Source organism: Tilletiaria anomala (assembly GCF_000711695.1).
Source record: "Tilletiaria anomala UBC 951 chromosome Unknown K437scaffold_18, whole genome shotgun sequence".
NCBI lineage: Eukaryota > Fungi > Basidiomycota > Exobasidiomycetes > Georgefischeriales > Tilletiariaceae > Tilletiaria > Tilletiaria anomala.
Genome location: NW_013547004.1, coordinates 1 through 118536, shown reverse-complemented (window position 1 = coordinate 118536; position 118536 = coordinate 1). Strand labels below are relative to the sequence as shown.

The 118536-nt window shown below is 56.6% G+C and overlaps 46 protein-coding genes across 46 annotated transcripts in view; 24 read left to right on the top strand and 22 right to left on the bottom strand.

Moving 5' to 3' along the window:
* The window catches only part of K437DRAFT_255012 (uncharacterized protein), a 2362-nt gene extending 722 nt beyond the window's left edge, over positions 1 to 1640 (bottom strand). Inside the window, exons 1-3 of the mRNA XM_013389140.1 lie at positions 715 to 1640; positions 353 to 629; positions 1 to 284 (exon numbers count right to left, since the gene is read on the bottom strand). The exon at positions 1 to 284 is cut by the window's left edge and continues 722 nt beyond it. Coding sequence (XP_013244594.1) covers positions 1 to 284; positions 353 to 629; positions 715 to 1396 — 1243 coding nt within the window. The 5' untranslated portion in view covers positions 1397 to 1640. The remainder of the gene's footprint in view (positions 285 to 352; positions 630 to 714) is intronic.
* Positions 1641 to 2757: 1117 nt separating this feature from the next.
* On the bottom strand, positions 2758 to 4176 carry K437DRAFT_221804 (uncharacterized protein; the record flags this gene model as incomplete). The annotated part of the gene is made up of 2 exons (XM_013389139.1): positions 2758 to 3904; positions 3986 to 4176. The coding sequence occupies 2 exons, from the start codon at positions 4174 to 4176 to the stop codon at positions 2758 to 2760; spliced, it is 1338 nt and encodes a 445-aa protein (XP_013244593.1).
* Positions 4177 to 6609: 2433 nt separating this feature from the next.
* On the bottom strand, positions 6610 to 14566 carry K437DRAFT_273050 (uncharacterized protein). Its single transcript, XM_013389138.1, has 6 exons — positions 11131 to 14566; positions 9045 to 11066; positions 7988 to 8976; positions 7744 to 7925; positions 7436 to 7672; positions 6610 to 7366 (listed from the first exon to the last, which is right to left on the bottom strand). The coding sequence occupies exons 1-6, from the start codon at positions 14146 to 14148 to the stop codon at positions 6807 to 6809; spliced, it is 7008 nt and encodes a 2335-aa protein (XP_013244592.1). The 5' UTR covers positions 14149 to 14566; the 3' UTR covers positions 6610 to 6806.
* A 180-nt stretch (positions 14567 to 14746) lies between these two features.
* Positions 14747 to 17163, top strand: K437DRAFT_233471 (uncharacterized protein). The gene is made up of 3 exons (XM_013389137.1): positions 14747 to 15269; positions 15339 to 15470; positions 15543 to 17163. The coding sequence occupies exons 1-3, from the start codon at positions 14865 to 14867 to the stop codon at positions 17115 to 17117; spliced, it is 2112 nt and encodes a 703-aa protein (XP_013244591.1). The 5' UTR covers positions 14747 to 14864; the 3' UTR covers positions 17118 to 17163.
* Positions 17164 to 18697: 1534 nt separating this feature from the next.
* K437DRAFT_60457 (glycoside hydrolase family 27 protein) lies at positions 18698 to 20952 on the top strand. The gene is made up of 7 exons (XM_013389136.1): positions 18698 to 19018; positions 19100 to 19139; positions 19234 to 19532; positions 19609 to 19630; positions 19701 to 19812; positions 19882 to 20143; positions 20221 to 20952. The coding sequence occupies exons 1-7, from the start codon at positions 18908 to 18910 to the stop codon at positions 20833 to 20835; spliced, it is 1461 nt and encodes a 486-aa protein (XP_013244590.1). The 5' UTR covers positions 18698 to 18907; the 3' UTR covers positions 20836 to 20952.
* Positions 20953 to 21677: 725 nt separating this feature from the next.
* K437DRAFT_273047 (TPT-domain-containing protein) lies at positions 21678 to 23455 on the top strand. Its single transcript, XM_013389135.1, has 3 exons — positions 21678 to 22115; positions 22199 to 22454; positions 22552 to 23455. The coding sequence occupies exons 1-3, from the start codon at positions 21877 to 21879 to the stop codon at positions 23116 to 23118; spliced, it is 1062 nt and encodes a 353-aa protein (XP_013244589.1). The 5' UTR covers positions 21678 to 21876; the 3' UTR covers positions 23119 to 23455.
* On the bottom strand, positions 23448 to 25281 carry K437DRAFT_244784 (RNA polymerase II transcription factor B subunit 2). The gene is made up of 2 exons (XM_013389134.1): positions 23737 to 25281; positions 23448 to 23637 (listed from the first exon to the last, which is right to left on the bottom strand). The coding sequence occupies exons 1-2, from the start codon at positions 25194 to 25196 to the stop codon at positions 23595 to 23597; spliced, it is 1503 nt and encodes a 500-aa protein (XP_013244588.1). The 5' UTR covers positions 25197 to 25281; the 3' UTR covers positions 23448 to 23594.
* Positions 25282 to 26152: 871 nt separating this feature from the next.
* K437DRAFT_60308 (putative DIC1-mitochondrial dicarboxylate carrier) lies at positions 26153 to 27610 on the top strand. The gene is made up of 4 exons (XM_013389133.1): positions 26153 to 26603; positions 26691 to 27220; positions 27292 to 27325; positions 27397 to 27610. The coding sequence occupies exons 1-4, from the start codon at positions 26350 to 26352 to the stop codon at positions 27503 to 27505; spliced, it is 927 nt and encodes a 308-aa protein (XP_013244587.1). The 5' UTR covers positions 26153 to 26349; the 3' UTR covers positions 27506 to 27610.
* A 191-nt stretch (positions 27611 to 27801) lies between these two features.
* Positions 27802 to 28201, bottom strand: K437DRAFT_267215 (uncharacterized protein; the record flags this gene model as incomplete). The annotated part of the gene is made up of 2 exons (XM_013389132.1): positions 27802 to 27912; positions 27989 to 28201. 2 exons carry the CDS (start codon positions 28199 to 28201, stop codon positions 27802 to 27804), a joined length of 324 nt encoding a protein of 107 aa, XP_013244586.1.
* Positions 28202 to 28256: 55 nt separating this feature from the next.
* Positions 28257 to 30645, top strand: K437DRAFT_255002 (clathrin adaptor, mu subunit). Its single transcript, XM_013389131.1, has 9 exons — positions 28257 to 28716; positions 28782 to 28811; positions 28881 to 28915; positions 28981 to 29112; positions 29179 to 29309; positions 29374 to 29707; positions 29774 to 29911; positions 29974 to 30383; positions 30475 to 30645. Exons 1-9 carry the CDS (start codon positions 28708 to 28710, stop codon positions 30537 to 30539), a joined length of 1284 nt encoding a protein of 427 aa, XP_013244585.1. The 5' UTR covers positions 28257 to 28707; the 3' UTR covers positions 30540 to 30645.
* Positions 30646 to 31369: 724 nt separating this feature from the next.
* On the bottom strand, positions 31370 to 32165 carry K437DRAFT_60374 (uncharacterized protein). Its single transcript, XM_013389130.1, has 3 exons — positions 32097 to 32165; positions 31618 to 31961; positions 31370 to 31482 (listed from the first exon to the last, which is right to left on the bottom strand). The coding sequence occupies exon 2, from the start codon at positions 31884 to 31886 to the stop codon at positions 31623 to 31625; it is 264 nt and encodes an 87-aa protein (XP_013244584.1). The 5' UTR covers positions 31887 to 31961; positions 32097 to 32165; the 3' UTR covers positions 31370 to 31482; positions 31618 to 31622.
* Positions 32166 to 32408: 243 nt separating this feature from the next.
* On the bottom strand, positions 32409 to 33856 carry K437DRAFT_273042 (uncharacterized protein; the record flags this gene model as incomplete). The annotated part of the gene is made up of 2 exons (XM_013389129.1): positions 32900 to 33856; positions 32409 to 32646 (listed from the first exon to the last, which is right to left on the bottom strand). Exons 1-2 carry the CDS (start codon positions 33385 to 33387, stop codon positions 32409 to 32411), a joined length of 726 nt encoding a protein of 241 aa, XP_013244583.1. The 5' UTR covers positions 33388 to 33856.
* Positions 33857 to 35997: 2141 nt separating this feature from the next.
* On the top strand, positions 35998 to 37680 carry K437DRAFT_221828 (uncharacterized protein; the record flags this gene model as incomplete). Its single annotated transcript, XM_013389128.1, has 2 exons — positions 35998 to 36958; positions 37028 to 37680. Coding segments are annotated over 2 exons (1614 nt in total), but the record flags the coding sequence as incomplete, so codon positions are not given.
* Positions 37681 to 39093: 1413 nt separating this feature from the next.
* K437DRAFT_254998 (uncharacterized protein) lies at positions 39094 to 43575 on the top strand. Its single transcript, XM_013389127.1, has 6 exons — positions 39094 to 39906; positions 39997 to 40110; positions 40184 to 40432; positions 40504 to 41733; positions 41822 to 42566; positions 42651 to 43575. Exons 1-6 carry the CDS (start codon positions 39376 to 39378, stop codon positions 43121 to 43123), a joined length of 3342 nt encoding a protein of 1113 aa, XP_013244581.1. The 5' UTR covers positions 39094 to 39375; the 3' UTR covers positions 43124 to 43575.
* Positions 43212 to 43866, bottom strand: K437DRAFT_60246 (uncharacterized protein). Its single transcript, XM_013389126.1, has one exon. It carries the CDS (start codon positions 43680 to 43682, stop codon positions 43299 to 43301), a length of 384 nt encoding a protein of 127 aa, XP_013244580.1. The 5' UTR covers positions 43683 to 43866; the 3' UTR covers positions 43212 to 43298.
* A 2242-nt stretch (positions 43867 to 46108) lies between these two features.
* Positions 46109 to 49327, top strand: K437DRAFT_267210 (uncharacterized protein; the record flags this gene model as incomplete). Its single annotated transcript, XM_013389125.1, has 2 exons — positions 46109 to 46834; positions 46916 to 49327. 2 exons carry the CDS (start codon positions 46109 to 46111, stop codon positions 49325 to 49327), a joined length of 3138 nt encoding a protein of 1045 aa, XP_013244579.1.
* Positions 49328 to 50175: 848 nt separating this feature from the next.
* K437DRAFT_60175 (uncharacterized protein) lies at positions 50176 to 55596 on the bottom strand. Its single transcript, XM_013389124.1, has 5 exons — positions 52985 to 55596; positions 51318 to 52916; positions 50919 to 51257; positions 50407 to 50856; positions 50176 to 50332 (listed from the first exon to the last, which is right to left on the bottom strand). Exons 1-5 carry the CDS (start codon positions 55244 to 55246, stop codon positions 50288 to 50290), a joined length of 4695 nt encoding a protein of 1564 aa, XP_013244578.1. The 5' UTR covers positions 55247 to 55596; the 3' UTR covers positions 50176 to 50287.
* Positions 55597 to 57622: 2026 nt separating this feature from the next.
* On the top strand, positions 57623 to 62510 carry K437DRAFT_233443 (RhoGAP-domain-containing protein). The gene is made up of 5 exons (XM_013389123.1): positions 57623 to 58214; positions 58286 to 61695; positions 61758 to 62144; positions 62206 to 62277; positions 62340 to 62510. Exons 1-5 carry the CDS (start codon positions 57961 to 57963, stop codon positions 62369 to 62371), a joined length of 4155 nt encoding a protein of 1384 aa, XP_013244577.1. The 5' UTR covers positions 57623 to 57960; the 3' UTR covers positions 62372 to 62510.
* Positions 62361 to 63410, bottom strand: K437DRAFT_254993 (uncharacterized protein). The gene is made up of 5 exons (XM_013389122.1): positions 63316 to 63410; positions 62956 to 63244; positions 62737 to 62888; positions 62631 to 62680; positions 62361 to 62564 (listed from the first exon to the last, which is right to left on the bottom strand). Exons 2-5 carry the CDS (start codon positions 63235 to 63237, stop codon positions 62449 to 62451), a joined length of 600 nt encoding a protein of 199 aa, XP_013244576.1. The 5' UTR covers positions 63238 to 63244; positions 63316 to 63410; the 3' UTR covers positions 62361 to 62448.
* A 377-nt stretch (positions 63411 to 63787) lies between these two features.
* K437DRAFT_254992 (SOH1-domain-containing protein) lies at positions 63788 to 64317 on the top strand. The gene has a single exon (XM_013389121.1). It carries the CDS (start codon positions 63863 to 63865, stop codon positions 64214 to 64216), a length of 354 nt encoding a protein of 117 aa, XP_013244575.1. The 5' UTR covers positions 63788 to 63862; the 3' UTR covers positions 64217 to 64317.
* A 353-nt stretch (positions 64318 to 64670) lies between these two features.
* On the top strand, positions 64671 to 66032 carry K437DRAFT_254990 (putative ARL1-ADP-ribosylation factor). Its single transcript, XM_013389120.1, has 6 exons — positions 64671 to 64997; positions 65075 to 65101; positions 65167 to 65257; positions 65320 to 65485; positions 65616 to 65764; positions 65844 to 66032. Exons 1-6 carry the CDS (start codon positions 64940 to 64942, stop codon positions 65893 to 65895), a joined length of 543 nt encoding a protein of 180 aa, XP_013244574.1. The 5' UTR covers positions 64671 to 64939; the 3' UTR covers positions 65896 to 66032.
* Positions 66033 to 66933: 901 nt separating this feature from the next.
* K437DRAFT_254989 (putative FBP1-fructose-1,6-bisphosphatase) lies at positions 66934 to 68637 on the top strand. The gene is made up of 4 exons (XM_013389119.1): positions 66934 to 67134; positions 67241 to 67285; positions 67362 to 68082; positions 68168 to 68637. Exons 1-4 carry the CDS (start codon positions 66995 to 66997, stop codon positions 68297 to 68299), a joined length of 1038 nt encoding a protein of 345 aa, XP_013244573.1. The 5' UTR covers positions 66934 to 66994; the 3' UTR covers positions 68300 to 68637.
* Positions 68638 to 68694: 57 nt separating this feature from the next.
* Positions 68695 to 69344, bottom strand: K437DRAFT_221868 (protein-tyrosine phosphatase; the record flags this gene model as incomplete). Its single annotated transcript, XM_013389118.1, has 3 exons — positions 68695 to 68760; positions 68824 to 69020; positions 69104 to 69344. 3 exons carry the CDS (start codon positions 69342 to 69344, stop codon positions 68695 to 68697), a joined length of 504 nt encoding a protein of 167 aa, XP_013244572.1.
* A 459-nt stretch (positions 69345 to 69803) lies between these two features.
* Positions 69804 to 70854, top strand: K437DRAFT_293524 (uncharacterized protein). The gene is made up of 2 exons (XM_013389117.1): positions 69804 to 70601; positions 70675 to 70854. Exons 1-2 carry the CDS (start codon positions 69969 to 69971, stop codon positions 70702 to 70704), a joined length of 663 nt encoding a protein of 220 aa, XP_013244571.1. The 5' UTR covers positions 69804 to 69968; the 3' UTR covers positions 70705 to 70854.
* Positions 70855 to 71323: 469 nt separating this feature from the next.
* On the top strand, positions 71324 to 72397 carry K437DRAFT_282761 (uncharacterized protein; the record flags this gene model as incomplete). Its single annotated transcript, XM_013389116.1, has 5 exons — positions 71324 to 71458; positions 71628 to 71742; positions 71825 to 71987; positions 72068 to 72194; positions 72305 to 72397. The coding sequence occupies 5 exons, from the start codon at positions 71324 to 71326 to the stop codon at positions 72395 to 72397; spliced, it is 633 nt and encodes a 210-aa protein (XP_013244570.1).
* On the top strand, positions 72153 to 73170 carry K437DRAFT_59807 (uncharacterized protein). The gene is made up of 2 exons (XM_013389115.1): positions 72153 to 72194; positions 72305 to 73170. Exon 2 carries the CDS (start codon positions 72466 to 72468, stop codon positions 73105 to 73107), a length of 642 nt encoding a protein of 213 aa, XP_013244569.1. The 5' UTR covers positions 72153 to 72194; positions 72305 to 72465; the 3' UTR covers positions 73108 to 73170.
* On the bottom strand, positions 72873 to 74825 carry K437DRAFT_254985 (uncharacterized protein). Its single transcript, XM_013389114.1, has 4 exons — positions 74106 to 74825; positions 73870 to 74016; positions 73516 to 73735; positions 72873 to 73431 (listed from the first exon to the last, which is right to left on the bottom strand). The coding sequence occupies exons 1-4, from the start codon at positions 74418 to 74420 to the stop codon at positions 73262 to 73264; spliced, it is 852 nt and encodes a 283-aa protein (XP_013244568.1). The 5' UTR covers positions 74421 to 74825; the 3' UTR covers positions 72873 to 73261.
* A 147-nt stretch (positions 74826 to 74972) lies between these two features.
* Positions 74973 to 78425, bottom strand: K437DRAFT_221769 (putative YEF3-translation elongation factor eEF3; the record flags this gene model as incomplete). The annotated part of the gene is made up of 4 exons (XM_013389113.1): positions 74973 to 75104; positions 75179 to 75259; positions 75350 to 75500; positions 75583 to 78425. 4 exons carry the CDS (start codon positions 78423 to 78425, stop codon positions 74973 to 74975), a joined length of 3207 nt encoding a protein of 1068 aa, XP_013244567.1.
* A 435-nt stretch (positions 78426 to 78860) lies between these two features.
* On the bottom strand, positions 78861 to 79924 carry K437DRAFT_59815 (uncharacterized protein). Its single transcript, XM_013389112.1, has one exon. It carries the CDS (start codon positions 79620 to 79622, stop codon positions 79053 to 79055), a length of 570 nt encoding a protein of 189 aa, XP_013244566.1. The 5' UTR covers positions 79623 to 79924; the 3' UTR covers positions 78861 to 79052.
* K437DRAFT_59797 (uncharacterized protein) lies at positions 79717 to 80129 on the top strand. Its single transcript, XM_013389111.1, has one exon. It carries the CDS (start codon positions 79811 to 79813, stop codon positions 80030 to 80032), a length of 222 nt encoding a protein of 73 aa, XP_013244565.1. The 5' UTR covers positions 79717 to 79810; the 3' UTR covers positions 80033 to 80129.
* Positions 80130 to 80583: 454 nt separating this feature from the next.
* Positions 80584 to 84993, bottom strand: K437DRAFT_59823 (uncharacterized protein). Its single transcript, XM_013389110.1, has 3 exons — positions 84693 to 84993; positions 83788 to 84612; positions 80584 to 83705 (listed from the first exon to the last, which is right to left on the bottom strand). Exons 1-3 carry the CDS (start codon positions 84910 to 84912, stop codon positions 80650 to 80652), a joined length of 4101 nt encoding a protein of 1366 aa, XP_013244564.1. The 5' UTR covers positions 84913 to 84993; the 3' UTR covers positions 80584 to 80649.
* Positions 84994 to 85718: 725 nt separating this feature from the next.
* Positions 85719 to 89117, top strand: K437DRAFT_254982 (uncharacterized protein). Its single transcript, XM_013389109.1, has 2 exons — positions 85719 to 88827; positions 88897 to 89117. The coding sequence occupies exons 1-2, from the start codon at positions 85798 to 85800 to the stop codon at positions 89002 to 89004; spliced, it is 3138 nt and encodes a 1045-aa protein (XP_013244563.1). The 5' UTR covers positions 85719 to 85797; the 3' UTR covers positions 89005 to 89117.
* K437DRAFT_273027 (uncharacterized protein) lies at positions 88948 to 89842 on the bottom strand. The gene is made up of 4 exons (XM_013389108.1): positions 89753 to 89842; positions 89455 to 89657; positions 89192 to 89373; positions 88948 to 89120 (listed from the first exon to the last, which is right to left on the bottom strand). The coding sequence occupies exons 1-4, from the start codon at positions 89829 to 89831 to the stop codon at positions 89099 to 89101; spliced, it is 486 nt and encodes a 161-aa protein (XP_013244562.1). The 5' UTR covers positions 89832 to 89842; the 3' UTR covers positions 88948 to 89098.
* A 909-nt stretch (positions 89843 to 90751) lies between these two features.
* K437DRAFT_59789 (uncharacterized protein) lies at positions 90752 to 92796 on the bottom strand. Its single transcript, XM_013389107.1, has 2 exons — positions 92204 to 92796; positions 90752 to 92132 (listed from the first exon to the last, which is right to left on the bottom strand). The coding sequence occupies exons 1-2, from the start codon at positions 92355 to 92357 to the stop codon at positions 90955 to 90957; spliced, it is 1332 nt and encodes a 443-aa protein (XP_013244561.1). The 5' UTR covers positions 92358 to 92796; the 3' UTR covers positions 90752 to 90954.
* Positions 92797 to 96292: 3496 nt separating this feature from the next.
* Positions 96293 to 97004, top strand: K437DRAFT_59658 (uncharacterized protein). The gene is made up of 2 exons (XM_013389106.1): positions 96293 to 96653; positions 96732 to 97004. The coding sequence occupies exons 1-2, from the start codon at positions 96374 to 96376 to the stop codon at positions 96827 to 96829; spliced, it is 378 nt and encodes a 125-aa protein (XP_013244560.1). The 5' UTR covers positions 96293 to 96373; the 3' UTR covers positions 96830 to 97004.
* A 1205-nt stretch (positions 97005 to 98209) lies between these two features.
* K437DRAFT_254979 (uncharacterized protein) lies at positions 98210 to 98950 on the top strand. Its single transcript, XM_013389105.1, has 3 exons — positions 98210 to 98647; positions 98705 to 98750; positions 98822 to 98950. Exons 1-3 carry the CDS (start codon positions 98259 to 98261, stop codon positions 98879 to 98881), a joined length of 495 nt encoding a protein of 164 aa, XP_013244559.1. The 5' UTR covers positions 98210 to 98258; the 3' UTR covers positions 98882 to 98950.
* A 2098-nt stretch (positions 98951 to 101048) lies between these two features.
* K437DRAFT_267196 (uncharacterized protein) lies at positions 101049 to 103898 on the top strand (the record flags this gene model as incomplete). The annotated part of the gene is made up of 4 exons (XM_013389104.1): positions 101049 to 101337; positions 101404 to 101659; positions 101717 to 102673; positions 102737 to 103898. 4 exons carry the CDS (start codon positions 101049 to 101051, stop codon positions 103896 to 103898), a joined length of 2664 nt encoding a protein of 887 aa, XP_013244558.1.
* A 5-nt stretch (positions 103899 to 103903) lies between these two features.
* K437DRAFT_254975 (Metallo-hydrolase/oxidoreductase) lies at positions 103904 to 105628 on the bottom strand. Its single transcript, XM_013389103.1, has 3 exons — positions 105384 to 105628; positions 104992 to 105313; positions 103904 to 104926 (listed from the first exon to the last, which is right to left on the bottom strand). Exons 1-3 carry the CDS (start codon positions 105499 to 105501, stop codon positions 103999 to 104001), a joined length of 1368 nt encoding a protein of 455 aa, XP_013244557.1. The 5' UTR covers positions 105502 to 105628; the 3' UTR covers positions 103904 to 103998.
* Positions 105629 to 105738: 110 nt separating this feature from the next.
* Positions 105739 to 107301, bottom strand: K437DRAFT_254974 (uncharacterized protein). Its single transcript, XM_013389102.1, has 2 exons — positions 106695 to 107301; positions 105739 to 106601 (listed from the first exon to the last, which is right to left on the bottom strand). Exons 1-2 carry the CDS (start codon positions 106899 to 106901, stop codon positions 106110 to 106112), a joined length of 699 nt encoding a protein of 232 aa, XP_013244556.1. The 5' UTR covers positions 106902 to 107301; the 3' UTR covers positions 105739 to 106109.
* A 211-nt stretch (positions 107302 to 107512) lies between these two features.
* On the top strand, positions 107513 to 109124 carry K437DRAFT_254971 (HCNGP-domain-containing protein). Its single transcript, XM_013389101.1, has 4 exons — positions 107513 to 107556; positions 107621 to 107854; positions 107930 to 108366; positions 108461 to 109124. Exons 2-4 carry the CDS (start codon positions 107782 to 107784, stop codon positions 108890 to 108892), a joined length of 942 nt encoding a protein of 313 aa, XP_013244555.1. The 5' UTR covers positions 107513 to 107556; positions 107621 to 107781; the 3' UTR covers positions 108893 to 109124.
* Positions 109125 to 109701: 577 nt separating this feature from the next.
* On the top strand, positions 109702 to 110945 carry K437DRAFT_254970 (benzoquinone reductase). The gene is made up of 2 exons (XM_013389100.1): positions 109702 to 110169; positions 110250 to 110945. The coding sequence occupies exons 1-2, from the start codon at positions 109915 to 109917 to the stop codon at positions 110835 to 110837; spliced, it is 843 nt and encodes a 280-aa protein (XP_013244554.1). The 5' UTR covers positions 109702 to 109914; the 3' UTR covers positions 110838 to 110945.
* On the bottom strand, positions 110938 to 113171 carry K437DRAFT_254968 (uncharacterized protein). Its single transcript, XM_013389099.1, has 5 exons — positions 112713 to 113171; positions 112083 to 112634; positions 111918 to 112017; positions 111418 to 111836; positions 110938 to 111341 (listed from the first exon to the last, which is right to left on the bottom strand). The coding sequence occupies exons 1-5, from the start codon at positions 113043 to 113045 to the stop codon at positions 111033 to 111035; spliced, it is 1713 nt and encodes a 570-aa protein (XP_013244553.1). The 5' UTR covers positions 113046 to 113171; the 3' UTR covers positions 110938 to 111032.
* A 349-nt stretch (positions 113172 to 113520) lies between these two features.
* On the top strand, positions 113521 to 114590 carry K437DRAFT_267190 (glycosyltransferase family 2 protein; the record flags this gene model as incomplete). The annotated part of the gene is made up of 5 exons (XM_013389098.1): positions 113521 to 113555; positions 113631 to 113843; positions 113916 to 113991; positions 114073 to 114272; positions 114371 to 114590. The coding sequence occupies 5 exons, from the start codon at positions 113521 to 113523 to the stop codon at positions 114588 to 114590; spliced, it is 744 nt and encodes a 247-aa protein (XP_013244552.1).
* K437DRAFT_254965 (uncharacterized protein) lies at positions 114370 to 115299 on the bottom strand. The gene has a single exon (XM_013389097.1). The coding sequence runs from the start codon at positions 114849 to 114851 to the stop codon at positions 114654 to 114656; it is 198 nt and encodes a 65-aa protein (XP_013244551.1). The 5' UTR covers positions 114852 to 115299; the 3' UTR covers positions 114370 to 114653.
* On the bottom strand, positions 115294 to 115743 carry K437DRAFT_254964 (uncharacterized protein). Its single transcript, XM_013389096.1, has 2 exons — positions 115585 to 115743; positions 115294 to 115516 (listed from the first exon to the last, which is right to left on the bottom strand). The coding sequence occupies exons 1-2, from the start codon at positions 115654 to 115656 to the stop codon at positions 115334 to 115336; spliced, it is 255 nt and encodes an 84-aa protein (XP_013244550.1). The 5' UTR covers positions 115657 to 115743; the 3' UTR covers positions 115294 to 115333.
* Positions 115744 to 116217: 474 nt separating this feature from the next.
* K437DRAFT_293511 (MFS general substrate transporter) lies at positions 116218 to 118522 on the top strand (the record flags this gene model as incomplete). The annotated part of the gene is made up of 4 exons (XM_013389095.1): positions 116218 to 116466; positions 116553 to 116601; positions 116637 to 116696; positions 116780 to 118522. Coding segments are annotated over 4 exons (2100 nt in total), but the record flags the coding sequence as incomplete, so codon positions are not given.
* Positions 118523 to 118536: the final 14 nt, after the last annotated feature.

Genomic DNA, 118536 nt, shown 5'->3' with positions numbered 1-118536 from the left:
GGGGGATGAGAGCAACGGGTAAGAGCCATGTGGCGGAGAGCTCGACGCCGTGACCCTCGTCAAAGCTCTTGATCTCGCTCCAGGACCAGCCGATGAATGTCGAGATGTAGCCCGAGATGGGAGCGATGGCCTTGAGAACGGCAATGAAGGGGAGCAGCGCTACGGGAACGCCGGCAGGAACGTTATTCGAGATGAAGGTCAGCACCGAGGATATGAGATTGGCGATCTTCTCTGCTTGCTGCACATCGCCGCTCAGCTCGTTCATCACGGGTGTGGGCAGGTAGCTACAAGGCGTGTGTAGAACGTCAGCGGATTGGCCTTCTTACTCCACGGTAAACGTCGCACTGCTCACCAAGTAAATCCCCACCACGTGCAGTGAACCGAGACATCCGTGGTGGAAGGCAACCAGACGCGCTTGTTGCCGTTCGTGTCCGTGCCAGCAGATGGAGTGGAAGACTTGGGTGTCTTGCTGCTGTCGTCTCCGCTCTTGCTTCCGTCCTTCTTTCCGAGGAAAGGGACCCACGAGGGCCAGCTCCACATCTCCAACGCCGGGCTGAACGAGGGTGCAGCGTACGGGAAGAAAGACGAGCCGAAGCTGCCGGTCAAGGGAGCGGGTTCAAAGTTATCCCCTGTCCGATTGCAGGATCCAATCATCGTCCACTGTCAGCATGGCACCTGGAAAAAGGCTGCTGTACTTTCCCGATCCAAATTCACAGTGGTACTTCGTGCCTGCACCAATCGAAGTGTAGAGCGAGTTGGGGTTGCCAGTAAAGTAATGGTTATCCTCCAGTACCTTGCTGGGAATGACGACGGACTTTCCGAGCTGCAGCTTGGTGCAATTGAGGTCGCAGGTGACCATCATGCTCGTCCAGAGACCGTTGTCCGCCGGGCCGTCGGACGTGATGCTCAGCGGCTGGCCCTCAGAACCGGGAATGGCGGACCAGCCGGCGCCGACAGGCAGAGAATTGAGGGCAGACCAGACGGTACCAACGTACTCGGTGCCGTCTTCATTCTCGTCCTGATGGGCGGTGGCGTCCTCGGCAACATTGGCGATCGCAGCGGCATCCTTGGACTTGGCCGCAGCCTTTCGCTTCTTCTCACTTTTGGCTTGCGCCTGCGCACGGAGAGCATCGCAGTTCATGATGCTTCCATTGCCAAGGTTGGCGATGAGTGATGCATTGTCGATCGCACTGAAGAAGGGTTTGCCAGGCTTGAGAATCGAAGCGACCTTCTGCGCAATCTCGTTGGGGCCCAAGAGCTTGGGGTCGGCCTTTTTGCCGAAGAAGCGCGAGGTGGGGGAGAGGAAGGCACTCAGGGCAGCAGGCTGCTCCGCCTCAATGCCAGCCTCTGTGGCGACATCAGCGTTCTTGTCAGACTTGGAGAAGGAATTCAACATGTTGGGTACATTGACAATGATGACTATAGCGATCAAAATTGCTGGTCCAGGAGTATGGGTTTGGGTATTGGGAGGGTCGTGACAGGATGTCGTCGAGGGTCGTACTTGTTCTTCGTTACAGGTCGTCAAGTCGTGAATATTGGGGCACCAACAACAAAGATGAACGGATGGATGGGTGCAGGAGGGAAAGACGTATACCCGGATGGTCGAGAAGGAGGATGGATGTAATTGCCATATACAAAGCACACAACAACGACCTCGCTCACATTCCACCTCACATCGACTATTTGTCGCCATGTTTGATGCTGGTCTTGATCATATGTATGTATGTAGATGCACACTCTCTCAGTACCTTGAACCCCTGAGCAAGCGCGGCTAGTAGCGCGAAAAAGGTAAAATCGTAAGGACGCTTACATAAGTATGCCTTAATTCATCTGCACTCTCATCAGCTGCCTTCCATTCGCTTGCAAGGGAACCTGTTGTCTTTAACACCTTCCGGCGCGTGGCGTGTGTCCGCGTTTGCCTGTGTGGGGTGTGCTGTAGTGGCGCGGCCTGCGTCAACGCCACCTTGCCGCCTGCCAGGCACCAGGGAAAAGAGAATGTCTCGACAGCTTTGAGCATCTCGGAAAGACTGTGAAAAGCTCGATCATTGACCTCTGTTGAGAGGTAGTTGCCTGCCTGAAGATGGAACCTTGTTCTTTCACGGTTCGAACGTCATGCATGATTGTATTTACTATTGGCAACGGAGGCATGTAAATGGGTGGTCCGTCCACGTGGCGGCGAGGGCTCTTTTGTCTCCGCTGCTGGCGATCCTGCGCGTGGCGGGTGTTCACTGATCATGAGGACCGAACACGGGCCAAACACTATAAACCAATCATCTCGAGCCAAAACTCGCGAGCTTGTCTAAAATACAAAGTGTGCACGGAGGTTGAAAGAGTGAAGTCGGAGGACCATTTGGGGCCACGCCACCAACTTCACCCTACTATAAATGCTGTCGTCGTTGATGAGAAGGCGGCGAACGATGTCGAGTTGTGGATTGAGGCTTGCACACTGGACTGCTGCCGTGATGATGGGAGGAAGAAGAGGTGAAGCCGGAAAGCACTGATATTAATAAGAATCTGGATTGAATGTATCACCAAAAGTCCAACTGTGGTCGTCGTTGTATCGTTGCTCGCGTCTGTGATCCAGCCCTGAATTGAGCGTCATTGCTGCACAAGCAGAGAAGAGTCGCCTCCTGCCGTGCTGGTATTCAGTCCAAAAATTGTCGCGAAAGTCATGCATAGGCGTTCGAGTAGCGAGAGAGCCAAGCGCGCAAGCTTGCAGCATGCACAGCTGTTGGCTGCGCAGCGACAGATGCTCGGTCATACGCCAGCCGGAAATCCAGGCCTGGGACCTTTGCTGCTGGCGCGAAGGTCGCTAATGTCCCACCAGATGGCGAGCAGAAAGACGACGGTGGAAATGCAAGAGCAAGCAATGGCACCATTGTACCAATCACACCATCCATTCGAGCTACCCGAAGGGCACTTCTTACCCACGAAGATCGTCATGACGTCAGCAGCGATCCAGAGCAGCATCAGGATGATGTCCCACGCTAACAGCACCTTGAGGAACTTGCGCTCTACCACCCAACGTGCCTGCAAGCGCATATTGAGCACCTTGTTGCGCTTGTTCCGCCGTCGCCGTCGCCTTCGCGCTTTGCGCGCAGCGTCAGCGCTGCTCTCATTCTCCTCGTCGCTGCAAGAATCGTCGTCGCTGTCGTCGTCAGCGCCGCCCCCGCGGCCGCCCATCATAGCCGGATCGACGATCAGATTGACCGTCGTGCCGGCGCCCATCTTCTTGTTCTTCTTGCCAGCGAAAGGGTTCTTGCTCTTCTTTCCATGCGGCCCACCGCCAAGCACGGGGATGACCATGCCGCCACCGAGCATCATGCTTCCTGGCCCTGCCTTGCTCATGCGCTTCTGAGGATCGCAGCAGCATGGTCGGAAGACGAAGAGGTAGAGCATGACGAGTGTCGAGAGGACTGTGACACCATAGAGAACAAAGCTAGGTAAGGTACCTTGTGGCGGCGGCTTGTCCTTTCCAGGTTTGATGAGCAGCGCGCTGCCAATGCCAACGAGCATAGTTAAGAGCGACAATATCACCTGCAAGGCACGTGTGGCGGAGAACAAGCGTGGCCAAGAGTGGACAATCTTGCCTGCCTTCGTGATGCTGCCCGATGGTAGATTCGCATCCTCATCCTCCTCGTCGTTTTCCTCGTTGTCACTATCGTCATCCTTCTCTCCTTTGCGCTTGACTTTGGGCCCGAACTCTTTGGCGAGCATGCGCATCCGCTCCTCCTTGACATAGTCGTCCACGCCGCCGGCCGGACCGTAGTGCCGACCGTAGGGCATGCGAGGAGCACCATGGCCGCTGCCGCTGCCTAGCGTCTCAGCCTCCCATCCGCTCGCCGAAGGACCAGGTGGCACTGTCGTGTACGCATGTCCATCTGCAGACATGTGCCCACCATACCTGCGAGACGTATTGGCCGCGAGGAGCGTCAGCAAAAACGCCACCTTGGCAGAATCGCAGTGCTGAGCGGAGAAGACATACCATGTTCGCGACCAATTCGGGAATCCGGGCAAATCGCCCCCAATCTGATGATTTCTCGTCAGCGTTGCTCGGGCAGCGGCGCCTTGCATCCCAGGGAGATGGTGCGGTGCAGAGACGCCAAAGATGGCGTTGGGCGGCGCGTCGGCGTCCCAGTAAAGATCGGGATAGTCGCTACTGGTCGACGCGTGCATCGCAGGGGTAGGCGAATACGCATAGTGCATGTCGGCGCCTGAGTCGTAGAGCGTGCCGCCTGAGTTGATCGACTCTGGATGCGGAGAAGTAACGAAGTCGTGACCGTAATGTGAGGGGCCGTTCGAATTGGTGGCGTAACCTCCCGGCGCCGCATAGACTGGAGCTTCGGCGTACAAGCCGTAAGGCCCATACCCGACTCCACCAGCACTGCCACTGCCGCTACCAGCCGAGTACAACAAGCCGACCTCCATCGAGTTGCCGCGCATCGGTCCACCTATACTTGGCGGCGGTGGCGGCGCCGCGTTGTACATTGCTGCGGCGGCAACGGCAGCGGCAGCATCAGCGGCCGCCGTACCGATTCCTGCTGCGCCAGCATATGAGCCTGCAGAGGATGGTGGATGCATTACGAGGCCACCATAGGACGGTGTACGCCCGAAAGGTCCTGGCGAAGTGGCGCTGTGTGGCATCCGTGGCTCTTCATGTGCTGCTGACATCTCCGCGAGGTCTCGCTCGATGTAGTCATCGTTGTCATCGGCATGGCCGCCGTAGACGTTCGCGTAGCGCTTGAAGGACTCTCCCTCCGCCGATCCCGGTCTAGACGGTGAGGAGCTGGAATAGCCATAGCCATAGCCTGGCGCCGCCAATGCCCCTCTGTCCGCTATGGGTGGGACATTGCCGAGAGAGTAGTAGCCTGCGTCTGCACTCCATCTACGATTGGCATTTGTCGATGGCGGCCTCGAGTCGGGGTTCTGCGATCGCCTTCCGGGCGGCACAGCGTACGGCGATGAAGGGGATACCGGTGGCCGTTGCAAGCTGCTGTCGAGACTGCTGCGGTGTTTGCCTTCGGTTCCTTGACGGCTGCTCTTGCTGTTGGCGGCACTGATGGTCCCTGCAGGTGAGGAGCTCGGCCCTGGTATAATGTTGTACTTGATTGCCTTGGCTGCCGCCTTGCCGGCTTTGTACAAATCCTTGTCCTTGCCCATTGGTCACCGCTCTCCTCGGCGGTAAGCCGCGCCGAAGTAGTCACACAAGCAGCCGAGGCTGCGGCGCCGATTCTCTCTACAGAGCAGGAGATGATGATGACGATGATGATGGTGATGATGGGAGCGTTGGCAGTGATGATATTAAGGGGCTGCAGAACAGCTTGGCGTTTGTCAGGCGTATTGCTCGTCGTGGTTCGTCAAGGCATTAAAAGGTGCAGTAGCCCTTTGCGATGGTCGATGACGTCTGTTCGTTACGACTCGAGTCAAGTCGATGGCGTCAAGGGGTATAACAATGGTCGGAGCTGACATTGCATGCTCACAATGCCATACATTAGGCAGTGCAAGCGATCGTCGATATGTATACGAGCTTTATGGGTCTTGGCTCGGTTGACTGTAGGTAGACGCAAGCGTGTCACTCGGTCAGGAGCAAGGAAACCTGCACATGCTCTTTGTCGCTGGATGTCATCACCAGACGATTTCAGCAGTCAGCACTTTCGAGTCGTGTTCGACGAGAACAACCATCCAAACGTCGTGCGTGCATGCCGGCGTCTGCAATATCAAATAGCAATCATCTCCAGGAGACCCCCAACCTCATCGCATGTATGCCATCAGCCATACCGGCCGGGCAAAAGCCAATGTGTGGCCTATCAGACTCTTCCTCTCATACTTACACGTGCGGTGGCAGTGCGGCGGTCACCGCGGCCCACAACCGCGGCTGCATAACTCAGGGGCGTGTGGCGGGTTTCAGGACACATTACGTACGTATCCTCGAGGTGATAGGGCGATGACCGATGCATGACCTCTCTAAACGTGAGCTCGCAACGTCCTTTCCATCAGTTCATCATTGTCCAGATGTGAATGGTCCTTTGAGCCCAGAAAGGTTATAACAGATATGGCTGCTGAGGATACATCGCTCATCATGAGTACGACCCGCCCCGGATGCTGCAGCTTTGAGCTTTGATTATTTGATTTGTTGGGCGAGAGTAGGCGTAGAGGTCGAAAGCGTTCGGCTTCACGCAAATCGCGCAAACATACGTTGTCGACTATAGTCGGGCATCCGCACTCGCGCCAGACTAGCTGGTAGCTACTAGGTAGTAGTTGCGCACCCTCCACGCCTGGTGAGAAACCCACTTTAGCCACATCCTTGGGCCTTCAGGCATCGGGAATCATTCTTTATATGGGACGGGCCGCTGTTGGGTCGCGCAACGATGTGCAAGTAAGGATGGACCCGTGAAACCGCCTCAATGGCCACAAACCCTCAACAGGACTGCAGATCGCGAGCAATTTTGGGAGCCGGCCAGGAAGCTACAACGGACACATCCCCTGGGAGAGCTCGATGTCACTTAGTCCTGATGATGTAGCCGAGGTGCTCGGTGCAATGGTAGTGGGGCTTGCACCTGGGGGAAGTGAAATAAATAGCTCTTGTAGAGATCGATCCTGACGTTACTTGTTCTGAAATGCACCAGAATCCAGAAGCACATGAATTCAATACATAATGTCGATGACCTGTTATGGTATGGTAAGGAAGAGATTTCACCCAATATGAAGAGAGAGAGAATGAGCGGAAAAATGCTGTTTAGTGGTATTGCGGCGAGGCACCCGAGAGAAGGCTAACGTGGTATCATGCAAAGGCGAAGAGAATGGGTCTACGCCTTTGTCTTGCGCACGCCGCCCATGAGCTTCGAAAGGCGATTGCTTCCCGCGCCAGCATACTTCGCGAAAAGGTTACCAGCGCCGGAGACGCGATTGGAGATTGAGCCTCCATCTGCTCCATGAATGCTCGAAACGCTATCCTCGCTGACAACACCCATGCCTGCATATTTCGAGCTGGCGGCGCTAATGCTGGAAGTATACCCATGCTGGCCTCCATAGTGGCCAGTAGCAGTTGCTCCGCCCACAGAGGAGGGACCAGAGACGATCCGGCTCGCGGGTCGGCCGGTGACGGTGTGGCCAGTCAAATTGCTGTAAATGCTGACGGTAGGTCCGGGCCGGCTGGCGTGCTGATCGGCCAGGCCGCTGCCCATCGCGCCATTCTCCGGCATGGTGCCAGGTATCGCATTAGTTCCACCATCCAGAGACGTGACGCTGTAGCCCACAATGCTGGCGTTGGACTTGAGTGGCCCAATCTGACACTGTCCGTCTGAGCCGAGATCGAGAGTGATCGGGTTCACTACGGCGGCGGAATTCGCTTGCTCATTCAAGAAGCCTGTAGAGACAATCGCAGGGTCAGACCGTCCGACACATTTTCGTCATGCAAAGCTTCACAGATACGGACCAATGTGCCGCCGTAGCGGAGACGTGACGCCATTGCTAGAGTAAGCCTGAGACCCATCTAGTTCCGCACAATGAGGAAGACCACCTCCGATCTTTACAGCCGCAAGCGCACCTCGAGCCTTCTGATGGCTGTGAAGGCTACTGGAACTCTCCGAAGGCCTGACTCCTTCTATGCCCCATGTAATATCGAAGTCGAGATCGAGGCGCGAGATTTCGTCCGCAAAATTTTGACAGAAGACTGTGGACGCAGACCAAATCATGGCGGTTAGACACGCAAGTTACATATAGATGGCAACGGACCAGACTCACATCGCTCCAGCGTTTGGTGGAAGGGTCGCATCTCCACGGGACACAACTGGCTGTGGAGTTGGATGCAGCGGAAAATGACAGTAGCCTGCGCATCAATTGCAGACCGAAGTCGTTGAACGAGCTCTTCATTGCTCGGGTTGGCAGTTGCAAATTCTGGCCCGAGGAAGGCTCGCTTGTACATTCTGTGGGAAAGAAGTGCTAGGTAAGTGTCTTGATCTTGCCATGTACCCATCACGGTACGTACGGAATGCCTCCATTGATAGGTGCGTCCACTGCACCATTCAAGGCCATGGACAGGCGGTTCGTGTTGACCTTGCCCGTCAAAGTGACCTTTGCAAGAGCAGTGTACTTCTTCTCGAGTGTCTCGAGTTCTTCCCGCTTCTGGACGACATCGTTGAGTGCGTTCTCGAGCGGACTGACATCCACCGCTTGCACTTCAGCGACCTTGCTCCTCCGTAAGACCGTTGGGAAAGCGTCTTCACAGCGGAGATAAGTCTTCTCCACCCAGAGCTTGGTGACATCGGTGCCGCTATCCACGAGCATGGACATGCGTGCTCCGGAAGGTGAGGGCCCCGTGATAGGGCGAGTGTAGGAGAAGAGGTCGGTTGCATTGTGCTCGAAGTAAGACCGAGTCATGGGCGGTACCTCGGGGTTGGTGAAGACGTCTTTGCTGCGATCAGGCTCCGGCTGAAGCGCCGTCACGTGCAAGTACTGGCCGTCTCCAAACCTGACCTCATCTGTGGGCGGGCTGTTGCTCTTTATCAGAACTGCTTTAGGGTGCTTCTGGTGTAGGCGATCGCAGAAAGCAGCGAACTTCTCCCACTCTTGGCCGCGGTAGACGAACATCTGGCCCTGAAGGGAAGCTGGCCATTGCTCGCCGTAGTAAGCCACCCTGAAGTAGGCGGGATAGGCGCGCTCGACGGTCGCAACCTTCTGGTACAGCGACGCTTGATGGATCAAGAGTTCTGACAAGCGTGCGTAGTTTGCAGAGCGATACTCGTATTGCTGAGCGAGTTCGCGGCAGATGTCGATCGAAATTTCCCAGGCCTCGCCCTTGCTGAGATAGTCAAGGATGAGCAGGTACAGGGTCTCCTTGCGGGCGAAGTGAGATTGCCGTGGCAAGCCAAGATCTGGCTCGGGATCCAATAGCATCTCCATGTCCCAAGTCATCAGATCCGCGTACAGTTTCAACGTCAACGCGCCCTCGACGTAGTTGCGATTCTCTAAGTGCAGCTGCAAATTTAAAGCCATCAGTAAATCCATTCCAGTGGTTGTAACGAGCTAGCCAAGTCTGCACTCACATTAACAAGTCGGAGGACGTGAGTCGAGAAAGCACTGACGCGATTAGCTTGTCGCAAAAAGCCAAGCAGCTTAAGTGTCCCAGCAATGCGATCATCCTCGTAGCCCTCTTCAAGTGGCAGGCTTCGTACATTCAGAAGCAAATCCAGGAATCTGTTCACAGAGAGAAGACACATGTTGACTTGCTCTTGCAGTGTTGGATCGACGTCAGAATCCTCGAAAAGTGAGCGGAGCTGTCCGATAAAGAATGCTCTTGAGATTTCATCGCCCTTCGCGTCGGTCATGAACAGAATATCCAGTTTGTCGATGATCTCGGCCTCAATGATGGCAAAATCGCCATTTAGATGCCATTCTGATGTGATCATCGTCGCCAAGACACGAACAGCGCAGGTGCGCATTTCGTCATGGTGCGAAAGGCAGAGCTCCAGAACAGGCTCAACAAGCGACGGCACGAATTGAACCTGAAAGCCACCAGTGTTCAGACGCCCATCGACGATAGGGTCGCTGTTTCCTTCTTGCTCTTCTGGCCAGCCTATAGCGTGCCAGAGCCGGGCGAAAATCTGAGCTCCTTCCCCTCTGATATCTCCAGCAAGGCGCCAGACCGCACGTCGTCTCTGGGGCTTAAAGTCTTCGATGACAAGCTGAGAACTGGACAAGAGGGTGAGCAGAGTGTTGAGCCCAGCCATCCACAACTCCGTGTCAAAGCTGTCCGGTGACTGTGCAGGCGCAGTCGGGATGAAGACCCGGATCAACAACTTTGCTGCAGGATCAATCATCTTCAGGACCATCTGGTGCGTCAAGACGTTGAAGTTGAGCCACGTGCTCGGGTATGCGTCGTTGTGAAGCAGTGATGTAGCTGTGTCAAAGTAGTTGTGCAAAAAGGTGGCTGTTGCTTCGGGCCCTTCCAGGTCTAGTTGCTCGTCCAAGAAGCTCGCCAGATGTTTCCTCGGGCTGAGCATGAGGAGGACGTTGAGCACAGCAGCGATCTCAGCGAGACCGCAATTGAGGAACTCCAACTTGGGCCGTCGTCGATTCCTGCGAGATGATGCAGTCATAATTGGCGGTGCCTGCCCTGCAGGAGACTTGGCGAGCAATGGGAATGGGTACGTGGATGGGAAGATGACAGGTACTGACGAAGCGACTGTGGATGGTGTTCTCTGCCGCTCGATAGCACGTGCCGTCTCACTGCTTCGTAGCTCTTGATAGGTTTGCAGCAACCTCGGCAAGATCGATAGAAGATAGTCCACGTTGTCTTGCTCTTGTCGCAGCTCTGCGGAATTCTCGCCTTCTTTGCCTGCGTTGACGAGACTGATCTGCAGCCTGTCGAGCACAACTGCGAGAACGGTGACGGAAAGACGAGCACCCTCCAGCCAGGTAATGCGCGCTGCGTCCTTCGCGGACTGGGAGCTGCCTGCATCCTCCTCGACAGCCGTGTCGTAGATGCCCAGATGAGGGCGGATCCAACGGACGACGCTTGGAATGAGCTGGGAGCGAGAAGAATGATGCTCGAAGAGCACACCTGAGGTCACTTGCAGAATGTGCAGAAGCTTCCACACTGCCATCCTGCCTTTTGTAATGAAGATGGCATCAGCAAAGCTGGTGCAAATGCGTGCCATTTCGTCCAGCGTAAAGACGCGCATCAGGTCCGCATATGTGCCAGCGAAATGCTGCAGCGCGAGTGTCTGCGTGCCGATGATAGCACTGGGTTTGGTAGCAGACATTAAGCGGTTGACGCTACGCAAGAGCTCCTGCATGTCATTCTTGAAGCTACGTTCGAGATGGTCGTTGACCGTGCCGCCGCCCAGCTGGCCGCTGGAGCCGCCCTTCTGATTCTCTCGCGACTGGACGATAAATCTGAATAGATAAGGCCACACCTTGATCGATGAGCGCAAATCTTTGGACGTTTCTGGCTTTGACGGGTCGGCCAGGAGACGCTGTATGGAGGAAATGAGGCGGACATGGGCGTTGGTGAAGCGAAAGTGTTGCTCAACGTAGACGTCCAATGTCGCGCGGAAGTTGGTAAACTGTCGCAAATTGCCAAGGACCAGTTAGAATGACTCCCATCAATTTGAGGAAATGAAAACCTACCCGACGATCTTGCACGATGCCAAGCACCGTGACGAGTGCGTTGAATACCAATTCATCCAGCTCGCCCTGCGCATTCATGCCGCTGACCATGATGCTGAACAGGGCGTCGAAAATGTCGCGGAGGAACTTGACGATCTCCACCTCTCCGACAAAAGTGAATTGCGTCAAAACTGCGCGAAGCTGGCTGATGTCATCCGTAAGGGTGGTGTTCCAGTTGATCAGCTTGAGCACGACCTCGTTCTGCGTGTATCGAGTAGACACAAGGAAAGTGCGCACGACGAGGCTGTCGCGTAGCGGCTGGAAAACACCTTGGAGATGCATCGGTATACTCTCCGCAGGCGAGTGGCCGATGGCGATCGTCGGCTGCAGGTTAAAGTAGAGGTCCGGACTGAGTGAGTGACCATGACGCTGGCTTTTGAAGAGCGTAATAGAGTGGCTACCATCAGCGATGAATGCCTTGGTCCGCTCGAAAAGCGGAAGGTATCCATACGCAATAGGGGGGTGGATCTCCATTGCTCCCTGGGAGTTCGGCGTTTGGTTCGCAGTAGGCGTCTTCTCCTCTTTCGAGCTGCGATGCTTGATCGTAAAGAACAGATGGCACTGCTCCATGAGATCGTCTGGAAGCTCGAGCTTCACGAGCTCTCCCCAAGTTGGCGCGTTCTGGTGGTAGAAAACCATACTGTCGAATTCGGTCACCAGCGGCTCACCCGTACCCCGCGAGATGACATTCTCTAGCACGCGGCCATGCGTATCGCGCACTTCGACCGAGACCTGGATGTTCCTGGCGGTACTCCCGCCTGTGACTTTGCCACCTTGTGGGAAAAATTCTCCGCTCCAGAGCTTCATATACGCCTCATTGCGGCGATCACCGGGGAACACAACGTCCGGAAAGCCAAGCCGAGCAGTGAGGACAGCATCTTGGAGCAGAGACGAATTCTCTCTGACAATGGAAGCCGTGTCACCATGGAACACCTTCATATTGACAGCTAGCATCTCGGCTCGCGGCGACTTTTCGAGCTCCTTGATGCGCGATGCGATGATATCTTGGTGCAAGGTGCTGAAGGTGGCCTCGTTAGCAGGCACAAAGATCGGCATGATGTGCTCCTTCAATGAGGATGAATTGGACGTTTCCAGCGCAAATTGGTGATGCTGTCCCAGCTCGAGGACGGCACATCCAAAAGGGCGCCTGAAAGTCCTGTCGCTTGTCATGCGAGCGCGACGGCTCCCTGTGAGGCCGGAGATTGACTCGTCGGTTCCATCAAAAGTGGTGCTCGGTCCAGGAACTTCGCTGATGAATGTGGTAGCGCCGACAAGGCTGCGCGACTCTCCAGATATGCGCATCGCACCATTGCGCACGATCCTGCACACTAGGTTGAGATCGAGCATGTCGCTAGGGCTGAGATCGGTGAAGAGTGCACGCATCTTGTCGAGTCGGCCTTCGCTTTCCCGAGCTGGTACTCCTTGGTGGTTGAGAATGATGCAGTACTCTTCGGTCAGGAAGCGCGCTTCGACTTTGTTGTAAAGTGAGAAGTAAAGCTCAGCCGTCTCGCCGGGGGAACATGGCGATGCGACGAATGCACGGACGTCTAGGTATACGTGGAAGTACTTTGCTGTAGGCGAGCCCTCGTTGCGCTGGGGCACAAGCGAGCTGCGCTGGGGCCGAGGAGCGGGCAGTGCAGATTGCCGAGGACGATTCAAGGGCGCAGTGATGCCGGACTTGGTTGTCGTACTAGCGGAGATGGCACCAGAGGATGACAACGTTGCTAGCATGCCAGACGATGAGGTTGTCGGAGCCGTAATGCCGAAGGCGGTATTTGTTGCGATGTCGATCACGCCAGTTCCACCAGCGGAGCCAGTCATCTCTTGATCGACATAAGCAAGTGCGGCCTGTAGTGCCAAGAGCCTGATTCCGCTGATCCAGCTTTGCACATCAGCGTCGCTGCCAATGAAGTCGACGTCCACGAGACCTCCGCGCCCTGGATGCCTAGCGATAACATCCAATCCTTGCGCCAGATTGCCTTTGACGAGTCTTGCAACGCACTCCCTCCTTAGCTTTCCTACTTCCTCCACGCTCAGCGTCTGCGCGAGGAGTTGACGCCTGGCCACATGCAGCACCTCGATGTGTTGCCTTACTATCTGGAACAAGGCGTAGTCCTTCCTACTCATGTAATTGTACATGAGACTGCTCCACTCCCTGATGGCACATGCGATTTCGTCCACGAGAGGCTCAATGGACCCGCTCTTGGTCTCATCTCCAGCTTTGAGCGAGGGTAGCGGCGGCGGCGGTTTGTCACTGTTGGTGAAAGCCGCTCCATCTCCCAAAATGAGCGACTGTCGATTGCTGTTGAAGACGACCTTTGGTGCTGCGATGGAGTCGTCGCCACTCCCTGCGCTGAGAGATGGCATTCGGTCCTGCCTTTCCTCACTCGCACCTTGGCCCGTCTCGTCTTCTTCCGGCAGCGTTTCCATGTGCTTGTTCTGCGACCCGACCCAAGGAGGGGGCGGCGCAGTCGCCCCAACAATGCCTTGTTCCTTTGCCTTGTAATAAATCTCGCTCATGCGCATTTCTGCGTCGTCGAGTCCTTCTCGGATATGCACATTGCGTGCAGGAAACATGCCGACGTACACCTGCGGCTCCTCGACGACGCCTGCACCTCCATACGTACCAGCGTCATTCGGCGGGAAGTTGGAATAGTCAGACAGACTCCTTGTGGATGTCGCTGGTGTTGGAAGACGGTTCGTAGAGACAATGTAACCCCTGTACCACTCTACATCCGCATGGCCGAGCTGCTCAAAGACATAGACCTCATCACCAACTTCGAGGCCGATCAAGTGCGCATGCAGGGCGGTGAGTTCATTTGCCGCAGCCGCTTCGTCACCTGATGCAAGTTGCGTCTGGTCGAGCGAGATGTCGGATTCGGGGCTGAACGGATGCGTCGCAAAGCCGTAGAGAATCTGTTGCAACGGCTCCCAGCGCCGATACCTTAAAGAGGTGGAGGTCGACGTGCTGGACGCCATCTTGTCGACAGACCTTAGCGCACACGCGAAGTTATCAAGGCGAAGGCTCGTCTATCAAGCGTGTCAAGCGCCGAACACTGCAACAGCAGAAAGATCGTTCAGGCAATCGGCCCAGTATTCCAGATCTTGGCGGGTTTCTGCTCCGCTTCCGGTGTACTGAAATGTGCCCGCTTTACCCGCGCGTACCAAGAACCGTGCCCGTTTACAGGTAAGAAGGCCGGGCGGGAGCGTCAGGGTGAAAGTCGGCACGCTTGTGGCACTAGGGTGACGTCCAATACGAGGCGCAGATGTCGGCTGCTCTCTGCAAGTCGAAGGGAACCGATCTCCCCGCGTATGCATGGCCAGGGAGATGCGCTCTCCGCCTTTATTAGCAACTCCTCCGACCTACTTTTGGCTCTTCTCGAGACGTCTTTGTGTAGTGCACCCATGGAATGGGGTATGGGATGGATTGATTGCTGTCGTGCGCCTCTTTCCGCCTCATCAGCGCGCCAGCGGGAACGCGCCACTCATAGCCCCACGGGGCGGAACAGGTTACAGGTATGAGAGCTTTCAAGCATCGAACGAATTCACTCACATCAATGACATCGAGTATGCAACTCCAGCTCCTCGACACATGGCCTTATATGGTTGCGGACGTCACGCTTGCAAAGTCACGCCGTGCGATACGGCACATATAGAAGGCCCGTGTAAATAGGAGCAAGAGCCATAGCAGCAGCATGGCGTTTAGGAACCCTACCGTCGCTCTACGGTTTGCGCCAAGCCGAGCGCAGCCGCTGCTCGTCTTGTCAGCGCGTCATCCACTGGGACGGGTACCGGCGAGGGTACCAACTATCCAGCTGCAGCACTTTCCGGCGCCTTCATCGTCACGGACACTCTTCACGAGGCGCGGATCTCCATCTCGGCTTCGCTCTGCTTTGACCACCACCGTGCTCGTCGTCGGCGGTGTCTTCTTCGCGGCCTACTACGTCGACTCGCGGTCAGCGATCCACCGTTGGGTCACCATTCCTTTTCTCAAAGCTACCACCGACCCTGAGACGGCTCAGAAGCTCGCAATTCGCCTCTGTGCGAGCGGCATAGCCCCAAGGGATCTGATTGAGGACGATGATGTGCTCAAGGCCGAAGTGAGCCCTACGCCCTGAGCTCAGCCAGATTCTTCCACTTATACTGATACTGGCATCACCTCCCTGCAGATCTTTGGAAAGAAGCTTTCCAACCCTATCGGACTCGCTGCTGGCTTTGACAAGCAAGCAGAAGCGATCGATGGCCTCTTGGACCTCGGCTTTGGCATCGTGGAGATCGGAAGCGTAACTCCAGAACCGCAGGTAAGTCGATCGATAGCGGAGGATGTCCAGGGATTGGCAATCCTCTGACCGCTAGGCCTTGTCGTATTGTAGCCGGGAAATCCACAGCCGCGCTATTTTCGACTCGTCGCCGACAATGCAGTTATCAATCGCTTTGGATTCAACTCGGAGGGGCATGTTGCCATACTCGGACGGTTGAGAGACCGGATCCGTCGCTGGCTGCTGCATGAATCGAATGTAGCGGACATGTCCATCAGCAGCGGGAGTAGTCGACAGACAGTAGAGAAGCTGTTGGCGAGCCACCCTGACTCGGCACCTCGCCTCGTGGACGCTGCCGGCTTGCCGCGCAGTCTGCGCGAAGGGAAGCTTCTCTCCATCAACCTTGGCAAGAACAAAATCAGTGCTGAGCAGGACGTCTCTGATTACGTGAAAGGCGTACATAAACTCGGGCCATACGCAGACATGATCGTCGTCAATGTTTCGTCGCCGAACACCCCCGGGCTGAGGAGACTGCAGCGTCGCGGGGTGTTGCAGGACCTGCTCAAGCAGGTCGTCTTTGCTCGCGACGAGATGCTTCAAAACACGGGTACCAAACTCCGAGACGGAAAGCCGGGCCTCACAACGCCATTACTCGTTAAAATTGCTCCAGATCTGGACGAGGTGCAGCTACAAGATGTCGCAGACGCAGTGATGGAAAGCGGCGTGGATGGCATCATCGTGTCGAACACTACGATCCAGCGGCCAACATCGCTCATTTCGACGAATCATATTCATGAGGCCGGCGGGCTGTCCGGGCCGCCACTCAAGCCTCTATCTCTCAAGGCGCTGACGGCCATCCGCGAACGCGTTGGCTCTGAGCTGACAATTATCGGCTGCGGCGGCATCTACACTGCACAGGATGCGCTGGACTTTGCGAAAGCGGGTGCGAACGCTGTACAGCTGTACACGAGCTTTGGCTACGAAGGTGTCGGACACCCACGCAGGCTCAAGGACGAGCTGACCGCGCTGCTGAAGCAGGAAGGCATGACGTGGATGCAGGTCGTTGGCTCCGGCATTGATCTGAGCAACTTGGAGGAAACAAAGGGCAAGAACTACACGGAGTTGAAGGACCTGTACAGGCGCAACGTTGCCAGCATCAAGTCCCAGATGGAGGATCTACGGCTGCAGCTGGGCGGATCCGCCAAGACGAACATCACCGCGCTGCCATACTTTCAGCCCGACCCTGCGGACACGGATTACGTGACCCTGCTCGAGCGCGTGCACGAAGTGCTCGGCTCTGAACCCGGCTGGGTCCAGGATGACGCCCTGGGACGCGGAAGACGCATGACGGCCGGCGAGGAGATCGACGCCATGCTCGACGATGCGCTGCGGGATCCAAAGATGTCTGCCCACGCTGCCGTCTTGCCATCAGGCGTCGTCGGTGAAGGCGAGGAAGCCATCAGCGCAGCGCCCGAATATACTGGAAAAGGTTCGCTTGAGGCGAAGGTGACCACCAGAGTCGGGGTCAAGGAAATGGCAACGAGCGCGTGGGAGTCGCTAGTCTCTTCGGCATCGGGATCCGGCGCCACTGCTGCCGCCCCCTCCGACGAGAGCAGGCGCACGTTGCTCGTTGGCATGGATGGCACCAGACCAGACTTTAAAGCGGCGGACAAGCTGCGTGTCGTGTAGGCAGAGCAGGATGCTAAATGAAAATATATTTCACATACGATAGGACGAGCAGGGCAGCCTTGCTTCCACTATCAACTGCGCTGTTGGGTCGACAGCTGACGTTGTCGTCACTTTATTTAGAAGCCTCGTCCGCTGCCATGCCTGCAAAGTGAAGCGATGCGCACGTGCGGGAGAACGTTTCGCGGTCTGGTGATCTGGTTGTATTCGACGACTCACGACTCTTGAGACTATGACACAGTACAATGGCAATGCCTTGCTAACGCTGCTATGTATATTGTGCATTCAACGCAAACTGTAGTGATGCTATACACAATTGCACGATTGGCGACCGAACGTCCGCAAAACGCGACGGAGAGGTCAGCCGTCGGAGGATGTCGTACACCATAGATTTACATTTCACGGGAGACGCAAAGGTCATGGTAAGCAGAGACAAACAATCAGAACACATAAGCACAGGTAGAAAGCCGACGGAGGGTTTCCGCGCTGCGCAGTGCCTCAGCTCTGCAGGCCACAGCCTACTGCAGCCCGGCAAGGCTCCAATCAACGTCCCCTGTTATCGGCAAAGGCTCGCGGAGAGCTCGTTGCAGCCTCGGATCTTGGCGTCGTGCTGTCCCTGGAGCGCTCCCATTCGACGATGCTCCCAGCGTCCCTGCTGCCACTCCGATTCGCATCGCCCTAAAGCCTATTTTCCAGGCAAATAAATGACAATTTTAGCGCATTTCGTACTTCTTGCTGCTCTGTGCTGCCGCTCTGCTCTCTTTTCGCCTCTTCGCCTGCTTCGCTAATCACTGACCTGCTCAACACATTTGACTCGCGAGGGTGTGTTCGTTCGGCTATCCGCGGCTACAGTCGTTCCAATTTCGGTCTGAGCCAAACGTGCGGACGACAGCACGCTTCCTGATGCGGGCAACCAGCCATTTCTCCGCGACGTGGGTTGTAGGGTTATCCACTTTTCAGGCGGACAACTGGAACTGCAAAGAAATCACTGCACCGGCCACCCTGACTAGCCTCCCCCGGATGAACGCAGATTGCCGACGGGGACAACCAAATGAACGAACACTAGGGACAGCAGGTAATCTTTTTCCACTCTTCCAGATTACTCACTACAACGACAGGAACTGTGCACTCCGCAGTCAGCAGGGGTGCGGTCTCCAAATTGGCCACATTCGGCGCATTTTCCGACTGGCGTCGCTCTTGGCGACAAAGACACTAGCGTGATGCTGCTGCGCAATGCACTGTTGACTTGCAGGCACAAAAATGGCACTTAAGTCGACTCTGGCTGAAATCCGGGGCTCCACTCGGTTCCAGCATGTTTGCCACGCATATCGTGAGAGGATGAAGTCATCGCAGTCATATCCGGATACATACATACGGCCTCAACCAGAACGAGCTCTCGCAGGATCTCGCTCATGGCTGCTCGCCTGCACAGGCTCCTGGTTCCTGGCTACGTTCTCTCTGCATCGAGGAGTGCTGCTCGCTGCCAGATAGGTGATGGCAGATGACAGCATTGATGTGCATATTCCTTCTTGTTCCTCTCGGCATTCGACAAGAGACAGCCCGTCATGAAGCTATACATGCAGTGGAACCAGAAAGCCGCCTGCTGCCTGTAGCGAGATGGCGATCGGTTGGGAGAGTTGGAACCTTCTTCCGAACAGACCTAATGCGTTTTGTACCGTTGTACAGTCTTAGTTGCCCTGGAGGCCCATCAGTTAAAAGGCGCGAATACGTGGCAACGAGTCCGTCGCCTTCTCACTTGTCCGTCACATCCTCTGCCTCTTCCACCGGCAGCCATGATCTACCAAGCTTTGCTCTCACTTGTCTCTTCCGCTATCATCCTCGGCTCGGCGCCGGCCCAAGCTCTGGACAATGGTCTTGCGCTGACGCCTCAGCGTGGCTGGAATGTGAGCATGTCTATTTCATTCTTGCCGCCTGGAAGAAGATTGTCTGACGCTCGAGTGTGCTCATGTCTGCCCCGTGACTAGACTTGGAATAAGTACGGCTGCAACATCAACGCGTCCATCAGTGAGTGTCGTCGAAAGCCGCCTTCGACTTTAGAAGGTGCTGTTCTTTGGCTGACGGACGCTTTGTCAATCATTTCGACGATGCTGTCCGACAGTCCTTGCAAATGGCAAGGCTCTGATTGACGAAGGCTTGCACAAGGCCGGCTACGAATACGTCGTCGTCGATGACTGCTGGCAGGGTCCGCGTGACCCAAGCACGGGGCGCATCACCGTCGACTCGACCAAGTTCCCACACGGGCTCAAAAATCTCACAGACGAGATCCATGCGATGGGTCTCAAAGCCGGCATCTACAGCAGCGCTGGCTCCATGACGTGCGGCAGACACGTCGGTAGCTTGGACCACGAGGAGATCGATGCGCAGACTTTTGCGGATTGGGGTTTCGACTACCTCAAAGTGAGTGGCTCGCCGTCGTGGCGCCCAGCTGTCTACGGTTACGGAAACTGAAGAAAAGACATCTTCTCCTTATTAGTACGATAATTGCTTCAACGAAGGTGAGCAGCAGCTCGGTTGCTACACGTAGGAGCCTCTTGGATTGACGCGTGAAATTTCTGTATTGTCCAGGCCGTTCTGGAACACCAAAGATCTCGTACGACCGCTACAATGCGATGACTATGGCGCTCAACAAAACGGGTCGGCCAATCCTTTTCAGTCTGTGCCAGTGGGGTGAGGACAGGTGAGTGCGCGACTGTTGTCCTCAAGCGCTTACTTAGATGCAATTGACTCATCCGCGTCTCTCCAACAGCTCCTACCTCTGGGCACCGACGATCGCCAACAGCTGGCGAATATCCGGCGACATTTACGACAACTTTGACCGTGCAGATGCCAGATGCCCTTGTGACGACATGACGACGCAGACATGCTACCTGCAAGGTTTCCACTGCTCGGTCAAAAAGATTGTCAACTTTGCCAAGAGTCTCGGTCAGAAGGCGTTCCCGTCTGCTTGGCTCGATCTGGATATGCTTGAAGTCGGAAATGGAGGCATGAGCACGACGGAGTATGTCACGGTATGTTTCGAAGCTCGTGTGTGCTGCTTGTTGTGGACGTGCGAAGCTGACGACTCGACCTGTGATGCCGCCACTAGCACTTTTCCATGTGGGCCATGATGCGCAGTGCGATGATCTTGGGCAACGAGCTGTTTAGCATGGACAATGCGACACGAGCGATCGTCAAGAACACTCATGTCCTCGACCTCATCTCGGGCGACGCAAACGGGTCCCCTGCGTACCCGGTCTGGGAAGAGACCACTTCGACCAACGGCACGGAGATGCAGCTGTGGTTCTCCTCGCTAGTCAACGGCACGTACGCCGCCGCACTCGTCAACTGGGGCAGCCAAGATGCATCGGGGCAGAGCATCGACTTGAGCACTTTCTTCGTCGACGATGCGCCCGCGCGCAAGGCGTCGTGGGACGTATACGACCTGTGGGCAGGCGTCGATTTTAAGCAGGGCACCGTACCCGCCAAGCTGAGCAAGCTGAGTGGCTCGCCATTCACAGGCTCGATCGGCAACCTCGATGTGCCCTCGCACGGCATCAAGCTGCTCCGCCTCGTGCCTGCCGGTACTGATGGAAAGGGGATGTCGGAGCAGGAGCACAAGCGGCGAGCGCTGCAGGAAGCCGAGCACGTCCAGCTCGAGAGGGCAATGCAGTGGCAGGAAGACCGAGTGAATGCGCGCAGGATGGCTAGCCGCGGACTGTAGACGCTCCCTTCCGGCAGAACTGAGTTTCCCTTTGCGATGTTCTTTCTATCTATTCGAAAAGGCTGCTCGAAACCGCAAAGTGTCTTTCTCTGTACTTTCAAGGCATTGCAATGCGTAGCTTTGTAGAGACGTGACCCATGGGACCAGGGGCGTCACCAGGATCGTGATGTAGCGACCCTAGAATCCCTGATGTGGATCTGCCGCCTACCTGGTCGCACGACCTTCCGTTCGATCCTAATTTCTATATATATGTAGTTGGGATCGGCGATGATTCAGAATGACGACTTCCGTATGCATGCGAGTCATTCCCTCTCCCGCTGAACTACTTCTGTATTCCATCTTGACCATTACATGGAGCCAGTGAAATGTCGTACGCGTGGTGCGTGTGGACTGCCCGCCGACTGTGCCGCTATGGAGCTCTGCCTGTTGCACGGCTGTGGCTGCTGGCTGGCACGTGCGTGACGGCTGGCTGCATTGTGGGCTGCACTGTATCTTCTTTCATCATGAAGGCGGAAGAAGCCGGAGGAACAGAGCTGAGATTGGGAGCGCAGTGCTCTCTCGCCTCTCCACTCTCCAGACAAGAGCCAATCCGGCGGGCGTTGTTCATACGGAAATCATTTTTGAATTTGAGGAGCGACGTGGGCTGCCGCAGGCTCTCGCTCTCGTTGGCGCTAGGGTTAAAGGGCGGTAGAGCAGTCTTCTCACTTTTGCCTTCAGGCGAGTTTGCGCGATTTGCGCCAAAAGTTCCATCGCAAACCTCAATGTCTGGACGAGCTGCGTCGAGCCTGGGGCTGCTGGACGATGAGGGGTGAGCATTGGAGCACTGTCGGATGCGGTTGTCAGGCAGGTAATGGCAAACGTAGAGGCGTCGCAAGTCGGTCATGCAAAGCAAAGAAACCTTTGTACGAAACATCGACATCCATCCATAATGTTTGATGTCTGCATCCCTTTGAGACCAACCCGGGCACGCTTGTTTCTCCGTCAGCCAACCATTTGAAAAGATTGGCCCCATTCGGCGGTGATACTTGACGCACGCTCATCATGGCCAAGCAGCACACTTCGCTGCCCATGCAATCGCATGTGGTTGACGAGAAGCACGACCACATACACGGCAATGCCTCGTTGCGATCGCCGACGTCCGTCGCGCACGGCAGCGACAATGGAGGCGCCGGCGTCTTGCCTGGAGGTAGCCTGAACAAGAAGCAGGAGACGAAGGTTCACCCGGTCGTCATCATCGCCCTATGGATCTCGCTGTCGATGAGCGTCATCATCTACAATGCGTGCGTAGCAAACAGCTTGCCATGCGTCGTTACCCAGGAATTGCGAGGGTAGCTGACTGAGAACCTTCATTACTTCGCCCCAGGTGGATTCTCAAAGACAAGGGCTTGGGGTTCAACTACCCTATCTTCCTCACCACCTTCCACATGGCTTTTTCGACAGTTGGCACCAGGCTGCTCGCGCGGTATACACACCTGCTTGATGGCCTTGCAAACGTAGAGATGACCAAGGACCGATGGATCAAGAGCATCCTGCCCATCGGCTTCCTCTTCTCGGCCTCGCTTGCACTCTCTAACTATGCCTACCTCTTCCTGTCCGTCGCATATATTCAGATGGTCAAGGTGCGTGTGACAGGTCCGACATGTTCTGCGCTGCTTCTGTTCGAATGCTCACATCTCGGAAGCTGACTTTCGGTTCATGATTTTCTTTGTTCTTCAGGCCTTCACACCTGTCGCAGTATTGCTCATTTCAATTTTCTTTGGTCTGAAGCAAGCCAACCCGACGCTGCTCGGCATCGTCTTTGCAATCTCATGCGGCGTGGCCCTGGCGTCCTACGGCGAACTGGACTTCCAGATGTTTGGCTTTATTCTGCAAGTCCTTGCGATCCTTTTCGAGTCCTCGCGACTCGTCATGATCCAGGTCCTCCTCCAAGGCCTGAAGATGGACCCGCTTGTGTCGCTGTACTACTTTGCACCTGTCTGCGCCGCCATGCTCGCCATCGCGCTGCCGATCATCGAAGGCCTGGAGCCATTCCTCCAGCTCGGCAAAGTAGGCCCGATCGTTCTGCTCACCAACGCAAGTTGCGCGTTCTGCCTGAACATTGCTTCCGTCTTCCTCATCGGAGCTGCTAGCTCGCTCGTCCTCACGCTCGCCGGCGTCGTCAAGGATATCTTGCTCATCTTTGGCAGTATGTTCCTCCTCGGCAGCGTCGTCACCGGCCCGCAGTATCTCGGATACGCAATTGCGCTCGCCGGTCTGGTCGCTTTTAAGCTGCACAAGAGCTAGATACATGCTCATGCGCTGCTGCCATCTTTGCAGGGATAGTGCGGAGGGGTGGGTGTGACGGGCAGGCAGGCAGAGAGCCCAGAATGCATTCGAAGTGCATAGTAGAGGGAAGGGAGGATGCGAAGGTTAGGCTGGAGCAGCGGGCTGACTGCTCGACAAGACGAAAAGGACAATTTATGACATTTCTTCAAGCTGGTCCCCACTGCAGTCGAAGCGACACGCTTCCTCGTCCCAACCCAGTTACTCAATCGGCCTCTCACAGGGCCCTTTCTGGTCTCCTTACTTGCACTCGCTCGTTGCTTTGTATTAGCAATCTGATAGACAGTTTTGTTGCTTTACTCGTCTGGTTGGACGTTCAAATTATGCGTGCGATGGATAGGTCTATGCTACAGATGGGTGCATTCAAAGGGAAAGGAAGACGAATGCACATTGCCCGCGTGGGTGTCCCATGGCGGGCAAGGTGAATGCAGGCGTGTTTATACGAGTCGGCGCTTGATAAAGTCTCGTATTGGACCAGTGCTAAGTTGCAGGAGGAAATATCAGCGTCGGCTCGTACTCAACAAGGCAGCCACGGCCACGGCCACGACGGGATAGTGTCGCGTAAGCAAAGCCACTCACCCCTCTGCGCTGACGAAGAATCTTCTGGTCTCCTCGCTCTCCCACAGTAAGACACCGGACTCCCTCGCATAGTTCCTGACCAGCTCGAAATCCGCATAGCTGGTGAAGTCTGTGTACAAGCTGCCCTGCTGTGCGGCGACGCGATTCTTCTCTCTTTCCCACAGTCGTATCTGGTCAGTGCATGTGACGGGGAGCAATGTGTCGCTCTTCCACATCTGTGGATGCGCATGGTGCGTGAGGTACGCGATGATCTGCTCGGCGGTGATGCCATTCGCCAGCGCGGATTTGATGCTATCACGTGTGATGATGCCGATGACGAGGTTGGGGAAGCGCGACTTAAGCGTCACGAACAGGTTGAGCACGGCGATGCGCAGTGGGTTAGACGTGTACGCGTACACGCGATAGTTGGTCTCGAGGATGATATAGCCTTTTTCTTCGTGCGCTTCGTCGATGCTGTTCACAATCGGCGAGGCATTCGAGGTGAGAGATGTCGCGAGACGCGTAGGGTAGAAGCGTCGACTGCTGCCTGCCCGCTGATACACCAGGCCATAGTCACGAAAATCTTCCAGCATATGCAGTTGCGTTTCCGAGAGCTCCTCTGTCGAGTAGTCGCGCCCCAGCTCAAGGGAGCCAAGCATGAAGAGGAAGGACATGACTTCGACCAAGTCCATGCCGCGCGGCTCGGCGAGCGCGAGATATTGCAGGAGCAAGTCCCATAATTGCGTGTTGACGTCTTCCAGCAGAAATTGGAACCCACGAGCTGTAATCTTGAGTGAAGTGGCTCGGTTGGTGCCGGAAAACGTGCTTGGTCCCGCGACACTGGGTGCTGATGCGTTCCCTTTTTGCATCAGACCAGACTGTTTCAATAGGTAGAGCACCGGCTCACGTGGCGCCTCGAAGCCTTCTGATCCGACCAGAAAGTGCAAGATAGCCTCCCATTTGGCCTTGGCGTGATTGTCAAGGAAGGCAATGTCCACGGCGTGCTGGTCGACCGTATGGGAAAGCACGCCGAACGAACGATGATCTCCTCCGCCGATCAGCGCACACCGCATGTTCTCCTGGAAGACGCCATTCATCTGCAGGAGCTTGTTGCTGTTGCTACCACTTTCACGGATGATGCAGAGGCTCTTGAGGCGCTTCATCGTCCGTTCTCGCAGACGCCTACCCTCCTTGGTCAGCTGCGCGTTCCAATCGGCGAGAGCGAGCGGCGCGTCCATGAAGAGCATCTGCATGACGAGCTGGCGCGCGAGCACGGGCAACAGGCGGAAGATGGCAAGGCAGCTGGCGGGCTTGGCAAAGAGACGGTTGAGAATGGCAGGGGGCTGGCGATCGAGGAAGTCATTGATGTTCTCGGCGCCAATGCCGGCTGCACGCGACTGGTCCGCGATGGTTGTCGCCGGTTGTCGCGCTGCATCGTCGCCTCGCGTCGGGTCCGCGAACGGAACTGATGCTTTCGACATTCCGATCACGCTTCTCAAGATGGCATCCACCTGACACAGATGTCTATGGACGCGCACATAGGGACCACATCGGAGGGAGATCCTGTGGCATTTGTTAGAGGTGGTGGTCTTCTGCGTGCTAGATGACTTCTGGCATTTGGTTTGATGGCACTATTGCTGGCGACACTCAACAAGCAGAAGTTGCACCGATTCCCCATGACACGAGTTGAGCTCGCCATATGAGTTGTCGGCTGTCCGGCTGCCAAGCTGCCTGGACATTTGACTGGCTTGCGCCAGGCACTGGCCCACTCTCAACCCTCACAACGCTCAATGCTGTTGCACCCCGCACTTACCTGATTCCTGTCGCAGAGCCTGCCTGCAGTCGAGTGTGCACGCGCTTGCGCATATGCGCGTTGGTCTTTTGGCCCTCGTCCTCCCGCGCTCCGCACATGACCAGGCCCTTTGTTGGGATCGACATAGATTGCTATGGCAGGTCGTCACTAATTGCTGTACAGTTCGAGGCTGGGTCATGGCACATGACATATTCAATTGTTCGACAGAGTACAAAGGCGCTGAATATAATGAGACCTGAGGAGACTGAAGTGTGGACGTCGGACAGAGCAATTCCTCGCACGGCAGTCGCAGGCGGCGAGAGAGGGAGATGGTGGCTGTCGTCTCAGTACAAGTACTACTGGATGCAACAGCATATGCCGGAGTCCTGGGACTAGCACTAGGTGTTGATCCACCCGCCCAACATCTGCTCAATACTCTCCATAGCATAGGCTTGCTAGTTGCTCAAATGATGATCCATGCTTCTTGATGACCGCTGTGTAATGATTGTGGCTGTGATATATCCTCAACCAACAAATCAAGCCATCTTGCACGGGTCATACGACCCGGAAAGACCTGCGCGGATCGTCGTCCTATAGCCAGCAACAAACAGCAGCGCCCCTCCGCCCACCACCAGCCACACGTTCACCGTTCGCCCACATTCCTTGCTCCAACCTCCATCTTGGACATTCAGCGCTTCGACCGCGTTCGCCTAGATTGCAAGCATACGACTCAAGCTTGTCTTTCATCAACTCAGTGCATAACAGTTGGCAAGAAAAGTCGAAATACAGCCTTTTCAGCCGCGCCGCATTCTCCCCTTTGAGAGATACAGCCAATCGCACTCATGTCCACTGCCCGCCCCTCGTCTACTGTGCCGCCAGGCAAGAAAAAGGCGCCGTACCCGTTTTACCTGGGCGGCTTGGCGGCCTGCAGCGCTGCGACCATCACGCATCCGCTCGACCAGAGCAAATACCGCTTACAGACCGCCACAAAGAAAGTCGGTCTCGTCTCAACGGTCGCCAAGACGGCCAGTGAAGAAGGCATCCCTGGTCTATGGAAAGGATTGACTGCTACTCTTCTAAGACAGTTTACTTACTCGTGAGTTGCCTATATAAGCCGGTGGTGAATTCCAACCCCAAGGCGCTAAGAAGTACTTTCTGCTGTGGATGCGACCCATGCGCACAGCATCACGCGCTTTGCCGTATATGAGGATATGAAAGCGCGACTCGCGCCGCCCGGCAAGGCGGCACAGCCCTCGCAACTAGCCCTCGCCGCCGCCACGGCCGGTGCTGTTGCCGGTGTGATTGGCAACCCTGCAGAGATCGTCTTAGTGCGCACATGCTCGGATCTGAACAAACCACTGGCGGAGCGCTACGCCTACCGCAACTGCATCGATGGTCTCATCCGCATCGTCAGGGACGAGGGCGCCAGCACGCTCTTCAGGGGTCTGGCGCCGAACATCGTGCGAAGCATGGTGCTCAACATTTGCCAGCTCGCCTCGTACGACACATTCAAGGCTGCATTGATGACTAGCGCCGGACTACAGGACGGGCCCGTCCTGCACTTCGCCGCGGGCTTCTGTGCTGGAACGTTCGCGACGACCATGTGCACACCCGTCGACGTCGTCAAGAGCAGGGTGCAGAACGCGGCCAAGGGCGCCGATAGCAGCGTCATGGCTGTTATTCGGACTTCGCTAGCAAAAGATGGCCCGATGGGTGAGTGATTAGTCCAGACCTTGCAGATTACATCTTCTGAACGAGCCTCCCTCTTTCTACTCCTGTGATAGTCTTCATGCGTGGTTGGACCCCCGCATGGCTGAGGTATGTCTCGGAAAGCGTCACTTCGGCACTTGTGCTCAATGCTGAAATGCCCGTCCATGCCTTGTCGATAGGCTGCAACCGCAGACGACGCTGCTCTTCCTCTTCTTTGAGCGCTTCAAGGTGAGTGTAAGCGCCATGCGGCTGCCTGCAATCGCAGGCGAAGGCGGAGTTTTGGGCTGATGTACGCCATTTCCTGCATTGCGCTCCGGTGACCAGAAAATCATGGACGCTTCGCGCGAGAAACACGGGACCCTGTATGTCGATGCGTAGGACTGCTGGCGTGCTGGGCTCGGGCTTGGGCCAGGCAGACCATTTGGACGATTGCAAGTTGAAGAGAAAGACGTCATATCGTGCAAAGCGACGACGTGTGACGATCCAGCTGGGATCTTGATGTTTGATAGAGACGAAATGACAAAGGAAATTACCACTGGCTGCCATGTCGCGAGGGGAATCGCCTTCGGAATGAGTTTGACTGCTCAAGATGATGGCGAACAGCTGAGGAGCGCTTTGAGCGCCTTGTTCATGTCTCCGTCGTTCTCGGCAAGAACTTTCTCTGCTTGCTGCTTGCTGAGCAGCAACTCCTTCATCTGCTCACCCCGGCCGAATGCGTTAGAAATTGTCCTCCTTATGCGAAAGAAAGAGTGGCGTTGTGCGCGATCTCACCAGGAACTCCACGTCGTCCTTCTTCAGCTTCCCTGTGAATCCTGATACAGCCGCTGCTCCTCCCTGCAGCTTCTTGGCAATTTCGGCCGGTAAGACGGCCGGCGTTTCGCCCATGCAGATCGCAGCGACGTGCTTCTCCAGCTTGCTTCGCACGAATGTCCAGTCTTCGCTCGAGACCGCATCGCCCCAAGCCTGGATCACTTCGGCGCCCATTTTGTCGTCGCCGTCGTATGCGGCTTGGCTGCGAAAAAAACAATGATCGGGGCGACGGACAGGCAATGTAGGAAGCTTAGGCCGTAAGAGGTCGATGGACAAGTACGCGAAGTGCGGAAGGTTGTATGCATCTTGCATACAGCTATTGCTCTTCATTCGTCGACCTTTCTCGTGGTTCGACTTTGACGTCGTTCCGCCTGTTATGCGCCTTTGTGCGGCAGCCGGCAGCTGGCAGGAGCAACAAGCCTGATACAGCGCGGGCCACTTCAGGTCTCTTGTGACTGCCACCAACCTCTCACTCAGATAGCCGGAATGACCGCTTCATACACACCCTCCATGCAACGTTCGGAACCCGTTCGCCCTCTCTAACATAAAACAGTCTTGAGACTCGATGAGAGTCGAGGAAGCAACGGCCAGAACGGTGCGGTCAAGCCTGCGACTTGCCGTTGCTGGAACACCGGCCGTTCCAACATTGTAGAACCATCGACGACCTCTACTTCTTCGCCATGATTTCGGTGAGGAATTTATCTTGCGCCACGGAGCAGAGCTCGCCTCGCTTAATAACGGTCTCTACTTGCAGGCCTTTTTCATATTCAATCAGAAGGGAGAGGCGAGTTCTTATAAGAAGTTCCGAAATTACCACATTCATATCTGACGGACGCGGGTTCTATGGGAGCAGGTGCTGATCTCTAGGCTATTCCGTAGCGACCTCAAGTTTGTGCTTCGCTAGCGCATTTTTTGCGCAAGACCAAGTGCTGATGCGTTCCCCAACTTTACAGACGATCAATATCAGACATCTTTCGCATCCAAGTGATCGCAAATCCAGATGTGCGCTCTCCGATTATCACGCTCGGCAGCACCAGCTTCTTCCATGTGCGGCATGACAACGTCTACGTGGTCGCTGTGACCAAGTGAGCTCGTGCGCGCTCCCGCTTCAATATCTTTGAATCTGAGCGCTGACAGCATCCTCATCGCAGGTGCAACGCGAACGTCGCGCTGGTGTTCGAATTCTGCTATCGTGTCATCTCGATCGGTCGCTCCTATTTTGGCAAATTTGACGAGGAGGCAGTCAAGAACAATTTTGTTCTGCTTTACGAGCTTTTAGACGGTGAGAGGCCGGTATGATTGTCATAATGCATCGATGATTCTTGTTGAGACGTTTGGATTTGCAGAAATCTTGGATTTTGGCTACCCGCAAAACAGCGAGATTGACACGCTCAAGATGTACATCACGACTACGAGCGTCAAGTCTGAGCAGGCCGTCCGCGAAGAGTCGGCCAAGATTAGCATCCAAGCTACTGGAGCGGTCGGCTGGAGGCGAGCAGATGTCAAGTATCGCAAGAACGAAGCGTTCGTGGACGTTATCGAGAACGTCAACTTGCTCATGAGCTCCAAAGGGACGGTATTACGCGCGGATGTGGATGGGCAAATCCTAATGCGGGCGTATCTGTCAGGGATGCCGGAATGCAAGTTTGGGCTAAACGATAAGCTGATGCTCGAGAAGAAGTACGCTCCATCGTGTGAGCAATATCTTTAGGCTATCAAGGCGCTGACCACATCCTCCTCGTGCAGGGGCTCAACGGCAGCGACGGCCGAGGATGCGATCGTGCTAGACGACTGCCAATTCCACCAATGCGTAAAACTCGGCAAGTACGATGTAGATCGAAGCATCAGCTTCATCCCTCCTGACGGAGAATTTGAGCTCATGAGGTGAGCGTTTGAAACATCGCTGCGGATGATCACCTGATCTAATGCGCTGTTTTTTGCGTCAGATATCGCTGCACAAGCAACGTGAACCTGCCATTCAAGGTACATCCTATCGTCGAGGAAGTGACAAAATCGCGTGTGGAATATTCTGTGCACGTGCGTGCCAGTTTTGACGCCAAGCTGAATGCGACGAACATCGTCCTCAAGATCCCCACGCCGCTGAACACGACGAATGTCAAGTGCCAGGTCCCGCTGGGCAAGGCCAAATATGTTCCCGCGGACAATGTGATCATTTGGAAAATCCCGCGCATGCAAGGCGCCTCGGAGTGCTCGCTGCAGGCGGAAGCGGAGCGCTCCAGCACTACGCATGGGAAGGCGTGGAGCCGGCCGCCGATCGAGGTCGATTTTCAAGTGCTCATGTTCACTGCGTCAGGGCTTCTTGTCCGGTATCTCAAGGTGTTCGAAAAGAGCAGTTGTGAGTGGACGGAAATGCTGGCTTGCATCCCCCGAGGGCCATTTCTGTCAATGACGCTGATCGCACGCTGTGTTCATTTCGAACTTGACAGACCAAAGCGTCAAATGGGTCCGATATCTGACGCGCGCCAATGGGTCCTACCTGATACGTTTCTAGCTCGCCAAACAGCTGGGGAGTCCTGAGGGATCCTCGCGTCTCAACGGCTTGCTCGCGACGCGCTCGCCCATCTTGTACTCTAGTCATCGTGTATTGCTATCATTACCCCCAGTAGTGGCGAGACTGTAAAGTGTGGTCAACAATGTGCTTCCTTGCGGTCTGGACGCTTTGCAGCACCAACACTTGCACGTGCCTCTTTACCCACAACTTCCGAGCTGGTGTTCTCGCATCAATGAGGGCCGCGTCCATCCAGATTGCACAGCTAGCACAGAACCGCGAGTCAGGTCAACGTCATACCTCTCTTGTAGGACATATGTACAACGAACCAATGCTTTGGACTCTCTGTCTCCCACGCTGTGCTACACAGCTACAAGCATGCGCGCAGCGCTGCTTGCACTTCGAACCACCATCACTCTGAGGAATGACCATCTGAATTCTGACCATACCTGTTGATATTATTAGTCTGGGGGAAACTTTGCCTCACAGCATCACACGTCGCGTCTGACGAGCTGACGCGTCGCGTCAACCGCCATTGTTCCGCGCCGACTTCATTATTTTTGGTGCCCCAAGGTCCGGCGAGCAAGCCTTGAAGCAACCCGGCAATATGATTTTGTATTGCTCTTTGCCTGTTGCCAGTCCCTACTAGTCTACTATGCATTCAACATTCATCAGTCGCTTGTCCTTAACTCGCCAGTGCCAAAAGACCTCGAGTCCTCGATCATGGAGACTTGCTTCGTGTGTTGCAGGACTCTGCTATAGACTATGGAGCACTAAAAGGAAACGCCCTTGGCGAGAGTTGTGATACAAAGTTTAGTGGGGTGAGTGCAAGACGCTCGCCGGTGCTGTGCAGCGAGGTGCCTTTCCGGAGCTCCGTGGGTGTATATCCGTACATTTGTTGAAGGGTCCAAGTTCGACCACAGTCGGCCAGTGACTGCGTTGCCCCCTGGAAAAGTGGCAGGATTTGGGTGAATGTGTAGAAAAAGCGCAAGATTGATTTCTGCTCAGACGATCGAGCAGGTCCTAATGGCACTGGGGCACTGTCACAATCCAGCCGACACCTTCGCATTCTCCCACCCACTCAAATCAGCGCCAGGCGTGGAAGTAGTCAGAGGCAGGCGCGGGGACACATCTCCCAATCATGGAAATGGTCAACCTTTCTCTCGTCCGTGGTGTCGCCCCACTTTGCTCGTGTGGTGAGCCAGTGGGACAAGGTTGGCCAGTTGCCTGCGCCTGGGAGTGTGTATGCGGTCGCGGAGTCATTGCTGGACGTGCCCATATTGCACCAGAGTCTGTCATAAATTCTAACAATGACCTGCCTGCCCTCCTGCCACTCTGCCAGGCGGCCATGCGCTGGCGCCTGCCTGCCTCATGCCTGACTGGCTGGCAGTGGCTGATTGGCTCTTGAAGAGTCTACGAGCGATGCTATCGAAGAAGAAAAGGGGGATGTTGTTAGCGAGGCGTCACCGATCGAGACTGCAAAAAGAAGGGGAAAGAGAGAGAAAGCGAGAATGAGAGTGACGACTCTTGGGAGGGACTGTTGGGTCAACGATACTCAGCCAGAAGGTAATGTGGGGGAACATAGATCGTTGGAGTCACCCGACGACTCCCCCACAGCAAAGCATTGCATTCAGTCGGCGATTGGACGAAAGCGATGAGTGTCCTGGCGTCGGCGCAAGCGTCGCACAATTAGCTGCCAGTGCTGGTCTTTGAACTTATCCGTTGCTAGCTTGAGGTGCTTCTGGTTGACGATATTTTAGAGAACAAAGCCGTCGAAGGGTTGCAATTGGTAGGTGCCGGTGATGCTGATGTCGTACACATGGGTGCCTGCGGGCCCTCCCGCTTGACGCTGAGAGCCAGCAGTTCACGATCCTAGTTCTTGCTGCCTTGCCAGGCACCCTTGCAGCTCGGATCCCCACGCTCGTGCCTCTCCTCATTGCAGTCCCAGCAGCGCACTTTGCGCCGGTGGGTTGGGCGGGCTGCTGCACGCGACAGCGTCTGGGAGACCGTGTGAACGACAATCGGGTTCGCCGGACGGCTCGGCTGAGGCGTATAGATGTCATCACTAGCCATCATAGGGCCTGTCTGCGTCACGGCTACGCCGAGGTTTCTGACGAAGGAGAGGGCTTTGGCTAGGCATGGGTGCTTGGCGTCATGTATTGTAGTATTGTAAATGACTCGAAGAGTTTCCGGGAGAGTTGCTAACAAGTCGCTGATCAGGACTGCATCCGATCGCTCATGCCGCGGGGGTCAGCAAACCAGCTGCTGCACAAAGTCCACGTGCTGAACATAGTCGCCGTTGAAACATAAGTCTCGGAGTCTTCGAAGGATCCACGCTGTACTCTTGGAATGGGCGGACTGACGCAGGAACTCGCTTTTGAAGGCGGCCCAGGGCAGGGTCGACTTCCCGGACGAGAGTCTCAGGGACCAGAGTACCAGCCAGTGGCTGCGTCCCTGAAATCGTTGGCCGCCGCAGCGGACTGCTGTCCAGGTGGGTCAGACCCACGAGCACGAACTTGGCCTCACACAAACTCAACCATGCTCCTGCATCCTCTTGCGTCTTGTCGTGGGATGGAGCGAACTGCACAATTGGCAGCCCAAAATGCAGCAGACGCGCGTTGTCCTGGCTGACCTCTAACTGCTGCGAGTCGAAGTTGGGCACTTGTTCTGAGACGCTTGGCGTCGCCCTCAGTGTCGTCTTTTTCAGTTCTGCGAGCTCCGATCGCAAATCATGGAGCTCGAGCTCCAGATTCTTGACAGTTGTCTTCGGCATTGTGGATTTGCAATCTTTAGATGTCCTCGGATTTTGAATTGTACCAAGTTTGCCGTCTTCTGGCCGGACTTGACTCATTCTCCCTCGCTATCGGAGCGTGATTTCCTTTGTCTCCCTGCCAGCAGGTGTTGACGTGCTCGAGAGGTGAAGCGACCTTCGCTTTTGAGTGAGAAGTGTACCAGGCACTGATTGATGTGTCGAGTAAGTGGGTAGTGCACGATGGGAGTCGCTGACAGCAACTGCAGTTGCATCATGTCACACGGGTCTCGCGAATGGCTTCTGGAAGCGATTCGCCAAATGAAAATGCGTGCAGTGTATATGAGCAAACTTGGTCTCCCTCATTCTGTGGAGTAAGTACAAGCGATGCCAATTATTTTATCCCAGTTCCATTCCCTTGCTTGGATCGGGCGTTACCGACTTTACCACTGCACCGGACTGCAGTGGATCAGGGCCAAGAGGCCAACAAAATCGGCATTGTGTCGCGGTTGAGGAGTCTGCACGAGAAGATGCTAATCGAAGGGAAAAAAGATGGATGCGATATGCGGAGACGTCACCGATCGAGTGGGCAAGAAAAGAGGGGGGGAAAGCGAGACAAAAAGTGAGAGTGAGGAGTGCCGACTTTTGTGAGTGTTGGCTCCATGATACTCTGCTAGAAGCGTGACGCGGGGGAAACATGCATCCATCATTGAAGTCACCCAACCACACATCCTTCCCACCAGCCTCGTCCATCCTGGGCCTACCACAGAAAATCCAGCCTTCAAGATCTTATCAGCGGCCGATATCGCCCCGCATAGGATAGATCGGCTGCTGCTTGACATGCCTCGCGGCCTCACACGCCGATATTCGAGGGTACAAGTCTGGGCAGGATTCTCAACAGCACGAACCTCGATACTCTGTTGAGAGAGAAGCTCATCTCACCCCCAATCAGCTTTTCACACAACTGCACCCTCTGCGGACCACAGCAGAGCCTCGAGCACACTATTGGCTGTCTCTAACAAGCCTGCAAATACGTCATTGGCACCACACTGCCACTTGAACCGTTCACGACGACCTCAACGCCGGCCGCTTCTGCTGCCAGACATTGAGGCTCTCTGTTGAGAGCTTCAACCTTTTGCATACACCCGCATCAGGCGCGCGGGGCATTTCTTGACGGCATTTGAATGGGGTAAATGCATACGAACTAGCCAGTTTATTGCTTTAGGACCTTCCGTGAGTGTTACGAGACTGGGGTGTCGTCAGGCATTCAGGGTGATCGGAGGCTGCGTATTCTTGGGCTGCAGCAGATTCACTCGTCCTGTTGGTAGCATTTACCGGATGGGCAAAGCATGAAGGAGGGCTGGGAGCATGGACAGGATGATGCGGGCTGCTGCGACACCTCTGAGCTCGTGCTGACCCGCGTCGGCATGATATGACACGCAGGATATCGCCAAGGTCGACGTGAACTTTCTACGCGGTGCAGCAAGCGCAGCACCTCAGGACCATTCTCCGCCTCTGTTCTCTTCGCGTTTCTGCGCACCAGCCTCACGCTACGATTTGAGCATTCAGTGCTCTTCTCACGATCACGAGTTTTCTTCTATAGGCGCCCGGTTTCGTTGCGTCACAACTAGTGAGGTCCACCCACCTACTTCGATTTTACTTCTCTTCACCTCTCACCATTCTCTCACGACTCTCATCATCAGGATGGGTAATCAGAATTTCGACTTTTCGGCGTTCTTGAACTCTTCTTCGGGCGGCCAGCCTGACCGAACGGCGCCGAGGCGCAACGGCAACGGCAATGCTAATGCAACTGCTGCGAGTGGTGGGCCGATCAACCAAAACGACCTCGTGTCTCTCCTGAGCAGCAGTGATATGAACCAAGTGGGCATGTCGCTCAGCAGCAACGACCTTTTTTATATGCCCTGGGAGTCACTTGCACCGTTGGATCCCATTGTCGCAGCTCCAGTCCCTCCTACTTCCATCGATGATCCACTTGCATCTGATTTCACCACTAATGACTTACTTGCGAAGAGTAAGTCTCAGTCATTTCACTGTCAACCTGCTCAGGGGACGATCACAGGCGAAGCCCATTCGTTGGACACGCTCTTGGACCCAACACAGGCTCCGTCGTCGATTTTGAACGATGCCAGCTGCGTGGAAGCCAGCGGCAGCCGAGCTATGGGGGTGCACCCGCAGATCCAAGAACAGATCAATGATGCTACCGCTTACGAGGGCGGTGACAGCAATGTGGCCAACACGCGCTTGGCGTACCGTGCACGCATCCTCGCGCACCACTCTCACTTCCTCAGCAACGATGGAGATGGCGCGGTTGCACCGACTGGCTTACCCATCAAACCTACGCGAGACATGCCGAGCATGTCAGCCGTGCCCGTAAGCTCAGGTGTGCCGTCTCGCGTCATGCAGGTCACTCAGCAGGCGCAGAAGTTATCGCTGCAGGAGCGCAGGCGCATGGCCCGCATCGAGCAGAGCAAGGCTGGGAACAAGGCCAAAGAGTCAGACAATGTACAGGTCAGCGGGCGCAACCAAAAGCGCAGCACTGCTGGCGCCGAAGAGACAAGGCCCCAACAAACGAAGCAGCTGCCTTTCCTGAGAACACAGCATCAGCCTCATTCGTTGCCTGCTTCTCAGCCGGAGATCGTCGCGCCAGTGCAAGTCCAGGCGTCTACACTGCTGCGGCAACAGGACCACGGTATGAAGCCGCCTTCCGCAGCGCCTCCTGGTACCATCCCACTCGAAAGCATCTACTCTGCGTCTGGCTTCGACATGCTCAAGGCTCTCATGCGTGTCGCCTCGCGTCCCAATCCGTGCGTCAAGATCGGACCTGTCGACTTGTCGTGTTCCTTCACCGTAGCGGATGCGACACTACCGGATCAACCGCTCATCTACTGCTCGGACACGTTCTGTCGTCTCACTGGCTACGCCAGGAGCGAGCTCTATGGTCGCAACTGCCGTCTCTTGCAGTCGCCGGACGGCATCGTTCAGCAGGGCTCTGAGCGGACTTCGACGGACAACCAGGCGGTTGCTCACATCCGCAAGTACGTCGGCAACAAGAAGGAGTGCCAGGCTAGCCTGATCAACTACCGAAAAGATGGCCAGCCGTTCATCAATCTCGTCACGATTGTGCCCATCACCTGGGATGACACGGACACGATCAAGTACCTGGTTGGCTTCCAGGTCGACCTGGTGGAGCAGCCCGGCGCCATCCTTGAGAAGATGCCAGACGGCTCGTACTTTGTCAATTACAGCTCTGTCGCCACAGGCGTCCCTACCACCATCAGAATTGCGGGCGGCCAGCCCATAGCCAAGGACACCAGCGCGATTACGACCGTCGAGTCCTTGACCTCTGCGCAGGAAGACGCGCAGCGCCGCCTCAGCAATGCACAGTCCATCGCCGAGGCCATCGACGGCGGTCACAACGACACGAAGCACTGGGCACGGTTGTTGCTGGATAATTCGCACGATCTCATCTATGTTCTTTCGCTCAAGGGCACTTTTCTCTACGTCTCACCGTCGTCGGACCGTATTTTGGGCTTCAAACCGTCAGAGCTGATCGGAAAATCTATCAGCGACTTCATCCATCCCAGCGACGTCGTACCCGTGTTCAGGGAGTTAAAGGACTCGACGAGCAACGCCAACATCTCTGCGGCAGCTCGTGCCTCGCGTGCCAGCTACAATGCCAGCCCGCGGAATCGAAATCAGCCTATGCGCGACACCGGTCCAGCGGTCAACTTGCTCTTCCGCATGCGCACCAAGAGTTCGTCCTACCAGTGGATTGAGAGCGTTGGGAAGCTGCATCTCGAGCAGGGCAAAGGCCGCAAGGTGGTCGTCTCCAGCGGTCGCCCTCGACCGTTCTACCACCTAGCGAACAGCGTCATGACAGCCGTTGCTGCCTCTAATGAGCCTGGTTTCTGGTTCAAGGTTTCCCTAGATGGTCTGTTCCTCAATGTCTCTGCACCCGTGGTCAACATGCTAGGTATCACGGCGCACCAGATGGCAGGCAAGACATTTAAGGAGCTCTGCGAGCAGGAGTCGCTGTCGGCGCTGTATCAGTCGCTTCGCACGCCATCCACGACTCTCATCTTGCACTCCCTGCTGGACAGCATGGCCAATCGCATCCCTGTCTTGTCCACCTTTTACCCCTCCAGCATTCGGACGGAACGGAACCATGAATCGGTCTGGGTGCAGACACGCCCCGCCCCGCCGAACCTGTCGCTTCAGCCCAACATCGTGTACTCGTCGCCACCCAAAGAAGGCGACCCGAACGATGCGTCGGACACGTCGGTCTTTGCGGAGCTATCGCCATACCGCTCTTCAAGTTGGTGCTACGAGCTCCATCAGCTGCGCAATATCAACAAGCGCTTGAAGCAGCAAGTCCGCGCGGCGCATCAGCGTCGGGCATCCAAGCCACAGCAGCAAACAGGCGGCGCTGGCAGCAGCACCACGACGCGCACACCCCACTCACCGCGCCTGAGCGATGCAGCGATGAAGGATATGATGTACCCGCATCCCTTCAAAGTTGCCAGCGGCTCAAATGAGCCAACGCGCTCGCCCATCAAGCTTCCATGGAACCATGAGGGTCTCCTGCCGCCGTCTGCGACGCGCGCGTCGTCGTCCAGCGCCGGCAGGAACACACCAGTGGACAGCCTTCTCGACGGCTTTGGCACCAGCTCGGTCACGCGGAGTACGTCGTTCACGACGCCCTCGCAGACGTCTGGCGGTCGTAGCGGCAGCGGCAGTGCAGGGGAGAACAGTGGGACTGGCAGTGGCAACGGCAGTGGGAGCGGAAGCGGCAGTGGAAGTGGCAATGGAAGCCGCAGGAGCAGTGGGAACCGCACTCCTGCTGAAGGCGAGGCTGACGGTGAAGGCACATCGAGTGGCATTGGCAGCGGGCAAGCCCCCAAGCCGCCAAGGAAGCCGAAGTCTTCGAGGCGCACTAGGCGCAAGTCGTCCAAATCGGCTACGAAAAAGTGATTGCCAAGATACGCGAACCCTGGCACCCACAAAACAATACTCTCCATCCAACATCTATTCACGCATCCTCACCTGCCCCATCTGAACGACTATCCGAACGAGTTCCATCGGCCTCCCTCCTGGCGCGCGCAGCTGCATTCACACATTATCGGCTTTTCAATTTGCACATATGCATTCACCCGGACCCACCCACCATTCTTCGCTTGCGATGTCGCTGCACTTTCGGGGTGTTTTTTTTTTCTCGCACGTGTAATCAGAACTGTAGTTTATTAAGAATATGATTCGATAGCAGCCCCATTGCATTGTGTGGTGCTGGCGGCTCGCTGCCCTTCGCTTTTCTCGCCAGCCGTTGTCATGTTTCAGTGAGCGTCCACGGAGAAGGCCTGTGGGGCTGGGTGCGTAATATATGGCCGTGTGCTCAGACGTAGCTCCGCCTGCAACGGGTCCGGTCGCGGAGCTGCATCGAAATCAGATTGCAGCTCTCATCTCGATCAAGTGAGGACTGAGAAGCTGCTTGATTGGTGCGCTTCTGGGTTCTGGGCTCTGGGGTGTGGCGTGCTCAACTGTGGAGTGTGGGGGGACCATTGCCGATCGGATTGATGGGAGGATTGAGGAGATTTAATTCTGTCGCATATCTCCTTTTACTATTTCAGGCACTGGGGCAGAGGTAGGAGGGTGCGCGGCCACGCTCTCACCCGCTCAGTGTTCACGCCACTCAACTTTTGTCACAGACGGAGACGATGCTTGAGGAATGAAGGGGGAGGGAGCCATTCTCTTTCTCCAACGCTTGAAACTTGACCACTACCACTACCAGCAGCAGCAACAGCAACAGCAGCCGCTGTTTGCACCTGGCTTGACGTGGGGCACCGTGCGATATTGCCGCCGATGCACCGGGGCGCGCCAGTCTCGTCCTTACCTCGTGCGTCGCAGATGGGTTGCAGTGTAACCTCCAGGTCGGCAGGCTTTCCAGGGGCAACATTCACCCCAGTCCGGCTCTGAGGTGGACCTATAACCGCCCTATCCAAGCAAGGTCATATCCACTGCGATCTTCCCACATTTTGATATAGACAACCACGCGTGAAAGAAAAGCACACGACCATGGCTCCGTCGGTCGACAGTATCCGACAGAATGGCGTCCTCTTCCCAGACTCGCTGGGAGACATTAGCGCCGAGATGGCGCGTCAGCTGATCGACTACGGCGCCTCCGTGCGCAACAGCTCGCAGACGCCGCCCCCGACTTTTGGACGAGGCGCGACGCGTGGAGCTGGCGCCATGTGGCGGCAAGATGGCCGTGCTGGTGCTGGCGCTGGTGACGGTGCCGTGACCCCGCGTGAAGTCGACTCGCCCACGCGCCAACAGCACGTGAACGGCTCTGCGAGGGAGAGCTTCGCGACCACGCGCATGCACCCGTCCTCCACGAACGGCACGGCCTTCTTCGAAGCGAATACGTCCCCGCGCTCGACGCGCACGCGCATCACGGAGCACACCCACGGCGGCGCCTTGGGCGGCGCTAGTGGAAGGGATTCGGTCGGCAGGTCGTTCATAGAAGACGCGGAAAACACCAATCTCAGCGGAAAGGAGGCGGACGGCGACCTTTCGCATCTGGAAACAGCGATGACCGCCCCAAAAGTGAGGGAAGATCGTGCACGCGAAGCACTTCTGCGAGACATCACGCACGCACGTACTGAATGATTTTGAACTCGCGTTCTACCTCCGCAGCTCGGCGGATTTGGCGTTCGAGACAATCATCTCGTGCCACACGTCGACGGCATGCGCAGTGCAGCGGACGAGAGAGCGAAACGACCGGCTGCCTCCGGCCAGGAGCCGATGCAGGTGAGTTTCCCGCTCGGCGCACAAGCCTCAAGAAATGCATATGCTCACCGCGTCCGTCCTGGCTTTGAATCAGTGGGGCCAATTCTTCTGGACGATCATCACGGACCCGCAAAGTTCTATGTCATTTTTTGCGAACCCGCACACGGGCGAGTGCAGGTGGGAAGTGCCTGCGGGCACGTTTGTCCTCCCGCCCGATCCGGAGGGCCAATGGTGGGAACTATTCGACTCGTTGCGTGGGATTCCGTACTATTATCATACAACCACGCACAAGACGCAGTGGCAGCGGCCGCGCGGACTCGTCATTCCTATGACTGCCATTCAGGTGAGCCATGAGCGTATGCAGCGCACAGCGAGTTATTTCTCTGACTCTCATTCGAATCGAGCAACGCCCAGGAATCTGCCGGTGGAAAGCGGTTTTCGCGGCAAAACTTTGGCGTCGAAACACTCTCCGCTCTCGCTGTGCCCACTTCGGAGCTGGGCTTGCCGGCCAAAGTCGGCGCCCCCGGCGTCCCTGCTTCTCTGACAGAAACGCCGAAGAAGCGTAAGAGCCGGCAGCAGCAGCCGCCCCCACCGGTCACCAGTCCAAGCATCGAGCAGGTGCTCTCATTTGACGCAAACGAGCGCCAGCTGCGCAAGTCGCAGCTGATCGCAGATGCTATGGAGTCTGCTTCGCCCCGAGCTCTACGCAGTCGCGTCAGCACGATGGCGTTCCAGGATGAGCACGTTGGCAGTGGCGGCGCCTACGATGGGACTTCGTCGCCGCCGCCACAGGACGGACGGACGCCGCCGCGGCGGCGCCAGCTCGGCGACTTGGCCACACAGCCGATTCCTGAAGCGTACGGTGACGAGCAACTCGATGAGGCGAAAGAGATGGGCTCCACCGTGGGGGGTAGAAATAGACGCCAGTCGGCACGCCTCGCGATCCAAAGGGGGCTCACCGCATCGCTGTCCAATATCTCCTCGTCCAAACGGGCCATGTCCCCGGATAAGCAGCACCAGCAGCAGATGTCATCGTCTCCTTCTGCTTCGTCCGATTTGGCCATCTCGCTGCCCTTGCGCTCGCCCGAGGAGATGCTGCGCAACCAGCCGGGCAGGACGACCGGCTCGTCGCCCGGCGGTGATGGTCCCATCCGCTTCGAGGCGGTCGAGAGTTCGCCGCAGCAGCCGCGGATACCGCCCGAGCTGATCGACGAGCTCGGCGGCCGGCGCGTCTTTGACATGTCCGACTTTGCCGTCGAGAACTTCTCCCAGCACCGCACTGGCTTCTTCCGCCGCAAGATGCCCGTCGACCGCATGCTCAAGTGGCAGAAGGAGCCCATCTCGGCGCCGATGCTCAACTTGCCGCGCAGCAGCAGCAGCGGTGGCTCCTCGTACCAGCGCGACGCCATCACGATCTTCAAGGTGATCCAGCGCGCGTGCGGCGATCGCCCCACGTGTGTGCATGCCGTCGTGCCGCCGCCGCTGCAGGCTCCGAGCCAGACCATGTCCGCGCAGGAGTTCACCGAGCGTCACAAGAAGTTGGTGGGCAACAGCGGCGCGAAGGACAGCCCGCCGACGGTGCTCGAGGAGATACGATGGGCCCTGGACGTCGCCATCGTCAATAGTCCGCTGCGCGATGAGATCGTGAGTGAGCTCCTCCCGCAAGGCTGTGCAGTGCCGTTTGGAGCCAGAAGCAGCTCATCGTCCTGCTTTTGTCTTTTGTTTCGCCCAGTTCGTGCAGCTGATGAAACAGCTCACAGACAACCCAGATACAGAGTCCACCTTCCGCGGGTGGCAGTTCCTCTGCGTCCTGCTGTCTTCGGCATTTCCGCCGTCGCGTGATTTGCACTCGTACCTCGCATCCTGGATCGCGCAGCGGATCGACGCCCCGACGATCGGCCCCGTGGCCGAGTACTGTCTCGGGCGGCTGGAAGCCATCCAGAAGCGCGGGCCGAGGGGCAAGGCGCCGTCGCTGATCGAGATCCAGTGCGCGCTGGAGAACCCGTTCAATCCGGGCGTGTTTGGCATCGCGGTGGAGAAGGCGATGCAGATGCAGGAGCGGGCGTATCCGAACGCGCAGGTCCCCATCGTTCTGACATTCTTGACGGACGCAATGCTTGCGCTTGACGCGCTCAAGACGCGTGGCATCTTCCGCATCTCGGGCTCCCCGGACCAAGTCATCGAGCTGCGTGTACGCATCGAGCGTGGCCACTACAGCCTCAACGGCCTGCTCGGCCACGATAACTCGGATGTCACGGTCCCTGCGTCGGTGTTCAAGCTGTGGTTGCGCGAGCTGGAGGAGCCCCTGATTCCGCAGGCGATGTATAACGCGTGCGTCGACGCCGCCGCCGCGCAATCCTCAGAGAATTGCATCGAGCTTGTGGCGCAGCTGCCCATGCTCCATCGCCGCGTCGTGCTCTTTGTCATCTCGTTTTTGCAGATGTTTTGTCGCCCATCAGCGCTGCGTGCGACACAGTGTGAGTGCGAACGCATCTTGTTTGGAGAGTGTCACCGGCTTCAGGTTGACAGGGAACATCTCTCTCTCTCTTTCTTCGCTTCAGTGACCGTTGATTCGCTCTCGCTCATCTTTGCGCCCAACTTCTTCCGCATGGCCTCGGACCAGCTGCAGGTCGCCTGGCGCAACGCGTACTGGGAGCAGCAGTTCATCAAGATCCTGCTGGAGAACATGGACTGCGCCACCGTCGACCCGGAGTATGTGCCTAAGCACGGAGAGGGCCCCGAAGGAACGATGCAGCCCGGCGGCGGCATGTCCAACGGCCGACGCGGCAAGGGCAAAAGCAGTAATGGCCGTAGTGGGGCTGCTCCCGACTTCACGGCCGATTTGGGCATGATTCTGCCCAGCAGCGGCCTTTCGACCAACGGCTTTGGCATCGGCCTAGACGCCGGCGAATCTAGTCCTGAAGTTGCACCGCTCGCATTGCCGGCCGGCTTCCTGCCGCGCTCGACGCCGTTTGCCGCATTGGACAGTGGCAAGCAGACGCTGTACGCCAGCGAGAGCTCGGCGGACTTGTAGGCGGTTGCTTGCAGGGTCGCAACCATGTCGCGTTGCGCTCCTTTTTGCCTTCGACCATGGGCATTGTGCACTATATCATCTCCATCACCACCATCTTTGTCAGCAGCAGCAGCGAACATCCGAACCGACACGACATGTTCCTTTCGCCTCGCCCTGTTCCGCTCATTTCGTCACGTCAGCCTCCCGCCACAAATCGACGCGAGTCGAGCGGCGTCTCGCCAAAGAGCAAGATGAGGGTGACGGCGCTTATATGTAGCTCGTGCCGAGTGCTGGCGCACATCATCGATTCCTCCTCCATCTCAACGAGAAGCGTTTCTTTTATGTACGAGAGAGAAAGCGAGGACCGTGCTATCAGAGTTCTATCAATTTCGTTGCCCACCGGTAAATTACGTGTAGAGTAGAGGAGTACCCGATCCGACGAAACGCGAGTCGTCATTGCGCGATCAAAGAGGTGTTCGACGCACCCGTGGGATCTAGGATACATAGCTCGGCCCCAGGTCGCTTGCCAACGCGATTGCGTCTCGGGGAATGCAAACGCAAATAAAGGGTCAAAATGCATCTCTCTCCACAGTATGCAAAGGCGACCTGTAGCAGAGGCGTTTTCAGTCGGGCCTCGTGATGGGTTTCGCTGCTGTGGTGATTGCGCGGCGGATGGGGTATGCTGCGCATGACGACTGATCAGCGATGCGGACGTCTCGCGTGTTGGACATGGGGAACATGCAGCTCAGTGGTCGCCCTTGCACGTCGCCAGTCGCATGCGTCCGCCCGTTGAACGTGGGCGACGCGCCGATGATGATGATTTTCTTTTCGTTCGGTAGGTTAGTGGCCCTTTTTTGCTGTCATCGGCGCCTCTGTGCAATGCAATTGGCAGGTTCCTCCTACTCTACACGCTTGTCGTGAGCCCAGAAGCAAGCACTTTTGTCATTAATGAGGACGGTTATAGGGTGCGTCGACTGTTCGGATCCCTGTCCTGTTCCGCTCCAGTTCCCAGTCTGCACGCTACGTCACCTCGCCATTGCCTTGAACCAATGGGTTGCGGCCCCGCCTGGCTTATCGTGCGGGTGCCTCTGTGTGTGGTGTGGTGTGTTCAATTTTCATCATCAGCATCCTCGCATGATAGCCTGTCGTGCCTTTTCACCCTCGCTAGCGTGCTGAGTGAGATTCATGGGGCTCTAGTGGGCAGCTGGACAAAGAACAACAACACCTTCCCACGGCATGAGGGCAGCATTGCGAGGCAGCACGCAAGTATGATATGGGGTTTGTAGTGCATTTTCGCACGAGCCAGCCAGCTACCCAGTCAGATTGCTCCACACTCCGCTCTTGCTGCAGTGTTTTCTGTGACCTTGCCGATACAAAAAGCCGTGCCAGGCCAGTCTGTTGGGTGTGTACATACATTCGTTCCCACGCTCTCCTTCTTTTCGCCTGTGAATGTTGTTGTTGCGGGCGAACCCGTTTTGGACTTGCCCTTTCCTGGGCTTTTTGGGGTTGTTCGGGGGTTTCTTACTCGACTTGTGATGAGTGCTTCGATGCGACGGCTTGCACCTTTCGAATGGTGGCGTGCGGTGTTGGGTGTGGGTGAGTGCGACTGCCCCCCCCTGAGTGCGCAGTAGTGCGGCAGGCGAACGGAGAGTGGTGCGAACTCGCTCCGAGATGAGCCTGCTGGTGGCACAAGCGCAACATTACCCGCACTGTGTCGTGGGTGGATGGAGAATCGTCCGCCCGCCCTCTTTCTATTTGCCTGTTCTTGGATGGGTTTGAGTTACGATACGATACGAACGGCAACATTCGCGGTCGTGCTCACGTTGGTTGTTACATCCACCTGCATCAGCAAGACCAACAGCAACAGCAGCAACAGCTTGGGCTGTCCGGAGCATGTTGTGTGTATGCAGTGCATCACACACACTCACCCTCCCCGTAACGGCAACGCAACACTTTCGCTTTCGGTGCTTCTGACCTGACGACCATCCGACATAGCCTGCACGCCTCCACGCCTGTTGATCAGATTGAGCACGGCCCTCTCCTCTGTCTTGCCCGCCTTCTGTGGCCAGCCGGGTCCTTTTCACCTCGTCCAAACCGAATCCCCTCCAAAGCCCCGCCTTCTCGGTCTGCTGCTCCCTGGAGCGGCCGGCGCGTGCTCTCTGCCTCTCAGCTGAGTTCAGCCCACCACCTCCCCTGGGCCTTGGAAAGGGCAAAGAGCGAGAGCCAAAAGTCTCGACCGCGCGGGTCTGTAATCATCCACACGAGGTGGTTGCTGATTCATCAGCCGCTCGGCCAGACGCCAACGCCCCTCTGTACAAACAGATCCCAGATCCCACACCGCCAGTTCTCTGTGACGCAACGCAACGCATAACGATTGATCGGACGCACCTCATCTACACACATCTACACACGGCGACCGTAGCAACGCATTCTACCCGCCATCCGTCAGCGGAAACGACTGCCGGAAGATTAACACTCCACTACGCATCTTCCCTCCTGCCCCCCCTCTGGCATAGACCCACCCGCCACACGCTTTTCGCCGTTTCTTCCAAACGTAATTGCCACGCGGGATTGATTTCTACCGCGGTTCTGAGCTAGGCACATCTAGAGATCGACTCCAAAGCTCGGACCCAACGCGTCGTCTGCTACTTGTGAGGATTGTGAGGAGAGCAAACATCCGGCTGCATCCGTCCGTCGGCTGCTCTCAGCGTCTCTTTTCGCAGAGTGCAGAGAGGGAGATTGCGCGCGGCCAGTTTCTCTGACCTAGCTTTTTCACCCGTCACAGTGAAAAAACTTTGGATTTCCAAGACATAGGGGGTTGGTCGGTGAACGCGTCTATCACGGTTCTGTTCATCGTCCAGCCGCATCTTATTCCATCGGCCCAACCAGCGGCCATACGCCAGTGCACATCAAACCCAGCTGCGAGACACTGGGCAGAGCTGCCGCTTAATCTCGCTTCTTTCACCCCTTCCACTCCACTTAGCTGCCCGAGATCGCCATAGCACCATGGCCAGCACGCGCGGCTCCAGGTCGCCGCCCGGCAACAAGCGCAGCACCAAAGCTGTTCAGCGGCCGCAGCAGCAGGACGAGGGGCAGTCACAGCTAGCGGGTGTGAAAGCAGGAAAAGAAAGCATGCCCGCGGCTGACGCTGCACAGCCAGTGCAGTCCCCGCAGAGCCCTTCAATGAACGTAGCCGCAGCACCATCAGCAGCAGCGGAAGCACTGCAGGCCACCGCAGCACATGCATCTGCAACTGCGCCTACATCAAACGGCACCAGTACGCCGGTTGGTGCGGGCGGCGTCGCATTGCCTGTGACCAGCAGCGGGAGCGGCATTGGTGCGCCCCCGGCCGTTGAGGCGCGCGTCCCGGACCCAGAAGATCAAGGGTGGGTGGTTCTCCCACCACCGCCGCCGCCGCCATCTTTGGCATCAACAACCGCAACGGATGATGTGCCACCCGCAGCAGCAGCAGTAGTGTCGTTGACACCACCGGGCAGCAAGCGTGGTAGGGGGCGCAAGAAGGAGGAAATCGCGGCCACAGGAAGCAGCACCAGCCGGAATGATGGTTGCATGAGCGAGGCAGACGTAGCGGAGCGCGTGTTTGGTCTGCTCCTTGACAAGCTCAGAGCGTACCGCTACAAATCCGAAGAATCGGGCAGTCTGTGGAAGCAGATCAGCTCTGTCCTGGAGTTTTGCCCGGATCGCCAGGCGGATCCAGAGTATTACCAAAAGGTGAGGAGGGACGACAAAGTGCATGCGCTCTTTTGTTGCGCGGCGGGTGGCTGACCTGGTGGCCGTTTTTTCTTCTCACAGATCGAGCGACCGATATCGTTGTCGAGCATCGAGACGCGCGTCAAAGCGCGCGAATACGCCGACGGCGCGGCGTTCGAGCAAGACATGATGCAGCTATTTGAAAATGTTCGCTCCCTCTTCGACGCTCGTACGGACATCTACGGCGAGATGCTCGTGTTGCAGCGCTTCTACCAGGAGCTCGTCACGTGGCGCAAAGGCTCCAACCTGGCCGAAGTCGAGGCGCACATCGATGCCGTCGCTAGCGCCGGCATGGACGACCGTACTTTCTTCTGCACCGTCCCAGTCGGCCCCGGCTACGCGACGCAGCCCCCACCCGGGTTCGGCGAGGGCATGGGCGCCGAGCTGCTGCCGTCGACGACGGCGCAGGCGGTGCTGGCGTCGCGCATCAGCGCGCGCGACAAGGTCCTCTACGAGCACGCCGTCTTCAAGGGTCACACATTCCGCGCCGGGGACTGGGTCCACATGATCAATCCCTCAGAACCGGCCAAGCCGATCATCGGTCAGGTCTTCAAGGCGTTCCAGCGCCACGACCAGCCGGGGCAGTACCATCTGACTGTCTGCTGGTATTACCGCCCCGAGGACACGGTGCACCCGCCGTCACGCCAGTTCTTTGAGAATGAGGTGTTCAAGACGGGGATCATGGTGGACCACAGGATCCAGGATGTGCTCGAGAAGACGTGCGTCATGTTCTATACGCGCTACATCCGCGGGCGGCCCGTACCGGAGCCTCGGCCACGGAGCGACAAGAGCAGCGGCGCCAGCCGCAGCAGCACCGAGCCGTACGTGACGGAGAGCAGGTATAACGAGCAGCAGCGCATATTCAACAAGATCAAGAGCTGGAACAGCTGCGTGCCCGAGGAGGTGCGCAAGACCGAGATGCCCATGGTTCTGTTCGACAAGCCCATGCCCGCGCCACCGCGCTTCGACTCGCCCTTCCTCGCCTCGTCCAGAAAGCCTGGCGTGCCGCCTGCCAAAGGGCCCGGCTTGCTTTGCCGCGAGGAGGATGTAAAGAAACCCGGCGCCGTCGCCGCCGGCGGCGGCAACGGCGAGCACGAGTTCCCGGACTTGTTCAAGGTTGCCAGCGGGCATGGCGCCGCTGCTGGCGCCGCTGCTTCGGGCGAGGAGAACGGCGACTCGACCAGCCGCAAGCGCAAGCGCGAACGAGAGCGTGAGCGCCGCGAAGCGAAGCGCGCTAGGGAGCTGCAGATGCAGCAGCAGCAGATGCAGATGCCGCACCTCAGTAGCGGCGGTATGGACGTTGTGCACGGGCTTCAAGCGCAGCAGCAGCAGCTGCACCATGCCGACACGCCGGCGGCGCATGCGAAGATTTACCGCGACCTCGCCGGCCAGCTGGCGCATCGCATCGGCCCGCAAGCTGCCGGGCACGTTGAGGCGCTACTGACCGGCCCGCAGGGTATGGGCATCGACCTGCGCCAGCTTGCGCACTCGCTCGGCCCTTCGGCCGACGTGCAGCTTCTCGCGCATCTTCGCGACGCTGCAAGTCGCGCCGGACTCATCAACAGCGCCGCTTCACTTCCGGGTCATCCCCACGTGCACGTGCACGGCCATCCGCCATCCGCCACCGGCACCCTCGGCGTCTCGGGTCTGTCGGCGTCAGACGTTTATGCAGCAGCTGCAGCTCCGGCCATGCCAAGCAACAGTGCAGGACCCGGTGCCGTTGCCGTCGACGGGCTCGGACTCGATGCCAGCGTCATGTCAGCCATGCACGGCTCGGAAGCGTTTTTCGATAGCATCTCCGTCGAGGCGCGCGCGCTCTTCGCGCGCGATCCCGTCACGGACCAGCCGCTGTGGTTCGCCGGCGCGCCGCTCGACGTCGGCGTCAATGCTGCCGCGGCGGTACCCGTCGACCAGCTTCTGCGCTCACCGACGCCGAGCCTCGAGTACGTCTACCACCACGCCATACGCGAGTCGGCGGCGACCAGCAGCCAGGGCAATGCTAGCTCGCCGCTCACACCCAGCTCGCTGTCCGAAAGCGGCGAGTGGGGCGACGACGCGTACGGCATACGCTTTGCTTCGTTCAGCGGTAGCGGTGGCACTGGCAGCATGCTCCCTCTCTCACCGGCCACGACGGCGTTCTCACTGCACGAAGGCGACGCGAGCGCGGCGTTTAGCACGCCAGATGATGTTGATCAGCTGTTGAAGTACGCCGACGCCCACGTCGCGGCCGACGGCCCGTCGATTCATGTCCAGCACGCGCTCAAGGGGCTCAGCCACAAGCAGCAGCAGCACCACCAACATCACGCGTTCACGGCGGCGGCGCTGACGCCTGGTGCGCCATCGGAGCACGAGCACGCGTTCGGCACGCCGGATCTGTTCCAGTCTGATTTCTCCAAGATTTATGACGGGGCACATTACACTCCTCTCTCCGCTTTTCTCGGCGTTGAGGATTGATGGATGGATTGGAATCGAAGGCGCCTTTTGTTGATCTGAAAGTAGCACTTCGTCACTCGCGCAACATTATAGATGCAAGTTTCCACCGTCCTACCTGTTCTTGTCGCGACTCGTCCATCCATCCATTCCAGCCTTTACACGGCAAACTCGTACGACAGCGCATCGCAACGTATTTCCCCCTTTCCCCCTTTCGGACAGTCCACGCGCGCGTCATTACGCGGCGAGCTTGCTGTTTCAGCGCGCCGTCTCTCTGGCTCTGCGCCTTTCTGTCAAGCGAGGAGATGTGCACTGAACGCAAAGAGCGGCCAGACGCAGGCGCAGGCTGAAGCAGCGGATCGCGGAGCTCAACAAATAATATCTTTCCGTCCCCCTTTCATTCTCATGTCTTTTAATGGTCCGGGTCCGCTGCGACGCTCACGTTCACCTCCACCAACGTCCAGACCCTGCTGAGCGCATGTCCAGTATGGAGCACGGAAGAGAAATGCAACCCTTTAGCCTACTTAGTACTTGTACGAAATCTGATAGCATGCGTATGGAAGAACCCAAATGGTAGCGAGCGGACACGCCTGGGTGCATAAAAGGAATTCATTTGAAGCTCTAAAAGAAATCTTTTGATGGGCTCCATATAATTGGATTCCGTGATGCTAGTGATATGATGGGGGACGGGTGAGGGAGACGTGCAAAGCGCCCGCGACCCTCCCGTGCCTGACGGAAAAAAGGCCAATGTGTGTTGCATTGTACGTGTTTGCGTTCAGGGTCATTCGGCGGGTCGATGCAAAGGGCAATTCGATATCGATGTCAGAAACATCATCGTCCGTGATGTGTGAGATGTGAATGTGTCTTTGCGAGACAGCTTGTATGCGTATTTGGTGTCACAGTATGCTGCAGGGGAGAGACGTGTATGTGGTTTCCGGGAAGTCTGTTTTGCAGAGTGTCGTCGTATGAGGCTGGAAGGTCGCATTAGCGCTCCAAGCTCCAGCTCGAGAGTACTCGAGAGACCTCAGCCTGAAGAAATCCAACAAGTGTTGTGTGTCAGCCTACTTGTGTGATTCCTGGTTGTTTCGTTGGGAAGTACTCACCATCGTGTCGGAAGCTGGAATGCCCACTCCAGTTGACGCTGGGGGCAGTCGGGAGATGGATTGCTGTGCCCCGTGGCCATACTGATGAGGATTGTTTCCGCCGTGCGCGCCTCCAAAGGTAATCATCTGAGCACCGTACGGGCGCAGCACAGATGCCGCTTGCGCTTGTTGCGCCGTCAACGCTCCAATGTCCAGTGACTGCGCACGGTTGCTAAAGGTGCGAGGCTTGCGGAGCGACGCGATTCGGTCCTCATACATCTGTGCGCCTTCGCTGCCCTGCTTTGGCCAGCCAAAGTGCGAAGCGTCCGAGGCGCGCACCTGGTTGAAACTGGCGCTAGAAGGGACCCTGCGGTGGGCCATCTCGGCGTTGCTGAAAGGATGGTGGTGGGGGAATTGCACGCCGTTCGATCCGACGGCAGTATTCGGCGTAGGTGCGATCGACTGCGACGTCTACAAAAATGGGTGGTGCTTAGAACTATGCCTCGATAGCTGATATGCGCAGAAAGACTCACCATAGGTGTCGGAGGACCCCAAACCTCACTGCCGAACCCGGTGACCCGGTCAAGGTACGGCGACGGATGAGCAGAAGAGCTGCTGAAAGCGGGCCTTTGAATCTGCTGACTTGAGCTGTGCACGTGGTGTGTTGGCCGCGGATCATCGAAGAGCGCCTTGACGTCGGGTGTGGAAGCGGCAGCCCGCAAGCGCCGCTCATGGTTGCGAGCCGCCTCCTGGAAGGACTCGACAGACTCAGCGGCAGCTGGCGCAATGAGCTTGGTAGCAAAATGCGGAAGGGAAGATGCGAACGAGTCGGAGCGTGCCCGTGACTCGAGCGCAGTGGCATAGACCGAGACCTGGTAAGGCATCGCATGTCAGCTACCAACGTACACAATCGTCCACTCGGGTCGACTCACATTGCGGCTGATTAAAAAGTCCTCAAGAAGATCTCTCGCCGCCGGCAGGTAGTCGCAGTTTGACCGGTTCAAACGCAGCTTGAAAATGCCCTCTTCACTGCCTGGGCGGGGTGCCACAGGGACGATGCGAATGTTAAGCTCCTGCCTGATGTGCTCCAGCAAGACAGAGAACTCTGGCGAGCTGATAACTGGCGCCAAGTTGTGTGACGACGGAGTGCGGAATTCGGCCTCGAATGGGACGTGCTCTAGTAGCATCTGCGCCGCGATGTGCAGCTGCGATTCGGGTCCGAAGATGGATACAAGGTCCGATGCGGTTTCGCACGGCGGGAAGCGGATGGCAGTGCTTGTCTTGCTCTCAATGTCGCGCAAGAAAACGCCCTTCTCCCCCAAAAGTGTGCGATGGTAACGACGTGCGATCGGGATCGTCTCGAGCGTGTAGTCTTTGTCTTTGGGGCTGACCATCTCCATGACTGATTGCTTGAGGTGCTCCAGATTGATTGCGTTCTTCGCTGGCGTCCTCGCGACGACATTGTCCTCGTTGTCAAAGTAGCCGCCCAGTGCCGCAAATTCTTCAGCGTTCGAGAATTTGACATAGACGCCGTACTTTTTCATAATGCGCTGGATGTTCTTGCCGCCGACACCAATAATGCGTTTGTGGTACGCCTCTGGAACGTGGAAGGAGATTTCTGCAGGCAGCTCCTCCTGCAAGAAGCTGAGCCCTTGCAGTGCGCTCGTGCGGTCGTTGCCAGACACGTCGATGAGGAAGTTGTACTCGTTGAAGGTCTCGAACTTGATCCTAGCATTACACTGCTTCATGATCTTGTTGATCTTACCGTTTTTCTTGCCGCTGATAAAATCACGGTGCTCGCTGGCAAGCTCGATCTGGAAGCGCACCTCAAAGTTGAACGGCTTGACGAGGTCCAGGTCAAGCAGCTGTGCAACGGCGGATCGGACTTCGCCCTCCAAGCCGTGCACCTCGAAGCAGTTTGACTTGAAGACTAGCTCGGCACCAGAGGTGGTGCTGATATGCTTGAGTGCAGGAGTCACCTGCGCCACATTGAGCATCTGCTGAGCCATGAAGACGTCAAAGCCTGTTGGGATCAGCCAGATGGAAGCGACGTAGTACTGCGAAACGAGGGCCATGACGGAGCGGATGGTGCGCTCGATGGATACGCGATTGTCCCCAAAGACGGTGATCAAGCTTGACTGCATGCCCAAGGGCGGGAAACTGATGAACGTGCCGTTGTCCGTTACGATCGTCTTTAGTTCGTCCATCCTCTCCGTGAGCAGCCAGTCAAGCTTGCGCGGCAGAATGGCCGTGTCGCGCGAGATGATGCACTTGCTCTTGTGCAGCGAGACTTGGAAGAGCATGTCGCGCGCACGCTGCACGCTAAAGTACTCTCCGGTGATGTACACCGTGTTTTGTTGCGCGAGCAGATCACCATTCGCCGACGGTCCGAGAACGCCCGAGAAACAGGACGGGAAGTAGATGTTGGCGGCCGTCTCTTCCTGGATGGTCTGGATCACGCAACGCTTTCTCCCGCCAATGATATTGTGAAGCTTGTAGTCCAGCTCGCATGCTTCAGAGTGTAGGCCGTTCTAAACATAGTACGATTAGAGTCAGCTGTGTCCTCTTTTAAGTATTTGCAACCCATGCGTGTACTCACGAGCTCGTCGAGGAAAACCAAAAGCCGCACCCGCGCCAATTCAATGCTCTCCACTGAGCCAGTGATCACTAGCTCAACGTTCCTCTCCGTCTCTAGACCGTATCCCAACTCGACACCTCGGCTCTCATGGCTTACGATGGCGATATGCGCGTGCGTCAGAGCGGCAATTTCATCCAGCCGCTTGCGCACCTCCGGCTTGAGCACTTCGATCGTACCCCCGCTCGCAGCACCATTGCTTGCGTCAGCGCCGTTAGATTTGGATGGCCCACCTGGAAGGGTCGCTGCGGCGGATACCGTGTCAAGAAGCTCCGCCATGGGGACCTTGGCGCGCGATTGCGTCTGGAATGGATGGTCGCGCAGCACCGCACCGCGTGCAGCCATGACCTGTTGGTAGCCACCAGAGAGAAAGAAGCAGTACTTCGGCGCGACGGCAGCGGCAGCTCCTGAGGCTTGAGCACCAGCTGCATTTTGGGCATTGCCATTGCCATTACCGACGTTGCCAGATGCTGCAGCGCCAGTTCCAGTTGCTGCTGCAGGGCTGTAACCAAAGACGCCATTCTGGTACGTATTACCGCCAAAAGAAGGTGACTGTCCAGTCAAGGACGAGGCAAGAGAGAGGTTGCTGGCGCTGCCCGGCCCGGAAAGCGTGAGCCCAAACCCGCTGGGGAAGGGACTGCCTCGCGGAGCGGAGGCGGAGGCGCCGCCTACGGGGCCGATGCTGGCGCTGCTAGAGCCGAGCTTCGCATCGCTCAGCATGATTGGCTGGATCTGATGGTGCTGGTACGGGTAGCCCGCGCTGGGTCTGGAGCTGGAGCCGCCGGAACCCATGCTCGGGTGCGGAAGGGGCGCAGAGCCTTGCGAAGGGGTCGTGGAAGAGGGGAAAGGGAGGAGAGAGGGCATGGATGCTGATAAGACCGAAGAGGAAGAGAGATGGTTTTTATGACTCGGCGTGTAGAGCGAGCCGGATGTCGACACTATCGCTGGGCTGCTGCCTTGCACGTTTGCTTGAGGCTCGGGCTGCACATCAGTGACGGACACGAGACATTGATGGGTGCTCATGACATCGCTAGCCAGGCGGAAAATCGAATCTTCAAGATCTGACGGACCGCTTTTGTTTGCCCCTGCCCAAGTTCCTACCGCCGCTGTTGCTGCTGATGAAGAGAACCCAGGTCCGCCTGGCACGGACAGCGAATTAGCTGCCGAGTGAGAAACGCTGGTCGGCTCAGAGCTGTAGTGCCTTCGGCTCCTGCTTCCACCGACGCTACCAGCGCCAGAGCCGAATTGGCCAAAGTTAGTGACGCTGTCGGTGGAAAAGGATGTGGAGGAAGAGGTCTGGTCGAACGACAGGCGGCCGCCAGTGCCGACAGTCGAGCGACTGTCCCGGTTGTTGTAGCCCGAAACGGCACCGGCACCGGGAACCCGGCTGAAGGCTGGGCCACCGGGTGGAGATGAGTCGCGCAGAGAGGAAGCGCCACCCACTGCCTTATCGAGTCCAGGTGGGGCCGAAGACCGATCGACCCTTTCGTCTTCACCGGATGCTCCGGACATCAGGTGCGCCGCTGAGAAGGGAGACGGCGCTGCTTCGCCGTTGGCAGGTGCGGGTGGCTTGCTGTTGCCCTCTGCTGCAGCCGCCTGCTCCTGCGCAGGAGCAGCTGCAGTGGCATTTTGCTCGCATTCGCCCTCGCCTTCAGCAGACCGCTCGCCAGCCGAAGTGACGCCCTCGAGGATCCGGTCGTTCGTGCGCTTGCTCCCGCCGAACGCGCTCGGCATAAAAGCCTTGACGCTCGGCGGGAACCTAGAACGCATGGAACTGAAGCCGTTGCCGAGGGCGCTAGTTGCGCGGTTGCCTGATGTGGATGCAGCAGAATCCTTGCGAGGCTGTTGCTGTCTTGAGGCCGATGATGGAGGCTGCTGGTGGCCCTGCTGCTGCGCACGTGCAGCTGAAGATTTATCGTCCTCAGCGCCAGCTGCTGTTGCGGGCATGTTGGCAGGCTCTTGGCTTTGAGCGTGCGACCCGACAAGTTCTCGTGCAGCGTTCAATGAAGGGTGATTCAGCTGTTGCAGGTCGAAGCCCATCCCCATCGCAGCAGCAACAGATGTCGTCGGCGTCGGCGCCGCTGACATCTGCTGAGATGCATGCCCATCACCTACTGTCGAGGCGGAGCCAGGCCCGGGCAGGGTAATGTTTGAGCTACCATCTATGGGGACGTCAAACGGCCCACCGGCCTTGGGGAATGTGAAAGCTAGGCAGTAGACATCCATCTTGAGAGGAAGCAAGCTGTGCGTAGCGTGTGTATGTGACTTTGAGCCGTCTCTCTTCACTTAGCTCTTCCTTCTTTTCCTCTCGACCCCCGTCTCCTTTTCGAGCGACGATTGTCGAACCGATGCAGGGTATCTTCTTTGGCTTCTGGTATGACACTCCTACTTGCATTGGCAGAGAGTGTGTTAGCCAACGTGGACAAAGCTGCTGCACAGCGGCGCGTTTACTCGTCGAGACTGCTCGCGCTGAGGAAGACGACGACTGTGCAGATGGCTTTTGTGGGTCCTGAAAGCGAAGAATTTCGCAAAGAGCCAGCTGCGAGCCACGTCGATGCCCATTCGCAGTGCTGATTGGGCTATGTGGTGCAGCTCTCGATAGCAGACTGATGTCGGATGGAAAGAGGGAGCGAGGAATGATAGGTGGCAGGGAACGACAGGCTGCAACCTTGTTGTTGCTCGTCGGGTCTGGGTGACACCGCTGCTCAGGCAGTGCAGATCCCCGCGGCACGAAAGAGAGTGCTGCCTCGTCTTCGCGGTGCTCCCTTGCGTCGCTTCTTCTTTCGAGTAGCGATGCCTTTGCTGAAACCAAATATGATCCTTGCGAACAATGCATTCAATGCTGGGAAGAAATTAGAGTATAGTCTGATGTTCTTCAATACAGGGTGAAAATCAAAAGCCTGCGTGTGGTAGGTAGGTTTCATCGATGACGCTCATCTCCCGTCGGCTGGGCTGGGCGGTGCCCGGCGCCACTCTCGTTCCGAGCCCTCATCTCCTCCCCAACGTCGTCGTCTCCTTTCTACTCTGCGCCGACGACTCGGACGGCCCTCCATCTCAGCCGGCGCGATCTCGCATTCTGGCTACCTCTCTTGTCTGCATCCAGGTCACACCCCGGACAAGGCCACGGTTCGTTGGGCGTGTGACCGCCTCCAGGCTGGTGGTCTCCATCTGAAGCCCTTCACGCTCTCGCTCTCGCAGCCTGACGAAGCTATCTGCCGGGAGCGAGGGAGCCAGCCAGCCCCTCGAAAATTCTGCCGCGCTGCACGGCCCGGGCGGGATCTTCACCTGCGAAGGGGGTTGTCCGGGCCAGAGGGCGGAACCAAATTTTCAGATTCGCGCACACACTCTCACCGGCCCACTGACTCACTCTCCGCAGCCCGCAAAAACCAGCACAGCCGCACACTCCACCTTTTCGGCAGCCGAAGCCAGGCGCGACTTGACGTCGCCCGCGTCTTTGCTCCCACTTGTTCACGCTCCAAGCGCATCAGAATAGCCAATGACAGAGGCGCGAACGGCAAGCCATCACAGCAGGCGTGGCGGCGGCACAGCCGTACAAATAATTGCAACTGGTCTTTCAACGATGCTGGAGCTTCTTGCGAATCCAGGCACTTCTCAATAGGGTTGAGCAAGCGTGGGTGATGAGGCATGGCCACACGCAAAGTGTGCACAACAGCTCATCTGCGCGGTGCATGAAGCTACAACTGCAGGTTGGCTTCCCATTTTCCAGCTATTCTATTCTTTATCGAATGCAGGCGAGCGGTTCTTCGTGAATACTTCGCAGCTCCGGGCCGCTCTGAAGTTTGAATGTGCTTGACGATGGCGGGGGCCGCACCAGCACTTGCAAGCACGCCTGTCCCATCTGGCCCGCATGCTTCATCCTACTTTCTCACTCAAAAGACATGCATGTATATGGCCAAGCATGTTCTGCACTGCTCACATCACTTCGCGGCAGACGCGCAAAAATGCCCTGGGCGATTGAAGGGGGGTAGCAGAGGCTGCTGACCGAGTTGTCAAAGGGAGCGGAACTTATCACCGACAGCCAAACCTCGGCTGCGAAATAGCATTTGCACCGACTGAAAGCCGCCGAAATGCATGGCCCCATGATAGGCTTTGGAGTAACAGGCTCACCTTGCGGACCTCGCCACATTGGCAGCCAGCGACAGAGGCCAGAGCCCGTGACTTGTACCCATCCTGCCTACTGAACTGATTGTCCATTGGTCCTGGCTGTCAGGCATCCCGGTCACCTCTCCAGCATCGCAGCATCCGTGATGAATGTGCACACCTTATAGCATTCTCTCACACATTTCTTGATCTGCCCGCGTTGTGATTGACCAATGACAGGACCAAGGCATCCTGTCCAGCCAAATGCACATGAGAAAGCGAAATGACAATGACCGACGAGAGAGGGCGAGAGCGGAGATTGAGATCGCCGCGCAGGAGGATGAGTCTGTCTCGAGTGAGAGTCAGACCTGCGGCAGGCACAGCGGCGCACTCTCTTCCACCGCCCATGCGCGCCCGCGTTCATGTGCATATCTTACGTGCGGCTCTGCGCCAGTCTCTGCTAGGCTCTTTCTCTCTCTCTCTCAGTCACGTTCCGTGCTACACATTCAAGCAGGGAATACACACGCAGAAGCCATAGTGATGGTGTTCGGCGGAGAGAAACAAGTGCTGTTGCAGCTTCACCACATACTGCCCGCTCGAGGTCGAGGCCAGGCCAGGCCAGACCAGACCAATCCACTTCTGCGTCTGCTCACCTGTAACAAACAAGCGGCCATCGCCGTCATCCTCGGGGCCGCGCGAAACGTGGACCAGGAGGGGGGCATCCGTTGCTTTGGACCCTCGATCGCTTTGCAGATTCGTGTGTCGGCCCTTGTCCATCGGCATATAGCCAGTAAGCGGCGCTCCGTCGATGCGTAGCTAACGCCAGCATCGCAGACAAGATGACAACAACTGCGAGGCGCGCCAGCGCGAGCATCAGCGAAAACTTCCCCGGCTCCACCTACGCCTTTGACGGCCCGCGGTCATCCAACAAGCTCGAGTCGACGTGGCCCGTCGCAGAGGGGAATTGGATGGACAACAGCGAGGAGGAGGCGGGCGAAGGGGACGAGACCGAAGATCGCGAGGATCCCATTTGCGGGGGGTGCGGCGAACCCATCTCCACAGACGCGGCCGATGAAGGGGTCATCCACTTTGCGTGAGTAGCGAACGGACCTCTACCAGGTAAGAAAGAATGTGCATTCATGCTGATCACGCGCGCTGCTGCAGAACACAATTCTGGCACAAGCGCTGCTTCAAGTGTGCTAATTGCGGCAACACGGTCACGACTGGTCGCGATGACATTCTGATCCTATCCGACGGGCATCCCGTTTGCGCGGCCTGCAGCTACTCGTGCCAAATCTGCGGCCTGTCGATCGTCGAGGAGGCCATCATGACCGGTGACGAGTCGTACCACGCCGCCTGCTTTACCTGCCGCTCGTGCCACAACCGCATCGAGGAGCTCGTCTTCGCCAAGACGTCACAGGGGATATATTGCATGCCGTGTCACAACCAGCGTGTTGCGCGCAGCAGGCGTCACGCAGAGAGCAAGCGCGCCAAAGCCACCAGGGACGCGCGCGACGGCGGCGCACGGCGCCCTGACTCGCAAGACGGGTCCGTGAATGGGCATGCCAACGGGCCATCCAGCTTGCAGGGGAGCTCCTTGGAGCCTTCGGGCGGACGACCAGCCAGCTCCTCCTCCTCGGCCGCCGGCCAAACGACCGGATGGCCGTCGCTCGCACATGCAACCTCTGATGACGGGACCACCACATCTGCCTCGAGCCACCATCACGCCGCCGCCGTAAATGATACGAGCCCTTTTGGCCATTCGCACACCAGCTCCAGCTCGACCGCCAGCCCCCCTGGGCAACAGCCGGGCGGCAGCGGCGGCGGCGCTTCTGCCAAGCAGCTCCATTCAAAGCCGGTCAACGGCAGCGCCGAGGCGAGCGAAAAGCCGCTGCCCACGCCTGGCTCCTACGGGCTGGCAGCAGCGGCAGGAGGGCCAAAGTCACCGATGGCGCCCGGCCGCAACAGCCCGTCGCTTGCGTCCCAGACCCAAACTGGGCTCCAGCATCAGCAGCAGAGAACCTATCAGCAACACGTCGCGAGCAACCCCTCCGACAGCAGCAACGGCCTGCCACGCCGACCCGTCGATCACAGCATGCTCACTACCTCATCGGCCGCATCGACCAGTTCGCAGGCAAGCGGGACGGTCGCCTCGCACAATACGTCTCCCAAGAGCACGCGCGTCGACTCGCGCACGACCGACGTCAGTGACACATTATACAGCAGCATCAGCAGTAGTATTAGTAGCAGTCAGGGCTTCCACACCTCGTTGGATGTGCGCAAAGACTCCGGCGCCTCCTCGCAGCACGGGCAGGGGCAGGACATCGCGATCACGGACTCTAACCCCACATCGGGGGCAGCCAGGCGCAAGCGCTCATTGTCGAGCGCTGCGATATCGCGGCAAACGGTATTGCGCAGGCCGCCGAACCTTGATACGACTTTTCAACGCGAGGTGGAGCAGCCGCCGCATAGCGCGCCACAGGTGATTGTCCAGGAGGCCGAGAGCGCCGGTTCGTCTTCGACGACGGCAACGCCGCGGCGGTCGGAGTATTCAACCGCAAGAGTCCCGCCCGACTTCCAAGCGAACAGCCATGAGGGCCGCTTCGCGGCGGAGCAAGACCTACGCATGCTTGACTCTCCAACAGTCGAGACGCCCTCGGCGCAGGTCAAGCGCGCCTCGTACGTGTCGAAAGCGGCCATGCAGCGCGCATCACAACAGCTCTCTCTCTCTAACCCGGGCAGCCGGCATCCGGACTCGACGGCGTCGCCCAGCTCGGACACCCGACACTCGAAGCGTTTCTCGTTCTACGACCCGGATCTCATCAGCCTGATGGACTCGTTCAGCCGCTTCAACTCAAACGACGACTTTCAGCTGAACCAGCCGGGCTTTGCCGAGCGCCGCAAGTCCCCCAGCGCGGCAAGGTCGCCGAAGGGCACGCTCGCCTCACCACGGCGCCGGCGGATCGCGACCGACTCAGGGGACGAAATGTTTTCCAAGATAGGCGCTGACGACGACGGCGCAGGCCCAGGCGAGGAGCGCGGGGACATAGGCGAAGACCCCGAAGGCCCGGTCCTGTCGCGCAACTCTTCCATGTCGATCAAAGATATCTCGGCCAAGGTGCGCGAGTCAATGCGCTACGCCAAGGACGGGCACGTGAGCATGGACATGAGCTTTGTCGAGGTGATCCTCAGCGACCTTGATGACACGCGTAAGAACCTGCGGAAGCTGCAGAAGCGCTACGACAAAATGCGGCGCGCGAGCCGGCAGGCCGCGCAGGGCTTCTCGCTTGCGAAGGAGGAGTTTGAGCAGGAGGTCAATGCGCGCTACGATGCCGAGATGGAGATGCAGGCGCTCAAAAAGCAGATCGTAGAACAGGCCAGCAAGCTAAAGGACATGGCCAGCGAGCAGCAGGAGCAGGAGAAGCTCAGCAAAAAGTCGCTCGAGATCCGCAGCTCCATCCGCGGCATCCAGAGGGACCTCGCCAAGCTCTCTGCCGAGCGCGAGCTAAAAGCGTCCGAGCTGGCGGAGCTGCTCGCTGCACAGACCGAGGCGCGCGCGCCAGCGCAGGCCCAGGCGGACCGCAAAGAGCTGCCGCTGCCAGCGGAGAAGACGGAGGAGGCGCTGCCGAACATTACGCGCAACCTCAGCATCCGCCTGGACGGCGTCAAGGAAAAGTACCGCAAGCAGATCGACGAGCTCGTGACGGGGCGTGATGCGATGCTTATTGAGATTGAGGAGCTCAAGCAGTCGCGCGACGCGCTCGCCGAAGAGACGCAGGCACTCACCAGCCGCAACGAGGAGCTGAGCGAGACGCTGACGCAACTCACACGCGCCATTGAGTCAGCCAGCAGGCACCTCGAGCGCCTGGACAAGGCTGGCGCGCCGCAAGCGCGGACGCCGAACGCACTCGGCTTTGGCTTCAAGGGCAAACCCGGCATCTACGGCTCGCCAGCGGGGTCCCCAAGCACGGAGGGCTTTGGACCGTCGGCGTCGCAGACCGCCATAAATGAGACGTACGCCGAGGACCAGCTCGGCCTGCCACGTCAGCAGAGCTTCCCGCGCATTGAGCCTGCGCCGAAACACAACAACAAGTTCAAGTGGATGAAGGGCTCTGCTCGCACCACTGGGCACACCATCGTGGCTGCGTCACCAATGGGCCCTCCCGTGGGGATGGTCAACTCGCCTCCGGTACCCCCCAAACATCAACCGAATTCATCACAGTCTGGTATTGCTGTCGCGGCGCCGCCTTTGGCACGCAACGCAACGAACGACATTCTCATACGCGAGCATGTCTTGCAGCCGTTCCACATTATGCGCCCTGTGCGTTGTTTCGCATGCCAGAAGAACATGTGGGGCCAGTCGGAGATGCGATGCGCGCTCTGCGGGCAGGCGTGCCACTCAAGGTGCGTTGGTAACCTGCCCAGCTCGTGCGAGCACGGCCTTGGCCGTGCGGATGAGATGGACGGGCCTACCGTACCTATGTTCGGGTCGGATCTGATGGAGCAGGTAGCGATGGAGGGGAGAGAGGTTCCGCTTGTGGTAGAAAAATGTGTTGAGGCCGTCGAACATGCGGGTGAGTCTTTCTTGCGGCAGGGCCTAGCATCCTTGTTTGCTCATCGTGATATTTGCCAACAGGCATGGACTACGAAGGCATCTACCGCAAATCTGGCGGGACATCACAGCTGAAGCTGATCACGCAGCTCTTCGAGCGCAGACAGCCGTTTGATCTCGACGACCAAAGCCGTTTCAATGACATTTCGGCTGTCACCAGCGTACTCAAGAACTACTTCCGCGAGCTGCCCGTCCCGTTGTTGACATATGAGTTGCATGAGCAGTTCGTCGAAGCGGTGCAATTGAAGAGCGATCCGGTGCAGAGGGATGCGAAGATGCGCGATTTGCTCGGGCAGCTTCCGCGGCCCCACTATGCGACGTTCAAGTGCCTCATGCGCCATCTGCACCGCGTGCAGCTGCGCAGCGAAGAGAACCGTATGAACGCTCGCAACCTGGGCGTCGTCTTTGGGCGTGAGTTTCAGTAATGAAGTTGGCAGACGTCAGATACTGACGCCTTTTTTTCCTGCCACAGCAACTCTCATGCGATCTGGCGACCCTTCCCAAGAGTTTGCACACATGGGGGGCAAGGCTATGACCATTGAATGTGAGCAGACAGCGTCGTGCATATTCCCGTATCAGTTGCTGACCTGTCTGTTTGCGCTGCAGACTACATTGAGCATCCTGAGCTCTTTGATTGACCGTACATAAGATACCCGTCGCTCTCACCCTCTCGTCTATGTACCACTATACCACCGTATGCGAGACGCGTGCAAAGTTACGGAAGTCGCTCAGCGGCCGGCGCGTCTGCTACCCATTGAAATGCTTGTGACTGAAAGGCCTCTGTCATGGGCTTCGGAGCGTCTGGAATAGGGTAACATTTCAGGCGCGGTACTGCCAATTGCGATTGCTCGTCAGCCGATGAAGTGTGAGGTGAGCCAACAGCGCTGGCATGCTCACGCAATCTTGCAATGGAGGGCGCTTCCGCTGCCAAGTGCGAGTCGGTCGCGCTGTTGAAACGTTGAGATCAGCGTTGCATGCATGATTGCAGGTCCGTCCGCCTTACCTCATATCATAGAGCTGGTGGTCATTGCCGATCAGGATGACATTATGCGATGTGTCTCGAAGGCTGTTCAGGCTCCACAGCTTTTCATACAAGGTGCGTTCGCAATGCGGCATGAAAAAGACCGTAGACTGCGATGCGACGAGGCGGTCATCCTGCGAAGATGACAGTGTCAGCTTCCTGACAGCATACCTCTCGAGAGGCTAATGCCTTGACGCGCACCTCTTCAGCGTCTTTGCATGAGAGGACGGAGTAATTAGAGAGCACAGCCCAATCATCTTCATCAAAAATCGGGTCAAAAGCGACAGTGGGCACCTGGTCTCCGGAGGTGCCACTCGTCTCTACCAAGACCTCGCGCAGCAACAGCAAGAATGCTAGCTGAAGCTGTGCAGCACGGCTGTCCCTGACTGGGCCCAGTCCCAAGCAGACAATCTTTTGAATATTGAGGCGTTCATGCGGGATGAAGGAGCGAACATGGGAAAGGCAGTCTGTAGCGATTGCCATTTGGATACTGGGCAGTCAGTGTGTTTGCCATGAGCCATGCACGGCATTGGTCTGTTCAGCAGCTAGCAGTGCACGTACCCCTCAGTTCTTCTCCATATTTTCCAGTCTGCAGCAAAGCACGTTTTCCCTCGACAATCGAGCAGATCCGAGCTAGCTTCGCCTCGGGTTTCAACTCGTCCACCTTGCCTTTCCTTCTGCGGCGGGGTTTCTTCTGCACGGTGACATAGCTGAAGCCTAGTCGGCCATCGTCACCTTCGACGCCGTCTTTATCGGCTCGCATGAGCGCGTCCAGACATCGCCTTTCTCCGTCGGCGAATGATGATATGCGCTTCAGACAACAGAGGGTTCCTTGCGCACAACGCAATGTCTCATGGATTGGCAAGCGAAGAAGATGTCGGGTTATCAGTGAAGCATACTTGCGAAGCTGGTCATCTGGCGAATGGCTTACGTAACGGAGTACCAAAAAAGATCTCTCGGCAGGCGCTCCTCTGTTGCCTCTTTGTGTCACGAGAGAGCAGTATATATATGCCTCACTCACATAACTGAACCTTCAATGCTCGTTAACCTCCATCTAAGACGCGGCATAGACAAAGGACCAAGTCGTATGGAGGTGTCATCATTGGTCATGGACGCTCAGCAGCCAGCTCCCGAGCTTGCAGATACCCTGCAGCAATTTTACCGCGCGCACAACCAGCATACGTTCTCCGTACAATTGGAATTCGTCAGCTCCCTCGCCAATCCATCCTACATTCTATTTCTCTCGCAGAACGGCTACTTGCAGGACAGTCGCTTTCTAAGGTACCTTCAGAACCTATACGTAACATGGCGAAAGCCCGAATATGCTCGCTTTGTGCGGTATCCATATGGACTGTACTTTCTGGAAGCACTGCAGAAGCCCGAGTTCAGAGCGGCAGTCGCGGTTGAAGGGTGGGAGGCGCGAGCCAAGTCGCAAATCATCAGCCACTGGACATCATGGTGAGTTGCTTTAAGCTGTCATCTGTGCAGCAACGCACATTGCATAGCTGACTTTGGTCATGATTCATGCTTGATGCCTCAGGCGAAAGCCACCCCCGCAGATCGCGCTTCCCCTCTCGAACAGCGATGAGACAGCACCTGCATCAGTATCCGCGCAACCCAACCCGACCGCGTGATCGACATTCCCACTTTTGTAGCATAGTTCGCCTTGTAGCACAGCCTCGGCATCCATCTCCATCCCTCCAGTGTTTGAGCTCCCCTCTAAAAATAGAGCGTGGTATATAGTTGCATTTGAATATCTCTCGCAGGCGCGTCGGGTGCACGGCACGGAGCGGTCTCGGCCGGCAGTTCCCCACTGTGCCAGTAGCTCACATAGCAGACCCGCCTGGCCGTCACATTGCCATCTATTCACGCGATCTGGATAATACACAGCATCGAGACGCTGTTGCACATCGAGATCAAACACTGACTGGGGATCATGTCGTTCTTAGTCTGCAGTACAGTTCACACCGTGTTTACCGCGACAAACGCGTGCTTCTCACCTTAGCTGAGCACATCGGTACCGAAGCTTGCTGGACGAAGCTCGGCAATCGAACATTACAGACTTTGCAGCCCCGGCAAGTCGGGTGTTGAGTCGGGAGCCTGCGCGATAGCTCACTGGCAATTTATCACCCACCACGGTGCAGCCACAAGAATTTCGACCAAATCCTGGCCACCTATCGCGAACATGGGGATGGCATTTTCTTCGCTGTGGAACTCCCTATTTGGGCAGAAGGAGTTGAAAAGTAGGGGGAGATCGTTGAGTCTGTGCGCCACCACGTCTGGGCAATGCTGACGACCCATCCTTCTTCGCTGCGGGCAGTCTGTATCCTGGGCTTGGACAATGCAGGTGAATAGAATTGTGATGCACATGGAGAAACTATCATCTGACGATTCGGGGCTACGCTTTGACAGGCAAGACTACCCTGACATACAGAATGAAGCTCGGATCGGTCATCGCAAGTGCACCAACGATTGGGAGTACTGTGGAGGAATTCGAGTACAAGCGAGTCGCTCCATGCTCTATAGTTCCCGACCAAGTTTGTAGCTGACGGGCACTGTCTCCAGAAATCTCAAGTTCATCCTGTTCGACGTCGGCGGCCAAACGTCACTGCGGGCTTCTTGGTCCACCTACTTGGCCTCAACAAATGCAGTCATCTTTGTGATTGATTCGACCGACAGGGCGCGAACTCAGCTCGCTCGGCAAGAACTACATAGAGTTGCGGCGGACGAGGTTGGTGCTTTGGTGTAGTGCCACTGGCTTGAGGATGCATGCGCTAAGCTCGAGTTTCTCTTATACGTAATGCTGCCGGCCTTCGGATGCACCCGCACCGCCCCTTCGCCGCGGCCATCTGCCATTGCAGCAAGTATCAAAGGCTCCGATATTGGTATTCGCAAACAAACAAGATGTCATGGGTTCAATGACGCCTGCTGAAGTATCAGATTCGCTCGCGCTCACTACTTTACCCGTGTCATGGCACATCCAAGGGTGTTCTGCGCTGACTGGAAAAGGGTGAGTGAGCACGCTCGTAGCCATCGACGGAATCGTTCGACGCTGACTGGAACTGCTGGTACTCGTCCCGCACTGCCAGCATCAATGATGGCTTAGATTGGCTAGCGGGCAAGCTTGGTGCTTCCAGTTGATCACTTGAACAACATCAAACATACCGCACATCAGCAACACTCGGTGCAACGCCGAGTCGGAAGAATACACCAAGTTGTCCACCATGTAAATTCCGTTTCAATCATTTGTACTTCACAACGCATCTCAAACATTCACTAATAGTATTAATCATTGTTCGTGTTGTGGTGCTACACTAAGCGAGTTCCAAGAGAGGGAATTGTCCACATTCAAAGCCCACAACTCCTTGATTCTACACCCAACCGACAAAGCCTGCATGCGCTCAGCATATCCATATGTATACGAAAGCAATCGTCACGACCAAAAGAGTCCAACTGACAGCCCTGAGTTGGTGGCGACTTGCGTGCCGAGCGGGGAATTGAAGATGAACCAAGAATGAAACGGTTACTTTACCGTGTATCAAGGTACTGCTTTTGCGATCGGAATCTCGCTCACGTCGAATCATGTGATGGCGGTTTCACGCTAGTACCTACTGCTACACAAACTTAATGAGCTTGCTCCTCGTCTACGGTCTATGTATAAGTGGGTGTGGGGTGGATTTCACCTTGAGCTTGGAACTTGGAGCTGGGCGGTCTGTGGGGGAGGACAGGAAGAGTTGAGTGTGTGTGAGCCTATGTTCCCGGCTGGACCCGGGGCCGTTCTTGTGCACCCGATCGAGCCGTCCGGGCGCTTCCGTTTGCGCAGGCTTGTGCCTCACTTCCCCGCGCACACATGCCACGCAAGTGGCGGGGTGCAATCAATCTACCCGCCTTGAGGCTGGGAGCGTAGAGCGTGGGGGCAGTCTCGCGGTGAGCACCCCGTTCACGTCCGGTTGAGCCGGCCACGGGGCCACTTCCATATACGAGAGAGCGAATCATCACCGGCTCAGCAATGCACTCTCCTTCACAGACAATCGGCGACAGTACCCCTCCCTCCCCCCCCCCAAGCCCCACTCCCCCACAGCCTTCCTATCCACCTCCAACGCGGATTTGGATTAAAGGACGATTATCGTATATATTGTGGGTCCAGTTTGTGAACACCACGAGCTGGAAACAGGCACACTCACAATCGCTCTCCTCCCACCTCGCTTGCAGTTCCGATCACCAACAATTTCCCTCCAAGATGGTCGACGATTACCAGCCGCCAGACACGGACATCATCACCCTTACTCGCCATGTCCTGCAGGAAGGTTTTAATGCTCGCCAGAACTCGGCTGCAAGTGGTGACTTGACGATCTTGCTCAGCTCGCTGCAAACCACCTGGTGCGTGATCCGCTTGGTTTCCCAGCGTTATGATGGTTGCATCTTTCACCTGTCAGCACCTCTCACTCACTCGATCCCTCTTGTTCTGATTTACGCGCTCCTGCAGCAAGTTCATCGAAGCGAATGTCCGTAAGGCACGATTGATCAATCTGTGGGTGTCCTTGCTCTGCGGAAACAACTTGCGATGTTAAACTAACGCAGAACCCCACGCTGTTCTAAATCAACAGCATTGGAGCAGCGGGCAACCAGAATGTGCAGGGCGAAGACCAGAAGAAGCTCGATGTGCTTTCGAACGAAATCATGATCAATGCGCTGAAAGCGTCGGGAAAGACGGCCGTCCTTGTCTCAGAGGAGAACGACGAAGCGATCCTGGTGAAAGATTCGTCTGACTCCAAAGACAAGGTCGGTAAGTACTGCGTCGTCTTTGACCCGCTCGACGGCTCGAGCAACATTGATGCCGGTGTCAACATTGGCACCATCTTTGGCATCTACCTCGTCCGCGATGGGAGCAGTGGCTCAATCGAGGACGTCCTGCGACCGGGCAAGGACATGGTCGCTGCAGGCTACTGCATGTACGGCTCGTCCGCCAACATGGTCTTGACGACCGGCAATGGCGTCAATGGCTTCACGCTTGATAATGGAATCGGAGAATTCATCCTCACACACCCAAACATCCAAATTCCGTCTCGCGGCAAGATCTACTCGATCAACGAGGGAAACAGCTGCTACTATCACGAACCGGTTCTCAATTACCTTGAAAGCGTCAAGTTCCCTAAGGGAGAGGGTAAGAAACCTTACTCGGCGAGATACATTGGTTCCATGGTCGCGGACGTTCACCGGACCCTACTCTACGGCGGGATATTTGGCTACCCGGATGACAAGAAAAGCACCACTGGAAAATTGAGGATGCTCTACGAGGCTTTCCCCATGGCTTTCCTTACCGAGCAGGTACGTTCAAATCGGTTGCACCCAGCCTTGTTTAATACAGTGAGAGTTGAATTTTGTCTGATTGCCTGTTGCTTTTCCCTTACAGGCCGGCGGCAAAGCAACCACAGGCACGCAGAGAATCCTCGACGTGCAACCCAACTCGATCCATCAGCGCTGCCCGGTCTTCCTGGGCTCGAAGGAAGACGTAGAGGACTTGGAGTCTTTCTACAAGGCATGAACGCGCAGCATAAGCATGCGGCGCTTGTCCCCCCCTACATGTACTGTGATATCGAATGTGATCTGGTCCAAAAGCTTGTGGTTCCTGCACTTCGCGAGTAGGGCCTTTGGAGAGCACACGATATTCATGACGAGGCGCGCGCCACGGACCTGTACAGTCTGAAGTGAGCGATGCCATCCCGCGTACTGTATGGCCGGGTGCTGAGCTGGGGCTATTGAGAAGCGACCGAGCATGGTAAAGGACAAGCTGTCTGCTGGAACAGGCATGACGGGCGACGACGGGCCAGTAAATGCAGTGCTGCTTCTTGAACGTGGCTGCAGCACTGCCCGTGGAAGGCACACTGGACTGCCAGCCTGGACTTCGGATGGAGAGAACGTAGTGATCACGCGCTTCATCTACGTCAGCTCCAGCATGTAAGCTGGATCGACTTTGATCTTTGACGTATCGAAGACCTCAATGAACTAAATACGATGTTTTGTCGGCAAACTGCGTTCTGCACACCGCCTGGTAGCCGCGAGACTCACCTCCTGGTCGGCAACCTTGACACCGGCAAGCCTGGAGTACTCGTCAAATATCGCAGATTGCATCCAGCCTTGGAACTTGCGCAGGCATCCGACGATGCAACCAACGCGATACTTGCCTTTGTTGCAGTGCACGAGCATTGGTAGGTTACGTTTGTCGAGTATGAGCGACAGTGCTGCGGCGACTTCATCTTCATCCACTTCCGATTAAAAAGCCCCAAACAGCAGCTATCCGCATTAGGGCTCTCTCCAATAACCGCTGTTGCATGAATAGGAGGCTCACTTTCATCAAACGGCTCCTTGTTCAGCTGCAAGCGAATATGGAAGACTTGAATGCCTTCCTCCTCGCAAAAGCCGCTCATATTGGGCCGTAAATCTTCCAGACCAAGATACATGATGCTTTTGAGCTTCAGGCTGCGCAAGAAACTGAAATTCCGCTCGTTTGGGTGACCGCTGCGATAAATACCGCCTTTGGCCACGAGTTCGAAATTGAGGGGCGGGACGAAAGGGAAGTTATGGTCCATGCTCGGTGCGGCAGCCTGTTGATCACTCTGCATGCTGCTCGTGTCCTGAGTTACAGCCACCTCGCCTTTCGTAGCTGCAAGCCGGCGCATGAGAGCAGGCGAAGAGTCGAGCCATGTCTTAACTGGCTTGCTGGTAGTCTCATGCTCGCGCCCACCTACATGCAGCTCCATGGGGAATCGCAGAGCTATTGACGGGAAGGTGTCAAGCGGATGCGAATTTAAAAAGCCAATGAGCTTGTGGTAACAGCTACAGCAGCATTGGCCTCAGTTTGTCTACCGCATGCGAGCTTGGACGATCTTTGGCCTGTTCTGTGGTAGGGGCGATGTTTGGAAAGAGTGGAGGTTCAAGTCAATGTAGCACAGTATTACTGCAGACTGCAGCCAGAAAGTGTACAAAACGCACGTCAGTCGCGTCACTGCTTGTCGAACCGCTCGGTGCCCGTAATCACATGATCGAATACGCATTTCATCCAGAATTTGTTCTCCAGCAGTTATCTCATGATTTGCCAGCTGCTTTCTCCCAACAATCAGAGCAGGCAGCTGCCACCATTTGACAACCCGCATACAGCACGAGTTGGCCTTGCTTGAACGTAGAACAACTTACCTGTGCGAGTACAACTCAAAATGGCGTTCGTCCCATCGTTCTGCCGCCAGGCAGCCTTTACAATCCGGACAGGGTCACATGGTGGCTTCTCCTCGTCCCTCCGACTGGCGGCGCAGCATGTCGGCTTCGTCAGTGCAAGAGCACTCAGCAAGCGCCCTGAAACTTCATTGGCCAGCATCAGGAAGTATGCCACAGACTCTGCTCCTCTGGTCACAGCCGCAGCCTCGTCTTCCAGCTCGACACAATCTCGCAGGGACGGTACTCTTTCGAAGAGGTCTGCTTCCTCACCAGCAGACGTCCTTGATAGCTACGCATCAGCAGAAGCGTATGCTCCCCTTTTGAGCCGCTTTGAAAGGCCAAAGTCGCGCTCAAAGATCATGACAGCAGACGATTTCGAACAGGCCTTCCGAGCCCGGCTGCGGCGCGGCTGGGCCACGCCGAACGACCCGACCTCGGGCCGCTCTGTCCCCGTCGGCCATGGCGATGTGCAAGGCGCATACAGGATTCTTGGCTCCATTCTCAAGCGCAACAATATTCGTGGGGAGCTCAGGTTGGGAGAGAGGTACGAGAAGCCGAATCAGATGCGGAGAAGGAAGGCAAGCGAACGGCACCGCAGACGATTCGCGGACATGATTCGCAAGAAGGTCCAGCTCGTGAGTTGCACTGCAGATGGATGCTTGCCATGCCTGTGGGATGATGGACTGACTGAGCCTGTGCCCTTCGCAGGTCATGCAAAAGAGGCGAAGAGGTGAATGAAGGGCGTGCAAGCTGAGGTTGAGCGCATTCATTCCCTGCATTCCCTCGCGGGAGCGAACGCGATCCGATTGCTTAACCCACGTCTCCTAGCCTCGCTGTACAAAACAAAACCAAATACGCACTTTAGACACTCCCATGCTATTGTTGGACACACCTCTCGCCCGTCAGCCTCGGCGGACTCCTCTGAAAGATCTGACTGTCCTTCCATTTGACGCTGGTGTGCAATGCCGAGGTGGCTGCGTGGGTGATTGAGACAGAGCACCGGATGTGTAACTGTACCTCTCGCAAATCTTTTGTTAGGAAGCTATTCCACTCAGCACGCAGACTGAACCCATTGAGACTGGGCAGGTGCCCGACGCCGACAATTGGGTTCATTGGCTGCACCAAATTTGAGCAGCACTGCGGCACTCTTTCCTGCCGAAGCAGCAAAGTTGCCTTCCCGCCCCAATTGGCTTTGCATTCGTCGCCACAAACCATTTCATCTTCAGCTTGCATATTACAAAGTTCGCCTTCACTTCACCCAGATCCACGACATTGCCTCCTACAGCCGGCGGCGATTGTTCGGGAGCACGAGAACCTAGCTCATACTCCAGTTTTCCCGCACCCGAATAACGAAAGCATGCTACGCTCCTTCGTTGGCGCGGCGGCGGCTGTCCTGGTCGGGCTGGCCGCTCTTCCCCTCGCCAGCGCAGGCAACCTGACTTCGCTCGAGGGGACGTGGTCCAGCGGTTCAGGGAGCGTACAAACAGGACTGGTGAGTTGTTTCTGCAAGCATGATAGCCCACATCTCGCTTTAGCCGCCACATTGTCGTTCAGCTCGATAGACCTTGTCGCAGGCTGAGGCAGGCCGGCGCTGGGGTCAGATGAGGTCTGTGTGGAGGCTCGATAACTGATGCAGGGCGATCGATATATGCTGTCGTCAGAACTTCTTTAACCCTGCAACGAACACATTCACCACTCCCAAGGCGGGCGGTATCAGCTATAGCTTTACCGGAGACGGGCATTGGGAGCAGGCCAAATACATGTTTAACACCAGCTGTAAGTGCCGACTAATCCGCATGCTTGGCCTCATCTGCTGGCTCACCACACCTTCTTGCTGGCCGCTCTGAACAACCTGTAGCTGCTGTCAACCGCTGTGTAACTGCATACATGATTTGGCAGCATGGCACTTACACCATCAACGCAAATGGATCCTTGTCGTTGTCGCCGTTTCCAGCCGACGGCTACATGCAGATGATCGACATATGCGGTCGACAGACAATTAAGATGTTCTCGTACAATCAGTGCGTATCTACGTACTGTGCTTACCAGCACCTTGATTTGTTTCGATGCTGATAACCCACATCTGGCTTTGTGTTCGCAGATTTGAACTCATTCCGCAGTGGTACATCTATCTAGACTCGGCCCCTGGGTTCCTATCGGCTGGGTCCACAGCGTACGCTCTGCAGATGTTCCAAGACGGTGGCGATGGGCAAGCGGGTAAAGCGATGGTGCGTTTTCATACTTCTACAAGAGCCGCTTTCCTTTCATGCTTTCTCTTAATGGACCAGTCTAAGCACGAAATGCTGACCTTACCGCAACCTTTTTTCCGGCATGGAAGGCACCGCTCTTCTTGACAGCACGGCCAGCTAATATGCTTCCGACAACACAGCTGCACGAACAAGTCATCAATCAGGCTTTTCGCACCACCTGATCAAGAAAGTATCAAGTCCACTGCAACCATAGACTAGACGCCAGCTTTGCCTTCGCATCACCGCAAAGATGAGATCACGGAGTGCCGCGCGTTGCATACCATACGATTTTTGCGTGCCTTCGCCTTTGTTCTTTGCCCACCTATCTTCCATCCGCAGCGTATCACCTTCCGACTTCGATTTCTTGAAAGCCACCATGAGCTTCTCATCGTCATTCATCAAGCTCACTGCGTCCTGGAGAGTGTGCACTCGTCACCTTTCGACGTCAGGATTACAGTTTCCTCTGCCGATCGTCCATTCCAACCCATCCTTGCCATTTGACGTCGACTCACAGCATTTGTACAACAAAGCACTCAACTTAATTCAGCATAGACATTCTTTCTCGATTTCAGAGCGGACGACAGAGTCGCACTGCCTTACTGCACCGCATGTCGCTTGCATGCGATACGGACGCTTGTGTGTCAGGCCGCCTAGGATTTCGATCACATGTATAATTCAGTCTTGCGCGCTAATGGCAATACATACAATTGACAGAACATATTTACTTGTACCGACCTTGTGCTCTCGAAATGTCGGAGAACGCGGCACCTGTCCCCTGACGACCCACAAGCCTGCCGCCGAGCTATTCCAGAAGAGCATGGCGAAAGTACGCAAGCCAGTGGTCACGCTTCACTGCCTCTGCCACGGCATTCGGATCGCACGTAAATTTTAGCATACGGGGCGCTGATGGAATGCCATCTTTCACTGTCGACCTGGACGCCGCGCCATCGAGAGGGAGAATGATTGCTCTGCGTAACGAGCCGACTTGTTCTCTAGCACCCCGCTGAAAGAAAACAATCTAGCATGTGCAGACAAGGTAGGATCCATCATGTCGTATCGCGCTGTTCCGACCAAGCTTCTTGTGCCTGCTCCGACTCTTCGTCTTCCCCGGCGATCGAGAACGGTTGCGGGACAGGGGGAGTTTCGATTGACGCGGTGTTGGCTGCCTGCTGCTTCGATATTGATTCTGATGCAGATACAGGCGCGAGGGCGGGGTCTGTGGCAAACGGCGCATCATCGTCAACATTCCAGACCCCTCCAAAATGTAACCGATTGGTATCCTTATCGTGCTGCTGCGCACCACCTGGCTGTCCTCGCGGATCTGATGCTCGTCCGCTCTCCAAGTCAGCTCCAAAGTCATCCTCGTCTTCGTCTCCGTAGTCCTCTGCGTCTAGCGGCTGATATAGGCGCTCGATCTCGCGTCGCACTCGGTACCGCGCTTCGGCATGGTACGACACGAGGAGACCGAGCGCAGAGCCGCACAGATTCGCGATCACGTCACCCCATTGAAAAATTTTGTACTGCGCGGAATCATGGCAGGTGAAACAGATCGGGGGTCGAGGGAAGAGGGGGAAGAAGATCTTTTTGACTTAGCATGCTTCATCGCAAGTCAGAAGGTGGAGAGAGGGCACGAGGAAGGCATCGTCAGACTCACGGGTAGTAAGCTTTGTACGATTTCGGAGCCAATGCAACCGACTACGAAGCATGTGACGAATGTGAGGTAAAGGGAAGCGTGTCTCCAGAACCAATATCGACGGGCAGAGTCATCGACGTCGAATATGCAATAGAACAACGCTGTCGCCTGCCGCGAGTATACAGAGTGATAGGGTGAAATCACCGTCAGCTCGAAATTTCGAGCCGCTTGGCCATACACTCAGCAGAAATACGCACAATAAAGAAACACAGAAAATGCAGAATCTTGTCGTTAATGGCGACGTAGTCTCTCGCATTAGGATGAAAGCCTAGAAAGCCAAGCAACACCAAGTCTAGCACGTTCAGCACGATGAACGCCGGTCGTAGTCGGAGAGGTAAGATTGACGCTTCATCTGCCGATAGCTTGATCCGGACACTTCGCAGTAAGATCGACTTAAGCAGCTCTTTCCGCCGGCCAACGCCGGAGCCATTCCATGATAGAAGGGATCTGCAGTCTCGTAGGTAGCTCCGTGGGTTAGCTGAGTCTCCTAGCGTCGATTCTAAGCGCGGCATTGTGGAAGCGCGGGTCGAGGAGCGCAGCTTAGATCGCTCGTGGCAGATCGGATAGCAGGATGGCTTGTTTTGTAATCGCTACCTTTTGGTCGCCGTGACCGTGCAGATGCATGGTCTGAACGCAAAGTGACGAGTGAGCTCCCTCCGAATGAGGGGAGAGGGTAGGATGTTTCGGCAGGCTTGAGGTTTCTATGCCACCCGGCTCGCACTCTTGCAGCGCTGTCGCTGTCTGCGGCAGCCGCGGGACATAAATATGGTCACGTGTGCCAGTCTACTATGCTGCCAGCCTAGAGCTCGTTTCTGATACCTCGCTTATATGAGCGTTGCGCCCAAGCTCGCCCAGTGCATGCAGCTCAAGGCTGATCGCTGGCCCTGGAAACATTGCCACGCCCGACGCGTGATGCATCATGATGGGGAAGGTCAGGCGGAAGCACGCAAGACAATGATTGCAGGCAAACCAAGTGTACTTTCAAGCGGGTGAAGAGTGGTACTGTACAGTCTATGTGAAAAAGATGAAGACACGCGAAAAGCAAGCCAGCGATCCATCCCCTTCTATAGGTCGTCCAGCTCGTCGGCCGAGTCGTACGTGCCGGCCTTCTTCTTTGCCATCCGGTCCTTCTTTGCCTTGCGCTTGTCGGCGCTCGAGAGTACCTTTTTCTTCTCCTTCTTCTCGATCTTGTTCCCCTGCGGAAGATCGTGCGATCATGGAGCATCGTGTCAGTAGCCGTTTTCAATCGATGAAGGACTCTCAAGCTCACCATCGCATCGAATTTGTCCTCCTCATCCTCCTTAGCCTGCAGCTTTGGCCCAGAGCCTTGGCCCTCGATCCAGTTGTGCCCCTGTTAATCGTGCAGATTAGAAGGCACGTTTGTGTCAGCAGACTCGATCGTACCGCCAGGAGAACAGCTATGATATAGACAGTGACTTACAGAGGCACGAAGGAGACCCCCGTCCATGGCCCACACTTCGGTACACACGCCCTCGGAGACTTCGAGAGAGTGCGTGATCAGGCAGACACCGCCGTCAAAGGTCTTCAACGCATTGATGAGTGCTGCAAGCGATTCGCGATCCAAGAAGTTACTGTGTAAATTCATGGCGAAATAGTAAGGGTCCATGGTTAGCAAAAGCGCCGATCGATGCGGATTGGGGAAAAACAACGTACGATGGCTCATCGAGAATGATGACGTGAGGGCGTCGCCATGTGGCGGCGGCGAGAACGACCTTGACTTTTTGACCTCCGGAGAGACCGCGCATGGTGTTGTGCGAGGTAAACTCGCGCTCGAGACCAAAGTCCTCAAAGTGTTGCTCGATCTCCTTGCGGACGAGCGGGCGGTTCATACCGAGACGCTGTGCCTCCTTGCTGTCAAACTCAAGCACCTTCTTCTCAAAGCCACGCTTGATCAGCTCGTCTCGCGACAACCAGAGATTGTCGGCAGACGAGTACTGCTTAAAGGAGACCTCGTACTGGTATGAGTTCTTGAGCTTCTTGCGCGCGACGATGCTCTCGATGATGCGCTTGACGCCTTCGTGCACGTACACCTCGCCGTTCTTCAAGAGCGCCTTCTCCTCCTCGCTCAGCTCCTTGCTCTGGTTCTTGAGCATCTCCTCGAGATCCTCACCAGTCTGGTAACGCCAGAGCATGTAGTCCAGTGGGGTCTTGTCGAGATGCTGGTCAATGTGGTGGAACGCGTGCTGGGCAACGTAGCCAATGACCAAGTTCGGGTGCTTCCACACCTCTCCCGAGTTAGGCTCGTTGTCCGCAACCATGAGCTTGACGAGGGTCGACTTGCCTGAACCGTTTGGCCCAAGGATGGCGACACGCGACGAGAGCGAAACCTGCATGCTGATGCCTTTGAGCTGCGGCGCGGGCGTGCCGGGGTACTGGAAGGTGACATCGCGCATCTTGAGTAGCGACTTTTCCTTGGTCTTGACACCATCTAGCAGAGGTGGCTCGGGGAACTTGAACGAGTAGTCCTCGCCCGAGTTAAGCTCCGAGTATGCCTTTGCTTCGGGGACACGCTTGACAAAAGCATTGAGGTTGCCCGGATAGCGTTTGATCTTGAAACGGTTAAGGTGGAGAATGTCTGTGCAGACATTGTTGAGGAACTTCGAGTCGTGCGAGACGATGATCGAGGTGGCCGAGGTGGTCTGCAGGTAGTTGGTGATCCAGGCGACGTTGACAACGTCCAAGTGGTTGGTCGGCTCATCCAGAAGGAGAATGTCGGCCTTGAAGAGAATGGCACGAGCGAGCGCGAGCTTCATCTTCCAACCACCAGAGAGACCAGCGACGGGGGAAACTTGGCGCTGCTCGTCAAAGCCCATCTCGGCGAGCGTCTTGGCGGCCTCATCGCGCGTGATGTCGAGGCGCTTGTCGGCGAGAATAAAGTCGATGATCGAGATAGTGCCCTCGGAGCCGTCAAGGTCGTGCTCGACGTACCAGGTGCGGACGACGTCCGGCGAAGGGAAACCCTCAACCTGACCATTCTGGATGGCACGCATGAGCGTTGACTTGCCAGAACCGTTGCGGCCGCAGAGACCGTAGCGGTGGCTGCGCTTGAGGCGGAGCGTGGCCGTGTTGAGCAGAATCTTGGCACCGTAGGCAAGCGAGAACTGGCAGTTGCACAGGTCCTCACCCTCCTCCTCGTCGTCAAAGATCTCAACCTCCTCGCCAGTGCTCTTGGCCAGTGCCTTGAGCAGCTCGCTCGCGATGGCGGTCGCGCCCTCCTTGGTGGCGCTCTTGTTGAGAAGAATGTAAGGCGCAAGCGTGCTCTCCCACTCGGTCGGCTCAAAGTTGCGCGAGTTGGCCAGGTTGGCGGCGAGTAGTGCTATGTATGCAACGAGTTGTGCCTGGCTGTTGTCAACCTTCTTGTCCTTGAACGTCTTGTTGACCAAGTCGAGCGTCGTCTTGACTTCGACATCGTCCAGCGGCTTGACCTCCGAGCCGTCGCCGGTGACCTGGCCAATCTCGCGCAACGTCTTGATAGCGCGCTGAACAACAGAGCGCGCCTCTGGGTCGGCCATGGTTGTCTCCATCTTGATCAAGCCTGGCAACAGCTTGGGCAGGAACGGGCGAACGGTGCGCTCATTGTCAACGAGCTTTGCCATGTTGTCAATAATGACAGCGACCTTGCGGCGCGTGGCCGTCGGACGCTCGTTGAGACCACGCGAAAGCAGCGGGGCCATAAGCGCGAGCGTCGGCGAGTCGACCTCTTGAACAAACGTTGTGGCAGACAGGAGCATGATCGTCTTGGGCACCTCCTCGACCGGGTTGATGAGCGAGGTGATCAGCGCCGGAATAAAGCGCTCAATGTCCTTGTTTGAGATGAGAGCGCAGAGCTTGTTGAGCGCGAGCCGCGATGCCTTTTGCACGTCTGTCTTGGTGTCCCAGATCACCTCCGACATAACGGGGATGATGTCTGGCATGGCAGCGGCCATGCGGTCAGGCGAGGCGGTGACGAGCTCCTCGAGGAGCGCAACGCAGCCCGTCTTAACCTGCCACTTTCCGGCGGTACGAACCTGGACGAGGAGGACCTTGAGCACGTTCGGGACAGCCCACGACGACATGATCTGAACAAATGAGCGTAGGGCAACGAGAGCCGCCTCGCGGACCGACTTCTCCTTGTCGCCCATCGCCTCGACCATCGACTCGAACACCTTGGCAAAGATGAATGGCTCGACCTCGTGGCCAACACCCTGCTCGCAAAGTGACGAGAGCAGGTTGGCAGCTCCTTCGCGGACGTCGGCGTTCTTCTTGTCGGCGAGGCCCTTAACGATGACATCCTCAATATCGAGGCTGACGAGCGCCTTTGGACCCTCGGCTTTGACAAGGCTGACCAGCTCCTGCACGGCCTCCTTGTCACCGGAAGAGAGCAGGCGCGAAGCCTCGAGACCGGTCTCCTTGGAGGCGCTACCCTCCGTGGCGGCTGACGAGTTCTTAGCGGCCTTGGCCGGGACCTGCGCGGGAGTGCCCGCAGTCGAGGGGACACCAGTAACAGCGGGAGACATTTTTTCTGACAAGGAAGAAGCCATTGAGGGTAGACTGTCAGCAGCCCGTTCGCAAGAAAGAAAATAAAGGTGTGAGACGCGGACGGGCAAAGGGTGTAAAAGAGTGCGAGGTAAAAAAAACACGATGCCACGAGCCACGGTGTGCGAATTTTTTTTCGAAACTTTTGTCGCACCGCGCGAACACGCTTTCCGCCCGCCCAATCGCAAGCGCCCGCCAGCTCGCCATCGCCACACAAATCGCAAGCTCAACTTACCTAATAAGATAGATGGTCTAGGTTGCGAGATCTAGCTGGTGCTTGCGTGAATCTATTGCGGTCTAGGTGCAAAAGAATAGCTCGCTGGAAAGAGCTGTAGTGAGAAGAAAGGGGCGGTGCGGCGTGTGCCTCGGGGTCGCTATTTCGGGGGGCGCTGCACTCGAAGAGCTCGAGTCAGCCGGCGAAAGAGCGAGTGGTTGGACCGCACTTTGCAAAAAGGCAAGTCTAAGAAACGACGTATATGATGCTCCGAGTTGGAGAGGGGGTATGGGGTGAGGGAGGAAAGACTGAAATGGGGAAAGGGGAGGGGGGTCCATATATACAACATCCATTCGATGGCGGGGTTCATAACATGAAATTTTCAGGCGTCAGATCACTTTACGGTATACCGATGACGAGGGGAAGCAAAAGTTTCGTCCTGCAAACGAGAGAGGGTTTGAAAAAGTTTCGCTAGCACTTTCTTCGACAAAGACAGGCGACCGGTGACCGCAGAGACAAGAACACCACACAGGGAGCGGAACGGCTCTCTCCCGAATCCCGCCGGAGCCCAAGAGGCGATGTCTCGAACTTGTGTGAGCGGAAGCGCCAGCACCGCGCCAGTGTCTGTCGCCTGCAGACCACTCGAGTTGAGTTGCAAGCACTGCACCAGTCCTCCGAACGCCCGTTGACCCACCTTCAAGCGCTCCCCATCGGCAGCCGTCAGGAGTGTGTGGCGACTGCATTGCGACAGTCTGCACCAGGTTCCCGGACGAGCGAGACATGATCCAGCCGATGACTTGACTTGCTCCCGCATTTTTCTCGCTGGCGAGCGAGTCTGGGTAACACAGCTGCAGCGAGACACGAAGCACGAACTCCCCGTGAGGCTTCGAATTTCGCTTTGCTCTCTCTCTAGCGCTCGCACCCCACACTGGCCGTGTTCATGATCAGCGACCAGCAGTGGCATACATACTACTACATCGACACTGAGGACACCCGAGAAGAGGAGCGGGCCACTGGCCAGCCGCACGTCCGGGTTTTTTTTTGGTTTGGTTCCAGCAAGCAGCAGCCAGGCCACCAGCTGGGGCAAAGTCTACAACATGTGTTTTGTGGATCATAGTTCATCTGCCGGACAGGGACAAACAGGAAAGGCTCATGCTGGCTCGAGTTTGCTCGACCAGCTGCATGCGGTGTGCAGTATTCGCTTCCGCAGCCTTTGCCCCTTTTTGGAGAGTTGCAAGTGACGGATGCACGTTGCACCACGTGCAGTTCGAAACCGTTCGCACGAGTTCGAAATTCGTCGAGCGACCAAGCGGCCGGCCCTCTCCCGTCTCCATCGGCTGTTCGTCACAGTCGAGCAGTTGCCTGCGTGCCTAGCGTCTCTGCGATTCATAGTGCACATAATCCCCATGGGGAAAGAAATATGGGGAAAGTTTTGCAATGAAAGGAACACGCAAAAAGTGCCGAGACGCACTTACACATGCTCTCAACCTCTCATGACCTAACTGCGTCTGGATACATTCGAGTACAGCCTCCACACTCTACATGCTTTCGCAGCTCGCACGTCATCCATGATCAGGCAACAACTGTTACCACGTTGCAAAGCTGGCGCATTAGCCGCATCAGGTTATCAGCATGTTCATGCACACTGCCTTGCCGCTGAGGCCGCGAGCCCTTCTGCCCTTGCGCTTGGGGGACTCTCTGTATTGACATCAGGGAGGCGAGCGCGAGGAGGCAAGACATCTAATCCTCGTCGCAAGGCTGAGTCTGCCCAAACTGGGCATGTTCCACGGAAAGCGTTAGACGGCCCAAGGCATCATGAGAATAGCGACATTGTAAACGAGGCGTTTCATCATAGATGATTGGTGCTTGATGGGCTGTTACGCTGCAGTGCTCCATGCGTTCCTGTGAAGTGAGGGTATGGTGCAGCGCACGAGCGTAACGCCAGGCGATCACCCCCCCCTCCGCTCCCATGCTCTGCTAAGCTCTGCCTCTCAAATATCCGTCCCAGGCAATCGATGAGTGGTAGCCGAGCGAGGCAAGACACTGCTCGTGCGTTTGCTGCCGACATCCGCAGCAGCCTCTCCCAGATTAGGCCCTGCACGCAGCGCACCCATGCCTCCTGCTGTTGCGCCCGACGATGCGGTGTGGTTGCTGCTACCTGCCGTCTCGCCTATGCGTCCCCACCCTGGAGCCTGTGCTTTGGCGTTCGCCTGCCACTTGCTGATTAAGTCGCTCACGCCGCGGAACCGCTCTTGCGCCTCGCTGGCCCCAGCGATGCTGCCGCTACCCAGGTGGTGCGATGCGGTGGCAGGGCTAGGGCCGCCCGCCTCATCGTCGTCATGAGCGGCGTCGGCGCCGGCGGCGCTGCTGGTGCTCTTGACCACGCCAGCCCTGTTGAACTCCGCAGCGGCAGCAGCTTCGCGCTCCCATGGTTTCAGACTGGACGCAGGAGCCGCTGCTGATGCGCGCTTCGCAGCCGCGATCAACGCTGAGGAATTGTCCCGCCGAGTCTGTACCAGCCGCGGGAGGATCACCTGCGGCTCGTGGCGGCCATTGCCGTTGACGCTGCTCGACGCTACTGCCGTCTTGTGCGATTGCGGCTTGTAGCGGTCGCGTACGGAAGCCCCGCCAACAGAGGCGACAGGGGAAGATCGTGTATCCGGGGTGATCGGCTGAGAGGAGGATGCGGCAACCTGTAGCTCATGCATGCGCTCCGAAATGGTGGGTGTCCGTGCACTGGGCGGCGATGCTGACCATTCGCCCTCTACCTTACTCGCGTCGGGCGCGAACGTGGGAGCCTGCACATCCACCTTGTCCGCCGGCGCAAAGGCATCGATGGCAGATGGTGGTGGAGAGGTGGCAGCATCGACGTATTGCTTCAACGTGGCCATCTGCGCAGGTGGTGGTGCTACTTGCGCGGGTCCTGCCGCCGGCTTTGTATGGGGCGGAAGAGCATCAGCAGCCGGCATGTTGGTATGACCATCAGATAGAGACATGGGCTGCTGCGGCAGCGCTCGCATCTCCGTCTCATCCATCTCGTCCCATGCCGGCGCGGGAACTTGCTTGCGCTCGCTCGGCAGCCTGCCCTCGATGACAGCGAGGTCACGGTCATCCTCATCGGCAAAGTCATCGGCGGCAGCAGCAGCAGATGGCGCTGAATCAACAGCACCGACTGCGCCGTGAATCTTTGACGGCACTGATTCCAACCTTTTGGATGACTTTTGCCTCGATGGAGCAACATCTGCAGTCGTCTCGACCAGCCAAGAAGGCGTCTTGACCCTATGTGGAGTAGTGCCGGCTGCTTTGTCCGCATCACCCTGCTGGGGGGAGGACAACCCTTCCGGTTGACGTGCGTACTTTCTCGCAAGAGCACTGCCACCGACATCCTCCGGTTCTTCGGGCTCATCGCCGCTGTCGGATTCCAATGCGGCAGTCAGTGCAACGTGAGCGTCCACGGGCTGTGCATTTGCTGCTTCGGACGACGCAGGCGCGAGTTTGGTCACGATTGCATCATCCGTGTCGTCGCCCGTCAGCCAGTCGCGCGGAGGAGCACACGCCGGAGGGGGGTGAGTGCGGTCTTTCACGTTGCTCCGATCGAACTCCTCAGGCTGTGCAGGCCGCCTGTCGGCTTGCGCAGCTGATGCCGACGACGAAGGAGACATCAAGCCCCCTTTTATGCCACGCGGCCACCTGTCAGCTAGCAAACCCGCTGCACCCTTGGTGGTCGTTCCCGTCGGCGAGTAAGACGAGCAAGTTTTGTCCGCTGCCGGGCTGACGCTGCTGTTGAATCTGCTCGCCATTGCGCCTACGGACTGGCGGGGCGAGACACTGGTCGGGATTGACAGCGGCGGCTTGTGCCTGTCCCTAGGTGGCAGCGATGGCGGCGCAACTTCCACAGATGGAGCTGGCGAGCTGGCGACGATCGGCGGCGAAAGGATGGGCGAGGTGACATCACCGTGCGCATTAGGTGCATACCGCGCATCGAGTTCCTTAACGCTCGGAAAGCGATTCGAGGCATCATCCTCTCTATCTCCATTCGCACCACTGCGGCTGGTGGCTTCGCCGAAAGTCTTCGAAAGCGAGGACACCGAGCCGGCCGGCTGGGTTCTGTGTATTCCCGCGGTGGCGCTCGCCTGAGGCGACAGACCCGGTGGCTTGGGCGAAAACGACAGCGAAGGCGCAAGCGATGGTGAGTGAAAGCCTGGCATTTCTGGACTATGGTTAAGGAGCATTGCAGAGCGCGCCGATGTGTTGCCGGTGGCAGCAGGAGAGGATGCGGTGCTGTTACCAGAAACTTGCTGGGATACTCCTTGCGAAGGCGACAACGCTGCCGCCGTCGGTGTGAAGGAATCCTCAAAGCCACCAAATAGGATCGAACTCTTGGAGGACGATCCTGCTGCCTGCGCTGAGAATGGCAAGTCAAAGTTCCTTCCCACTGTTGCACTTCCGCCGAAAGCGGCCATGTCCGCCGCGCCCTTTCCACCGTCATCAACAACGTTCCTTTCGCCGGTCAATTGCCGCATGACTGGCTTTGCAGAAACTGCAGCTCCTGACGAAGCAGCGGCGGCGGCACCCTTGACGGGCCTGCCTCTGCGCATCGGTATGACCGAGTCTTTCAGCGCGTCGACCTCAGCTTTACGCCTAGCCTCCTCATCTCCGGCCTGCGCATGCTGAATCAAGTCGCTGACGCGCGACCGGACGCTTAGGCCGCCTGAAGCGGTAGCCGAAGCGGCGCATGAAGCTGAGTTGATGATTGTCGTGTCGTCGAAAGACCGCATGGGATGCCTTTGCACTGGTTGCTGCTGCTGCTGCGGCGGCGGCGGCCCCATCGCTTGTCTCCCGCTGGCAACCGCTGCTGCAGTGACAGACGAAGAGGAAGACGAAATGAATACCACGTTCGGCAAGGGCGTGACCTGTTTCCCATCGGTGAGTTGCTGTGCATAGTGCATGGCCGCAGCTGGCGGCTTAGAGCCCAGTAGACGGTGCACGCGGATGAGAACCTGATCGATCGTCGGTCTATCGGTTGATTGTTCCCGCAGGAGAGAGGCTGCAAGGAGGTGCCATTTGAAAGGAAGAAAAAAAGGTGTCAAATCTCATGTCCTGAGCAACCAAGTCCGCAAGGATCGTACCAATAAGATTCTTGAGGTTCTGCGAATAGACAGGACTGGGCGGGAAGCGATAGTTGGCGCTAAGGATAGCGAGCGGTCCACCGCCGTTCTCCTCAAATGGGGTGGTGTAGTAGCAGAGCTTGTACAATAGCACGCCTAGCGCCCAGATGTCCGACTTCTCGTCGATCACGCGGCGCTGGTAGACGTCGACCATCTCTGGCGCGCGATACTGCAGCGTCGTCGAGCGGTTCAGGTCAGCCTCGACGCGCTTGATCTCGTCCAAGCTCTTTGGCGCTCGACGCGAGAGGACCGGTGCGGCGGATCCGAAATCGCACAGCTTGTATGTCGGCCCGATCGACGGGTTGTCCGCGGGTGCAGGCGACAGCAGGATGTTCTCCACTTTGAGATCCCGGTGCATCAGCGGTGGATCGAGGTGGTGCATGACGGCCACGCCGGCGCAGACATCGCTGAAGATCTTGAGGATCTCGTGCTCGCGCAGTCGATCGCGAAGACGCGCGTTCATTAGGTCGATGATCCCGCCGCCGGGACAGTATTCCATCAGGATAAAAATCTCGTACCCGCCAGAGGACAGCGCCGTTGCTGAGGCTTCTATGAAGTGGACAATGTTTGGCTGGTTTCGCAAGAGTTTGTGCGCTTCCACTTCGCTGCGCACAGTCGCAAGCGCGTCTTTATCCGGTACGGCCATGCGCTTCAACACGTGCACCGTCTCGGGCCGCGTTGCACGGCTCGCCAGGCCAGAGGTACTAGCCCCTACGCTGCCAGCGGACGATAATGGGATCGGAATAGGCTGAGAGGAAGTGACGAGGTAGACATGCGCGAAACCGCCTTTGCGAGAGCGAACAAAGAGATGCCTGTCAAAAGCGGTGTTCGCCTCGGTACATGGCGCTTTCGCGAGACGCACGCACCTTCACTCAAATATCGCTTGACAGTTACGGTGATGTTGCCGACTGCGACCTTGGTCCCTGGTGGAAGTGTTCCCTTGTATGCTTGCTGCTGCTGCGGTGGCGGTGCTATGCCCATGCCCATCGCGCCCATCCCCGGCTGCGGTTGCGCCATGTAGCCTGCTCGGCTATTGGAGGGGCCTGCGCTAGGCCGCGGAGCATTACTTGAAGAATACGCATTCATCTTGTCTGGGAGCAGAAGTAGCAGCAGCAAGGATATTGTGGAAAGTGTGCCGGACAGGAGCTGGCAGGTCCCACTCTGACGGGCTTCGTGCCTGTGAAGTTGCAACACGGCAGCTGGATTGGTAGGTGTGTGATCGATCCGCTTGACCGCATCTGACTCCTGTTTATCTGGCTATTTCCCTTCTAGCAGGGACAGAGATACATGCAGGTGCTTCCTGCCCTTCGATGGCCGAGATGCTGATGCCTGCCGTGCCGATCCTCTCAAAGGTGGCCCAGATGGTCAAGAACCGCGGTTGAGAGTGGAGAGACGATGACGACGACGCGCAAGATGGCCCTTGCTCCTTCGGGAGCAGCACGCAGAGCTTGGCCCGCTGGCTGCTTGTTTCTATGACCTGCCTCCCGCTCCTAGATCCTCGACGGTGCTTTGGCTCCCTCCTCATATCACCAAGCTCAAAGGAGAGATTACATTCGAAGGATGCTGCTACCTGGGGGTCCCATGACTCGAAGAGCACGGGCCAGAGGCGGTGCTGGCGCGGGCTGGGAGGACAGAGGGGCGTGCAGAAGAGGGGGCGCCGGGCGTCGCCACACTTTACGTGTGCACTATGGACACACCCTTGGACTCTCTGTGGCTTGTGCAAGGACCCTGCTGTCAGAGCCGATCTCGGCCGAGATCCACCCAAGCGCGTTCCGCCCCGGCGCTGGCAAAAAAAAATTGTGGGTGCTCATCGTATCGCACCGACGCGAGCTTCGCATGTTTCCGTTGATGCGTGATTGGAATTTGGAGGTTCTTCAACTTGGAGGCGAAGAGTTGTGAAGCCGAGGTGACACACAGGAAAGACGCATATACCCGCTGATCATCCAAAGCGAGAGCTTGCTGTCTGCAGTCATGCCAAAGTCTGGATTTCGAGCGGCAGCGCGCCGGGTCGGCAAGCAGCGACACAACCCGCTTGCGCGACCCAAGCTGGCTGCTGTGGCGTCTTCGAACGCGTCCTCCTCCTCCTCTTCAACAGCTTCGCTTGCGCAGCAACTTGCCATCGAAGCTGGTATCTTTCCTCCATATGCGGATGGGTCCAGTGGCAACGTTAGCCTGGTGCACATCCTCAGCAAGCTCCCACTCGAGACTGGCAAAGGCAAGGCCTCCACTGCTTCCGCAGCCCCCAACATCGCAGTGAGCGACACCATCTGGGCGCTCGCATCCATCTCGCTGCTTTCGTCCTCACGCAGCAGTCGCAAGGCGTTGCTCGCTCCATCACACAAGCTCGTCGCGCGCATCCTGCATGCGCTCCATGCTGCCGGCGTCGACCAGCAGGAAGGCCTCGAGACGAAGCGTGAAGCAGCGGGTGCTCTGCGTAATCTTTGCATCGAGGCTGGATACGACGACGTGCGCCATGAGATCGCGCGGCAAGGCGGCATAGAATCTCTGCTCGAGCAGATCGGAGTTGTGCACGCATTGATCCAGCAGCGCATTGAAGGTTCTGGCGCCAAGTCCACGCCGGAAGCGCTGGGACAGCAGATGGAGCAGGAACGACAGAAACTTGAGGCGGCCCTACCGACAGCTGATAAGCCTCTCGAAAAGATGAATAGAAAGGAGAAGCGGCATGCAGCGAAAGCAGCGTCGATCCTCGACAAGCAGCAGCAGCCTCCCTCCTCTACCACAGATCGCGGTGCCACCACTCCCTTGTCTACTTCCTCGATGTCTGCAGGACTCAATTCAAAGCTCGCTGCGATCGCACGCGGTGCTCTTTCTTCTGATGATGAGTTTGAGCAGTTGCTATACGAGCTGCAGGACAACCTGCTCACCATCATCTGGTGCCTCGCGGAAGCTGCCGAGGATCTCGTCATTGCCCTCTCACGCCACGCCGCACCGCTCGCTCGCACCCTAAGCACTTATGTGCGCTACGCATCTTCGAAGGCGGCAGCAGTGGAGGAGACTAGCTCATCGTCCAGTCCCGGCTCGGCGGACCGACGCTCCGCCTCACTCAAGGCGCTACTGCGGCAACTAGGCGTGTCCGCTGCCAACGCGCTCTGCGTTCTCAGCGACGACAACCCGGCCTTTGCGCGCGTCCTCGCTGGCGTGCAGCCGAGCAGCCTCGAGCTGCGTGCTCTGAACAAAGCAGCGAAACAGCCCTCGTCGGGTCCGCCCGGGCATGTAGCATCAGGTGACAGCCACAGCTTGGCTGCGGGAGCAGGCAAGAAACGAATGCAAAAGCTGCAGCTGACGTTGCTGACCGATATCGACGTTGATGCGGGTATGAGAGACGTTAGTGCAATCACTAGCGCTGTCGTGAAGGGCTTGAGCAAAACGAACGCCTTCCCTTCTCCTTTGGCGTCACCAACTTCGGCGACAGGCGACAAGGCAGATATCGACATGGCCATGATGACCATGCTCTGCGCTGCCGTACTGCGAAACATTAGCGCCAGCTTGCCGCCCGAGTCGCGCTCGAGAGTTATTCTCGCTTCGAACGGCGCTTGGAATGATGCAGCTACAAATTCAAGTGAGGAGCAGCGCATTTCCCTACCGGCATTCGAAGCGCAGCATATCCTGCCCCGCCTCGTGGAATTGCTGTCAAGCATCAACCAAGGAGAGCTTTGCAGTGAGATCGCAAGGGCTGCACTTGCCACGAAAGAGCAGCAGCAACAGCAAAAGCAGCAATCTGCTAGCAGTGTGGACATGCTAGGTGTCATGCAAACCAACAGTGAGCAGCAAGAAGCGGTAGCACAAGCAGATGAGGCAGAGACGGATGCAGTCAGCAGCGCACGCAAGCGTGCAGATGACTGCCTGCATATTATCCTTCTCGCACTGGAAATTCTAGCCGAGGTGCTGCCTGCACTTGCTGTCCTCGGTGAGGGGTCGAATGTGTCGATAGAAGAGACTGAGTGGCAAGAGGATGGCGAAAATAACGAGGATAGCATCGATGCCGATATGGAAGAGCTGGTCGGCGAGGACACGGAGATGATCATGGATGAAGAGAAGACGGACGAGGATACCAAGGTAAATGGAGCCCATACCGCTACAGCAAGGACAAGGATGACGTCGTCACAAGCCTCTTTTGCTGCATCCGCACTGGCACAAGCCTTTTCGCATGCGGCATTAGTTCCACAACTTTTGCGCCTGTCTACAGCCGAAGATCTTGCTCTTGCATATCCCTCCGTGACCTCGAGCAAAGCAGCGTCGCCGGAAGAGCAAGCTGCACGCGAAGCAGGCGCTGCAGCGCTCCGGCAGGTGCACCTCCGCTCTATCTCCGTCCTGTCCAACTTGCTGCTCGGGCTCGCCGCCAATAGCCCGCCGCCGCCCTCGCAACCCCTGCTGGAGGGCGCAGGTACCCCGGCGCGCATTGCAGCTTTTGTCGAATGGTCCACCAGTGACGTGGTCAAAGCTCGCTTCGAGGAGCTGTGGCAGGTGCTGTTTAGCATCGCTAGCAAGACCGCAGATGTGCCGGCTGTCAGCAGCAGCAACTGCAGCGTGTACGCGGAAGGGCAGGATGGCCGCGCGCTCGTTGAGCAGTGCGTCGGCTCTATGTGGGCCATTGCGCGCAGTCTACAAGGTGACCTGCCACTGTCAATTGCAATGAGCGGCATTGACATTGTCACAGCTTTGCAAGCGGCATACCTCAACGCACAATCCGACCCGATGAGAGCCAAGGCAATCGGCACGCTGGGCTGCCTTGCACGTTCCCCGAGCGTATCCGTCGAGACAAATCGCTCTATCGGCAACTTTTTGATCAACGTCATCAAGCAGCTGCCAGCGGATGGAAAATCCGTCCCTGGAACTACGAGTCCTGAGAGCATGGTTGCAGCGCTCAACGCCATCTACGACGTCTACGCAGACGAGAATGCTGCATACGACCAGCCTGTCTTCCGGCAAGGACAGTTCTCCATCGTGCTGCGCCAATGCAGTAGCAAGGTCCGATCAACGGTGAGACGATGCTTCGCGTACAAAGGTCTGGAACTTCCTTCTTATTTCCACCTCACGTCGTTCTTGCAGACACGAGCTGTGGATCGCCGAAAGTTTGCAAGCCTACGCCAAGCAGCGGACGAAGCGTATGACAACCTCATTGCATTCGTGCAGTACCGGGACAGCTTGAAACTATAGATCTGCATTGTAATGATCATCCATGCATGCCTCTACCTTGCTTTTACCCAATCCTTTTGGTCGCATAAAGAAGACTTGCAAGCGCAGAGTATTTTTAGAAGAGGCCAGTACTGGCACTTTGGCCCAACATAAGGAGAAAGGGTAGTGTCAGACCAACCTCAACGCGGATGACGACGCAGGGTCTCACGCATTAAAGAAGATGTAAACAAGTGACAGGTAGCCGCTGTTGAACGCAATGGTCCTCCAGAGAGCCTTCATGCCTGTGTGGATGTTCAAGTAAAGGTAGACATATATGATGCGGCTGATGACGTAAAAGATGGCGATCTTGTTCAATGTGCTCGGCGGCAACTTGGCGACGATCCCAGTCAACTGCAAGCAAATGCACACAGGTGCGTGAAATGAGCTGCTGGTCTTCGTCTCCATTCACTAGCCTTCCCTGTCGTCGCTCACGAGAGCAACCGCATATATGGGAAGGTGCTCAAACCCATTCTGCTGGCAAGCCTGGCCTTGCAGGACCAGTGTCTCGACTGGCGTCAGCTTGTGTCCCGATGCTGCCTTGAACTGGAGGCCGGCGACCCATCGGCGAGGGTTACCAAGGTCGAATGGCGGGCTCGTCTTGTGTCTCCTGGCTAGAGCGATCGAATACCAGTGTGCTGGACAGTCGGGTAATAGGGCAGCCTCGTCAGCGTCAGAAACATCTTTGCGCACGTCCAGCACTGGAAGCTGGACATTGAACGCTTGTACGCACGCACCGCCGCCAGGAAAGCGACAACTGGCACGGTTGCCAAGCAGACGAAGGGCGAGTTTTGGATCTGTTGCAGGCTCATCGCGAAGAAATATGCTTCTTTTACGCCGCAGCACAGACGGATATGCTGGGGAATGAGAGCACGTACCGTAAACAGCAGCTGCGATGTCTTAGGCTACAAAAAGCTGGTCCGTATACCACAGAAACTGCTGTCGGCCGGCTGCATTCGAATATCGAACACGCATCCTTTAATCTTGCGGTCATCCCTTTCTTTTACTCTGGTGGATCTTATGACGCAACAAATGGAGAGAACGTGAAAAATGGCCCGTCCTTCCTAGTGCCTACACTGATCCACACTGATTAGGGATGCTCGCACAATCCCAGAAAGTGTAAAGCCTCCCAAAAGCAAGATCAACGCGGGACATGTCCAAGAAACATCGATGTATATGACCGATCCCTCAAGCGCAGGGCGACTGGTTTCTCCCTCTTTCATGCTATTCAATTCAGTGTGCGGGTAGTGATGTGAGACGATACAAGAATAGCATTGGCGTCTGCGAGTGCTCTTGTGCAAACAGCGAGAAGTTTGTGTGGCGACCAACTTCCGCCTGATATGACGCGAACCCAGGCGGGTCGACGATTGCTTGTGCGTCTTTCCAGGGCCGAGTCGATGAGAGCGACGACACATCTGCAGACCAAGCTGAGAGGAGGACTGGCCTCCCTATGTGCTCCGCTTGTCGCAGCTTCGCGTTCTCGAGACTGGAATGTATGTGGTGATGAGTTGGGTGTGATTGTCGACTGATGTGGGGGTAATTCTCCGGGGGATCAAATGATGGTTATGTTTTGCGATTGAACGGGGGTAACCAGTTGCGATGCTGAAAGGGAATGAAACGGTGTCCGAGTTGCGATTGGCGAAAAAAGGCTGGTTGCTAATGGCGTTTGATGGTACCTGACCTTTCTTATGTTACTCCTGGGAGATCACAAAAAACAATTGCTGAAGACGACGGTGGCGATTGCGTTGATGGTGTTGCTGCCTACTGGTACAGTGCTGAGAGAGACGATGATGCTGACCTTGTTACCTTGCCAAGTACGACCTGAGAGGGCCACGGTGACGCGCGAGATATGGGAGCCCAGAGTGTGTCGCGCCCGGATCCCCACTTTGAGGGGATGGGCGCGCGCTGCCAACGAGCTCATTCATTGCGAATGCTTCAGTAAACTTGGTTGTTGCCGGTACCGAGCATCCGTGAAAAGAGGTTCGAGCTGCTGCGAACGCTGCGCATGCTCTGAGGGTTCACCATCGTTGGCGGCTGCTCAACATTCTTGCGCAGGCCTGCTGGGATCGCGTTGACGAGGTACCGGTGCATCGCGCCGTGAACCTTGCTATTGTCGACATCTTCCAGCTGCATGGCGGTAGCATGGTGGTTTGCACCGTCAGCTTCAACGGCGGCAACGTGCTGCCGCGAGAGACGCTCCTCGATGCGTTCGTCGTAGTCATCTTCGTCATCATACTCGTCATAATCCTCCGCAGAGGATGAGGAAGAGCCATTGTCATCCGTAAGATCTGCTTCTGATGACGCAGAAGATGAGCTGGCTGTCGAGTCGATCGAGTGATGCCGCGTCATTGCTGCAGATGACATGCTGTCGACACTGTTGTTGGTCGAGCGGTACGCCGAGTTGCGACTCGGTGACAACGGCGACGGTGGTGCATTCTGCGGTGGCTGCATCATCGATGGCTTCTCGGCATGCTCTGGTGTACGTTGGTTCCAGCATGGAACTTCAGAGGCGGGGAGGCGTCGGAAATGCACACGGCGCTCGCTCGCCCGGGCGTAGCGCTCGCGCTCACGACCAGCCTCGACGCCTCGAAGGTACATCTCGCGTCTGCCAGCGTCTACTGGCTCTTCGTACCGTCGGAAGAACGGCGAAAAGTGGATGAGAAGCTCCTCCTCTTCGATGCGAAGATCGTAGTCGAGTAGATAGAGCAGTTGCTTCTCCATCAGGTTGACCTCTGCCTGTGAGAACAATGCACCGTACTTAGTCCAGTGCTTGTTCTTCGGTGAAGAGTCGTTAAGGTACTTGGCTGCTACAATGAGCGTGGCCAAAAAGACACGGTGGCGAGTGCAGTGCATGCCCTTTGCTACCCGTGGCAACCGTGACTTGAGACGGTCCAGGTAGACGAGGGTGCAAAGCAGTGTAGGTACCTGTACGTTGCTCTTCTCGACAAGTATGGCAATGAAAGTCTCGAGGCTCGGCAGGCCGTTGACCTCAAGCTTTCCTGCCGGGTCAGCCTCGGCGTTGGCGATGCTCTTGGTCGGAGTGGTAGGAGGGGTGGCCAGGGGTTGAGGAGGACCGCATTGGATCACGTGTGCAGCCTGGTTGGCAAGATAGACTGTTGAAACGGCAAGCGAACGCGCCGTCAGTCACAGTCCAGCTCTGCAAAGCGGCCAATGGACAACTCACCAACCATCTCCCGGGAGACGGGGCACTTAACGAGATCGAGTAAGGAGACATTGTGTGTCACCTTCGGCAGCAAGCTTGCCGGATGCCGGCGCAGCTGCGAGTTGGTGAAGCCCGTGTTGATGGCAGATGAAGATGCAGGAACAGCACAAGCCATGGTGGACGTGGGGAGGGTAGATATCGCAGAGCTCGGTTGAAGATGGTGGAGACAGGGTGGAATAGGGCGGATGAACAAGATGTAGCAGGCACGAGGTTGGAGGGAAGGTGACGAGGGTGTGCAAAAGGAGCCCGGGGTCGCTAGGGAAGGAAGGATAGATGATGGCAAGGATTAGATGGTGGTGAAGGACGAAGATCGAAGGCGACTACGACAACAGCCGGGCTGTCTTTGTCCTATATATGAAGACGCCTTGATTCGAGATCGCCTGGGTGCCGGGAACTGATCGGAACGGGCGGAATGGAAGGGGAGAAAGCGTCGCGCAGCGACAAGTACGGTCCTGATGAATCGGCGTGCCCAGCACAACAAAGAAGCGAAAGGATGGAAGAGAGGGATAGAGACGGGAGGCAAGAGCGGGCCGGAAGGGAGATGCGGATGGTGGTGATGGTGGTAATGATGATGGTGTTGGAGATGCAGATGCAACTGCGAGTCTTCGAAGCGTGGGATTCCAATGCAAGGGGTGACCGATCCGACGAATATCGGAAGGGGGCGCGCTGGCGTATGCGAGGCGGGTAGGCTCGCGGTGCTGTGTACACTGTGTGGACTACTTGCCGCAGCTTGCTGTGTTCCCTGCTGAAGATTGCCTTTGTTTGTGTGGATGCAATGTTGAGCAGACGACCACTGCGGGCTTTCCGATTGTGGTAACGTTTCGTGGGCACGCGTCAGCGACCGTTGAAAATGCTAGATGCAGGGAGCCCCAGGGTACGGTATGCAAGGTGGTGGTGGTGATCAACAAACGACGGGGTGGCCGTTGGGTCTAGCATGGATGAACATGGGTATTGAAGACGACCTGTATATAGATGATCCGACGATGGTGATGCGATGAAGGCGGTGACGGAGCGTCGATGCCGATTCCCCTGTCAGAGATCTTTCGATTGTGAGTCAGTTACAGAGCCAATCTTGTGGCTGGCGGGCAACACCAGTGAGCAAGGTGGAAAGCAACGGCAGTTGTCTGAGGGGGCGAGTGTGACCAAATGGTAAACAACAGTGATCCTGCTCTGCGATGCACCTGGTGCCGCCTGCCGATCAGAACCTCAGAAAGTAGCTGTCAGGGTGGGCAGGCCCCTCACTCCCTGCTGCGGCCTGCACCGTGCAAACAAAGTCATCACCTCCCACGATGATCGCAAGTGATGCATTCGATTGATGGCGGCCCGTCAGCCGACGCCCAGGGCAGAGTGTGGGCCAGAGTGGGTATGAGAAACACGATGCTGTAAAAGTTCAAGCAATGCTCAAGCTCTGATCTTCGCTTCCCCCTTTCCCCTTTGCTGGATCTAAGATTCGCACACCAGCCACGGCTTCATGCGCTCCACCCAGCTCTGACAGGCTTTGCCGCAGGTATGTATCGTCAGATCCACTGCACTCCCCACTCACTGATGGTGCACCTATCAAGCGGTTCACAAACGTGATACTGAATGTACCCCTTAGGGGCTTGCTGGCTGCTCCGCCCTGCGCCAAGCATTTGCATTTGCGCCTGCGTCAGATTCCAATTCAAGGACGGTCGCGTCTCTCTGCATGTCGTCCCTGTATTCTCCTGTCGCAGTCCGCGGCTCTAAAATCATTCTTTGACAGGGGACGCCTTTAGACGCGGGGGGGGGGGAAGGTGGGCGGCACTGGCGCTGCAATCTGCAGGCCGCACGACCACGGAATACCGAGTATCGGGAGTTTATCGTACAGAAGCAAGGAAATACACGTAGAGGTTGTGCATGCAGGAATGCTTGGAATGTACATGCAGCCCGCAAGGACGGCCGCACGGGGATCGACGGGCATGTCGCGTGAACAGTGTGCGAATTTTTGATGCCCGTGCTTTGGCTCGGCCAGTTGCATAAGGCGCAGGAGGCAGCACAGTAAGAGTCACGTTGTCGCATGAGGAGGCTTGGAACAAGTAGACCAGATGGGCGCTGGTCTGCGTGGGGCGCTCGGTTCCTGTTCAGGTCCCAGATTGCAGGCTCGCAGCACTGAAAAGAATGTCAGCAAGGAGGAAATAGGCGCGCGGCTGTGGACATAGCCCAACACAGTCCTAGTGCCAACATGTTGCAAGAGCGGCATGCGCATTAACCGACAGGGCACCACACTGAAAATTGACACTGCTCAAGAGCGTTGTCAAAGGGCAAACCGCAGGAATTGTCAGGGGCGGCCAACTCATAACACAGTGTCCCGCCCCCTTGCGGAGTTGCACGGACACAGGCTGGCGGCGGGGCAAGCTGCCTTACACAGGTCCCTGTGCAGCTTTTGTGCTGCGCAGTGGCCTCGTCAGTTGTCAAGCAGTCACCCTTCTTCGTTTTCCTCGGAGAATGTGAAAAGGTGTGTCTTGAAAACTTCTAAAAGTGCAGTCGTTGGCGGGCAAGTGCACAGATCCAGGGACCTGGTTTTGATTAGGTACAAAGCTGATCCGAAACTCAGTGCGAAAGGTTGGAGTCATGCGCTCTGCCGACTCTTGTCATTACAGCGATGGGTCGGTGTGTGTGGCCCTGAGCGTGTGAGCAAGCTGCAAAGGAAAGCGATAGTCAGGTATGTTGTTGCATATAGTGCACAGCTTATGCTGACAAGGTGCCTACACACATCCTATGGAGCGATGTACTACTTCGCGCTTCTACGCGAAAGCGAGGGTTGAGCCTCCGAGTTCTGTATTGTACTGACGTGGTGACGGGGCTTGGGTGGGTATGACCTGGTACCTAGTGGCCGGAATGTACGAGAGTTGCAATGCCGACTGAGCCGAGCGGCACCTGGCGGGAATGGTAGGAGTCGCCGTGCCGCCCAGGTGCTCCGCTTTCGACAAGCAGTATAAACTTATGTTTGTTCTGTACAGCTTGCCGTGTTGCCCAGTGGCCTTTGGCATGTGCATGTTCATTGCTACAGTAACTATGCCACTCTACAATGTACGCCCGCGCATGCCCGTTCCATCTTCATTTGCTCTGATCGTGATCCTCTATCCCTGATTCCCTGATCCCCTTATCCACTGATTCCCTTATGCCCTGATCCCTTGATCCAGATTCTAGCGTACTTTTTGCTGGTGGTCATATGGTGTCCTTCACATGTGTTTGCATGTTCAGGGTCTAGTATTCACTAGTGGACTCACTAGTGGACTCACTAGTGGACTCACTACTGGAACACACACACACGCACGCAGGAGGACGTCGTGTGAGCATGTGAGTAGGCTCTTTCTCAACCCCTACTCCTTATCAGATTCTCTCATTGCTGCGCGCTTTTTCAAGCTGTACGAGAACAGCTTCTATCAATTATCTATCTATCCACCTGTCTAGAAGAATCCAAAGCGCGATACATACCCATCGCCCATTTCCCACATGTACCCGTGCGGCGCGCAGCAATCTTCCGTAAAATGTGTTTTGTAGCCGTGCTCTTATTGTGCGTCCGTGTCTGTCGGTGTGACTGTTCGTGACGCGCTCTGGCATGTGACGGACCTGCTGTGACCCGGCCCATAATCGTAAACTTCACTCCTCGCATTTGCTCCAGAAACCGATACGTTTCCCTTTCGAACTTTTCGTACATAATGAGCGCGTGTTTGTGCAATTTGTGCCTGGTGTGACTTCGTGACATGTGGCAGATTTTTCAAACCATAATTTAAAATATCTTATGCTCGTACATAAGAATGTTGAAAGCACTCATGCGTACAAGACCTGCACAATGCTTTGAACGGAGCGGATCGCAAAACGCTACGGACTTAACTATATTTGCAGTCTTGCTTCTCAAGGGCCTTCACAAACTAACTTTTATCGTTCCGCACTCTGGTTCCTCTTTCGAAGTACCGCGGTCACACATTATGCACCGAGATGTCTGAGCCTCAGGGTGTAATCGCCAGTGTGCCTGAGGCCTGAGCACTACATTCCAACAAATGCCGTTGAAGTATTCCAATACATCTGGACAATCTGACAGTCGACAGAGTGACGACAGTCGGGCGTGTGACGCGACAGACTAGTAGGTACATATGTACTTGTACATGCATGACCGCGTCCTGGAACCGTACTGGCGCGGTCGGTCATCTTGCGATCAGTGATTTCTCAAGTTTCTCGGCGATCTATGATGCAGCCAGTCCTTCCTATTCATCATTTCGCCCCTCAGTTCATCTCTCTCGCACATCTCTCATCCGTAATGGCATCAGATATTCAGCTAGCATCTTGTCCATGGATTGGGGGTCGGTCATCGGTCACCAGGGATATCCAAAGGTTCAGTACCTGAATCCTGAATCAGCATCTGGAATTCAAACCGAATGTCTGAATATCGGTGAGGATCGCATCTGAATCACAAGCTGGCCCGAGTTTCGTGCGCTGTGTTTAACGTGTTACACTGGCGTTACTGCAGGTGCTACAGGCGCGCTGCTACTGTATTTACGTGAAGACATGGGTACACACTTCAGCTTCAGATGTCAAGAAACCTTTCTCGGCCGGATTGAGGCTTAGAGCTGGGTACTGCTTGCTCAACCTACTGAACCACTAACTACATACTCGTTACTGACTATTGATCCTGACTACTAACTCATCTTGCGCTGATTGCGTTGGTTCAACCTGCCGTTGCGGGGCGTCCAATCTGCCCACTGCGCAGGCATTTGGCTCTTGCCTTCGATATCATCTTCTCTATCAATCTCAAGCCTAAAAACTCAACATCAAACAGCCTCAGAATCTCGGTGCCGCTTTCAGATGGCACCTTCTGACTATATTGTTTCCATTGGATAATTACGCATCGCTCAAGACGAACCCTCGCTTTTCAGGCTTCAAATTTCAGAGCCTCAGATTCCATAGCTTAGGAGTGCTACAGAGAGGTCAACCCAGCTGGGCAGTGCCAGGCGGTGGGCGCAGGGCAGTCTGTGCAGTTCTTTCTTTCCATAACTAATGTCCCATAGAAAGCCGTTTCGGTGATGGGAAGCTCGCTACTGAAGTCGAAGCGCAACTTTTTGAGATATGTAGCCTTTGGTGGTACTACAACCTGTACATTGTACAGCTCTGGACCTGAGCTCTGAGCTCTAGGATCTGAGAGTTGGGGCTTCTTGTAGATATGCATGCACTTGCACTTGGGACCTGCCGGTGTGGTTTACTAACTTGGGTGCCCCAGCACTGCTCCGGGCTGCTCCAGCAGTTTCGACCTCGAAGCTTCGATGGAGTTGTGAGATTGAGTGTACAATATTAGCAGGGAAAGATCTTTCACTTTACATACAAAAACATCTGCCCCAGCGGTGCAATTGCATCGTATGTATTCTCTTGCGCAATTCATCACAAGCAACTTGGCGCGCTCAGATGAGGTTATCCTGGCGTGCCAGGGTAGACCAGAGGGTACTCATGGTCCCCTGCAGATTGGACAAGGAGTCAAATTGGGAGCTCGGCGCTCGCACGAAAATCGCTACATAGTGATTGCCTCTGATTGCCCAATAGACACTTTCCTGCGTTTTCAGAACAGATATTGGAGTCTCTAGGATACTACTAATTCTAGTACTAGGCGATTGCGAGTACTATGTATGTATGTGCATACGATAGTCACACATGAAGTGTTATATACATATGCAAGTACTTACTGCAAATGCGTGCACGCGACCTATTGTGTATTGCATACATAAAAACATAGAGATCGTGTTACATATATACATGTCTGTTTGTATTAGGTGAGCTTTGAGGTTTGCCGCTTGCCGGTATGTCAGTTGTTCAGTCCAGTGCTTTCATAGATTGGGTCCCTGCTACGCCCGACTGGAAACACAACCGTGCATGTATGCAGCATGTGCATTGTGCACATGTTCATGATGCCTAAATAAGGCGTAAATTAAAAGTTTTCCATTACTATAACTACAGATGCAGGTACAGGTGCATGTCCTGATTATTCACACAAGTATAGATTACTGATATGCAAAACACAGACAAGAAGCACAGAACACAGATGGGTGGCCTTTGCCTCGCCTCCATGCATATTTGTCTGTTGCCCGGCCGGCAATATCCCTCGTTCCATGCTCGCATGCCCGTCGGGCTACAAAAGGGTAGACATCACCGCATCAAACGTCGAGGGCATGAGGCATGGGGTATCATGAGGTCTAATGGGCGACGAGGCATGAGGTCAAGAGTGTCGAATATTGCATATTGCGTATGGAGACTGGAGCAGTGTGTGGTGAATTGCAAAGTGCGGAATCCAGAAGACGACAGACAAAAGCGTGCACACTGTAATTCGTACACGCATATTGCGGAGCCTCCTGCATCGACGTGCAGCCAGCGGGAGTTCCGTATCTCACAAGCGAAAACCTCGGGGTTGTGATTCATGTCAGCTGCGTTCTTCCGTGCAGCGGATTACTGACGTACCTGGAAAAATAGTACACTTAGTTACCAATGCGAATCATTTGCAAGACTTCAGATTTAAAGAAAGCAGATAACTGTCAGCTGTCGCGCCTTGAACGGCAGCAAGTCGGTATCTCTGACCGCCTCGAGAGTGCCAAGTCGACAAGAAGCGTTGGCCGCGTGTATGAATTGCGAGTGTGATTGGCACAGCAAGCCCTAGGAAGTAATAATCGAATTTGCACATGTTGTAGGTTGATAGATGCGATGTACATGAGGAGCATAGATTGGATGGACAATGACGAAGGCGAAGTGTAGCAACTTGTGCGAAGTTAATGTCATAGCAACGCTGAGCGGAACGAGCTCAAAAGCCCTTGTTCAAAGCACCTAGCAAGAACTTCTTATGGTACAAAAATCCACAACCGTCATGAAGCTAGAAAGCTTGCCTGAAGCCTATTACAAGCGATCAAGCGCGTCGAAGCTGCCATGCCTGATGCATGGAAGGTTCTCTGTGCACGGCCTTCTAGTATCCTATAGCTCGCTCTGCAAAGATCGACGCTCAATTGATCAATGATAAATGCATTAAATGGATCCATGTCAACTGTCCAGCCTCCAACGACCAGTTGGTCAATGATCAGCCAGCAGCCATAAATAAATTCTCAATCAGTAATAAGTGATTGGTTGCCAATGAACAGCACACCCACAGGTGCGCGTATCGCAAGTCCCACATAATCAGCTCCCTGGAGGACCATTGCGAACTTGCAGCGATCGGAATCCGGTAAAAAATTGTCGATTCACTCTTAGGCCCTTCTGGATTTGACGCGCAGCCACTGCGTAATGTTAGACCGCCTCCCGAGCTCGATCACGGTCTCGCGCAAGCTGAGATGCTGACTCCTAGAGTACTCCGTGGCCCCGCATCAATGTCTTAAAGGGACTTGAGAACCCAAAGATGGCTCGGCCATCCGTTTCCGAGTCGCGGCAGGTGGCGGAGATGATGATCACGCAGCTGCCCCCTTCAACGAACCCGAGAAAAGACGCATCTCGTTGGCAGACGATGGTCCAACACCTCACACCACCCAGCGTGAACCTCAACAGCAGCAGCCTGAGGCCAATTCTATCAATGCTTCGCATTTCCTGTATTCCGCATCTATATATTCATCCATGTAGACTGTATCTATGAGAACCTTTTGTACACGGTGTTACACACGACACGCGTTAAAAACAAACCCAGAAGTGCGCGCTCCATTCTGCAGCATATGCCAAACAGGCGATACCGATTGGCAGAGAGAGAAAGTTAACTGGCCCGGCGCGAGGAAGAGCGTGCACTGCGTAAACCACTTGTGAGTAGGCCTCGTCGCGACTTCTCTCGTCTTTGGGGGGCGGAGGGAGTGTTGCGATGATGTTCGATACTTGAATAGGCACGAGACAGATAGACTTGGCATCTATCGAGATTTGAGCATCCGCGCCAGATCGCCAGGTATATCCGTCGTCCCTATCCTGGAGTATCGCATACTCATTTGACAGTGATAGAAAAGTCCATAGTCCGAAGAGTGGCCTGGCCAGTGGTCACTTCCGTATGCTGTCTCGCTACTTCACTCGTCGCACTTGAACTCTGCAGTCCTCACTGTTGGTTTGTACATAGTTAGCACCTAGATAGGGTTACATACGCAAAACAAATCTTGGGACAGCTTTCGAGCATCAACGACTAACCTTGTCATCGTTTCAGATTCCAGTCTCCGCTCCATGGTACAATACAAAAGAACGATGTACAACCATTGCGCTTTTATGTGGAAAGCGACGCATCGCACACATGGGTACGACATTACCCTTTGGAAGAGATTCTAGACACCTCGTCCGATGAGCACCAAGGAGGCCGGGGGCATACCTCAGTGGCACACAAAGCTGCAGTAAGGGATGATTGCGCCCCCGCGAATGCGTGGTTATTATGATTGGCGGACAGGCGTTCAGCGGCGTGCAGATCTTTCCCTCGTCGAAACAGCCCGACGGACGCACAGCCCTCCCATCGGTTGAAGGTATACTTGCGCAGGTCTGTCCCATACTCCTGAAGGGCCTCAACGTTCAAGGCACTGACTTGGCCCCCCTCCGACCGACACACGCTGCAACTTCTCGCTTTCACATGCAGGCGCAAAATATCAGGTCTGACGTTTGGGCTCCGGTGGGCGTTGTGACGCGAACACTCATAGAGGATGGATATGCCACGTGTGGTCGCCCGACTGAAAGTGCCAGGAAGCTTGCTGTGGTCTCCGACGACCTGGGGAAATTACTTATATGCAATGTTGGCGGTGATAGAGGAAATCTCCTCTGTGAGTCGCAATTGCAAAGCGCGCAGCGCAAGACTCACTCATGTTCAATGTCGAACGAAATTTCAGTCATATCTGCTGTTCGCCACAACCCGAAAAGAGCGCATGCACAAAATAATCATCCTGAATCTGACGATCAACGTGCGGATCGCGAGGAAAATGATTGCGTTGCAAGAAGTAAGGTCAAAGACCAGAGCGGGCGAGTTGCCGCGCCACTGTGGGAGGCAAGGGCGTCAGCCGTACCAGCTCATGCGTTTGCCAGCGAGATACTTGATGTGCAAGCCGCGCCCCTGAAGCCGCGGCAACTTACACACGACCCCGGGCGTATGATGTATCCGAGTGAGTCTCCGGCCAAAGGGAAGGTCTTACGCATCCCATCCGATCGCTGACAAAGCCGCATCTTAGATCCTTGGATCGCAATCCGTACAAGAACAAGGCTTCTGTTATGCAGCGTTATCCCTTCGAAAAGTATCGATGTGCAGAAGCGCGGTTTTCCACTGTACTCGCTCCGGCAAATCACCGAGTTCAGCTCGCCTTGCGAGCAAGGGCGCAAGGTCAGCTGGGCCGACATAGCATTTCGACGCGAAGACAAGACTCAAGCGGCACTGATCACAGAAACAGGTCACTTTGCTAGCTGGAGCATCGATTTTCCAGTGCAAGGGTGAGTCTCTGCGTCCGGTGCATGTCGTATGCTAGCCTGACACATGCAAGTCGGTAGGCGCAAATGGAGCAGCGGCATGATGATTCGCTCTCGTGAATCGTTCGACAATGGAAACTCCGGCCATGATTCGGATGCCTCATGGCGATTGTGTCAGGGGCCGACGTCATACTCGATTCTTGCACACTCATCACACACCATCTACCATCAAGACCTCAGAACGGCCGAGGCGAAACAACTTCTCTACTCTGCCAAAGTTCACCCTTGGATTATCGCCAAAGAGCGGATCACCAGCATGACCTCAATAGAGGACAGGTACTCGTCACCGCTCTTTTTTGCGAGCACCACTGGTGAAGTGCTCTGTTTCGATGCACGCAAGACAAGTCGTCCACTTCTCACATGGCAGCATGGGCGAGGGCCAGATACATCGCTGGCATTGTCCGCCGTTCCGGACACTACGCAAATCTTGCTTTCCTCAAGCTTTTCCCGCTTGCTCGTAGCTTATTCGGGTACTGGAGTCGCGCACTCTGTGGCTGAGCCTTATCAGGTCGCCTCAGGACTACCTATTGGATCTTTGCAAGGTGCCCTGCCCGTCTGCATCGATTGGTCATCATTTGAAGACGACCATTGGGAGGAGCGGACCGGCTGCTCGCATGCCTTGTTCCAGATGAGCTCGACGGGCGCAGTTGTGGTCTCCGGACTTTCAAGACATAATGATGACTCGAACGAGGCACGTGGAGCGCACCTCTCAGCGTTAGAGCCTTTCCCCATCAGCCTGAACGGGCCAGGAATGGCCTTGCTTGCAGAGCTTGAGCGACGCGTTAGCAATCAGGCCGACAGAGAGCGCGACTTTGAGCTCGTCAATCACGAAGCGGTCTGGAAAGCGGCTACCACCGGACAATTGGTGCCCGATGTGGCGAAAGGGCCAAGGGCGATTGTCGAGGAGGCTCAGGAGACTTGCGCACTATTGCGCGAGGAGCAGGGTCTTCATGCTAACTTGCACTATCTGCATCTGCCGTGAGTCGCCAAGCAAGCTGAAGCTACTGGCTATTATTGAGCATATTCTGCATTTCATTACAGGCACGAGGCGTTGCGACTTTTTACCTCCCCAGGTCAAGCGGTCGCAAGTGGCAGTCATGGCTTCCCCATAACACCTTTTCGCGCCTTGGCTGCCTCTTCCGCAGCTCATCAGGCGTACGACGAAGTGCTTCAGACACTGGGAGACGAAGCTGAGCAGATCAACTTGAAGGGGTCGCTGCAAGATGCACTGGGGGCTGGCGTCTTTTCGTCTGACAACTTTGGGAAGGGGATAGAACATACGTGGGCATCGAAAATCCTCACGTGGGACCTTCGTTTATCGTCGTCCGCGATTAAGCCCGATGGCTTTCGTGCCGAGTCCTTGCAGAGAGACCAAGCTCAACATGGTACATACACTCTCACCGATGACTGCCTCGTGCTCAGATCGAATAACGAAGCCACACAGGTGATCGGGAGTGCACCGGAAAGGCCGTCTTTCAGCACACTCGAGCCTTTGCATCAGCCAGGTTCCTGGTCACTGCAACTCCGCAACAAGAACACAAGGGGCTCGAGATCAGCCTTCGCCGATCGATCAGAACTTCAGGGGCTAGGCGAAGTCCGCCTTGGGAACGGAGCCAAGCTCGTACTGGATGATTGGCAGCTGGGAATGCCCCTGTCGGCAAGTGTGTACGCTGCTCGACTTGGTCGCGACGACCGTTTGCCTAGTGAGAACTCTGCACGCGCGAGCAGCGTCAGCACTTCTGCTGCCGCTAGCTTGAGGAGGTCCGCTTCGTCCACAGGAGGCACGCCCGTGTCTGGCAGCTCGCCGCCCCCAACTCTTGGAGCCTTGCAGATTCCTCGCCCGACATTTTCGTCATTCCAGCCACCGGCCATTGCTGCCTCGTCGCAGCTGGCAAGTCGGGCCCAGAGGATATCGCAGGTGCAGCCGCAGCTGCAAGTGCATATGCGCAAGCAGCAGCACTTTGAACAGAAATTGCAGCGTCCTACAAATAGCCCTCTATCTCGACGGCCTGCCTTCCCCGTAGAGCAGCCTCAGCGTTCCGTGCATCCGCATGCGTCGATGAGCCAACCGGTTCAGCCTTCACACCGCAACGAAAGTCAGCCACATGCGGCTGCACAGAGGGAGCACCCAGCCACGCAAGGAGCGGGTACACAACAAAGCAGCTGGCCGCAGAGAAAGAAGAAAAGGTTGGGTGGCTTCTAGAACAGTGCTGTGTCAACGCCCTCTTCATTCGACAGCGAAAAGCGTCTATTTACTGCTTGTTTTGGAGTGTGGACGCATGGCCTCCGCGTGCCATAATGCATCATAGCTTGCCTGTCTGCCCAGCTACCGAGGCATCAGCTAATGTCCAGCGGTGATCCATCAGCTTTCCCCATTCATGCATGGCCTTATTTCCCTCTGGAATAGCCGGCGCGAGCCCATCTGGGGTATCAAGACATTTTACACGCGGCGAGACTAGCTCGCCCCCGTTCGTACCGGCATCGGGGTCGAGCATAGCGAGCCTGTGCATGTGGAGGAAGATGCCGCGCGCTGCGGCGGGCCATAGATGCTCAGGATAGGACGCATAGAGCTTTGCGACGACCTGCTTGATGGACCATGCCTTCTCTTCACCGGCACCTTTTGCTTGTTCGTCTAAAGCGGCTGGCGGAGGTTCTCGAAGGAGGGCGATTATCTGGTTCTCGCGCTCAAGACGATGCGAGTAATATTGCGCTAGCATCGCTTTGCCTTCTTCGATGATCGGTCCGTGTGCCGGGTAGAGCGTCACTTCTCCAACTCCGCCAACTCCTGCTTCTGGCTCCTCCAGCGCCTTTGAGCAGCGCTGTAACGAGCGCATGTACGCGCCGAGATCTTCAAACACGGATGTCCCCTGCCCGAGGACATGGTCGCCGGTGAACAAACGGCCCTCTTGCTCGAAGAATATGCAGACATGGTCGCTGGTGTGGCCGGGCGTGTGCAGTGCCTTGAGCGTGATCTTCTCAGTGAGAAGGTCGGAGAGCTGGATCGTCCGCGCATCTTGGATCGTGTGCAGGCTTTTGGAGGATGACGGAGGGGGTGAGAATGCTGCAGACGAGGGGTCAAGCGAAGCAAGCTTGTGCTCGATATTGGCGTCGGTCGAGTGAGGAAATTTGTGGATCCGAGGCGGGCTTACGCTTGGGGGCCTTGTTCGATGTAGCAACGCAAGTACCGCATGAAGCCCGCCGACATGGTCGTTATGCCAGTGTGTTAGAATACTGTGGGGGTATTTGGACGAGCTTTCTGTAAGAAAAGGATGCGGAAAGCGATGCTGGCCACTCACATATCAGTCACGAATCTCTTCGCCTTGCTGCTCTCGTGTTTTCCTAACAGGACGCTCTCCAAGAGCGGCTCATAAGCGTCGATGCCCTCGCCCGTATCGACGAGCACGGACGGGATGGCCTCCTGTGAGGAGTCCGAGTCTGAGCCCGAGACTGCGACAGGCCCCGAACTTTCAGGTGGAGAGATGAGATATGTGTTGGTGCCTTGCAGCGAGAAGCGACCCGGATTCTGGCCCAGAATCCGAAACACGCAGTCGGAGAGACGCGTGATATTCGGGATGGCCTTGAGAGCTTCCGCCATGGCGTTTAAGTGGGGAGAGGATACTGCGGATTAGATCAGCGGTTTGTGAGGCTGTCGCACTGCAAAATAGAGCGGATTTTAGCATTGACTTACTTGATGGCGAAGCGTTGGGCCAACTGTCTATTCTGGTCGTCCGCACGTCGAACGCCCTAAACCAGTAATTGAATGATGCGAAGGAGTGGATACAAGGTGTGTGGTCGTACAGCGACATGGTGAGGGCTGAGTCGATGAAACGGGGCAATCAACAGAACATTGCCGGCCCGCCGGGTGGGCGCAGTGGCCGAACATCCGGATGGTGTACGGACTCGGCAGGACCCTAAAGTTTAGATGAGCTGAACCTAAGCATTCCCACTTTGGTCCTTCCGGCACATCTCAGCCATATCCCAACCCTTCCTCACAGGTCTCAACCTTTTCAGTTGTCCATAGAATCTGTGCTCTGAATCCTTTTCTGCCAGAATATCTATTTTTTGACACTTATCCCGTTTGTCTGTCCTTGCTCACCAGCTATGAATACAAGAGTTTCGGCAATCATTGGGCCACTACGTTCGTTGCGTGTATTTCATTGCCCCTGGTTCCACTCACACGGCAGTTCTTCCGAAAGGGCGAGACGTGGCGCAAGGTCCCTCCTTGGACTTCTACGTATTTCGACAAGGATGAAGACGTGCCTCACTAGTCTTCATCGCAGTAACCCCGAGTAACCTGTGGGCCGGCGCTGTGTGTGGCCAGTATCATCGCAATTTGGATTCGTACCAATCCCATGCTACAGGTCGCACACCTGTACTTATACAATCATTCGCATTCTGTTGCAAAGGCCATTTACTACTGCTTTTTGGATCCATGTCGCGGCCGCTTGCCTGCTTTCAGTGCACTCTCACCGTTATCTGCAGGGGCAGAGCGTTTCGTCGAGCTGGATTCCACTGTTGATGTAGACTGTGCAGGCTGCGATCCCAGCACGACCCAGGCCCAGCAGGCCATCTCCAACGTCTCCATGGTCTTCCAACCTTCTTCTGCCTGCAGGCGGCGCTGCATCGCTTCGCGAAATTGCTCGAAGTATTTGGCCGTGTATTTGGGCGTGCCGAGTCCCATCGCGAGGGATGCCTCGTCGGAGAGGAAGGGAACGTCCTCGAATGCATATGTGGAAAGGATGGCCGAGGCAGTCGCGGGTCCCACGCCTTTCAGCTCGCAAAGTTTGTTCATCACTTTTGACGGTGCGGCGGTTCCTAGCTGGAGTGCTTCCTTCGTTATGGCTTCCACATCTTTGCTATCGTTAGACGAGACGAGGCTCATGAGAGTGGGCCGGAACTTGCCCCTCTACGGGCCGAGCGTATGTCAAGTCAGAACAGAGCCACGGGGGTTGTGTGAGTAGCATGCAAAGCAACGCCATTGACTCTGGCCCGGACCCACAGCCAGCTTCCATTTCATAAGCTTCACGATATCTTCTTTTGTGAGATATCCCACCGTCTGGATACGCTCTCTGAGGTCGCCTCGAAACCACGCGTCGAGCGCGACAAGGTCATTGGACGTCTTGGACGAAGCTGCTTTGAGCTCAAGGGCGCCGCTGTAGTTTGCAAGCGCAGCCTTGAGATCCTCTGAGCTGGCTGTCTTTCCCATCGTCAGGGAGCCGCTTGCAGCTGTAGCTGTGACATGATTGCAGAGTCAGGCTTGAGGACGGAAATAACATTTGTTGACAGAATGCGTTTGTTATGACTAGACACAATCCGTGACTTTGAACCAGGCTGAACCCAGTTCTCATTCCGCGAACGACCCCAACTTGACCACCAGCAGCTCTCGCCACATACAAATAACTCCCATGGTGTCTTCCATCGTTCCCTCCTGTGTTCCCTCTGGGCTTCATCTTAGTGTCAACACCTTGAATCTCTCCTTGGCCTCAGGCTCCTGCCGATGATCTCGTCTGTTGTTGGCACCCATCCTTGCTCATTGTCAGTCGAAATTCACGTCCCGACCTTGACCTTGGGAGAGCATGGTTGGTTCTCAACGAGTGACTGGTTCGCCGCTCGGGACAGTTCCTTTCCTGACCAGGCTGATCTCAACAGCTCCTCTTGTATGTGTAAGCATCACCAATGTGCTCGTGACGCGACATTAATCACATGACGCGACTTTTGACCTTGCCTGTGTTACCTTCCTTCTCCTTACTCTCTTTCATGCAACTAATTATACATGGTATTGAGTGAAGCATTGCAACCCGTCCGTCCGAAACGGGAGCACAGCGACGTGCCCCTTTCTCAGCAAGGGCTTAAAATGAACTGTGAGCCATGTCACTTTGGGTGCTCTAGGTGCAGAATGCAAGCTGAATCGCTTGCGGCATTCAGCACTGCTTTCTTATGACAGCGAAGAAGAGGAAAAGCGGCCTTGTAAGGCCCTGGCAAGCGACGGATCTAGCAAAGATGTGAGTTGCGTGATCGGTACCATCCTGTCACGGAGAATAGCGCATGGGAGAATAGAGATGACTGGATGACTTTGCCCCTCCTTGATGAATCTTCCTTCGGACCGCATGCTGATGCCCAAGGTGTTTCCCGCACCTGCCGGAACAGGTCTCGGACCAGGTGCGTACAAATGACATGTTCCACGTAGTGAACGGCACTCAAAATATCGGCCGAATCTCATTCTGCCCATGCTAGGCGCCTCGTCAAGCTCGATGACTCCGCTCTCCAAGCAAGGCTCGCCGTTTGCACCCAATAAGCTAGGCGTCAAGAAAAACAGCTCCGGGGCAAGCAGGCTCTGCATTACTAGCAGCGCAGGCGACACCGGTCCTTCCTCGCTTCGGATACATTCAAGCCCGTCGCGCAGCCCTTCCATCCCAGCTGATGCCTCCTCTTCTTCATTGGACGCAAAGGGCAAGGGGAAGCGGGTGCTGTGTGGAGAAGACGAGGATGGAGTGGAAGGAGAGGAGCGGCTGGGGCCGCCTCCGCCCGAAGGCCAATTGCAAGCAGGTCGTTCCTCAGTGGATGAGGACAGGATATTCATTGAGGGGATCATGCCGTCGTGCAGGAGCGATGGAGATGCATACTGGGGTCTTCCACCCGTGCCCGACACTCCACCAGATCCAGGTTTGCAGGTGAGAAGCTTTTGATTTCTCGCTTCCTAGCACTCGAGGATGTGTTGCTGGGCACCGTGCGCTGATCAGGCTCGCACCAACGACGTTCTCTCAGGCCAAGCTAGCCGAGTTCCATCGCCTGAAAACCCAAGGCACGCATTTCAACACGTCCCTCGCCAGCAACCGCGCATTTCGCAACCCGCACATCTACGCGAAGCTCGTTTCATTTGTCCAGCTCGACGAGTGCGGGAGCAACTTTGCTTCGATGACTTCCAAACACGCGTGGGATCCGAAGAGCGCCGATGTATTCCGGGAGGGCAACGCCGAGTGGCTCGCCAATCTCCAGCGGCAGGAGTTGGAGGAGCGGCAGAAGACGCAAGCGCAGGGGCTGCGATCAAACATCGAATTCACCTCCGCGTCCGCGCCTGCGTCTGCGAATCCAGGCGGCAGCGCTGGCGCCAGCAGGCCTGCCTGGGAAAGAGACCGGCGGCCTGAAGGCCGTATCAGCAGTACGGCTGTGACGAAGAGGCACCGCCATCATCACTAGGGCGATGCGCGCATCACATTCCTGCGTTCGGTCAGGTTCAATGTGAGGCAGGCGCTGAACGTTTTTGAGAGGGCGCATCGGCGGGCTGCGCGGCAAATGGCCCTCTTCCAAAAGTCTAGCGGCAGGAAATGACGCAGGGACGGCGTGCGACTCCCACTCGTAGATGTACATACACATTTCCCAGCGGCTCGTAGGAGCATGTATGACTTTCGGTGCAATGAACAAAAAAACCGGACTGACGTGTGCTTCTACTTGCTTCTCTCGTTCTACACGCGACCACGCGTTACCCACAGAGCGCTGTATGGGACGTGCTGATGATGGCTGGCAACGTGCGATATGCGAATTGCGCTGGAGTCTGGACACGAATCCTAGCTTTTGCATCTACATACTAGCTGTGAGTTGTCTTGATAAAAGGCTGTGGTGAACGTAGAATGTATGTACGTAATGCATGCATGTAATACTCGCTCGCACATACTCCTACGGTTGATAGAGCGAATTTAAGGGGGGGCGCCCCGTTCCGAGGTTTTGGATTGAATTGATCTCTGTCCCGATCCGAAGGGAGCTACTGGTATGGCACCAAGTCCAGTCTGATGCTTGCGCCTTTCGGCCGTAAAGAACCTTTAACTCATTGCACAACAGATGTGCGGTGGGTGGCCCAAGCGCACTACGCGAAGCAAGCGCAGTGTGCCCACTACACAGCCTGTAGGCGAAGAGTTCATTCATGCGCTCTTACGCCATACTTGCGCTATATCTGTTGTGGGCGTGCTGTTGGTGGGAGCGAGCAGGGTCTTTGACTCCATACAGTCAGGCTGTGCCCTGGTCGAGTCTGCCCTCTGCAGACTGGCCTTGTCTTACGTCCACGCCATACTCGTTCTACCTTTCTATCTACGCCTTCTCTGCGTCGTTCTGCTGCTCACGTCCACCTCGCCTACCCCGTATAGATAAATACCCATCGCCCACTTGCCTTCCCTACCACGTCTGCTCCATCTCTCCTCCCCGCTCCTTGATACCATCAACGGGAAATGTCCGGCCTCGTCAAGCGTCTTTCGAACCTTGGAAAACCAAAGAAGGAACAGCAGACCCCCGCTACCAGCACCTGTAGCACTTCAGCAGCCGCTCCTGCCGCCACCCCCGCAGGCATATCTACCACCACCATCGCTCTCGCTCCTGCTCCTGCTCCTGCTGCACAATCCGAGCCCACCACTGCCGCCGTGACTCTGCCAGCTGCACCCACCACCACCATGTCTGCCACCAAGATTGCAGTCGTTTACCACTCCGTAAGTACAAGTATGCTGCGGTGGTTTTGTCGATGAAACAAAGCGCTCATCATCGGCTGACATGCATGACGCATCCACAGCTCTGGGGACATATCTCGACGCTGGCCGAGGAGGTCGCCGCCGGTCTGCGCGACTCGGGCGTACAGGTCGAGATCTTCACCTTCGCCGAGACCCTCTCAGACGAGGCGCTCGGCAAGATGTACGCCAACAAGGCACTCGGCGAAAAGTACCCTCACATCACGCCAGAGAAGCTGGCCGAATTCGACGGCTTCTTGTTTGGCTTTGGCACCCGCTACGGCCGTGCGCCCGCACAGGTCTCCGCCTTCTTTGACAGGACCGGCGGCCTCTGGGCCAAGGGCACGCTCGTCGGCAAGTTCGGCGGCATCTTCACCTCCACCTCATCCCAGCACGGAGGCCAGGAGGTGACTGCACTAACGACTATCTCGTACTTTGCGCACCACGGCATCACCTTTGTCCCCATCGGCTACCAGTTCCCTGAGTTGACCAACCTCACCGAGGTCCTCGGTGGCTCGCCCTGGGGCGCTGCCACTATCTCCGGTGGCGACGGCTCCCGCAAGGTCAGCGAGATAGAGCTCAAGGTCGCCAGGGGCCAGGGTAACTACTTTGGTAAGACGGTCAGCACGTTCGTTAAGGGCAAGAGCGCCTAAGCTGGCCAGGTACATAACTTTTCAAACTACGCCGTATGCATGTTCCGTGGGTTTCCTTAGAGCACATGTACGCGACCCTGATAATCAGTATTCTTTCCAGAACCTAACGGATCGTATCTCCGAATATGCGCCCCATGTTGCTTTACCCGCTCAAACGTAAAGCACATGCGAGCGAGCGCAAAAGCGTCTCACAAATCACGCCGCTCGGCTCTTTCCCTTCTCATGTACCCCTTCCGTAGCCTGCGCAGGCACGCCATTCCCACTGGCTCCAGCGCTGCCTCGTCGCAGGTTGGCCAGCGCGTTGAGGTTGAATGAGGGCCGCTTGCCGCCTGTCGCCGCTGACGGTAACGCCGGGCTGCCGGCGTCTGCTGCTGCTCCTGGCGTCGGTGGCAGTGATACGTGTGATGCAGGCGATGGAGATGTCGGCCCTGGCTGCACCTGCGCCTGCGTTTGCGCTTTTTCTGCTTCCGAGAGCAGGAACTCGACGAATAGGTTCGAGAACGACTGCGAAGCCGAATGCAACGGCGCATCAGCCGAATGCTCCACTGTTCATCAAGCATGTGCACGTGTGAGGACTCACCTCCTCGCCTCCTGACCCGCCACTGCCGTCGAACGGTTTCCCGGATCGTCCGCGCCCGTGACCCTTGCCTTGCCCCCCTTGTCTGTTCCATGTGCTCTCGACGCCGATCCCAATGTATCTCCGCCCTGCGCTGCCCGGCGTTCGCTGCCCCTGTGCGTACCCCTCACCGCCACGGCCGCCGCCGCTCTCAGCGAACCCGTCTTTGCGCGCGACGAGCCCGGCCGTCTCGCGCTCGTCGTCGGTCCAGTGCAGGACGGACGCGATGAGCGAGAGCATCTCAAAGCGCTTCGCGTCCGCGCGTGACGTCGTCAAGAACTGCAGTAAGAGATTCGTCACAAGTCGTCGGTCCACAGTCGCATCCGAGCCTTCATTGCGTAGGCGCCGAAGAGCTTCGGTCAGATGCTCATTGAGAATGACGGCTGTGCATGCGTGCATGATGAAGGCGGAAGTGTGTCAGAACTCTGCTTGTGGTCCCGCTGCTCCCACCATTGCGGCCTCACCTTCGTGGCGCAGCTTGCCGATCAGCAGGTGCTTCTCCTTGACGTCCTTCTCGAGGACATTACACCTTCCTGCTGCGCTTTGGTACTCTTGCAGCTTGGTCTGTAGTATGGTCGGTCACATCAGCCATCCGCGTCTCCCGCTGGCCGGCGCCCTTCGCTACTTACTTCAGCCTGTTTGGCCCTCTCCTTGTGTTCCTCCAGCGCCTCGGCGGTCCGATCGTACTTTGCCTGGTAGTCACCGAGCGCGCGCTGCAGTTCGCTGTCCTGGCTCGCCTGGAATTCTTCCAGCACAGACTGCATCTCCCTCGCAGTCTGGCTCTCCCTCTCCACGCTCGCCTCAAGCTCCTGGACTCGGGCCTCTGCCTCCTCTCTGGCCGTTTCCGAATGTCGTAAGCGTACCTGCGCTTCTTCCTTCGATGCCCGCTCGCTCATGCAGTCCGACTCCCATGATTCGACGTCTATCCGCAGCTTCTCGCATTGTTCGAGGATGTCGCGCGTCCGACGCTCCAGTGAAGCGATCTTGTCGTGTGAGTCAGAGTCGTTTGTACGAGCTGCGGGTCCAGACGAAGCTTTTAGCACGGAAAGCTCAGAGGTGAGCTTTTCGGCTTCCGCGTTCGATGCGACTAGCTCTTCCTTGAGCGTGTCTACTGTGTCCGTCAGCGCCTCGGTCTTGCTTGCCAATGCTTCTATTTGCGCCTCTTTCGCTTCGAGCTCTTCCTGCGTAAATTCGCGCGCCCCTGCATAGTCAACATCTGCACTATTAAGCGCGGTGGATGCTTGCACCATCGCACTTACAGCATCCTGCCTCAGCCGCTCTCCAAGAGTACTCCGCATTTGCGTGAGCTTACCAAGGAGGCCCTTGTACTGAGCCTCAAAGTCATCTCGCTCGCGCCTTGCGCGCTCCAGCTCCTGCTTAAGGCCTTGCGCAGATGTTTCCCCAGGTGTTTCCTCGTCGACTTCGTCATCTTGCGGCCAATCTGATGCTACCGCTCCTGCTTCGATCCCAGGCACTTTGCTGCTGACAGCAATCGGGGCGTCAGCGCTATCCAAGCTGCTCTTGCCGTTCGCTTCAACCGCCACGGCAACCCCGTTCTCCGCCGGCGGCGCGTTGACCTCGTTCGAGGCCATTTCGGCGCGCGGGCACGTCGACAATCAATCCGACACCGAGCAAGTATGTCGATGGCGAGCTTTCATCACTTTGATCCTTTCGCTCGAGCCTGCTGGCACAGCCTTGTGCACAATCTCTCTTGACTGCTCGTCATTCAAGCAGACGATGAAAGTACAGAAAGAGCTGGTGCCGGCGGAACTGACTGTTGGCTCTGTCAACAACGTCGGGCCCCACACTGGACTGATGAGAGTGCCATCCGCCCAAGCACTGATGGAATCTGGAATCAGGCGTGCTCTTGTCATGTACCTTCGACACGCAATCGAGGTGCTGAGCATACTTCCGCACACGACGCAAAATACTGTGCTTGAGGCAGCTGGGCACTGCGTAGAAAGTGCAGACTAGCTTCGAAAGCAATCTTTGCAAAAGGGAGGAAACAATAAGGCTTCCTCGATGAACGAGGTGCATCGAAGAGCGTCATCCCAGCACGTCGTCGACATGTCCTCCACTCCGTTATCCACTTCCAAATACAGGTGAGTCCAGCAATGAAGATATTTAACCGGGGAAGGTGGGATCAACTTACTCATGCATCCGACTCCTGGCACCAGCGTCATCCTGCCGACCTACAATGAGCGACGAAATCTGCCCGTCATCATCTACCTGCTGTGCAGCATGTTCCAGCAGCAGTCGCTAAACTACGAGATCATCATCGTGGACGACAACTCGCCAGATGGGACGCAGGACGTTGCCAAGCAGCTGGCAAGAGTATATGGAGAAGACCACATCGTTCTGCGGCCGCGGGCAGGGAAGCTCGGCTTAGGGTGAGTGGCAAGGCCTGCTGCCGCTTAAAATGCTACAGCATACCGACTTTGCGTTTTGACATAACACCCCAGGACTGCGTACGTGCATGGGTTGGACTCCTGCACGGGAGAATTTATCATCATTATGGACGCAGACTTTTCCCATCATGTGAGTCGCATCCGGTGCCATCAAGCACCTGTGCAATGGAGAGCTTGTTGCTAAATGCGTGCTGGTTCCACGGCCCGCTAGCCCAAATTCATCCCACAGATGATCGAGATGCAGAAGCACGAAAACCTGGACATTGTACAGGGGACAAGATACTCGGGGGCACACACCGGTGCCGGCGTCTACGGATGGAACCTGAAACGCAAGCTCGTCAGCCGAGGCGCCAACTTGCTATCCAGCTTTGTCCTTGGGCCTCGAACAACAGATGTGACGGGGTCTTTTCGGTGAGGATTCAGGGTCTGCCGTTTGCTCCAGCAGTGCAAGGCGACATGCAGCTCACTAGATGTACTCTTTCCCTTTCCTCGCCGCACGACTTCTGCAGCCTCTACCGACGACCGGTGATCGAGAAACTCATTCGCGAAGTGACGTCCAAAGGCTACGTCTTCCAGATGGAGATTCTCGTGCGGGCACGCGCATCTGGCTGCACCATTGGCGAGGTACCGATTACTTTCTGCGACCGCGTCTTTGGCGAATCCAAACTGGGCGGCGACGAAATCGTCGGTTACGCAAAGGGCGTTTGGAACCTCTTCATCAGCATTTGACCGATATACGATCTTTCTTTTCATTTGCGATGCTCATGAATAGAGCCCAGGGCTTCTTGCTTTTCACCAGGAGACAAGGGCGACGAGCTTTCCCGCGTGAGAGCCCGCGTGGTAGTCCTCAATGTCCTTTTCGACGACGAGCTCGCACACGTCGGGGAAGTCCAGCGTGTTACTGAGCAGCGAGCCCTTGATGTTGACATCGCGGAAAATGAGTAGAAAGCGCGGGATGGGGATCGGGTCGAGCGGCTGGCCGACAAACATGAAGGCGCCGTGCTTCCTGAACCCCAGGTCGATCTGGAATGCAGAGATAGCATCGGTGGTGACGGACGATGGCGTCTACGGGCCCGCCGCACGCCTGTACGGCCGAGTTTGACCTGCTCTCTATTGACCAGCGTGTTGGGCGCGAGCACGACGCGCAGTCCCCATGTCTTTGCGATCTACACTCCGATGTGGCCGAGCGTGCAGCCGCCGACGATGGCGACCACGCTGAGTGCCGGACAGAGCATATGCCTTGGACGCCGTGATGGCTGTGCCCCCCCCGCGCGCAAGTGTATCAGGCAGATGTACCACCGAGCAGTAGTCGGCCGCCATGTACTCAGCAAAGCCGCCGTCGGCGGTGACGCCCATCCGGTCTTGATTCTTGCAGAAGTTTTAGATCTTGGCCTTGCAGTCGTTGCATTCATCGCAAAAGTCTATGAATGCGAAAAAAGGGGGGAGGAAGAGCAAGCCGCATGCCAACACACTCACCTCCGGGTCGCTCGGTAGGTCTCAACGAGGGGGTTGGGATGGGGTTGGACGCTCACAGGCAAACGCAGCGACACGGTCGCCGGCCTCGAGCGGTTCTTTTCCGCCGGTGCCCTACTCGGTGTTGTTTGCGCGGCCTCTTTTCCGTGCGCGACGACGATGCCGCGCATCTTGGACGGCAGCTAGTGCATGGCAGACACGGCAGGTTTGGATCATTTTCCTCTCCCTACTCAAAATGTTGTCTTCTCACTTTAGTACGGGTCTGTGTGATGGGCGATGGCGGGCTGTTGTGAACAAAGAAGCTGGCGGGTGCTCCCAGCATTTCTGGCTCGGAAGAATTGTACCCAGTGTATCCACGATGGCCTACCATACAGACAAGTGGTGCGCACGCCATCTGCCAGCTGAGGCCTCCTCACCTGGCGGGCGTATGTCGCTCCAGGGCGTCTATCCCGTCTCGCTGATGATGACGTCGAGACTGCTGGTGGAGAGTGGATTGGGTCCGGCCGGTCTGCAGTTCCGAATCCCGCATCCCGCATCCCGATTTCCCCCGCGCTGATTGTTTCGGCCGACAGAAGTGTAGACAAAAGCTGAGTGGGCGGAGGTACTTTTTCTGCTAACGCCCGAGAGACACTGGCCGCACATGTGAATTATGGATGACTCCACTCTTTCTCATCGATAATCGGGGAGAAAGGGTGGGGAGGGTGTCGTTAATGTCGGCTACACAATAGATTGCAGGCCACCTGGGACGTCCCTAACCTTCATCTAGACGCCTTTGGTCGTACACTCTCGCCCCCCTGCCCGTCTCTTCGCGGCGGACACCCCCCTTCACAGCCGCTAGCACCTGCTCTCGCACCACCCCAGCACCCGCTCGCAAGCATTGGCAATGCCGGGCTCTCCACGCCGCCGCGGCTCACAGGACGGCGAGGACACCCCTCTTTTGGCATCGACATCGGTGGAGGCAGATGTGGACGCACAGGTAGACTCACACGACGGCCGATCGTCCTCGTCCCAGGACCACCAGCACGCAGCATCCGAGGAGTCGCAGCACCGCCGCAGAGAGACGCCACTGCCATGGCGCCAGCTCGGCATCCTCATCCTCATGCGCTTCGCCGAACCGATATGCTTTACACAGGTATGGATAGCGCAAGCAAAGGATACTTCACGAAGAAGGCCCGGATTCGCGCTGACTGCTTTGCCCTTGCTCCGTTGTTATCCTAGATTTGTGGGCCTTGCCGTGGAGACATGACACAATGCCAAGGAGGAGATGGTCTGACAAAACATCTTCACCGTGCGGCCTTGCAGTTCCCTACGTCAACCGAATGATGCTGGATATCGGGGCGGCACCAACGCCCGCCGAAGTCGGTGCGTGTTTGAATGTCGCTCACTGGCCCAACACGTAGCACTTTGCATCTGGAGCTTACACCATGCTTTGTTGTTTCCCTCAGGATTCTACGGCGGCCTCATCGAGTCACTCTTCGCTCTGACGCAGCTCTTCACCGTCCTCGGCTGGGGTGCGCTGTCAGACCGCATTGGTCGCAAGCCGGTCATGCTGATGGGCCTGATCGGTACGACCATCTCGCAGCTTGCGTTTGGCTTCAGCAGGTCGTTCGCCTGGGCCACTGTCGCGCGCTGCTTTGCCGGCATGACAAACGGAAACGTCGCCATCATCAAGTCCATTGTCGGCGAGATCACAGACTCGACGAACCAGGCGCGCGCATTCAGTCTCCTCCCGCTCTGCTGGGCCCTAGGCTGCACGATCGGCCCGCTCATCGGCGGATACCTCAGCCACCCCGAAGAGCAGTACCCCGGGCTGTTTGACCGCGGTGGCGCCTTATTCGTCAACGGCCTATGGATCGAGTACCCATACCTCCTCCCCTGCCTTGTCTCGGCATCGACAACCACGCTCAGCATCATCCTTGGCACCTTTTTCTTGGAGGAAACCCTTCCGTCCAAGGTCGAAGAGCGCAAGCAGCGGGGGGCAGCTAAAGATGCTGCTGCTGCCGCCTTCGTGGCTGTGTCTGCGGAAGAGGGAGAGGCCATGCGGACACCGTCAAACGCAGCAGACGAAGACTTGAGCAAGCGCCCGCTCCTGGGCTCGCCCGCCATCTCGTACGGCGCAACAAGCGGGAAGAGCCTCTATACCGCGTCAGCCAAGTCGGCTTTCGCGACGCCGGCAGCAGCAGCAGCCGCAGCAGCCGCAGTTGCAGTAGCAGAGGAGCACCCGACGGATAGCCCAACGACAGACAGCAGCACTGTCATTATTCCCGATCATGATGCGGCGGCGGGACAGGCGTACGACGCTGCCGCAAATGGCCTTCTCAAGCAGAGCCTGCGCCGATCGCTCTCCTCTGCGACCGGTGCAGCACTAGCTGCAGGCGCGGGTGACGCAAGTGCGAGCATAAGCAACCAAGTGCCGCCTGGATGCTTTGCGCACGAGCGTCGCATCCGCTCAAGAGTGCGTGTCGGACAGGTGCAGTGCTGGGTCAGCGGCTTCACACCTTCCAGCAGCCGGGGAGCAAGCAGAGCGTCTAGTCCGGGGCCCCGAAGAGGCTCGTCCACGCGCGCCGGCTCGGGACCTGTGTCGGCGGGGGCGGGCAATAGCGACAGCATAGCTCTTGCTGATGACGAAAACACCACAGGGAAGCAAGGGAGTGGCGTCTTCTTCATACTCAGCTTCCGACACATCCAAAACGTCCTTCTGAGCTACGCGTTCCTTGCGCTCTGTTCCGTGTCGATAGATGCGGTGCTCGTCCTGTTCCTGTACGAGCCCATCTCTCTCGGCGGGCTGTCGTTCTCGTCGCAGCAGACCGGCACACTACTCTCCGTCTCCGGCTTTGGCTCCGTCTTCGTGCAGCTCCTTCTGTTCCCATGGCTGCAGAAGCGCACAGGCACACTCCGCTTGTACAGGTGGTCGCTGGCATCGTTCCCGCTCATCGCGCTCATCCTCCCGCTCGCCAACCTTGTCGCGCAGGCCGCACGCCCGCCACCGAAGGGCGGCGCTGACCATCACGATGACGACGGCAGGAAGAACATGGCCGAACTGCTGCCCGCGGCGGCGCAGGCGTGCATCTGGCTGCTGATTCTGCTGGCAACTGTGCTGCGCATGCTGAGCTCCATGTCATTCTCGTGCAACATGCTACTCGTCAACCAGAGCGCGACGCTGCTGCGCGCCGGCGGCGCAAAGCTCGGTACACTCAACGGC

Excerpts from the sequence above, each read along its gene's own strand:
- K437DRAFT_273050 (XM_013389138.1), bottom strand. The coding sequence starts at position 14,148 with ATGGCGTCCAGCACGTCGACCTCCACCTCTTTAAGGTATCGGCGCTGG. Across the intron at positions 11,067-11,130 it reads GCATCGTGCAAGATCGTCGG|TTTACCAACTTCCGCGCGAC; the intron begins GTAGGTTTTCAT and ends AATTTGCGACAG. Across the intron at positions 8,977-9,044 it reads ACGTCCTCCGACTTGTTAAT|CTGCACTTAGAGAATCGCAA; the intron begins GTGAGTGCAGAC and ends TTAAATTTGCAG.
- K437DRAFT_233471 (XM_013389137.1), top strand. The coding sequence starts at position 14,865 with ATGGCGTTTAGGAACCCTACCGTCGCTCTACGGTTTGCGCCAAGCCGA. Across the intron at positions 15,270-15,338 it reads ATGATGTGCTCAAGGCCGAA|ATCTTTGGAAAGAAGCTTTC; the intron begins GTGAGCCCTACG and ends ACCTCCCTGCAG. Across the intron at positions 15,471-15,542 it reads GCGTAACTCCAGAACCGCAG|CCGGGAAATCCACAGCCGCG; the intron begins GTAAGTCGATCG and ends GTCGTATTGTAG.
- K437DRAFT_60457 (XM_013389136.1), top strand. The coding sequence starts at position 18,908 with ATGATCTACCAAGCTTTGCTCTCACTTGTCTCTTCCGCTATCATCCTC. Across the intron at positions 19,019-19,099 it reads CGCCTCAGCGTGGCTGGAAT|ACTTGGAATAAGTACGGCTG; the intron begins GTGAGCATGTCT and ends CCCCGTGACTAG. Across the intron at positions 19,813-19,881 it reads TGCCAGTGGGGTGAGGACAG|CTCCTACCTCTGGGCACCGA; the intron begins GTGAGTGCGCGA and ends TCTCTCCAACAG.
- K437DRAFT_273047 (XM_013389135.1), top strand. The coding sequence starts at position 21,877 with ATGGCCAAGCAGCACACTTCGCTGCCCATGCAATCGCATGTGGTTGAC. Across the intron at positions 22,116-22,198 it reads AGCGTCATCATCTACAATGC|GTGGATTCTCAAAGACAAGG; the intron begins GTGCGTAGCAAA and ends ACTTCGCCCCAG. Across the intron at positions 22,455-22,551 it reads CATATATTCAGATGGTCAAG|GCCTTCACACCTGTCGCAGT; the intron begins GTGCGTGTGACA and ends TTTGTTCTTCAG.
- K437DRAFT_244784 (XM_013389134.1), bottom strand. The coding sequence starts at position 25,196 with ATGTCGAAAGCATCAGTTCCGTTCGCGGACCCGACGCGAGGCGACGAT. Across the intron at positions 23,638-23,736 it reads TTCTTCGTCAGCGCAGAGGG|CACTGGTCCAATACGAGACT; the intron begins GTGAGTGGCTTT and ends CCTGCAACTTAG.
- K437DRAFT_60308 (XM_013389133.1), top strand. The coding sequence starts at position 26,350 with ATGTCCACTGCCCGCCCCTCGTCTACTGTGCCGCCAGGCAAGAAAAAG. Across the intron at positions 26,604-26,690 it reads CTAAGACAGTTTACTTACTC|CATCACGCGCTTTGCCGTAT; the intron begins GTGAGTTGCCTA and ends CCATGCGCACAG. Across the intron at positions 27,221-27,291 it reads AGCAAAAGATGGCCCGATGG|TCTTCATGCGTGGTTGGACC; the intron begins GTGAGTGATTAG and ends CTCCTGTGATAG.
- K437DRAFT_255002 (XM_013389131.1), top strand. Across the intron at positions 28,812-28,880 it reads TATTCAATCAGAAGGGAGAG|GTGCTGATCTCTAGGCTATT; the intron begins GCGAGTTCTTAT and ends CTATGGGAGCAG. Across the intron at positions 29,310-29,373 it reads GCTTTACGAGCTTTTAGACG|AAATCTTGGATTTTGGCTAC; the intron begins GTGAGAGGCCGG and ends TTGGATTTGCAG.
- K437DRAFT_60374 (XM_013389130.1), bottom strand. The coding sequence starts at position 31,886 with ATGGCCGCCTGGCAGAGTGGCAGGAGGGCAGGCAGGTCATTGTTAGAA.
- K437DRAFT_254998 (XM_013389127.1), top strand. The coding sequence starts at position 39,376 with ATGGCTCCGTCGGTCGACAGTATCCGACAGAATGGCGTCCTCTTCCCA. Across the intron at positions 39,907-39,996 it reads CAGCGATGACCGCCCCAAAA|CTCGGCGGATTTGGCGTTCG; the intron begins GTGAGGGAAGAT and ends CTACCTCCGCAG. Across the intron at positions 42,567-42,650 it reads AGCGCTGCGTGCGACACAGT|TGACCGTTGATTCGCTCTCG; the intron begins GTGAGTGCGAAC and ends TCTTCGCTTCAG.
- K437DRAFT_60246 (XM_013389126.1), bottom strand. The coding sequence starts at position 43,682 with ATGCATTTTGACCCTTTATTTGCGTTTGCATTCCCCGAGACGCAATCG.
- K437DRAFT_60175 (XM_013389124.1), bottom strand. The coding sequence starts at position 55,246 with ATGGATGTCTACTGCCTAGCTTTCACATTCCCCAAGGCCGGTGGGCCG. Across the intron at positions 52,917-52,984 it reads TGGTTTTCCTCGACGAGCTC|AACGGCCTACACTCTGAAGC; the intron begins GTGAGTACACGC and ends TACTATGTTTAG. Across the intron at positions 50,333-50,406 it reads TTCCAGCTTCCGACACGATG|GCTGAGGTCTCTCGAGTACT; the intron begins GTGAGTACTTCC and ends GGATTTCTTCAG.
- K437DRAFT_233443 (XM_013389123.1), top strand. The coding sequence starts at position 57,961 with ATGACAACAACTGCGAGGCGCGCCAGCGCGAGCATCAGCGAAAACTTC. Across the intron at positions 58,215-58,285 it reads GAAGGGGTCATCCACTTTGC|AACACAATTCTGGCACAAGC; the intron begins GTGAGTAGCGAA and ends GCGCTGCTGCAG. Across the intron at positions 62,278-62,339 it reads CAAGGCTATGACCATTGAAT|ACTACATTGAGCATCCTGAG; the intron begins GTGAGCAGACAG and ends TTTGCGCTGCAG.
- K437DRAFT_254993 (XM_013389122.1), bottom strand. The coding sequence starts at position 63,237 with ATGGCAATCGCTACAGACTGCCTTTCCCATGTTCGCTCCTTCATCCCG. Across the intron at positions 62,889-62,955 it reads CATGCAAAGACGCTGAAGAG|GATGACCGCCTCGTCGCATC; the intron begins GTGCGCGTCAAG and ends TCATCTTCGCAG. Across the intron at positions 62,681-62,736 it reads CACCAGCTCTATGATATGAG|CGCGACCGACTCGCACTTGG; the intron begins GTAAGGCGGACG and ends ACGTTTCAACAG.
- K437DRAFT_254992 (XM_013389121.1), top strand. The coding sequence starts at position 63,863 with ATGGACGCTCAGCAGCCAGCTCCCGAGCTTGCAGATACCCTGCAGCAA.
- K437DRAFT_254990 (XM_013389120.1), top strand. The coding sequence starts at position 64,940 with ATGGGGATGGCATTTTCTTCGCTGTGGAACTCCCTATTTGGGCAGAAG. Across the intron at positions 65,258-65,319 it reads GTGGAGGAATTCGAGTACAA|AAATCTCAAGTTCATCCTGT; the intron begins GCGAGTCGCTCC and ends CACTGTCTCCAG. Across the intron at positions 65,486-65,615 it reads ATAGAGTTGCGGCGGACGAG|CAAGTATCAAAGGCTCCGAT; the intron begins GTTGGTGCTTTG and ends CTGCCATTGCAG.
- K437DRAFT_254989 (XM_013389119.1), top strand. The coding sequence starts at position 66,995 with ATGGTCGACGATTACCAGCCGCCAGACACGGACATCATCACCCTTACT. Across the intron at positions 67,135-67,240 it reads AGCTCGCTGCAAACCACCTG|CAAGTTCATCGAAGCGAATG; the intron begins GTGCGTGATCCG and ends GCGCTCCTGCAG. Across the intron at positions 67,286-67,361 it reads AAGGCACGATTGATCAATCT|CATTGGAGCAGCGGGCAACC; the intron begins GTGGGTGTCCTT and ends CTAAATCAACAG.
- K437DRAFT_293524 (XM_013389117.1), top strand. The coding sequence starts at position 69,969 with ATGGCGTTCGTCCCATCGTTCTGCCGCCAGGCAGCCTTTACAATCCGG. Across the intron at positions 70,602-70,674 it reads TTCGCAAGAAGGTCCAGCTC|GTCATGCAAAAGAGGCGAAG; the intron begins GTGAGTTGCACT and ends TGCCCTTCGCAG.
- K437DRAFT_59807 (XM_013389115.1), top strand. The coding sequence starts at position 72,466 with ATGAGATCACGGAGTGCCGCGCGTTGCATACCATACGATTTTTGCGTG.
- K437DRAFT_254985 (XM_013389114.1), bottom strand. The coding sequence starts at position 74,420 with ATGCCGCGCTTAGAATCGACGCTAGGAGACTCAGCTAACCCACGGAGC. Across the intron at positions 74,017-74,105 it reads ATTTTCTGTGTTTCTTTATT|GCGACAGCGTTGTTCTATTG; the intron begins GTGCGTATTTCT and ends TACTCGCGGCAG. Across the intron at positions 73,432-73,515 it reads TCCGCGAGGACAGCCAGGTG|ACCCCGCCCTCGCGCCTGTA; the intron begins GTGCGCAGCAGC and ends CGTTTGCCACAG.
- K437DRAFT_59815 (XM_013389112.1), bottom strand. The coding sequence starts at position 79,622 with ATGCCACTGCTGGTCGCTGATCATGAACACGGCCAGTGTGGGGTGCGA.
- K437DRAFT_59797 (XM_013389111.1), top strand. The coding sequence starts at position 79,811 with ATGCTGGCTCGAGTTTGCTCGACCAGCTGCATGCGGTGTGCAGTATTC.
- K437DRAFT_59823 (XM_013389110.1), bottom strand. The coding sequence starts at position 84,912 with ATGAATGCGTATTCTTCAAGTAATGCTCCGCGGCCTAGCGCAGGCCCC. Across the intron at positions 84,613-84,692 it reads CAAGCGATATTTGAGTGAAG|GCGGTTTCGCGCATGTCTAC; the intron begins GTGCGTGCGTCT and ends GCTCTCGCAAAG. Across the intron at positions 83,706-83,787 it reads GAACCTCAAGAATCTTATTG|CCTCTCTCCTGCGGGAACAA; the intron begins GTACGATCCTTG and ends ACCTCCTTGCAG.
- K437DRAFT_254982 (XM_013389109.1), top strand. The coding sequence starts at position 85,798 with ATGCCAAAGTCTGGATTTCGAGCGGCAGCGCGCCGGGTCGGCAAGCAG. Across the intron at positions 88,828-88,896 it reads GTAGCAAGGTCCGATCAACG|ACACGAGCTGTGGATCGCCG; the intron begins GTGAGACGATGC and ends TCGTTCTTGCAG.
- K437DRAFT_273027 (XM_013389108.1), bottom strand. The coding sequence starts at position 89,831 with ATGAGCCTGCAACAGATCCAAAACTCGCCCTTCGTCTGCTTGGCAACC. Across the intron at positions 89,658-89,752 it reads CGCTTTCCTGGCGGCGGTGC|CACACTGGTATTCGATCGCT; the intron begins GTGCGTACAAGC and ends CCGACTGTCCAG. Across the intron at positions 89,121-89,191 it reads GTTTACATCTTCTTTAATGC|TGCCAGTACTGGCCTCTTCT; the intron begins GTGAGACCCTGC and ends GTTGGGCCAAAG.
- K437DRAFT_59789 (XM_013389107.1), bottom strand. The coding sequence starts at position 92,357 with ATGGCTTGTGCTGTTCCTGCATCTTCATCTGCCATCAACACGGGCTTC. Across the intron at positions 92,133-92,203 it reads CGTCTCCCGGGAGATGGTTG|TCTATCTTGCCAACCAGGCT; the intron begins GTGAGTTGTCCA and ends CCGTTTCAACAG.
- K437DRAFT_59658 (XM_013389106.1), top strand. The coding sequence starts at position 96,374 with ATGACCGCGTCCTGGAACCGTACTGGCGCGGTCGGTCATCTTGCGATC. Across the intron at positions 96,654-96,731 it reads AACCGAATGTCTGAATATCG|GTGCTACAGGCGCGCTGCTA; the intron begins GTGAGGATCGCA and ends GCGTTACTGCAG.
- K437DRAFT_254979 (XM_013389105.1), top strand. The coding sequence starts at position 98,259 with ATGCAAAACACAGACAAGAAGCACAGAACACAGATGGGTGGCCTTTGC. Across the intron at positions 98,648-98,704 it reads CGTATCTCACAAGCGAAAAC|CTGGAAAAATAGTACACTTA; the intron begins CTCGGGGTTGTG and ends TTACTGACGTAC. Across the intron at positions 98,751-98,821 it reads AATGCGAATCATTTGCAAGA|CGCCTCGAGAGTGCCAAGTC; the intron begins CTTCAGATTTAA and ends GGTATCTCTGAC.
- K437DRAFT_254975 (XM_013389103.1), bottom strand. The coding sequence starts at position 105,501 with ATGTCGCTGTACGACCACACACCTTGTATCCACTCCTTCGCATCATTC. Across the intron at positions 105,314-105,383 it reads GCCCAACGCTTCGCCATCAA|TATCCTCTCCCCACTTAAAC; the intron begins GTAAGTCAATGC and ends TCTAATCCGCAG. Across the intron at positions 104,927-104,991 it reads AAGAGATTCGTGACTGATAT|TATTCTAACACACTGGCATA; the intron begins GTGAGTGGCCAG and ends ATACCCCCACAG.
- K437DRAFT_254974 (XM_013389102.1), bottom strand. The coding sequence starts at position 106,901 with ATGGGAAAGACAGCCAGCTCAGAGGATCTCAAGGCTGCGCTTGCAAAC. Across the intron at positions 106,602-106,694 it reads TTATGAAATGGAAGCTGGCT|AGGGGCAAGTTCCGGCCCAC; the intron begins GTGGGTCCGGGC and ends CTCGGCCCGTAG.
- K437DRAFT_254971 (XM_013389101.1), top strand. The coding sequence starts at position 107,782 with ATGAATCTTCCTTCGGACCGCATGCTGATGCCCAAGGTGTTTCCCGCA. Across the intron at positions 107,855-107,929 it reads CGGAACAGGTCTCGGACCAG|GCGCCTCGTCAAGCTCGATG; the intron begins GTGCGTACAAAT and ends TGCCCATGCTAG. Across the intron at positions 108,367-108,460 it reads CACCAGATCCAGGTTTGCAG|GCCAAGCTAGCCGAGTTCCA; the intron begins GTGAGAAGCTTT and ends ACGTTCTCTCAG.
- K437DRAFT_254970 (XM_013389100.1), top strand. The coding sequence starts at position 109,915 with ATGTCCGGCCTCGTCAAGCGTCTTTCGAACCTTGGAAAACCAAAGAAG. Across the intron at positions 110,170-110,249 it reads TTGCAGTCGTTTACCACTCC|CTCTGGGGACATATCTCGAC; the intron begins GTAAGTACAAGT and ends ACGCATCCACAG.
- K437DRAFT_254968 (XM_013389099.1), bottom strand. The coding sequence starts at position 113,045 with ATGGCCTCGAACGAGGTCAACGCGCCGCCGGCGGAGAACGGGGTTGCC. Across the intron at positions 111,837-111,917 it reads CGGCAAGCTGCGCCACGAAG|CCGTCATTCTCAATGAGCAT; the intron begins GTGAGGCCGCAA and ends ACGCATGCACAG. Across the intron at positions 111,342-111,417 it reads GCGGGTCAGGAGGCGAGGAG|TCGTTCTCGAACCTATTCGT; the intron begins GTGAGTCCTCAC and ends TCGGCTTCGCAG.
- K437DRAFT_254965 (XM_013389097.1), bottom strand. The coding sequence starts at position 114,851 with ATGTTTGTCGGCCAGCCGCTCGACCCGATCCCCATCCCGCGCTTTCTA.
- K437DRAFT_254964 (XM_013389096.1), bottom strand. The coding sequence starts at position 115,656 with ATGCTGGGAGCACCCGCCAGCTTCTTTGTTCACAACAGCCCGCCATCG. Across the intron at positions 115,517-115,584 it reads TCACACAGACCCGTACTAAA|CTGCCGTCCAAGATGCGCGG; the intron begins GTGAGAAGACAA and ends GCCATGCACTAG.